At 26.4% G+C, this 144,179-nt stretch overlaps 2 protein-coding genes and 1 long non-coding RNA gene across 14 annotated transcripts; 1 reads left to right on the forward strand and 2 right to left on the reverse strand.

Annotated features, from left to right (window-relative positions):
- Positions 1-14,727: 14,727 nt before the first annotated feature.
- Positions 14,728-72,630, reverse strand: LOC135924282 (tetratricopeptide repeat protein 7B-like). Its single transcript, XM_065459337.1, has 22 exons — positions 72,510-72,630; positions 72,251-72,411; positions 71,688-71,859; positions 70,834-70,901; positions 55,252-55,516; positions 54,979-55,160; positions 53,714-53,976; positions 51,980-52,058; positions 51,518-51,676; positions 50,587-50,965; positions 48,926-49,004; positions 46,619-46,827; positions 46,141-46,438; positions 44,055-44,262; positions 43,202-43,341; positions 41,139-41,255; positions 39,809-39,882; positions 39,545-39,712; positions 36,893-36,990; positions 35,939-36,043; positions 22,252-22,343; positions 14,728-15,473 (listed from the first exon to the last, which is right to left on the reverse strand). The coding sequence occupies exons 1-22, from the start codon at positions 72,628-72,630 to the stop codon at positions 15,332-15,334; spliced, it is 3,579 nt and encodes a 1,192-aa protein (XP_065315409.1). The 3' UTR covers positions 14,728-15,331.
- Positions 72,631-82,632: 10,002 nt separating this feature from the next.
- On the forward strand, positions 82,633-135,700 carry LOC135925282 (probable 3',5'-cyclic phosphodiesterase pde-5). 12 transcript variants are annotated; one of them, XM_065460516.1, is made up of 27 exons: positions 82,633-82,716; positions 82,775-83,031; positions 96,241-96,315; positions 115,465-115,731; positions 115,928-115,983; positions 116,040-116,145; positions 116,919-116,968; positions 117,036-117,073; positions 118,058-118,157; positions 118,434-118,536; positions 118,607-118,671; positions 119,364-119,414; positions 119,465-119,523; positions 119,596-119,647; positions 120,101-120,246; positions 121,297-121,389; positions 121,549-121,617; positions 121,713-121,827; positions 122,928-123,079; positions 125,386-125,478; positions 125,901-126,051; positions 126,690-126,896; positions 130,870-131,103; positions 131,167-131,247; positions 131,317-131,405; positions 131,449-131,511; positions 135,658-135,700. In XM_065460516.1, the coding sequence occupies exons 2-26, from the start codon at positions 82,788-82,790 to the stop codon at positions 131,492-131,494; spliced, it is 2,742 nt and encodes a 913-aa protein (XP_065316588.1). In that variant the 5' UTR covers positions 82,633-82,716; positions 82,775-82,787; the 3' UTR covers positions 131,495-131,511; positions 135,658-135,700. The 12 variants fall into 12 exon arrangements, with proteins under 12 accessions (XP_065316588.1, XP_065316590.1, XP_065316587.1 ...); XM_065460518.1 differs by lacking the exon at positions 135,658-135,700 and having other exon boundaries at positions 117,039-117,073; positions 131,449-132,173; XM_065460515.1 differs by lacking the exon at positions 135,658-135,700 and having other exon boundaries at positions 131,449-132,172.
- On the reverse strand, positions 91,404-92,287 carry LOC135924974 (uncharacterized). Its single transcript, XR_010571472.1, has 3 exons — positions 92,056-92,287; positions 91,601-91,953; positions 91,404-91,558 (listed from the first exon to the last, which is right to left on the reverse strand). It is a non-coding gene; the product is annotated as an uncharacterized LOC135924974 (long non-coding RNA).
- Positions 135,701-144,179: the final 8,479 nt, after the last annotated feature.

Here is a 144,179-nt window from a genome sequence, read left to right on the forward strand (position 1 = left end):
TAGGATATCATATGACGAAGGAGAACTGTAAGGATTGCTATTATTTGTTTATGAGGACACAGATCCCGTATCATTAGGAGAGAAGATCTGGCGCCTCAGTTCCCTAAGGTATTCGTGTACCCTTCTAAGCCATTATAAAAGAATTTCACTTAGTACTCCAATTGAGCAGATATTGCTAAACAAGGTTGGTTGGGTCATTCCACGTGAAATCGATCAGGTTTTGTTGACCTTTTTTAAATAGAAATAAACTTTGCAGTATGATTATAGAATTGCATAGGTTTCGCAATTTAATTTTAAAATCTCTAATTCAATAAGTTTCCTCTATGGCAAATCAAAGCTAAAAAGGTGGCATGGGCGTCCTTCCTAATTTGGAAACACGATAAAAATAAAGATTCTAAAATATATAAATGATATCCTATATTTGGTATCATTAAATAGCCCTTGAACTCCTTTTTTAAAAATAATTAAAAAATTTTAAAAAACTTAGATTTTTTTTTATTTCCGGAATAGATAAAGGTTGATTTTTTAATATGTACTTGAACATAAAATTATCTAAAGATTATATGTTTATTAAATCAATATAAATTTATATTAAAAATTAAGTTGGAACATTATTTTTTTAAATTTTATTTTTCTAATTTTTTATTCGATAAAGAAAGTCATTAATCGTGGTGTTCTAAAAATCAAAATTAATATTTATTATGTATATAATTTAAAAAAGAACATTTACTTAATTTTGAAATATATATTTTTCTGGTTTCCATTTTGTTGGGTTTTTAAAAAGTTTGTATGTAAGTGTATAAAAGTACACACTGTTGCTGTTAGGTAATTTACAATTCCTATAATGTTGACAGGTAAATAATTTATTTTCACTGGGAAGAAAAATGAAGGATGGGGAGGACCCATGTGGATGCAGAAAGCTAACCCACACTTCTTTAGCCATTTCATTTTTTTCTACAACAACCACCAAAAGTTATACAAACAAGTTACATAGGCATTAATATCATTCATTCTAAATCTTGTATCATGATGTAATATTTTCCACTTTACCTTAATGAGTATTTCAATTCAATAAATTTTTGTTTCAATAAGACTTAGTGGAATAACCGCATGTATATCTTCGTGCTTTACCAAATCTTCTACAATTGAATTTCTTTCATTTGTATGTTTAATAATGATTTGATGGCTAAGAAATTAGAAATTAAATTGTGCAAAAGATTTAGTAAAGCACATGAATTGGCACGCAAAAGATACATGTGATTATTATATCCGGTCTGAGAATTATTGAAATAAAAATTTATTCAAATTCTCAAGAAGGTAAGGGATATTATTTATCAAGGTACGAGATTTAGAATGAGTGGTATTAATGATTATGTAACTTGTTTTATGATAGCTTTTGGGGTTAGTTGTAGATAAAAATCTTGCAATTTAGTTTTCAGAATCCACATGGACCCTTTTCATCCTTTATTTTTCCACTTAATGTTAATAAATTGTATCCCTCTTTCAATATCATTCTATTGTAGATCACCTAACAACGACAGGGTTTACTTACATCCTCAGATATAGTGTTGCAAAGTCGCTTCATCTGAGCCGATTTTTCAAACGGCTAAGTATTTTATACAGAATAATATTACGCAAGTCTGAAAATTTTGCTCATAGATCCATTAGTGAAATCTCGAGGTCTAGGCAATATTTTTCTGGGTAAAATACTGAGTTAGTCGTTTTTAAATATGAAACGATTTTGCATCAATACACAGATGTTTTAAAATCTACCACTGATTAAGAAATTATTTTTATTTCAAAATTAAGTGAATGTGTTTTTTTTAAATTATATTAAGCTAATAATTTAGATTTTCATAGAACATCGCCATCTATAATGACCTTTTTTATCGATAAAAATTTTTTAAATTTACTAAAAAACAATGGTTATCTCCAACCTAATTTTTTTCAATATAAATGTATATTAATTAAATTAAATACCAATTTTAAGAAAATTTTATGTTCTGAAAAAACACCTGAGATTTAAATAAATAAACCGCAGAATTACAGACATTTCTTGCTCTCTGATCCTATTGCAGGCATTGAATGATCTCTATAACCGAATAGTGTGGGGGTCTACCACATCAATTTTTTCCATTATTCTTTAGAGCCAGACTAATTGCCTTACAAAAGCTAGATTAAAGCATCTGCCCAATTGCAAAAGGATTATCTAAAAAATTATATGTAAGCGTATAAAAAGCCCCTTATCAGAAGGTTTGGAATTAAAGGGGAATGAGAAAAAATAACAAACCACACGGCAAGGATTACTTTGGATATCCATGCTTCAGAACATGCATTCGTCAGACTTGACATAAAAAATGCCTACAATACTTTAAATCGTAATTATTAATCGAAATCTTAGACGTTTACCCAGATTATTTCAACTATATCCAGTCAAACTATTGTACCTCTACGATATTGCGACATAACACTAATTATTCTTTCAGCACAAGGAATTCAACAAGGTAATTCACTTGATCCGCCTTTATTCGTGCTTGGCTTTAAACAACAACATCCAAAATTTAAAAACCAACTTGTTATATTGAATAATATATTTGTCATACAATAATATAACGTATTTATAAAAGGTCAATTAAATTGAATACTTATAGAAATTAAATTAAATAATTATAGAATAGTATAAGAATTAAAAATAAAAAACTATTGACCATATATTTTATGAAGTTTCTTAAAGATATAAAATTGGTGACGAAATAAAAAAAAACATGGTCTTCGGTCAAGTTAAATATTAAATAGAAATGTATATTTTTTTGTTTTTAAAAAAAATATATTATTAGATTGTGATATTTTAAAAATTACATTAAACGAATTCTGTAAAAAGGAAACATCGTTAGGTGATTATTTGGATTATATTAAATATATTTTGGATGTAAATAATATTCCACAAACAGACGCTACTTTGAAAAAATTATTCATAGCATATAGTGGAATAAATATAATAACAGATATAAAAAAAATTACTATTTCCAAGGAAAATTGATGATGTGGGATAGGCAGATTTATGTAAAGTCGCTTTAAAGACGAAAGAAATGTCTTGGCATCAAAAATTAATTTTATTATATTAAGTCACGGACTAACAGAATCAGTAATGAGTTTTTTAAAAAAAAAGGAACTAGCCCGAGGATGTTAATTTGAAGATAATATAGAACAACGAATTCGTGATCAATTAATCGCAGGATTAAAGATGCCGCAACTAGATAGAGAACTAAGTTTAAGATATTCAGATACTATAGACGAAGAATAACCGTTTAGCTTAAACTAGATTATAGAAATGGCTTTAGCATGGAACGGCCGACTTAGAAATAAATAATAAATACTAAAATAGTTTATAAAATCAAAGAGACGATTAAATATAATAATCTTAATAACTGATTAAATTAAAATGATAATTATAATCTACAGTATAATGATAATAGGCAGTATCAAAATGATAATAAAACATATGTAAAAAGAGAACCAGTTCAACTTTATAATAACTACCCCGCAAATAATAATAATACAAGAAAACTGGGCTATTTTTGGTTTTTATCCTATTCGGAATTGTCCAGCATACGAAAAAATGTGCAAAAATGTAAGAAATTAAACCACTTTGCCGTGTGTTGTAAAATTGAATAGAAAGTTTACGGTACAAATTACAATAGTAACGACGAAGATTCAGATTTCTCAATAAAAAAAGTCTACAAATCTGGACAGCACCCAACATTATGCTATTAATAAACAACCACGAAAATAAAATGGAATATGTACAGGTTCAGCAGTAACCATCATTAATGCAACAATATGGAATAAAATTGAAAGGTCAAAACTAAGATGGGTTAAAGCTCCACCTACATATGGAAACAATACAATAAAAACTATGGGAGAAGCTTAGGTAAAAGTTCAATTAGATGATAAAATTTTATGGCTTCCGTTATTAGTTACAAAAACAAATGATGCAGCGCTATTTGGATTTCCATGGCCTATAGAATTTGATCTATTGTTACCAACCAAGGTAAAAGTCAATATGATCAGCAATAAATATTATAATAATGATAATGGAAACGTTAATATTGAAAAGCTATATAAAGAATTTGCTACGGTGTTTGATAATAAATTAGGATTAATAAAAATGTTAAACCAGAAATTACCATTAGAAGAAAATACAAAACAAATAGCTCTACCAGCAAGAAGAGTCCCATTTCTAAAATAAGAAATTGAAAATGAACTGAAACGTTTGGAAGAAAATAGCATAATAAAGAATAGATTCATCAACAACAAGAGTAACCTGGAGTACTCCAATGGTAGTGGTACGTAAATTCAGGTGAACTATGATTATGTGGTGATTTCATAGTAGTATTGAATAAATTTTTACTAAAAGACTATCACATTAACATTTGATGAATTAATCGCAAAGATCGCTAATAGAAATAAATATATAACAATAGATCTAAAAGATGCATATCTACAAATTGGTATTGATTATCAAGAATAATAATTATGGTGACACCAAATGGATACCTGCTATTTACGATTACCTTTTGGTATAGCTACAGCACCAATATTATTTCAACGATATATGGACGATTTACTGGCTGGCTGTATACAGCAGTTTATTTAGACGATGTTATAATCGCAGGAAAAAATAATCAGAACATGCAGTGAATTTAAATCAAGTCCTCATAGAATTACAGAATGCGGGATTAAAAGTCAAAACAAGCAAAATAAATTTTATGAAAGAAAAAGTATCATATTTAGGATACATAATAGATGAAAATGAAATAATCCCAGATAAAAAGAAAATAATAGCAATACAAAAATAGCCAACTCCAAAAGATAGACATGACATAAAATCATTTTTAGGTAATTAAACTATTATACACGGTTCATACCAAACTTATATGAAATTATAGCCAAATTACATAATAAAATTAGTAAAAATGTTAAATGGAATTGGACTAAAAAAGATGATACATTATTTGAAAAGGCAAAAGGAATAGTAACAAAACAAAATAACTATACAGTTTAATAAACCGGACCTCGAATTAATATTAGAAACAGATGTATCTAACCAAGGATTTGGAACTCTACTCCTACAAAAATATAATAACGGAGACGAATTTTTAATAGCTTACATCTCCAGAACACTACATGAGGCTGAAAAAAATAATTCTAAAATAGACATAGAGGCTAAAGCAATAGTAAACGGGATAGAAAATTTTCATATATTTGCTTGGACGTAAGTTTATGATACGAACGGACCATAAACCTTGTTGTGTTTATTACAATATCTTGTTATGGAATTTTCTTCACTTAAAAATCTTTTATAATACTACTTCTTTCAAAGCTTAATTAAATAAAATTCACTATTTTGCTATATAACCAACGTGCGTTAAATAAAATGTTGTTTTCTTCATTCTGTGCGACCCGCGACTGGAGTTGGGTACGATGACAAAAATGCTCACTATACCTGGTCCCCCAGTCATACTCTCCCACAATCCTGGACCATCGAACCCCGTAGATCCCTCCCTCTCCTCGATGGTAGAACTGTCAACGTTCTTAGCTTCAACTATTTCAAACCTCTAATAAAAATATATGGCAATAACAGAGATTTAAGTTTATTAACAAATCAAAGATTATTACGTTGGGTCTATAAATTATCCGCATATGATTACGATATTATGTACAAGAAAGGTCCTAATAATATATGTAGATGCTTTAACGCGAAATCCAATATAGAAAAATGATGATGGAATAACAAGCGAAAATAAAAGTTAATTATATAAGAAATCTTATAACCCTTTCTAGAAAAGAACTTAGAGAAGAAACCGCAAAAAATCTAATCTTAAGAAGAGTAAAAATATTAGTAAATGGTACAAATATACAAAATCAAGCACCAGAATTACAAGCTTATAGAACAAGAATATGAAATATAAAATGTATTTTGTTTTGGAATGGTAGATTAATAATTCCGTACTCACCTCAAAAAAGAGTTTTACATATATTGCATATTGGACATCCGGGTATTACCTCAATGAAAAATATTACGATACATTATATATGGTGGGAACAAGAGGGCGCGGGCATAATTTTTTATTCACGGCCCGTCCGCTCACGGTGGCAATAAAAAATATTCACGCCCATTCACGCTTATAAATAAAAAATTTTCGACCCGACCCGCCCGCTCACGAAGTACAATATTTTAATTCACGCCCGTCACGCCCGAAAATTCACGGTGTTTTTAAATTTTTCAAAATTTTAATGCTAAAATTTTTTACACTTTTTTGAATTTATTCTATTTATTTCTTTAATTCCATAATCCATAATAACAAAAAATAAATAACATTGTTACGATCCTTGTTATCTTAATATATTTGGTTTAAAGAAAACTAGATATAGGTTCCAAGGCAAATTACAGAGATTGTTATATGACTATATTAAAAGGGATTTCCGAAAATTACACAAAAATTATCCCAAAAAAACAAACTAATAATAATTTTATAATCATTTGCATATTTATATATATTTTTTAATATTCAAAAATTAAAAGCAAATCAAAGTTTATGATATAATAATATAATCAAACAACTTAAATATTCAAATATAACTAAATATTAAATTACTATAATAATAGAAAACTCCATTAACACAATATTCAAATATAAAATAATTATTTAACAACATAAATCCTATTCAAATATTCAAATTACAGAGTAATTATTTAAATATAAAAAAAAATGAAATAAAAACAAGCAAATATAACACATATTATAAATCCAAATTTTTACTTATAAAAAGAAGAATGTCTATTTTTATTTCAATTGTGTACGCTTTTCCTCTAATAGGCTATTGGCTAAAAATAACCTTTTACTAGAAACCGAATTTGACAGGGCTGACATAATTTTACTCTCTAATTTTTAAAAAAGGAAATAAATTTTCCTGCTTCCAAAACTTCAAAATATTGCTATTGTTATTTGTTTTATTGGATGAATCTTTTTAATTCACACAGTTTTAATCGTTAGATGTTGATGCTTTCAGAATCATCTAAAAATATGTTTCATTTAGAATATATGGTTTATTATGAATGTAAGATGAATTAGGAAAGTTATAAATGACAGTTGGCATTGACTTATGCATATCATCTAATTTTATATCATTTCACAATTTCAAGATTGTTTTGTAAATATCTTCCTTTTCTTCGTCTATTAAAAACTTAAGGCTTTTGAAATTAGGATCTAGAATTAAGCCTACCTTACGTGCTTGAGAATAAATAAGTAAAAATCTCGCAACAAAACACCTAAATATAAAAAGAAAATAGAACTAGAAGCGTGACATCAGATGTTGTTTATAAAATGCCGGAATATTTTTTGTTTTCCAAAATTTTTCTTTTTAAAAAAAGAGCTAAATTATATTAGAAAATATGTATTATAATTATAAAATTGCAAATTTATATTTCTAAATAAACTAAAAAATTAAAATTTCCGATACGGGAAGTTTATGTTCACGCACGATCACACCCGGTAAAAATTTTGGGAAGGCCCGTCACGCCTAATAATTTAAAATGCATTCACACACACGCCGTTAGCCACCGTGAAACGATGGGTCACGTGTAATTTCACTGCCCATGCTCACCTCTAGTGGAAACTATTAAATAAAGATGTTGAAAAACTAGTTAACAGCTGTATAGGATGTCATAAACAACGCAGAGATATACCAGGTGTTGTTGTATATCCGTGAAATCCGCCATCGCAACCTTGGGAAAGGGTACATTTCGATTTTGCCGAACCACTGGACTGATTTTATTAGCTGGTAGGAATCTATGCGTACTCAAAATGCTCGAGATCGGTAGAATTAAAAATACAAGTAAAATTTAATAAATAAATTAGAAAAATGGGTTACTCGATATAGTGTTCCACGTCAAATTGTAACCGACAATGGTCCACAATTTATTTCATATAAATATGATAAATAATGAAAAACAAGAACATACAACATATAAAACTACACCGTATCACCCAAAATGTAATGGTTTAGTAGAAAGATGCATGAGACTATCAAAAATCTATACTTCGCAAATAGAAAACAAACAAGTGATGGGGAAAATGCCTAAATGAAGTGCTATCTACTTATAGAAATTCAGAACATTCATCAACGGGGCCAATTCCAGCAAAATTATTTATGGAAAGGAGACTAAATACATTTTTGGACTGGGCCAAACCTTCTATTACTGAAAAATTAGAAACTTCTGTAGTGAAACCTAACCAGTTAGACAAAGGTATACATAGATATTTTGGAGAAAACGATATAGTTTGGATAAAAAATCCAATTGAAAAAGTATGGCATGAAGGAAAGATAATAAATCAACAAACTAAATTTTCTTATATTGTAGAAGAAAAAGAAAAAAAAACGCATACCAACTACAAACAAGGAACTGTTGAACCTGAATCAATACTAATAGATGACAATATAAAGTTAGGAGAAGATAAAACAGTATAAACAATTTAACCAAGTCAAAAAGGAATTCAAAACTGATATCCAACTAGGGATCGAAAGTAAATTTAAAGATTAATAGACGAACTAGAACTTAGTGCGAAATAAAATATGTTATATATTTTAAAAGGTTATAATATTCAATGTTATTTGAATAATATATTTGCCATACAATAATATAACTTATTTATAAATGGTCAGTAAAATTGAATCTTATAGAAGTTAAATTGAATAATTATAGAATAGTATATATGTCGTAATTTTTAAAGGGATCAGAACTATCCGGGATCATCACGGGGTTTAAAGGGATCCCTTTAAGAATTCAAATTTTTCTGGATAAAGAAAAGACCAGTCCAGGACCGGTCTTTTTGTTTGTTTAAAAAACATATTTTTTTAACCTAATTTAATTTGTTTTTTCATTTTATTAAATATAAGAGTATTATATAAACAATAAAATTTCTCCAATGGTATTGAAGAAAATGATTTTGTGCTTCTAGAGGGCATATTATAATTAAGAATAGATTATGTTTTTGAGATATTTTCATTTTCATCATTAGAAGTATATATTTTATGTTTTATCAGATCTCTGCTTAAGGTACCTAATAATTTTATTAAGAATAATGTTAAGTTATTTTGACAATGAATTATTCAGACAGTTTCATAAGAAAATATAGAACTATATAAATAATAACCAAAATATTTTAATAATAATACTGCTTATTTTGATTAATTTATTGCTTAAAAAATTATAAACAATAATTTTGTTACTTGTTGCTGACGATACATTAAATTTAGTACTGCAGCGAACACATACTCTATGTTTTTTATTGGGACTATAAGTAAAATGTTTCTTGGACAAACTTATGGTTTTCATATTGTAAAATAAAAATTAACAAAATCTAAAATAACTCATCTAGAAAAATATCATAAAATAAAAATACAAAAAATTATATTAATTGAATATTAATGCAAACTTAAATAATAATAAAAGACCGGTCCGGACCACCCTCAAAAAATGACCGGACCGTTGACCTTCACCAGTTGAGATTGACATCCTGTTGAATAGATCTTTTGGTTAGTTATCGATTGATACCCTATTTTAGACGTATTTTATTTCATAAGGCCAAAAAAACAACATTGAAAATTAATGAAAAACAATAAAATTAAAAAAAAATAAAACGAAACGTGCATAAAACGCTTTTTAAAATAAGATTCCTCTTTATCACGATTAAAACGTGATAATACCATATTATCATTCCTTAACTTAAAACCCTAATTTTTTAGTTATCCTTTTAAAACCCGTGATGATCCCTTTAAAAATTACGACATATATATGCAAGAATTAAAAAATTATTTACCATATATTTTATGAAGTTTCTTAAAGATATAAAACAACTGTAATTTCGATCTCAATGTTTGGTATTTTGATGATACCACATTATCGGGTCCTATCAGTGAGATAATTAAAGCTGTAGATATCATCATTTTAAATTCTCAACAACTAATTTTGTCCAGTGGCGTCGCTAGGGGGAGGGCGCGCAGGGGCTCACCCCCTGAAAAATTTGATTAGCCCCCTGAAGCAAATTTTTTTTTTAATGGCTCCTTAATATCCCCTTGAACTAAAAAAAATAATTTTTTTTGATTGCCCATGATTTCTTTTATAATTCCGTTAAGTAATATATAGATATAATTTTATTATTTAGAAATTAATAAAATTATTTAAATTTTTATTAAATAAATATTATTTTAATTATTAGATTAGGATTAATACGTATAAATTATATTTTCACAATGTCAGCTTGCAATCAAATTCTGTATTAAAAATATAATATTAATAACTCACTAAATATTAAAGCTTTAACAGTTGAAGTTTAATTGACTTTTATTATTTAAATTATTATTTAACCTTAATTAAATAAATATAATCATATATTATTTGAAAATTAACAAATTTGATATTGTAATTAGCCGAGTTCAAAATAACTAATATCAACTGTATATTTATTTTTAAATTTTATTATCATATCTTAAAAATATTTTCAAGGTCCAAATAAGTATAATAAGAGATTTCTTTATAAAAAGTAAGTAGACATATAGTTTATAATCCTCTACTATATATAGTTGTTTATAAAATATTAAATATAATGCCACCTTTATTGACGTATTTGACAGTTATACAATATATTACAGTTAATATTATAATAAATTTTACTAAAAACTGGTTGATAATAAATATAATAACAAATTGCATTCAAGTATTTAACGCCCTCTAATAATTAGTTATAAATAATTTTAAAAATTAAACATTTTATTATTCATATTGCAGATGTAATAAATTTGATATCTTTTATTCTCTTTTTTACATGTTTTTAGGAAAGCTATTTTTTTCTTTTTCTAAAAACAGTCTTGAGTTAAATTTTTAATACAAGTATATTTTTGATATTATCACTAACTATTATTATTTTAAGATATAATATGACAAGGTGGTGCGACAATATATAAAATCTTAATTGTTTCTTCATATCATTCTGGTCTTTATTTTATAGTTAGAAAATGTTTCATTTCTAATATGGCATTGCCGTGTAAATAACTCCAGGCTTCAATATATTTGCATAATTATTTATCCCAAAGATTTTTAGTGCTTTTATTTTACAATTTATCCAACATAATAAATTCTGATATTAGTTTACATCGTGAGTGTCATGGCGATTACTGCAAATCAACCAGCATCTATTATTTGTGTTGCTATGTAATTTAATATTATTACTATAACGGCTGAGAGCATATAATTGCATATTTTAGATAAACAATAATGGTCAACTGTGTTGTCGTTTATATATCAGTTAAAATGGAAGATAATCTTTTATCAATTTAATCTCTCACAATAATTTTCTAGATTACTTATCTAGCTTCCATCATGTCATCTAAGAGGGAGCTCTAACCACCATATAGTTTTATGATTTGGATTGGTCGTTTATACTTTCTACTTCAAAAATTGTTGATTTAGTTTAGGCCTATAAATTTTTCCTTATTAGTCAAGTCTATAAAACAATGTCTAAAATGGTAATAGAGAGTTATACTAGTTTGATAACCTTTTGTCAATGTAAGTTGCTAAGAATTATATTATTGCATTATGTCGTTTTTTATATGCCAGTTTATTTTGTATGCATAATATAATAAATGACAAAATATGAAAATCAGAATAATTGTTAAGAGTTAACAAATTTTAAAAAAGTATAATATATTAATATAAAACCCGGGGCCGAAAACCCGAAAATTGGGGGGTATGGGGGCGAAGCCCTCCATATATTTTTTTTAGTTGAGCCCCCTGAGATTGTGAAGGCTAGCAACGACACTGAATTTGTCCTTAAATTATTAAAAATATGAAATACAACTACAAATTTTTCACTCACAATTATTGTACTCGTATGATTAAAGATAAAGTCTTCGTTCTCGGGTCACCAATTGGAAAATGGTATCTTCTGCTCCAGATTATCTGGCGTTTATTTATACATCTATACTTCTAAAATATGAATAAAAATTTAAATCGATATTAGAGAATGCAGTCAACCTTAAATTTCAACAAAATAGACTTACCAACAAAATCTGACTGACTTGGCTATCCTTGCCTTAGCTTATTTATTTTATCATTATTAAAAAAAAATTTAATTCTCAAATTAATTAAATCTTTTAAGGACACCATGTAAAACAATGCTTTGTTATGTTGGTCTGCTAACACATCCTTTGGAACAATTTATCCATTTTTCAATTTATAAAAGGACTGGGATTTTGCAATTGCATCATACTCCCTCGATTATCTACTTTTGAGCATTGACACACAGCAGAGTACTAACCTTCGTTCATTGGTAATGGATAAAACAGGCTACGGGTTAGCTTATCCATGCATGTTAAATAAATATTTTTTGACAAATAAGGAATTTAGATAGACATATTTCTACCCTACATAAAAGATGTGGGGTAACAGTTGATATTAAGCTAGACATAGACTCCATTGTCTCGTGCGATACAAATATGAAAGACACGAAAGAATAAATAAAATAATCCAAGATTCATTATTCAATGCCAATGTTCCTTTACATTTCAAATCACGGGATACTTCTGTTATTACTAACGGATGATGGGCATAGGTTAATCACCTATTGGAAAATACATATATAGACATTTTTATTACGATCCATTAGATTTGGTATAGCGGATAAAAGAAAATCCCAAAAATATTCACAGCTAGCCGACATTATATTTATACCCATTGTGGTTTCAACAAACTTCTCATTTGGGAAAGGTTAAATCTCTAATAAAACTAATTAGTCAAAAGAGCCATAAAACAACAATCTCAAGGGCCCTTTTTATTTAAAAAAATCAGCCTTGAAATATTATGTTACAATTTTAAATTATTTAAAGATTCCTGGACGTCATCAGAGGAGGACTATTTTTAACAAATTTTTTTAAGGCTGTGTCCAAAATCATAAAAATATAAATTTTGAAGAAAAAAATAAAATGGTGTCCAATTTCATTTCTCAGTATTTATAAAAATTTATTTGAGTGCAAAGGAATCTTTGGTGCAAAAATGACTTAAAATTCAGATATTCTATAGAAAATAGAAAAATTTTGGAGAAAATAATAGGAAAAACACAACTTGAAATATGATATAGTGAAAAAGAACATTTTATCTGTAAAGGCTAAATTTAATTAATTATATTCTTTCACCTAACAAAATCTGGTAAAAAAAAATTCTATTATAATTTAATTATGTTGAACAATAATATAGTTAAAGAAAATATTGATATTACCAAATATATTTTATTAGGCTACATCATACCTTATTGAAATTGCTAACCCACTTAATTATATAAATATTGGGCAAAATATGTCTATTGATTCTTTTGATGATACTAAAATTTCTGTACATTATATTACTATTATTTGATATTTATTATTGAATAATAGCTAGATCAAGATAATGCCAACAAAGAAAATGAAAAGCCTAGAGTTATTAATAAAAATATTCCTATTCCTACTTTTAAAGGATATTATATTATTTCTAGTACTTTTTTTTTATATAATTCAAATATAAAATTTATATATATTTTATGGAAAAATTATCTTTCAAAAAAATTTATTGGTTTTCAAACTGTTTATTAAATATTGATACAATTATTTACAACATATATGTATTTATTAAGTATATAAATAAATTTTGATTTAACCATTATCAAATAATAGGTTCAAATAAATAACTATTAATTGAATCATATCAAGCATTTTGAATATTTTAATTTTTTTAAAACTTAAATGTATCCAGAGTGTTTTATTATTTGCGAAAAATTTAAAGATTTCTTCAAAACATTTTGGATGCAGCCTATATGTTATAATATATGCAGTTCACTTGTTATTCTAATTACTTTATAAAACTTTGATTATTAAATTAATAAAAAAGAAAAAGATAATTTATATTACCTATTTTTTTGATACAAACTACTTTCGAAAATATTATTAAAATTGCTTTACATCTATGTAATCTTCATTTAGTATAAATCTTAGATAATTGTAAATTTTTGTAGTACTTCGTTTGTAAAAATTTATTGCAAATCTTAGGAAATTTGTAATTTTTATCTTGGCTTTAATTAAATCCTGTAACTGAGTAGAAATTTTTTTTAAAACCGGAGTTTTAATATATTTTTAGGATTTGAAAATGCATTAAAGAAAAAGAGCAGAGAAGGTGAAATATTTGTTAAATATATATTTTCTAGCTGAAGATTTAGATACTAAAACCAAACTTAGAATATTAAATATCTTAGGTGAATAGGTTGACTGAAGTGATGAGGCGTCCTGGTGAACAGAACATTAGTTTACTAGGATCTCAATGAGAGTTATTTTTTTTGCTCTCTCCCATGTTTATTTTTAAAGAAAAAAAAGTTCTTTTTCTTTTTAAATTGTTTAATTTTTTTTAAAATGTCTTTTTCATTTTTTTAAAAATTAGTTGATAAAATATAATCTTTTATATTATAAGAATAATTATAAAATTGGCTGATTCTTAAAATTCTGAGAGTAGTTAATATTTTAAACAATCTAGTAAAAGTGAATTTTATTTTTTTTAAAAAAATATGTTATTTTTCGCAATACATTTTTTAATATATTAGATACAATATATGCAAGTAAAAATAACATAATAACGCAACATGTGATAAACAATAAATCTATGATAAATGTAATTAAAATATATAATTTAACAATAAATTACATTAAAAAAAATATTTATAATAAAAATTTTAGTAGCTCGGCCATAATGGTGATAGATATATGTAAAAAATTAAATCCTTTTACATCTTAAAAAATGTTAATTAAATGTACAGTATTCATGGCCCGAAACTATAGCGTGAGTCTAATTTAAGGGACCTGTTCTGATATATAAAATTTTTACCTGCACCCAAACGGAATTTGTGGAAATTTAAAAAGAAAACAATATTGCACGAAAACATTTACAACAATCTATTTACCAATATATGATCATCATCACATACTAATATCGAGATATATGTATCAATAAAACCCTGTCAAAAATGGATATGAGATATGAATACTATTAGTTTTAAGAGTCTATTGCAAGCAATTTTAGCATAACAGACTAAATATACAAATTATAAAGAGGAAATATCTGGTTACAGTACTGATTTTTAAATGAATTTTTTTTAAAAGAATACCTCCATTTATAATTTAATTTGTTCATAATTGGCTAGGAGGGATTAAATAAATATTATAGAAAGATATTTTTCAAATATAGAATTCAAAATATAGGTCTCAATATATCGTAAGTTCGCACTGGGCTTGACGAATGAAGATCAAGAGCCGTAAAATAATAATCGGAAGCCAGGTCTTTGACGCTAATTTTATTTTCGTTCATGTGATAAATGTGGCCTAAATAATACCTTTATTTTTTTAGAGGAAAATGTACATATTTTAGATTTAATTATTTGAATTTAAAAGTTACATTAAGGGTATGTCCAGGAAACCCTCAACTTAAACCTTATTTTGTAAGAAAATCTTTATCAAAAATCACCTAAGTCTAGTCAACTTAGCCAAAAACTGGACACAAGTTTTGGGTCGAGAACTCGAGGACGTATATCATAATGACCTTGAATTAAAAAATAATTTTTATTTACGTTTTTTTAGAAATAAAATTAAGAATTTGTGAAGACGCCTAGCTAATTTTTTGATAAAGGCCTCTGTATTTTTCTGTAATGAAAATTTTAAAATGTTTTATTAAAATCTAACAATTATTTTATACATATCTATATATGGATGTGATTAGATTGCATCTTGAACTGAATGATTTACAATTTTAATTGGTGAATAGTATTAAAGAAATAGCTCCATATAAAAAATTACTAATTTTGATAATTTTTATTATATCCCCTTTTTATCATTACTTTTAAAAGACTTTATATTTTGTGAATAATTACAATTAATAAAAATTATAAAAGTATAAATAATTACAAAATAGCTAAACTTACATTTGGTTTTAAGGGTTTCCCATTCAAAAAATGAAAAGTCTTAATCAAAAAAGGAAAAGTGTCAAACAAAAAAGGAAAAGGTTCAATCAAAAAAGGAAAAGTGTCAATTAAAAAGAAAAAAGGTCCAATCAAAAAAGGAAAATTTTCAAAAGGAAAGGAAATGTGTCAAAAAAAGGAAAATGATTATTTTTTAAATAGTTTTAAATAATTATTTTTCTTAAATTTTTATAATTCCTTCTTATTTTATGTCTAACTTTTTGCTAATTCTTGAAGTCATTTTTTTAATATTTATTTTTCTTATCTTTCCTCAATTTATTATTCTTCTCATTTTTGATAATTCATTTTTTAAAAAAAAATTAATTTATAAATTTTCCCGGTTATTTTTCTTCACTTCTCTACTCCATTTTTTAGCAATTCTTTCCTCTTTTTTTCATCCTGCATAACAATATTTTGACCCATTATAATTTTTTCTCCTTATATTAATTTCTTTTATATACATTTCTAACTTTTTCAATTTTAAGTCTTATTTATTTTTTATATTTTCTCATTTTTGATAATTTTTTTTAATTTTCCCTTAATATTTATTTCTCAATTGGCAGATAATTTTTTGCATATCAAATTATTTAATTACAATTGCTGAATTAAATTAATCGTTCGGTTATAATGTACCTCATTAAAATTAAATAAGTTTAAACTGTAATACCAAACGATATGCAAAATTAATAAAATATATCATATTTAAATTCTTATTTTTTAAATTTTAATTATGCAAGAAGCATTCAATACTTTTGAGCATATAAATAATTGTTTTGTAATTATTTTTATTACTATATTCTTTGGTTTATAAATAATTAAACGTAAAATGAGATAAATGTTATAATCTAAAAGATTTTAGTTTTTTTTGTCATTCATGTTGAATAATATGTTAAAAAGAAATTTTTTTTGTTTTAAAAAATTATGAAGATATGGAAAAAACAAGGGGAAAAACATTAACAATGAAACAAAAGCTCTAATAATTGATTAAAAAAGGATAGTATCAAAAATATAGCATCATGTTTTAAAGTAAGCTATAAAACAGTGACAAATATTAAATACTTACATCTCAAAAATGAAATAAAATATAGTTTACCCAAAGGAGGTTCACGTGCAAGCAAGAAATTGAATCAAGAACAGGAGGAATATATATTAAAATGTATAAATTTGGATTGCACCTTATCCTTAAAAAGGTTATGTGAAATGATTAAAGAAATATATAATGTGGAAATATCAAAAAATAGGGTATAAAGGTTACCATCTGGATTTAGGTATAGCTTTAAAAGAGTATCACTAAGTTCAGTTAAATAAAATACAGAATAAAATATCGAGATTCGCAAAGAATAAGCGAATTAGTTTTTAGATGTAGCATAAATGAAAGAAAAATTTACATTTATCGATGAGAGCGGAATACTATTTAAAAGTGTTCAAGGGATAATCATTGTTGCTCTCACGTTTGCAAGAATATTCAGATTCGAGGTTTCTGAGGGCCCCTACAACGCTATACACTTTAGCAACTTTGTAAATGAAATATTTAATCATTTGAAGAAGGTAACATGATGAATATGATTTTTGTGATGGATAATGTTCCATTTCATCATAACCATACAATTAAGGAATCAATAGAAAGAAGAGGGCATATAACAAAATATTTACACCTTACAATCCTTATCTTAATTCCATAGAAAATGTGTTTTTTGAATAGAAGGATTTTGTCAGCAAAATCACAATAACGAGGAATTAATTCGTTTTATAGATATAGAAAGAAAGGAATATCTGAGGAGAATGCAAAGAATTATTTTTTGTTTCTTACTATATTATATATCGTAATTGTAATTAAATAATTGATATGTAAAAAATACTAATAAAAAAAATTGTCTGCCAATGAGAAAAAATTCAGTGAAAATTAAAAATAATTACAAAAAAGAATTGTTTGAAAAAGTTAGAGTATCTAAATGATAACAATATAAGGAAATTTTTTTTATAAAAAGTCAAAATATGTTATGTAGGATGAAAAAAGAGGAAAATTGTTAAAAAAATGGAGTAGAGAAGTGAAAAAATACAACAGAGAAAATTTATAAATTATTTTTAAAAAGACTAAAATGAATTATCAAAAAATGACTTAAAAAATTAGCAAAAAATTAGAAATAAAATAAGAAGGAATAATAAAATAAAAATTAAAAATTTTTTTTTTGATTGACACTTTTTCTTTCTTTTTAGGAATTTCCCATTTTTGATTGAACCTTTTCTTTTTATGATTGCCACTTTTCCTTTTTTGAATGGTAAACCCTGTAAACCAATATCAGCTCGTTTTTTTGACATCTTTTCTAACCAATTATTGTTCTGGGAATAGTAGGGGCCCTTCAAGTTCGGATTCCTGATATTAACGTAGGATATTTTAAAAAAATATAATGTATTTTTAATACTGTTGTAGTCTTATTTTATCGAGAATTGATATTCAAACACTTGGTATTTTTTTTGTTTACTTTTTTACTTTTGACTTTTGAAAAATATATTATACGAGATAAAATTTTAATGTTCATGTTTTATGGAAATGTGAAAATTATTTTAATTTGATGTTAATAATTTGATTCAGTCGGGGATTTTATAAAATGAAGAATATTGAATTGATTTTTTGAAATATATTGTGAAACAAAAAAATTATATTATTATGAGATATCATTATGAGATTTTGATTGTGAAAATTAAAATATATTTTGAATAAAGAAATTATTGGAAATTAATATATTTACAAGTAAAATATTGGTGCAGTGGTACCAGGATTCGTTAACACTTATTAGGGAAAAAATAAGTTTGAGAAAAATATAAAAATTGAAATATTTAGAAAAAAAAAATAAAACAAGAGAGTTTTATAAAAATAAATTTCAGACGTTATTAATCAAGAAAAATATTTTCTAGGACCGGGTTCCTAAAAACATTAGTGGATTCCGGATATTTAAAGGTAAGAAATTTATTTTTATATTATAAATTACACAACGCAATAGTAGGATTTTTGGATTAAAATTAGAAATATATAAGATAAAATTTTAAATTTTGGATAATTAATAAAAAAATGGCTTTTTATTTTAATGATAATTATAATAAGCATAATATTAATAAAATGTCAAATTTTAAGAGTAATTTTAATAAAATTTTTAATTCAAATTTTAATAAAGTGGATATGACCAATAATGTCATTACTGCATTAATTTTTTTTGTGTTTTATGTAATCTTAATTATAATGAAACAATTAGTAAGGAAAATAAAAAGAAGATCTCTTAAAAATAGAGAAAGTGATATAAAAAATACAAATACTGAAAATATAATTCCTAAAGTTTTGGTGAAATCTTCAGATATTAATGAAGATATAAAAAATAGTTTACATTTAATTTTGTTAGAATTAAAAAATTTAAATGTTAAAAAAAATGTTGAAGAAAAAAATGATAAAAATTTAGATACGAGTGACGTATTTAAATTTCTTCAAAACATTGAAATATCGGAGGATATCAATAAAAAAATAGATTCAATTGTGATTGAATTTAAAGAGAAAATTTCTGAAATTTTGAGTAAAAAGCCAGAAGAAATTTTGAAAAATAATAAAACAGATAATACTTTGAGACAAAGTATCGACGAATCTATAATTTTACGTGAAATTAGAGAAATGAAAGAAAATATGAAAAATTTGTTCAGAGAAGTTTCCAACTTAAAAATCAAAAGTAATAATGTGATTGAAAGTTGTGAACTTTGTGGAAAAAAAGGACATATAAGTAAAAATTGTTATTCAAGAGACCGAAAAACTAATGAAAATGTGACTGCAAAACCAAGTGAAAAAAATGACATAGTGTGTCATAGATGTGGTTTTGTAGGACATATAAAAAGAAATTGCATGGTGAAAGAAGCCAATTTTAAAAGTGGATTTCCGCAAAGAACCTCGGTAGTGTTACAACCGGTGGTTAGAAATATACAAAATCCTATTATTAAAAATGTGGATAAAATTGAAAATTATAATACAGATCATGATAGAATGTGTTTCAAATGTGAAGAAATGGGACATATTGCTATACATTGTATTCAAAGTGTGAGTGGGTCACAGTGACTATATGATTTGAAAGAGAATCATATAAAAATAGATAAATTAATTTTTGAAAATATTAAATTTTGTGATATATATAATTTTATTAAAAATTTTGTGGATATATATTAAAATAGATAATCATCATGGGAATGAGAATTATACATTGAAATTTAACTTGAATAAAAAGAGTTGTAATGTTGGAAATTTTTATTGTCATTTTGGTGAAATAAAAAATTTTAAATTAAACAATAATCTGAATAAAAAGGATTATTGCAATCAAATGAGTGATATATATCCAAGGGAAATTTTAAATAAAACATAAATGAGATTCAGAGACCTTTAAATTCTGAGATGAATTTAGGTATGAATATTAATTGTATTGAAAAAGAGATTAAAATAAATATCATTCAACCGATTAAATTGCCTAAAATTTTAATAACTGAGAGAGCAAAGGAACAGAGTTCATGTCCTCATATTAATTTAAAATTTGGTGGACAAATGGTTGAAATGTTATTTGATACCGGGGCAAGTATTTCAATCATGTCTTATGAAAATTTTTATAAATATTGTCCTAATGATATTAATGGTGATTCAAATATAATGAATAAAATTGTAATGATTGAAAATGAAAGTAATCAGTATTCGTTTTTTTAGTGTCAATATAAAATTGTGTAAAGCATAATTAAAAGTTAATAAAAGTTTTAATAAAAATAACATCTGGGAAGAAAAGTATTATTTATCTTAATCAATAGAGAAGAATATTTTAATTGAAGAATTAAATTGTTATCAATAAAATAAAAAAACATTGACTTTAATAAATTCATGTGAATAATACCATGTGGTATGGTATTGGAAAGTTCAATGAAATACAAACTTTTGTGTAGATTAATTTTTTAAAAAAAAATGTGTGTATTTTTTTTTTAATTTAAAGAGACATTGTTGTGAAACAATGTATAATTAAAATTTTTTTTAATATTATGTGATAAAGAAAAAACTCTTAAATAAAAGTCGGTGGACAATAAATGGCTTTAAACTTTGACCTAGTGAAGAATTATGTAAAATAAAAAAGTTCTAAAAAAGGATGGAATGTGATGTGATGATATCGTTTATAGTTTTAATAGTTATAATTATAAATTAAAATATTTTTTTTTATCTATAGTTATAATTATAAATTAAAATATTTTTTTTATCTATCGGCATATCTTCATATTTTTTTTTGTAACATAAAAAATATGATTGTAGTGGCATATTATATATATTGTAATTTTGTATTTTTGTTATATGAAATGTCTTAGTATATTTTTTTTTTGTGGTTCATATTATTTTCTTAATGATATAACGAAAATATATATGTAATTTTAATAGTGATAATTATAAATTATTTTTTATCCCTATTTGTATTCTTTTATTTTGTTTGTAGTCAATTATTTGTTTTATAATTGAACATTAAGAAAAAGAAAATAATTATAAAGGATTGTTGAATCCAAATTTATATGTATTATAAAACAAACAAAATATATTAATTATTATAATCTGCATGTCGAAAGAAGACAATTAAGAGTTAAAAGTCAATGATGTTCAAAGATAAGATTCGATAAATGACGAGGAAATAATCAATGTCCTTAAAGAACGATAATTTATGGTATCTGGTTTTTTGAAGGGTGGGCGTGTTGTAGTTTTGTATTATTATGATATATATTTGTACTTATATATTATAAAATGTCAATCAAAAAGAATATATTTTATTTATTAGTTATTTTATCGAGAATTGATATTCAAACACTTGGTATTTTTTTTGTTTACTTTTTTACTTTTGACTTTTGAAAAATATATTATACGAGATAAAATTTTAATGTTCATGTTTTATGGAAATGTGAAAATTATTTTAATTTGATGTTAATAATTTGATTCAGTCGGGGATTTTATAAAATGAAGAATATTGAATTGATTTTTTGAAATATATTGTGAAACAAAAAAATTATATTATTATGAGATATCATTATGAGATTTTGATTGTGAAAATTAAAATATATTTTGAATAAAGAAATTATTGGAAATTAATATATTTACAAGTAAAATAAATACCATGATTTATGAGACGTGGGTTCAATTTTTAGAGCCTCCCTGATTTTCGTTTCTGCCATTTCAAAGTTTTGAAGGTAAAAGTACGCCAAAGACTTGAAATAGATAATTAACATAATTTTGAAAGAAATATATTTAATCGTAAGGTATTATTTGATGTCCAAATACTTAACTCCTAATAGGTATAACAGAGACCCCAGAGGTAGAATTTTAAGACCAAACTCGAAGTTTTACTGATCATGTGGTGGTGGCTTAAGTAAAAAAAAATTATTTTTGGTCATTCTAAATAATTTTGGCTGTATTTTGTAGTGATGTTAAAAGTTACTTTTGAAACATAACTAGTTACAGTTACTTGTTACATTGGCAAAAACATAACTAGTTACAGTTATTAGTTGCATTTTTACAAAAGTAACTAGTTATTAGTTACAGTTATTTTCAAAAGTAACTAGTTACTTACTTTATACATCATTCATATGCGCATTATTTATTTATTGAATGCATTTATTTAATATAAAAAAAATTAGGATAAACAAAGTATAATCAGTTATTTAAAATAATATACAATTTATTTATATAAAAAAATATCGCAAAATTGAATATTTTTTGCGTTGAAAAAAAAAACATTTATTTTTCATAAAAATTAGAATCTAATAAATGTTTATTTGCTTTTAACAACAAATTAATTTCAAGGTTATTATCTAGGAGACTTGCTCGTTTATCTCCAAAAATGAGCTTACCTAGACTGAACAAGCGCTTGATGTTAGAACAACATTATATTTAATAAAGAGTATTTTTAACTTTGGAAAATCGTTATATAAAGAAAAAGTGTTGTTATTAGATTTGATAAAGTTTTCTATAAGTTCATTATCCAGAATATTTTGGCGCTTTAGGTCAAAAAATCCAACTACATCAAGTGATGTTGGTTTTGAGCATGATTCATTCGTCTGGGATTCACTTTGAGGTATTAAGGTATTTATTAAATTTAAAATTTCCTCCTTTTTTGCCTAATCCAAGGCCAGTCAGTTTTAAATAAAGGGTGAAGAATTGCATGATGTTGTCATTATCATAAAGATTATTAAACCTATAACATGATATTTTTGTTAGACTTGGTTCTTGTAAGTAATGATTAATAATTTAATATTAAATTCTAAAATAATCTGTCTTTGTTTTTCCTTATACTAAATTTAAAATTTTTTTTATTACGTATGATATGAAGTTCCAATGCTTGTTACTTGACGGAAAAAAATATATTGTGCTACATTTGTAAATAAATATAATATTAAAATTTATTAAATTACTTGAATTTGCTTACAAAATAATGAAGCCCAGCAGTAATGTAACAATTTAAGAAAAAAAAATCAATTTGAACGGGAAATTATAACAATCAAACATTTTCACAAAATTTTAAATTAATAAATTTAATTTAAAAAATAAATTTAATTTAAATTAATTTATCACAACATATTAAAAATAAAATTAATTATTTGAATATATCTTTAAAAGTAACTAGTTACTTTTGGCAGTTACATTTCAAAAATTATAACTAGTTACAATTACTAGTTACAATTTTAAAAATATAACTAGTTACAGTTATTTTTTAGCCAAACTTGTAACTAATCACCTTAACATCACTAGTATTTTGTATGTAGAGAAATTAAAATTTGAGCGCGAATAAATCTTTTTCTACTGGTAGTTGATATTATTTAGATATATTTTAAAAACAGTCCAGTATTGTAATTTTTATTTATTTTAGGATAGGCCCAATTAGGATTTGAAAAACCATACAATTCTACAAATCTCGGATGTACTATCCCACTTCATTGATAAGCGACCACCTTTTTTTGCTTATTTAAAATTTTAATTAAAAAATAATAATTATGAACACATTTATATAATTATAAAATAGCAATTTATAATGAACAGAAAATAATGAAAATTAAAATATGTAACTATTCAAAATTATCGCACTACTATGCTAAAATAAAATATAATTATTCGCCCAGCTATATTATAATTGGTATATCTTCCGTTGCCTTTATATTTGAGGATACTATTTGTGGCATTGAATAAGATTTTAATATACATTCTGAGATAGTGAAGGTCACGGTTCGGTCTTTGGTCCGGACTGGTACGATACCCTCGGACCGGACCACGGTCCTTAAGAAAAAAATCGATCCAGATCGTGGTCCTAAATAAAAAGACCGGTCTTTTTATTTGTTTAAAAACATATTTTTTAACCTAATTTGATTTGTTTTATCATTTTATTAAATATAAGAGTATTATATAAACAATAAAATTTATCCAATGGTATTAATGACTTTGTGCTTGTAGAGGGCATATTAAAATTAAGAGTAGATTGTGTTTTTTGAAATATTTTCATTTTCATCATTAGAAGTATAGGGTCATTCCATGTGAAATGAGCAAAAAAATCAAGATTTTCGGCCGACCCCTTTCAATTTCGATAAAAAGTTGTAGAGTGGTTATATATGTTCCCATTAGATTATAAAGAAAATTTTAGCGCATTAGCAACTATATTAGCGGAGATAATCGGGGTTAAAGGTCCAAAAAACGCCTTTTTTTGCTTTTTACTGATGTTAAATAATTAGTTTTTAATTTAAAACTAAATATGATCAAATATTGAATCTAATATCAATAGCTAAGTTAATAATTATGGCAAAAACATCAAAATTAATTTTTTTTAAAATATGGGTCATCTTATGGTCAGTTGAAAATTTGAAATTAATATTTCGAAATGAATATGATCTCCAATTTTTAATTTTTTTAAGAAATGTTATCCTTTTACTATTTTTTTAATAATTTCTTCAACAATTAGCATGGCTGGATATTTATTTAAAAAAATATCGCTATTTTTATACTTTAAAAAAATAGATGGCGCTATATATAATAGTTTTAATATGTTAAAATTCATTTTTTTATCGATTAAAAATATTTTAATGTATAATATATCATAAAATTCGATTATATAACTTTATAAACCATATTCCCCTGAGATATTCGCAGGATAAAAAATTTTAATAATTTTTTTAATATTTCAATATAAATTAAAAATAATTATAAAATGGGACTAGCACACGAACAAAAAAGCAGGATTAAAGGATTGCTGGAAAATTATTAAGGGAAAAATCGAAAATCACATTAATTACCAGGCCTACCCCCAACCCTCCACCCCCCTTCCCCAGACAAAGTCATACCCATCAAGACCAAGAATGTTATGAAATTCTCATTATCTAACATTATTAAAATAACCAGTGATAAAGAAAATTTCAAAGATTTTGAAAATTTTTTTAAGCAATACAAATAACAAAATTATAGTTCTGATAAAAGCCGACTCATGACTGGAATAAAAGGTTGTGTATCTGTTAAAGGCGAGAAAGAATCAGTCCAAAGACTTATATTAAATAATCTTAAAGAAATATTCAAGATGTTTAAGGAAGAATACCCAAATATATCAATTGGATTCTCTAAATTTGCCGAACTTAGACCAAAAAACTGTATATTAGTTGGAGCTAGTGGCACACACACTGTTTGTGTGCGCCATTCATCAGAATGTGAAATTAATGACAAATGTAATAGCTGAAATTACAGCAGGAGAAGATTACTGTATAAATTCTTATAACTATCTTTTGGCGCGAATTATTTGTAATCCATCTCAGCCAAAATGTTATTTAACAAATTGTGATCAATGCCCTGGTATAGAATCTCTTAAGGGCCAATTATACCAGTTGTTTCAGAGAAATCGTATAGAATATGTCACGTTTAAACAATGGATCACTGTGGATAGAGCAAATCTTGAAACTATTATAAAGTCCATTGATGATTTCATCGAATATCTATTAGAAAAAGTTCAAATTTTACTGCGTCACTCATTTATAGCTAAACACAAAGTTTATTTTTGAAGAATTCCAAAGAAAATTTAAAAGATGGGGAATTTTTAACAATTCTAGATTATTCAGAGAATTATTCCTTCAATTTACTAGATGAAGTTTAGGGATTTCGTTGGAACAACGAGGCCACTATACATCCATTTGTAGCATATTATAAATCTGGAGAAGAATTAAAAAATATAAATTTTGTTATTTTGTCCGAATCATTAAGCCATAATACTAGTGAAGTCCACCTTTACCAAAAAAAATTTATTAAATTCTTAACAGCCAAATTTAATTCTAAACCAGAAAAAATAATATATTTTTCAGATGAAGCCGCGTCTCAATACAAGAATTGCAAAAATTTTCTGAACATATGCCTTCATAAATACGATTTTAATATTCCTGCCGAATGGCATTTCTTTGCCACTGCTCACGGCAAAAATGCATGTGACGGTATCGGAGGAACTGTCAAAAGATTAGTTGCAAGAGCTAGTCTTCAAAGGCCAAATAAAAATCAAATCCTAACCCCATTAGAATTATATATTTATGCTAAAGAAAATATTAATGGAATTCAATTTGAATATGTATCCAATCAAGAATATATCGAAGAGGAATTAGCCCTTCGTAAAAGATTTGATTCTGCACTGCCCATTCATGGTACCCAAAATATTCACGGGTTATTTCATTGATCAAAATAGACTAAAAACCAAAATATATTCTAATTCCAAAAAATATAATATAAAACAAGTTTCGTTTTTAAATGAGAAAATTATATTTTAAAATATTAATGGATATATAACATGTGTATATGAAGATAAATGGTGGTTAGGATATATAATCGATAAAAATGATACAAATGAAGAAGTAAAAATTTTACACCCTTGTGGACCTTCAGCCTCATTTAAATTTCATCTGAAAGATGATATTTTAGTGTTGCCTAAATCTCATATTCTCTCGCTGGTCAATCCTTCTACTCCCACTAGTCGAACATATATATTATCTCCTGAAGAAATCTCACAAGCTAGCCAGGCTTTGTATTCCTTTAGATTAAGTAAGATTTAATTAATTTATAAACTATCTTAATTAGGCAAAATTTGTGAAGATTTTAAAAATTTATAATCTGAATTACAAATAAATATATATAATGCACATTGTAATCGATTATGATATATATACATTAAAATATTTTTAATCAATAAAAAAAATGAATTTTAACATATTAAAACTATTATATATAGCGCCATCTATTTTTTTTAAAGTATAAAAATCGCAATATATTTTTAAATAAATATTCAGCCATGCCAATTGTTGAAGAAATTATTAAAAAAATAGTAAACGGATAATATTTCTTAAAAAAATTAAAAATCAGAGATCATATACATTTCTAAATATTAATTTCAAGTTTTCAACTGACCATAAGATGACCCATATTTTATCAAAAATTAATTTTGATGTTTTCACCATAATCATCAATTATTACCTTAGCTATTGATATTAGATTCAATATTTGATCATATTTAGTTTTAAATTAAAAACTAATTATTTAACATCAGTAAAAAGCAAAAAAAGACGTTTTTTGGACCTTTAACCCCGAATATCTCCGCTAATATAGTTGCTAATGAGCTAAAATTTTGTTTATAATCTAATGGAAACATATATAACCAGCCTACGATTTTTTATCAATATCGAAAGGGGTCGGCCGAAAAGTGATTGATTTGACATGGAATGACCCTATATATTTTATGTTTTATCAGATGTCTGCTTAAGGTACCTAATTATTTTATTAAGAATAAGGTTAAGTAATTTTTAAAATAAATTATACAGACAGTTTCTTTAAAAAAAAATAGAACTATATAATAACTAAAATATTTTAATATTATTGCTTATTTTGATTAATTTATTGCTTAAAAAATTATAAACAATTATTTTGTTACTAGGTGCTGACGATACATTAAATTTGGTACTGCAGTGAACACATACTCTATGTTTTTATTGGCTATAAGTAAAATGTTTCTTGGACAAACTTATGGTTTTCATATTGTAAAATAAAAATTAACAAAATCTAAAATGACTCCTCTAGAAAAATATCATAAAATAAAATATACAAAAAAATTATATTAATTGTATAGTAAAGCAAACTTAAACAATATTAAAAGACCGGTCCGGACCGCGGTCTTGACCGTAAAAAATAAAAAGACCGGTCCGGACCACGGTCCTCAAGAAAAAGATCGGTCCGGTCCGATCCCGGTCTAAGACCGATAGGACCGGACCGTTGACCTTCACTATTCTGAGATATCGAATGCAATATATTCTTCGAAGAATCCTTTGTTCTATATCTCTGTTTTCTCGGCTCTCATTTGAATAAAACCCATATGTTTTTAAATGGATTGAAATCTGAATAAGATTTTTGCAGATTTAGAGTATGACAAGGATCTCCACCCTGCTTGAAGATGTAACTTACTTCATATGGTAATAGCTGAATCTATCAGGTCACTACTTCGTTGAAGATATCTTAATATTTAACAAAACTTATTATATTAATTTTAATTATGAAAAAATACATCATAGGCCTTTTACATATATACAATGTAACCCCATAACACTATCTGGAACATATAGGTTCTTACAGGATAGAAAATTTCTGCTTGAGCTCTTCTTATATCGTATAGACCCAAAACCTATATCTAAATTCTTCGCTAAATATTGTGTTTTCCTATTGCGCTTTTGCATAATTTAAGTGTTTCAAAGCCCAATTTAATTTTTTTTTAAATACTGTAAAAATGATTTCTTCGCAATATAAAATAGCATAATCCAAAAATTTTAAATGATTTTCTTTCCTCTTATGGAAGGCTTAACTTATCGAATGTAATCTTCGTTGATACGTTTATATAGGTAATTATCTCTCATTACAGAATTCTCATCAAATTATGAGTTTGATGAAGAGGCATGGCAATTAAATTTTTTTTTTTAGAATCCTCCCTTTTTTTCAATTAGCTTTAGACATACTCTATTATGAGTAGGCTCAAACCCGGTATTTTTATATTTTCGTAATATATACTCGTTGATCGAATTGGTGCATTCCTGCCAGAATTTCACTTCTTAGAAGAATTAATAATGATCTCATGTTAGATAATTTGAATAAACCAAAATACGAAGGCTATAAATTGATTAAATTACATTATAATTTTTTTAAAAAATGAACAAAATATAGTTAATTTTAAAAAATAGGATAAAAAATAAAATGGACGAACATGTTGGTGATCTTATAGGCCTGCTCTGAGCAACCGGTGTCCAGATGAATAATGTTATTCCAAATATTTCAAATAAAAAATATTTTCCAAACTCAGCTTAGGGTTAAATTTTTTTTAATCGGGACCACTTAGGGCTTAGAAATATCAAATAGGATTAAAAAGAATTATTATGTAGGTAAGCTGAGCGATTATTTCCTGTATCAGGTCAATTCAGCGAAACTTCTATCGCGAAACACTTTTTCGCGAAACATCGCGAATGTCGTTTATAGCAAAAAGTTTTCATAGCGAAGGTAAAATCGCGAAACCAATTCTGCGAATTTATCTCCGCGAAACATTTATAGCGAAGACAATTTCGCGAAGCCATTGTCGCGAATTTATTAGAGAGAATACATTTTAGCGAAACATTTTAAGCGAACACTTTATAGCGAATTTTTTATAGCGAATATGTTTGCGCTAAGTCATTATCGCGAGCGCATTACCGCGAAACAATAAATATATTGCGAATGCATTTAAAAAACAACATATTATTTATTATTTGATGTTTTTTAATAAAATATGATGATAAAAATTTTAAATCTTCTTTGTAAATAGATATTTTTTGAGGAATTCTTTTATGAAATTTATTATAAATATAAAATTTTTAGATGAAATCTTTTATAGATTTTTTTACCATTTTTGTAAAATTATCTATTTTTTAAGTATATTAAAAGAGGTAGGTTTTCTAAATAATATTTATTAAAAATATTTTTATTTAACTTATTTATGTATATGATCTTTTTAAGGAAAATAATTTAATGTGACCATTGTCATATTCGTTATTTCTTAAGATTTTTGAAATTTATTGACTCAAAAGGGTAAAAATATCATTTATATTGTAAAGATGTTAAATTATAAATTTAATGAAGATGTTCCTTGGAAATATGGGAATTATCATAATCGGTATTTTTAAACATATTAGATTTTTTTAACGCTAATGGGCAAAAATATGTATTTTTAACATGTTAAATTATAATTTCAATTAGGATGTACCATATAAAAGCGACAATTGTCATAATCGTTATTTTTAAAGTTTTTTGATCAAATTGCCTTAAAATAAGTATTGCTAGTATGTTTAAATAAAACTTCAGTGAAGCTAGATAAGTGACAATTATCATAATCATTATTTTTAAAATTTTTTTAACGTAAATGGGTAAAAATATAGATTGTAAATGGTTAAATTAAAATTTCATGAAGATGTACCATAGAAAAGTGACAATTGTCATAATCGTTATTTTATAACTTTTTTGACGTAAATGGGCTAAAGTAAGTATTGATAACATGTTTAAATAAAATTTCAGTGAAGATGTACCATAGATAAGTTACAATTGTCATAATCGTTGTTTATTTTGAATTCTTTTGTTGTAAATGGGTAAAAATATAAATTGTAAACATGTTAAATTAAAATTTCATGAAGATGTACCATTAAAAAGTGACAATTGTCATTATCGTTATTTTTAAAGTTTTTTGAATTTTTTTGACCAAAATGGGTTAGAATAAATATTGCTAGCATTCTTAAATAAAGCTTCAGTGAAGATGTACCCTAGATAAGTGACAATTATTATAATCATTATTTTTAAACTTTTTTTGACGTAAATGGGCCAAAATAAGTATTGATAACATATTTAAATAAAACTTCAGTGAAGATGTACCCGAGATAAGTTACAATTGTCAAAATCGCTATTTTTTTAAAGCAAATGGATAAAAATATAGATTATAAACATGTTAAATTAGAATTTCATGAAGATGTACCATGAAAAAGTGACAAATACATAATCGTTATTTTATAACTTTTTTTGATGGAAATGGGCTAAAATAAATATTGCTAACAGGTTAATAAAATTTCAATGAAAATGTATCCTAGATAAGTGACAATTGTAATTTTTTTGACGCAAATGGGTAAAAGTATAGTTTGTAAATATATTAAATTAAAATTTCATGAGGATGCACCATAGAAAGGTGACAATTGTCATAATCGTTATTTTTAAAATTATTTGAATTTTTTAGACGCAAATGGGCAAAAATATAAATTGCTTACATGCTAAAATAAAATTTCAGTGAAGATGTACATAGATAAGTTACAATTATCATAATCGTTGTTAATAAGGTTTTTCTGAATTTTTTGTTGCAAATGGGTAAAAATATAGATTGTAAACATGCTAAATTAAAATTTCATGAAGATATACCATTGAAAAGTTATTAAAATCGTTATTTTTAAAGTTCTTTGATGTAAATGGGTTAAAATATAGATTGTAATCCATTTTAACCATAATAAAATGTTAAAATTAAATTTAGAGGATGTTGATTCTATCATATTACTAAATAATATTCATATGGTTTTTAAGTTCTTTATATAAAAATCCTACCTTGAATTCAGACTCAGCACTATTTTGCCACGAGTATACAAAAATATTTGCTAACTGTGAATGCAAGGTTATACATTTTTATAATGTAGAATTAAAATTTATTAATTAAAGGAATAAGATTGTGAATCCATATCTTAAAAGTTTAGAATTTAACATAGGTTACATTACAACTATCTTTGCATATTTTATTCAAATTTTAAGCAGGATAAAAGGAGCAACGATTATGAGAATGAAAATATCGATTTGTTTTTTTGTTCGGACTGAAATTTTATTTTAACATGTTAACAATTTATATTTTTGTCCAATTGCGTCAAACAATTCAAGAACTTTAAAAATAACGATGATGACTATTGTCACTTATCTAGGGTACATCTTCACTGAAATATTATTTTAACATGATAGCAATTTATATTTTAGCCCATTTGCTTCAAAAAAATTTAAAAACTTTTAAAAATAACGATTATGACAATTGTTTACTTTTATATGGTACATCTTCATAAATTTTAATTTGCCATTTTTACAATCTATATTTTTACCCTTTTGTATCAAAAAATTTCAAAAAACTTTAGAAACAACGATTATACGTTACTTATTTATGGTACATCTTCATTGATATTTTATTTTAACATGTTAGCAATTTCTATTTTGCCCATTTGCTTCAAAAAAATTCAGAAAACTTTAAAAATAACGATTATGACAATTGTCACTTATCTATGGTACAACTTCACTGAAGTTTAATTTAAACATGTTAGCAATTTATTTTTTGCCCATTTGCGTCAAAAAAATTCAAAAAACTTTAAAAATGATTATGACAATTGTCATTATCTTATGAACATCTTCACTGAAGTTTTATTTAAACATGTTATCAATACTTATTTTGGCCCATATACGTCAAAAAAGGATAACGATTATTACAATTGTCACTTTTCTGTGGTACATCTTCAAGAAATTTTAATTTAACAAGTTTACAATATATATTTTTACCCATTTGCATCAAAATAATTCAAAAAACTTTAAAAATAAAGATTATGACAATTGTCACTTATCTAGGGTGCATCTTCACTGAAGTTTTATTAATACATGTTAACAATACTTATTTTAACCGATTTACGTCAAAAAAAAATTAAAAAACTTTAAAAATAAGGATTATGATAATTGCCACTTTTATATGGTGCATCTTAATTAAAGTTTTAATTTAACATGTTAAAAATATATATTACCGTTAAAGAAAATTTAATATGTTTAAAAATACTATGATAATTGTCATTTTTCCAAGGAACATCTTCAATAATGAAAATAAAAATTGTCAGATTAAATTATTTTCCTTAAAAAGATCATATACATAAATAAGTTAAATAAAAATATTTTTAATAAATATTATTTAGAAAACCCACCTCTTTTAATATACCTAAAAAATAGATAATTTTACAAAAATGATAAAAAAATCTATAAAAGATTTCACCTAAAAGATTGTTTATTTATAATAAAATTCACAAAAGAATTCCTCAAAAAAGATTTAAAATTTTTATCAAAATATGTTTAAAAATCTTTTTGTACTTAATATTTTTTGCTTAAAATTTTGGGCCTGAAAATCACTAATAAACTGTAACAAAAATATTACAATAGTAGCATATCATTTTTTTTATTAAAAAAATATCAAATAAAAGAAATCTATTTTTCATTTCATTTCATAATATAATAATATAAATAAAAAATATATATCATATAATATGTTTATTTGTTGATAAATAAAATATTAACATTAAATATAAATAAAATAAAAAAATAATAATAAGCCGCGTTATATTTCGCGAGATAGTTTTCGCTATATTGTCTTCGTGATTTATGTTTCGCGATATTGACTTCGCTATAAACTTTTCGCGATAAAAATTTCGCTCTAATGTATTGGCATTAAAGGTTTCGCTATAAAAAATTTGCGATATTTGTTTCGCTATATTGTTTTCGCGGAAAAGTATTCGCTAATGTGGATTCGCGATAAAAGTTTCGCTATAAAATTCATTCGCGATAAAAGTTTCGCTGAATTGACATGGAACCATTATTTTCAGCTATACCATCCTGATCCTAGTTCTTAGATAGAACTTTCTGGCCGGATTTGTTTAATTTCATCAACTAGAGGACGAGTATTTCCTAATGATCTTAATTAAAAAATAATTTTTATTTTCGTTTTTTTAATAATAAAATTAAGAATCTGTAGCTAATTTTTTGAATAAGATCCCACGTTTTCTTATGTGATAAAAAAATTAAATTATATATTTGTACATGATTTTAAAATCTAAAATATAGATGTGATATCAACTCAATAAATTTTTTAACTCAGTTCCTGTTCGAGATACATTTGTAAATGTATCAGCATCTAACAATTTTTTTTAAAAAGAAAAGGATCGTGATCCATTTTTTAAAAAAAAGTCGATCCTGGATTTCGATCCTCCTTTTTTGAAAAGATCGTGAGATTCGATCTTTTTAAAAGGATCGATTAACAAGCCTGACTACAACAGTGACCGTTCTTTTTTTTAAATAATATATATAATTAAAAATTAATAAATAAAAAAAAATATTTCTTTTAATTTTTTAACAATATGAATAATTATTTTTTACAAACAAATTTCTCCCCCTCATAACTTCCGAATACAGTGAAGGGAAATGAGTATTATTATTATTTTTAAATATACAATAAATAAAAGGGGGTAAACAAAGTAAGATTTTATTTTAATTTAATACATATTGAAATTAAATATGGACAAAAAATAAAGATTAAATGTTATGCATGTTTAAATAATAAAAAGAAATTATGTTGTAAATTTATAATTTGTGATGAAAAATGGAAAAGTCACATGCATTTTTTTAAATATTTTTGAAGTTGTTTATTAATTATTATTTTTTTTAGTTATTTAGATAAAAAGATTTTTAAGAAAATATTTTTTTTATTAAATTTAACTTTAATTATAATTTTAAAAATAAATTAAGTATTTTTATATTTTTGAAGTTTTATTATTAATTAGTGTAAAATTTTTTTTTTTTTTATTCTTAAAATATATTAAAATAACAATTTTTAAAAAAAAATATATTAATAAAATATAAATTATGGGAATATCGATGGCTCTAAAAAGAGCTTATAGTAAAAATGTATATATTTTGACTTCAGAAAGGTAGAAAAAAACGCTTGCATTATTCATCAGAACCATGGGTTTTAAGCCCGGGACTGTGCTCGGGGTTCGTGCTTAGTAGACCCTAACCCCGGGTCTGGGTTTTACACAACCAACCAATTAACAACACTAATCTTAGCGTAGTGGGCGGATATTTATGCATAAGGTGACAAAAGGCTTATATTTTTCTTATAATTATAAAAATAAATTTTAATATAAATTAATATCATATATATATTTTTATTAATTAGGACCTTAATATATGATAAAAAACAAGGGTGGTTGAATATCATTGAAGTGAGATAGTATATATGTTACCGACAATTTTGGCTAATATTTCAGTCAATCCATGTAATTTTAGTATTTAAATTTAAAATTACTAAATAGATCCTGTGATCAAATTCTCTAAAATTTATGGGATAGGTATTTTACACATACTTGAATACATATTTGATAAAATCAAATAATCATATTTAAAATTTATAACTTTAAATCATTTATTTAAAAGGGTTTTTTAAGTGCGGTTTGATTTTGTCGGATATATACATTGCCGATAAGATATATAAAAATAATAGCTAATATAATGTAATAAGGGGCCTGAATATCAGGAACTCGGCCCGAGCCAAAAAATAGTATGAAAAATATCAGGGCTATGGGCTTAAAAATTTGATTAAATTTTAAAAAAATTTCATATCAAATAAACTGTTGGTTAATCATAATGGAACGTCTAATAATCATTTTCTGCTATTTATATTTTCAATTTCCCTCTGATCAAAATATAGACAAAATTATTCGAAATAACAAGGTTCAAAAAGTTGTGGGCATGGTCGTAATGATCAAAAATAAGAATTCTGGCTGGTTCAAAAAAATTTAAGTTGAGCTTGGAAATAATTTTTTTTATTCAGACTAAACCTGAAATTTCGACATCTGTAGATTTCTGATTTAATTAAAGCCTATAGGAATAAAATATCAATTAAAATTTAAACTAAATCTTGTAAGGCGTCCACAAAATTAGGGTTGATTGATAGAGAACTTTCGAAATACTCCTTGGCGGTCTGAGCATCGTCGAGGCACATATAAAATTTACCCCACTTTTAAATATAATAAATAAAAATTGATATAGAAGAGTGCTTTAAAAATATTGGCAATTTGACTAATGTGTAACATGTAAGCCTATAGCCAACTCAAATAAATACTGATGTGTGTTCAAAAATTTATTTAAATAAGTAAAGAGTAGGGCATCATGAATATTTAGTTGTGTCCTCCTAAAAAAAGATAGAAATACGAAAATTATATCATATTTTGCACAAACTGTAAAAATTCCTTTTTTTTTTAAAAAAAAAAATCTGATATCTAAACTGAATTCCACCATGCAATTGTTAAAAACTTCGATTTTTTTGGCGAAACCTCGAAATCAGGCAATATTTTTATAATATTGATTAGCCCTGTTTTAAAAATGGTCGTTTTTAAAGAACCATGCCATGTTATGTAGAATACCTACTCTATAATTTTTAGAAAATTTTGCCATGAACTTCATATATGTCTTTATATAAATTACGATAAAGTTAATGGTAAAATTATCTGATCATAGGGTAGGTATCCTCATATGTTGGAATATACTTCCGCTAAAATAAGATTTTTTTAAAAATTTATAAATGCCACCTAAAAATGATTCAAATTTGAAAAAATAATACGTTGATTTTCAGAAAATAAAGGATTTAATGGAGCGTGTTTAAAAGATATTTGTTATAATTATTTTTTGGGAGAAAAAAAATATATTGTAATATTTAAGAATAAAAAAAAATCGGTCCTTTTTTAAACCGGACGCGTTTTACGAGAAAACGTTTTTAGGACAGGACCGGAAAAATACTACAAAATTCTAGTAATATTTTAGAAACAAATCACAATTAGGGTAATTATTTGAAATTTGCTTCTTTTACCATGTCTAAAATATGATGAGAGGTTCTAGAAATTTCTTCCGCTTCTTTGATTGCCATGTAAGCGTCTTCTAAAAGCTGTTGATCCATATACAATTGAGCTGTAGTATATGATAAACATAAATTATTAGATAAAAAGGTAAATTGAAATTTCAAATATAATTATTATAAATTGGTTGGATTTATTTTAAGAACAAGATGGTAGGGAGTGAGTGCTTACATGATGTTGTTAGAAGTAAAATATAATCACTTTTTGTTCGAGCATTTATCATTCTTACACAATTTATATTATGATCCTCTAGTCTGCTGCTACTTGAAGAAAAAATGTGCTTTGATTAAAATTTACAGTTATAAATTCCAATATTTTCCCTTTGCTCTAGCAATAAAAGGTTGTCGTACACATGATGCGATTTATATGGCAGCACATTTTAATTTAAAGAGTGAAAAAAATAAGAAAATAAATTAACTGATATATTTGTTATTTAAAAAATTTTTTCCATTGTTCCCGTGATGATGGTGGCATTGTTTTTTTTCTTGTCCTTCTATTTAAAAATTTTCGTTAATTTTTTTGCTTTGATTTTTCTATCCTTAATAATTAAACTATTTGGCAACCTAACTAAAAAATAGTTGACCCTTATATTTTATTTGTTGTAAATAAATATTTATAAAAGATATAGTGTATAAAATAAAATATATATTTTAAAACTAAATTCGATATACGTTGATGACAGTATTCTGGTGCAGAAAAACACTGTAGTTAAAAATAATTCGAGTAAACCTTGCTCTGCTTGCAGTTAAAAAATTACTTATCGACTCGAAAGATTCAAAGCCAGGCGCGTGGGAAATTTCCTTCCCCCTATCGGTAATTAGCCTGTTCTCTTAAATATCATTTTATGCCAATATCCCCCTCCGATTTCCAATATATCACTATAAACAATAAATGAAAAGAGCAAAATTTTTTAGAAAAGTAATTATATAGAAAAAAGTGAAAACCCAAAATAATAATAAGTGTACCTAAGAGCAAATTTTTTTAGAAAAGTACTTATATATAAAAAAAGTGAAAACCCAAAATTCTAATAAGTGTACCTAAAAACCTCTGATAAAATTTATGCGAAACCCACCCTCCCTCTATAAGAAATCTTGGATACGTCTATGAATATAACATTGGAAATTATTAATTTATCAAACTACATAGAAGAGTTTCAATACCATAAAAGAATATGTAAATAGCAATATTAAAAGAAATTGCCCAAGGTCTTAAAGTATCAAATTAGCAGGGATGTGAACCCGGACCCGAACCCTCCTGGACCCTCGTATTTTGGCTGAACCCGGACCCGGACCCTTTTAAAAAGTGGAGGGTCCAAGGGTTCAGGGTGTTAAATTAATTTTAAAAAAAATAATATAAAATTTTTATAATTTTATTAATTTTTTTCGTGGAATCTCCCTAAAAAATAGTCAGTTTAAAACTATAATTGATAAATCAAGGGATGTTGTAAAATATTTAAGAACTCCCACAATTGTTAGAATATTAAAATCCATGAAAAGGCAAATGGCAATTTTAGATTGCACAACACGTTGGTCCTCTATATGTATGATGCTAGAGCGATTATTAAGTTAGAAAGATTTCTGTAATGATTTAATCATAGGAGATGTGAAATCATTTTGTCAGAAGATGATTGGAATCAAGTAAAAGAGCTTACTAGTGTGCTGGTTCCTTTAAAAATAACAACATTAAGAGTGCAAGCAGAACAATTATGTTTATCGGATTTTTATGGCATATGGTTAAGATGTCGATTAGAGTTAGGGAGATTAACAAGTTCTTTTTCAAATGAAGTATTAGAAAATACGAAAATAAGAGAGCAACAATATTTACAAAATAGTGTTGTTATGCTTCGATATATTTAGACCCGCGATATCAGGTTTTATTAAGTAGTGAGCAAAAACATATGGCTATAGTCCATCTTAAAGATTTATGGCATACCCAAAACTCTATTATTTACAATATATTGGAGGTTACAACAATATCTACTGGTTGTAGCGATAACAATGATAATGATAACGATATTGATGATCTGGAAATTTTACTATTAGATAGAGAAAAAAAATTAAATTATCATCTGATAGAAAGGAGCAAAAAATATCTATTGTATCTTTAATAGAAAAGTTCTCGGAAGTTATGAGAATAAATAGAGATGCAAACATTTTAAAATTCTGGGAGGAAAATTCTTCAATATATCCAGAATTATATACCTTGTCTAGAATCGTCATGGCTGTACCGGCGACACATGTACAATAATTTATGTATTATAAAAATGACTATCTATTTTAGGTAAGCGTAGAACGTGGATTTTCATCGTTGAAATATATTTTGTCTAATTTACGTGGAAATCTGAAGGATGATATTTTAGAAGATATCATGATTGTGCGATTGAATAAAATTTTAAAATATAAATTATCTCATTTCGAATGTCATTATTTTTATGTTTCCTCTGAACCCGGACCCAGGTCCTTTTTAAATTTATTACCAGACCCAAACCCGGACCCTTTTTTTTTGTCGAAGGGTTCACATCCCTGCAAATTAGCAGTCATACCCCGCGTTCAGTCAGGTGTAAACGAACATGAGTATAATTTTAAATGGAAGATTTAAAAAAAAACCTATTTTAAGCCAAACGTGAAACTGTATAGCTTGAAAGTTACTCATATGGTGAGATCTAAAACTATCGTTGCTTTGTTGCGTGTTCGTCAATGATATCATTTCAGAAGTAGCCGCTAGGTCCATAGGTTTACTAAATGATAAGGTTCCTCCGCCGTAAAGAGAAGCATCTAATAAATTCCAATAAGAAGATTTCTCATTAAAAATGAAAGAATACGAAAGATTAATAGTAATTCAATTTAATATGAATAAAACTCGCATTTAACTTGTTTCCTTTTCATAAACGTCAACTTTAGATCGTTGTTCCCATTTTTTGACTAAATTATAATATTCGGATTCTCTAGATATAAATAAAAACATTTTTATGCTGTCATCATAAATAAATTTAACGTTTCTTTTTTATTCTTTGTTACTTGATTTAATTTTTCTTTTTTCCAATTTCTATGAGAGGAGAACCCAATATATCTTATTGGATTTCGTTTAAAGATGTCTTAGAGTCACCATTCAAGCTTAAATTTCCCCATATTATGGTTGCAGGTAGTGTTGTAATAACTCGTTTTGAGCCGATTTTTAAAAACGGCTAACTCAATATTTTAGGTAGAAAAATATTGCCTAAACCTTGAGATTTCGCTAATAGATGTCTAGACCTTTGTGCCATCTATGAGCTGAATCTTTAGGTTAGCGTAATATTTTTCTGAATAAAATATTGAGTTAGCCGCTTAAAAATCGGTACAAATAAAGGTCTTTAACAACACTAGTTGCAGGCATTGACGCCTTTTAAATATGGATGATTTGGTATAGTTTTTTTACTTCATAAAGTCTCAATTACGAAATGTTAAACAATTGCTTAACCTCATTTTAACTCCATAAAGCTATAACCCTCAAATTTTGCCTCCACACAAAAAAAAACGATGAATGAGTTGAAGCTATTCCAAGTTCAAATATTGGGTTATAGATAACGAAGAACTTAAAATTGCCATGGGTATCGAGCTAAAAGGCGAGATAATCAGACTTAACAATAGCTATTACACTAAAATCGATAGCCTCCGTCAACATTTCTTCAATGCGATTTTAAAAGCCGATATAATTGACATCACGTGAAATTATAATCAGACCTTTCACTCCGCCAACATACCTTCATCCTTTCAAATGGTCATTGATATCAATCATTCCGTACGTCTATACTTACTGGTCTTGACATAAATAATATCAGATACGTTGGCATGATTCTATGGAAATGAAATCTTATTAGCTAGAGGCTTTTAGAACCTCTTTATATATCCTTTTAAAAGGATCTCCAATATTAAGAGCTGGACTCAAATGAGAATACATTGGTTTAAACAATTTTATATTCGTGCCCATCGATACAAATCGTGGTTCTAGCGAAAAGTCTTAAAAAAATTCACGGTGATCCAAGAGTGAAAATAAATTAAAAGCGATTTTCAAGTCCCATTGCATAACGCGTATATGGAGCCTATCATTATTTAACTCACTTTTTGTATTTTATTGATTAAATTTTTTTAAAAAATCTATAAACTTGATTGAGTTACACTCAGAATCTTTTGATATCTCAAAATTAAGAATATAATATTTAACCTTTCGATATATCTGTCTCTCATTTCCTTCCAAATATTGAGCATGGCTCTATATGTCATGAGCGCCGTCTCATAACCGAAATGTTTACCTTCTATTTCAGCTTTGGTGAAGTATAAGCTAATTTCATAAAGCGAAAAAAGGGATTATTAAATTAATGGGGAATGACATTTTATAAATTTTCAATCTCTTCTCTAAAAATAAAAAAAATCGGTTATTAATACAAGAGATATTTCATTTTAATAATGTATTTGCGAAAATAATAAGAGAATAGCCTATGCAGTAAAAATAAAATGATAAAAAATTCACTACAATCTTTTTTTTACGTATAGGATAAGTAAAAACTACCTTTCTTAGATTTAAGAGGGGATGTGGGGAAAACCAATATTTTAAGAAATTAAGTAATGCCATTCTAGCGAATTACACCTGACACCTGGCTAATAGGTAGAATTGCGCTAATAAAAATCAATTTGATTAAAATCACCTCGATTTAAATCAATATTTTAATATGATTTTACTTATTCTGTTCAAAATACTTAATAAGTTGAAAGAAATAGACACTGATTAGTCCAAAATTTAACTTTTTAAAATATAAATACTAACTTTTAAATTTTCTTTATTTAAATTTTCGATATTAAGTATAAAATAATTGTTAATTTTAGTTTCAATGTAGTGAGAAATCACTAAATATTCGAAGATTTAAATTATAAACCCACTAAACATTTGTCTATAATATTTTTTCTATATTATATTGTTAATCTCTATGTAAAGCTATAAATATTTTTTAACACAAAAAAAATCAGTTTGTTAAATTAAAAAAATAAGATTCCAATAATAATATTCTATTCAATCGCAAATATCAGACATTGGTATTTGAATTTAATTGTTAAACTATTTTTCCTATCATTCCTAAGTTTATTTGGAATATATTTCGAATGATAAAAACACTCCTTCTAATGAAGCTGATGATGAATACGATGTAAATATTTGCAAATTAGATGATCCTGGTACTAACCATTATTCAATAATTTACTATAATAATTATTTCATCTCAAAACATATTTTATATAATGGGTCAGATCTGGCTAGGATTTTTAGTTGGATAGATAATAAATTGGTGTTAGGGTATAAAATTAGCTACAATCGATTGCCGCTTCAATCTCATTAGTTCATAAATTAAAAAAATATTTCTTGTTTAGAAGATAGGATAAGAAATGTGTCGATGAAGGTATAAAAAATTATTATCTTGCTTATTTTATTTGTATAATAATTTTTTATAAACAAGTGATTCCATAGAAAAAATTACTGTCATTTTATTGGTTAAAGCATATTTAATTTAAAAACTAACTTCTAATAGAAAAGGTAAGGGTTCTTAAATTTCTTGATTTTAGGGATACATCAAGCAATTAACACAAAACTCATAATCAAGATTTTTGAAAACGACAGGTATTAATGAATGAACAAATATTACCTTTAGCGCTATAAATAAGGCTAATACATTTGGACACTTAATTGGAAAATAACAGTTACAAAATAAAACCCCCATCATTTTATTTTATTGATCAATAGTCAAGAAATTAAAATTATAAATAGGTTTGGCAGTTAATTTGTTTGAATTAGGGAATTCAGAGACTAGTATTCGTTTTAGAAAAAAATCTTAACTAGGATCTTCTTTTCGACGAAAATAGAAATCTCGACTAGTTGTTCTAAAAAACAATATGTATATACAGACACGTTTCATGGAATCTTTATTTGACAAAATATCAAATCAGATCATGTCATCAATATGTATTTTTGAACAATTTTCTCACAAAGTCTCTTGAATATTATTCAATTACATGCAAGGTAATATTATACTGGGCAAATTTTTATTAATGATATTTTTCAATCTAAATTAATTCTCTAATTAAAATATTAGTATTTGATTGAAATAGCGATTTAAATATATAAAACTTCATTTGGCCAACCCTACCAATAGACTTTAAATAAACAATTATGTTACAAAGATTTGATGAATTCGGTATTATCATAAGAATAAATATTCTAGTAGAAAAAATTATATAAACTTAAAATTTTTAGGGCACTGTTGTATGAGGGAATCAACCAATTCTAGTGCCTGTTTTAGATTATGCTTTTCGTCCTGTCCCCTCCGTAAATCGTCTAACAAAGGATTCGTTTCATAGCCAGCTGAGTTATTATTTTTTTGCTTGGACAAAATAAAATAATGATATTATTTTAATATTTGTTCTACAATTTTATTTAGTCATTGTAAAGATATTTCATGTTAATTTTACTTAAACCTTTTTATATTTTCATTTACGTAAGGGTAGTCGGAAATATCTGTCAAATCATATAAAGCCAATGAATGAATGTGGGGGGGGGGGTAGTTCTTATAAAGGGTAGATTAAGCATAATTTAGAACTTTAATCACTCAAGTATGGATATATCATAGAGATCATTCAATCATTAATTTATAATTTAATATTTTTGGTATAGGCCAATAATTTCAATTTTAGCCGAAAATCAGAGGACGATCGATACAATAAGATCTTCATAAATTAAAAAAATGATTCTTTTTTATTCTATACTAAGCTATGAATTTATAAATAAAAATAATCATATGCAAATTTTTAAACCGATAAAAAAGAAAAAGGTGCTATTAATTTTTTTCTTCCTATTACTATTAGTTTTACTTTAAATTAAATTTACATATATATAATAAATCATTTAGTATAAAATAAAAATATTGGATAAAATATATCTTTTTTCTCACAATAATATATACTACATTATTATTTTTTAGCATCGGCGGATACCGTTAATTAATATAGGTATCGGATAAAAAAAGATGGTAGCGGTGTATTTTTGTTTTTAACCAAAAATTATTAATGCTTACAGAATTTATCGAAATATGAAAACTTTTAAAAATCTTGGCGCTAAAGTGGAACGAGGGAAAGAAGGCGCTGTTTTAAGTAAAATCAACAAATGGCAAGCCTGGAAATGATTCAATTCGGTGACTAGACAAAGCTCCGCCAGTTTGGTGGCTTGAGGCAATTGCCTCAATATCGCGTGCTGTAGAGCTAAGTTGAATGCGAAATCCAAATTTTGGGGGTCTATGTTCAGAGCTCTGTGATAAAATTTTTTTAAAAAATCAAGGATAATTCAGGGTTCGGAACTTGCAAAGAATTATGGAATGAGAACTAAGGCGTATTTCCGAATTTTTTCCGGAATGCTCTTTTTCGAAATATTATATAAAAAAATATTTTACCCCCCCCCCCCCATCCTCCACTCTTAAGGCATAGAATGACGATAACGATGAATAATTAGCTTTCACGTAATACTCTTGTCGAGATATTTTTACAAAAAATATTTAACAATCCATCCCTATGACTTAGTCCTGATGACCTAAAGTTCTGATTAAATTATAGTTTAGTTTTTTTTAAAAAATTATAACGGGTGGGGTAATTTACCAAAAATTCTTAATGGGCTAAGCTTTGTAGACCACCTATAGTTCTCTAGCTTATTATATACCTTAGCAAAAAAATGATAAAGTTTTATGTGTGAGCAACATATTTTTTATAAAAATAAAAAATTGATTTAAATCACGATTTAATATCTATATTATATTCTATAGAAATTATTAAAATAATCTTAAAAAATATAACCTGTAGGAAAATATTCCCCCGAGGAAAATTTATTGCATTCATTTTTATTATATTAAACATTTTTCTGGTAGAATTTATGAATAAACCTTGTTAAAGTAAGTAGCAATATTTTATTAAGGCAAGGTTTAACATTAGCTCAAAATTCAAATATCCTTGCTCTTTTGAAGATCAAACAATTTGAAGATTTTTTTGTAAAAAAAAATTAAAAAATTTTTTCCAGTATTATATTTTTGTAAAAAAAATTTTGAACATGCCCAAAGAAGATTTTTTACAAAAAAATTTTTCATTTTCTCAAAAATCTTCTTTGAGCGTGCTCAAAATTATTTTTTTACGAAAATATCTTCAATTTATTTGATCTTCAAAAATTTTTTGCTAAAAATTTTGGCAAAATTAATTTCAATGTTAAGAATGAGACTATTTTATTTTTATATTTTATCTGGGTATCAGATCAATAGGTAATTCCGGCTTTTAGCTAATTTCAATTTCGGTTATTTTACAACAGATTAATATCGGTTAGTTGCGATTTTTTTTGTAAATTTTAAAGATTAATCATGTATACTATTTTGTTGACAACTAACAATCTAATAAAAATATGTTTAATTTCCTTATTTTATTATAAAACATCCATAAGAAATAATAAATTAAGTGACATATAACCACATATAAATTTGTACTAATTTATAAATTATGGCAATCATTTAAAATAAAATTTGTAAACCGTTAAGAACCGGTTTAGAAAATTATATCGAGTTTCCTGTTTCGTGATTCGGTTCGACACCCTGATTTTCATATAAATTAAAATTACTTACAAAATGTTAGATCAATATTTACCAAACAGGGTAGAAATAATTAGATATTTTTTATATCTCATTGAATTCAAGTTTTATAGGAATTTAGTTTATTATATCAAAAAAAAATTTCAGAAGGTTATCACAGCATATAAGGTCCTTATAATAAATTTTTTTAGTAATTAGTTAAAACTTATATGTAAAATATAGTTAAATGAGTTATAATAAAATGTTTTTATTTAAACTAAAAACTAACAATCATTTAAATTATACAAACAAATAATAGAATTGATTTATAAAGTGATTTTTATTAATTGATTTAATCAGGCCAACTCTATTAATTTGAGTAAAATTTTTGATTCTAAGCTATTCTTAATCATTTTATGCTTGTATAATTATAGCAATATATAATGCACTAACTTAAAAAAATATATTTACTAAAAGATAAGAGGTGCGTATTGTGTAAAGTAATAACCATTATCTTTTTTCGTCGTTGTAATATATATTTTTGCCAAATAATGTTCACCTTGATAATTTTACGTAATGGATTACTTTTTAAAATTTTCGAGGGCCAACTGTAAGTATCTAATTCTTTGAGGATGAGAATAAGCTATATCTGCCATCTTGGATTTGTAAAAATAACCTAACCCCAAAGCGTTATACGTTCGAGCAGAGCTTAGTGAGTTAGACCCTCCTTCGCAGAAATCAGAATTTCGGTTGTTAAATGGTTGGTGGGTATGTTGTTGCTGATGGTATTGCTGGCACAAATCTACGGCTTTCAAGGCGAATTCGATGCCTCTGTCTATATCGGAAAGTCCCTCGAGGCATACTCTGGAAAGGAATAATAAAACTAAAAATAATAAAAATATTAAATTAGAATTTTTCGATATTTCAAAATCCATGTATATATGCAATGTAGAGCTCTATCTCACTTCCCCTTTATTGTTATCTATAACTCTCCCATCCAGTTCTTATAATTTTTTTAATGCCACATTATTTCATTTTTTTTCTTAAAATTTTTAATCTGTACCCGTAATATTATTCGGTCTCATTCTATGACATTCTTCAAGTGCTCTCAAGGTTTTATACATATCACCTCCTCGATGTTCGTTGCCATTTTGATGGCTAAAGGTAGCCGAAAATGAAAGAGGGAAATTATGATTGTTGTCGAGTGAGCATGTAGAGTTGGAAAAGGCGGAAGTGTAAAGTGATAGAGCAAACTGGTACCATGTGTGAAATCTTTAATTGGTAATTAATTTTTAATGAGAATTTATATTCATCCAATAGTGAAGGAAATCGAATGAGTGTTTATGGTAAAAATAAATCTATTAGATAAATATTTATAAATGTCTAATCACTTATTTTGGAATGGAGAAAACTTATGGTTATAATATACCTAATTGCTTGAAGTATTAAAAGCAATATAGTAAGACTTATCTCCTATTCATTTACCAATTCCTATTGCAGATGATTTTACTGTCCCATAATAAAATCAATCTTTAATTCTTAATTTAACTCTAATAATGCTATTGCATGGAACATAGTCAAAGAGATCTATTTTATAAGGAGAAAAATTCATAAAAGCTCAAAATATTGTTATGTAGGATGAAAAAAGAGAAAAGAATTGTTAAAAAATGGAGTAGAAAAGTGAAGAAAAATAACAGGGAAAATTAATAAATTATTTTTAAAAATACAAAAATGAGAAGAAAAATAAATTGAGAAAAGATATGAAAAATAAGGATAATCGCAAAAAGTTAGGAATAAAATAAGAAGGAATAATAAAAATTTAAGAAAAATTGACAAGAAAAAAAAATTATTTCTAAAAATAACGATATTTCTTTTTTGAATCGGAATTTTCCTTTTTTGATTGATGCTTTTCCTTTTTTGATTGGACCTTTTCCTTATTTGTTTGACACTTTTATTTTTGATTAGATCTTTTTTTGGTTTGACACTTTTCCTTTTTTGATCGGACCTTTTCCTTTTTTGAATAGGAAACCCTGTATTTTCTTTTATTATAATAAGGTGTATGATTTATACTTGTTAATTTATATTAATAATTTGATTTTTTAAAAATTATACTAAGATATGGTGAATTCCATATCAAATCAACCAAAGTTTCAACCCGACCCCTTTCAATTTTTCTTAAATTTTGCAAAATGGTAGTATATACTATAACTAAGAAAAAAATGAAATCTTACCTCCTAACACTGCTTACCGGCTAAGATATGGGCGTTTAATAATTATAATAGAAATCTGATTAATATCGATAACCCGATGTATAAAACCGGAAATACCCATAGAAAAAAAGATATATTTTTCCTCTACATGGATAACACATTGCTTTATATTTGTACTCCTAAACTGAGATGAACATGACTCTAGGAGTTATAACTCTTTATATGGCTAAAATTAATCAAATTTAATATAAATATCATCATATTTTAATAGTTATGAAAAGAATGATAAGCTTAGGATGGAAAGTCTATGAGGTTGGGAAAACAAAATTTTTGAGAGGTGGCTAGGATAATATACTTTATTTAACACTTTAGTCAAATTTTGTCTCGAAATTACTTGACAAAATCATTCTAAACATATTTATAACTTTATTTGTCTCAAATTGCATAATTGCATAATACAATCAAAAATTAATAATTATATATAAAATATATTAAATCATCCAAAGAATTTTATTAAATTTTGACTTTCATTTTGTTTTCGCCTATGGGCATGGAACTTTTGTATTCCAGAAATTCTCTTAGTTCTCAAAATCTGCTTTCAAGATGATCTTCCATATTAATATATTCATTATTGCTCACAAATATATAATTTACCCCATGGATATTATTTCTTGCATAGTTAAATAAATCCATTGTTGTCAATGTGTGATTTTCATATGGGCGTTGCAATCTTGCTCGAACTACTAACCGGTTAGTAACACCACCTAAACTGTCTCAGGGACTTTTACCATGCGTGGTTGCAAAAAAATGCCACTCAGCCTTTATCTCAAATCATTTTCATGATATATTTAATTTTGTATTTTTTTAAAAAGGTCCATCAATGTGGGGTTTTTTAAATTTTACAGGGCTTTCGAGAATTCATATTATTATTATTATATATTTTAAGAAAAATTGATGAATTAAAATAAAATATATTTGTTATGTATGTTTTTTTTATTTCAGTAAATTTGTACATAAATTCGGTAATATCAGTCCGATACCTAGCATTATATGGGTAATGGTAGAAAATCAGCACATCTCTAATTTATTTCAATTATAAAAAAATCATGAATATATGAAAATAAAAAATATATATTAAGAATTATTTATATAAAGTAAACTTGTCTGGGTTGAATTTGACCGAACGTTCAAGGGTAATAGCGAGTAGTTTATACCTACGAATATTGGCTAGGCTCCTCACTGATATTTTTTTAAAATATTGATTTTTATTTTTAATTATATATTACATTATCTTTTCCTACACCAAAATGATTGACAGCCCACCTAACTAAAAAAAATCAAAAATTTAATTATTGTAAGCTAAATTTTTTATGGAATACATAGATTTATTAATGCTAAAAATTAAAAGGCTGTCCATATGGAGCGGGATAGTAGTAAATAAAAATTCAAGAATATTTTTAAAAGTTGTCCATAATTTTTTGCCATCTTTAAACATCAATCCGTAATAACTAGGTTGTGCTTTAATAATCTTTATTTTAGTTTTAGATATCCTTTATATAGATATATCATGATAATAAATATCATGTATATAATACAAAATAAATACCTTTTGAATATTATATAAACCTATAAGCAATTAAAAATTATTTAGTCGCATTTTCTAATAATTCTTAATCAATTTATTCGATTTTATATATGTAACACTAGCAAACAACACATAATCTAACTAGTATTTCCTTTAAAATGTAAATTTCAATAATAACAAATTAAATTTATGAAGAAAAACTAATTTTTCAGCTTTCCTGGTCCAAACTTGTTTCTTTTAAATTAACCTAGGCCAAAAGAGAAAAACATACTTTCTATAGAAGAAGAGTATTTCTTTATCCCAATTCTATTATAAGATTTCATAACCGAGAGATTATTAAAGATGGAAGACGAAAAAATTATTTTATTAAACATTTCTGATTTGATGTTTAATTATTAATACCGGGTGTGCCAGCCATCACCACATGTTCGATCATAAATTCAAAGATTTTATAAATTAGCATCTTTAAAAGACCCTTTGAGGCTGATATTTATAGTTTTTGGTAATTTATCTTGTCAATATTTTGTCGGATTACTTAAATATGCTTCGAATATTTATTCCTTTACATTTTTTACCTCTAAATCCTTAGAGTAGATTAAATATATGAAAAGCCTAAGTTAAAATTTTTCCTAAATGAGAATTTACTATTAATATTATTCATTATTTTCAGCATGTATTAATGCATTATCTGTAACTACGATTGTGCAATTAAAATTCTTTTTCCTCTTTATGACGAGACCTATCTTTTCAAATTATAATTTTGATTTATTTGTAGAATGTTTAATATTTACTTTTTCATGTAAATATATATTTCATATAAATAAGAAGGTATAAAAATTGTATTCCAAATCCCCACGTTTAAAGTCTTGGCCATATAAAATCCTTAATCATTTTTTAAAATAATTTTTGACTTTTTTTTAAAGAAAAATATTGATTTAAATAAATCTTGGATTTGCCCATAATTAACAATCATTATATTCTTTGCACAGAAAATTTTGATTTTTTTTTATAAAATTGGTTCAAAGATAGATGTAAATAAAAATCAATCTAAATATCGGATGGTTTTGTATGAATATGGGATAGGTAATTGTGGATCGGCACAACCCACCCTATTTATGAGACTCTTTTACGTTTTATATTTTATAATATATTTTTTCAAAATCTATCCTCTTAAGCCTGTCTCTACCCTTTTCCTTCTTTTTCCATATAATTAATATCGAACAGTATTAACATTACCTCCAAATCCAATAGAACAACTGGGCTCGGGCCCCGCCCCAAATCCGATCGTCAGAGAGAGAGCGTCGTTTACTCGTGCCACATCATCGGCGGATACGACCCGGGCCTCTTCATGTTCAGGTGCGAGACTCAGGATTGCAGCCGAATTCGCAAGCGCCCGGCATATAAGAGCTAATAATAAAAGTTCGTCGAAGAGGAATGACGGGGAAAAAAGTGAAGGAAAAGAATTGAAATGGCTTTTAGGATTCAGGGTCAGGTTTAAAGAACCGGGAGTTAGGGGAGTGAGGGAAGACATGGATGAACTTGAAGTTGGAGTGAGGGTAAGTAAATGGAAGGCGCGGGATAGAGCGTCAGCAGGCGTTTGTTTAGAAGAGGTATCCTATAATGAGGGAGAACGATTTAGTTAATGAAGAAAAAACAAATATATCCATATTTTTATCTATATATAATGTTTCTTTTGATAAGTTGTACTTCTTACTAATTTAATAAAGTTCTTCCCACTTCCTATAAATTTCCATAACCAAAATCGAAGCAAAAGTAAAACAAAAGGATAAAATTTTTCCGTTTTGTCATGATTATAAAATATATATTAATATCTCAATTATCATAATATTTAAAAACAAAAGTTTTACAGCCTTTTATGAATTATTTTTGCACATTTTATTCAGATGTAAATTGAATTAGCCTAAAAGGTAATTTGGTAAGAAAAATATTCATTTTAAAGAAAGCTGAACATCTTGATTTAAAACATTTGTATATACTACGTTGAGGTGAATAGTGAAGATCAACAGACCAGTCTCTTAAACTGAAATTGGTTATTTTAGGATTATGGCAGTCCAATATTTGTGCTTCAGCTCGCGTAATAACAAATACCGGACCATGACTTAATATTTATTTAAACTTTTATATAATTAGCGAAAAATCTGCTTACCTTGATAGATGAATTTCTATTGACTGATAGTCTATTGAATATATCACTTTTATCATTAGTCAGTTCATTCTCAAGAGTTCGATCGGATAAATGTATAGGGACGTAGGTAGAATGACAGACTCCCTTCATCATAACTTCTATGAGTTGTCGACACAACACCTATTCAATTAGATATTTTTTGACAAAATATGTAGTTAGAGTAGTTATTATCTTTTAGTAGGATGACCTTTAAAAGTTCTTAGTTATTAATTAAAGACCTGATTATATTATTACCCCTGAGTGGCCAGTTTAAAACTCGTATTTCTTTGTATATATAATTATGACATTTACATTTAAACAGTAAAAAATAAAGTTATTTTTAAAGATTCGGGGATTAATTAACTAGTTTTTAAATATTTTTGTTATAAATAGTTTAATAATATATAATGTAAATATCAATATAGAGCATAAAAAAGTAGTAACTTGTCTAATGCTTTGCGTATATTTGGTTTCCACCAAACTCAATTGATAACGATAAACGATAATGGCTTTGAGGATTTGACTGCATTTTAAAATGTTTTGTTGGAGTAGAATAAAAAATATCGTAAGTAAACTTTTAACCAAATTAATGTAATATATTAAATTAAATGATTGAACTGAAGAGAAGTGAGACTTATGATTTTGAATTTAAGCTGGAACGGAACGTTCGAATTTCGGGAATGGAACTTGATATAAATGCATGGAACATAATGTTTCGAAATGTTCCGGAAAAATATCTACAAAAACAAGTCATATTTTCATTTTATATCTATTTAACAACAAACAGTGATGATCCATGTCATGTTAAAATTTTACTTTTATATTTGCATAAGATTAAAACTTGGAGTGTTGATAGCCGTTCTAATCTTACTTAAAGTCGAGTGGTTGATAAAATAAAATGATATTTAAATCTTATCAACTAAATGAAAACATAACTGGATCGTTGGAATAAATAGAACAGCAGTTGATCAATTTGATTGCCTTATATCGTATTAGCCCCCAATACAACCAAATGAACGTGAAATGTTTTCTCCATACTCAAGTATATATGTCGTAATGAGATATGGAATCCATAGGGATATGGAGTATCTCAATTTAATATACCACGCTCTCAATAAATTCTTCTTCTCCGTTTAATCGGCATAAAACGGAGAAGAATTTATCGAGAGCGATATTTATCCATGGAAAGTTTAATTTGAACGGAAATGTATCACAGCATATGTACAGTCGTTACCCTATATCTTTTAGATAATTATTGTCATTAAAATTTATGCATTTTTCTGAAAAATCGATATAAAAATGAAAATAAATTAACTCTAGTTCAAAAGTTAACGGTAAGATTGTCTAAAATTTACACTGTTGGTACACTATACGTAATTCAATACATTTCCGGTCAAATCTGATTTTTCAAAAAAATTGAGAAATTCCATATCACAAGACCTTCCGTATAACTTTTTACATGATATTTGATATATATCTGGTATTTTAGATAGTTAAGATTTGAGTCATTATTGTATATCTTTACTGAATTATCCCGATAATTATTATAATTGATTTTTAAACAATGCTTTTATATTATTTTATTCAATTATTCTTTAAATATAAAAGTAGAATATTAGTTTTTTTTTCTTTTTATAATTTACTGTTTATTAATTTTTGTTTACTAAATTTTAGAAGTAATATTATTTTTTGTGTGGGGAAAAGCCATGATTTAAAATAAAAATAGTCCTTAAATAAATTTTAATTCTTTTTTAGACTAATTCTATTATAAATATTTAAGGCTTTGTAAAAACTCTACTGAGAAGAATGGTGATGAGAACTAGAGGATGTAATGTCTTCTGTATGTGGCTTTTTGTAGACGAGAGATAATTCATAATTTGTTATCAAATAAAAAGGGTAATTGTTTAATTTCCATTTCTTATAACTTACATCAATATTCTCCTATAAAACATAAGTTTTTCATATCGATCTTTCTTCTTAAAATAATGTCCATTTAAAATTAATGACTATGTATAATTTTATTAATAAATAATATTCAAAAATTTTTTCATAAAGTTTTAAGAAGAATTAAAAAATAAATAGTTAAGTTTATATTATATCGAAGGGGGGAGGGATTATATAGTCTTTATTTAGTTTTTCAATAATTATCAACTATAATTGTTTAAACATAAATATTACCCAGATTTAAGGAAAATGATAGGTAATTTGAGGAAAGCCTTTTCCAACACATATCCAGAAGGTGGGGAAGGATAAGTGTTATTTCCATCGCTATCGTTGGCCTCATCCGAATCGGCGTTATATGGAGGACTGACGCTGGGACACAAAGGACTTAGATTTGTGCTAATTCTATGGATGCCTGAGTCGGAAGATCTGATATCCTTATCAGTATTGAGCTTAATTTTACTGAGCGTGTCTCGATGTGGTGCCGATAGTGTGGATAGCTTTTCGTAATGAGTGTCGAAAGTTATTTTCAATCATTTTAACATAATATGTAAAGCATATAGCCCACGTATATAATATTTTCTTAATTCTGGCGTTTCATTTATAGTCTTTCCAGCGATTTCTACCCCTTGTGAAATATTAAAAGTGAGTCTTATCTTTAATTTATACTGCTCATATTGTATTTATTGTAGCCCATTTAGTATAACTCGGCATTCTACAACTTATTTTAAATTCCAACTTGAATTCCATCCATCGGTATTTTAAAATTTCGTCTATATTATTATTCTATGATAATACTTTAATATTTTCCGAGATCTAAATTGATTAATAAAAAAATTTAAATATTAAACCAACGGAAAAAAAATTTGGTTAAAATAAAGAGATATAATTACATGTAGAAAATGGTCATGTCACATAATAAAAAGAAGTATTTTTACATCGGCGCTAGTTATATTATTGATTCATTTATTTTTTTACGATTTTAGGAATGAATCTAGTATCTATTCGTATTCCTTGATATGATATATGTGCAAATGTTGATAATATCTATGAATGTAGCAACCATGTTTTCAAGCAAGGCTAGGAAATCAATCTAAACTTAACGATATGTAAAAATGCCAACTTGGAGTTTGTGCTAAAATTATATTGTAATTGGTGGTAAATTTTGTAAAGGTACAGAGTAGTATAGCAGTTTTCAATATTTGAACTAAAGAAACAACTATCCTTGGTTTACTAAATTAATACCATGAACCAATTATAATAAATTACTATTTGAAAACGGCAAATAAAATAAAAATATTAATTTTTAATTGAAATTATGCACAATATCAATATTTAAATAGATATCGTGTAGACGTTGTAGTATAAAATATTAATTTTGATATCAAATACACCTCATCATTTATCGTATAAAAAATTTGGTGACTATGCCGAGGAAAGAAAAGCGAGCAAGGTGTCATTTCGCAATGCTATTTTTATTTCTTATTTGTATTATATATTACCTCTACGTTTTCGCCGCTCTGTATTTTATCCTTCTCCATTTCTATCGTCCTCTTTTTCTCTACAATGCGTTTCGCTTTCTTAATTCCTCCTTTGAAAGAAATCTTGTCATGTTTAAGCGCTTTGTTTTCCCCTCCACCCCCAGTCAATTTCTTTTTCCTCCTATCTCTAATGCTGGAGCTACCTGGAGAATTTTTTAAATTATAAATAGCATATCATCACGTGACTTTAATAACATTGTATAGGCTATATAAATCGACATAATAATAAATTACCGTTCCGAGAATCAAGGTCATAAGGGGGTACCGTAGATACGGATGTCGAAACGTCATCGATAGGCGCCGTAAGAGTAACGGCTCCTGCGGAAGAGTTAACTTTCTCAAATTTCTTTTGCAAGTAGGAGTATCCGTAGAGCAAGGAACATTTAAGATCTGAAACTATTTGGGTCCGCCAGGATTGTCGGCATTGACGTTCCAGCGTGAGTTGGTGAGATATGCTGTGATCCGAGTTGGATGACTCTAAGAAGATATCTTGGGTGTTCTTATTTTTAAAAGTACCAATATATAAATTAGTGGAGATTTATGAATGAAAAGGATGAATAAAAATAAAAGAAATTGTAGGCCATAAAAAGGTAGTTAATTTTCGAATGATAGGGTTGGGGGGAATGAATTAGTAGAATTTATTGAGTCAATTACTTATGATTAAGATTGATAGGGTTTGGCTTGATATGAAAATTATTTTCAAAAAATAATAAAAGTGAATTTAATCTCAGAAGTTAGGTCATAGTATAAGGATCTACATCTAAAAAAGGTTTACACTCGGGTCCAAAAATTTAAAAAGAGGGTCAGGCCCAAATTTTTTTAAAAAAGTAGGGTGGCGGGCTTGAAAAATATTAAAAAAATAATGTGGAAAATAATGTTTTATCTTTTTATCAGAATTAATTGATAAATAGTGTGATAAGGACAAAACAAAAACAATTAGTGATTTTTAATTCATAAATGCGTTTAATATATATTTATTAATTAAAAATTTTGGGCCGGGCTTAGGCCCAAAAAAATGAATTTGCGCGCTTACTTTCATATAGCTATATCTTGGACACTAAAATCAATTTTTGTAATGAAATTTATAAAATAAAATCAGAACTTTTATATTTTGCACATTATTTGACCATCTTTTTAAAGGGGAAGGAAGTTATGATGGATAATTTTTGTGTATTTTTTTTCTCCCTTCCATTTTATACAGATTTTGGATGAGGAATTATCGTGTTTAGATCAAAATTAAGAGACTCCAATTTAGACGATTCCATAAGAATTTTGTTTTCAGGCAAGATTACATTTGGGGAAATTAATTTTGACCATTATATTTAAAATCTATGCAATCCTAAGATAATTGATCTCGGAATCTAGAGTTTGTATGAGTTATGTGTTGGGGTAGGGTTTTGATCCTTGGTTATGTTGGGAGTTACGATAGGTGAGTGTCACGAATCGGTGGTGCAAAATTGGGGAATAGATATCGGACCCTGTAGCGAGGTTGTCCTCTGTTGTGAAGTGAGAAGTGGTCATAATAGCACCGGGATCTTTGTATGCTTCACCTTTCATCTGACTTTTGGGATCCCGTCGGGGTTGGATATCCCGACGATGAATAGTTGGGTTTTAGATGTGTTTTAGCGTATAAACGACATATCCTTGCAAGGTCACCTTATCCCACCGTGGGTGGGTGTGATATTGATTTTTCCTGAAGGAGGTTAACGGACGTCAGATATCATGTCCTAGATATCGTATCGCTATTTGTTTTGTGTGGTGGGGAGTGTTCCTATAGCCAATTAGGAAGTTGATTTGTTGTGTTTGAATTCAAAAATTAAACAGAACATCCGAAACGGTTGGCCCCCAAAGTTAACTATATTAGAATTTCAAGAATATAGAAAAATACAGAACGAATTGTAGATAGTTAGAGAATTAATGTCCGTGGAATCAGATTATAAATTCCCCGAAACTAAAGGCTCTCGATATTAAAAGATATTCCGTTGTTACCCGGAAATAGTATAAATGAAAGAATCAGCCAGAAAGCATGTTGTGGCCAGAGTTAACCAGGGATTCACGACTATCAGCGAAATATGAGAAAATTGTCAACAATTCAAGAAAAATACCCAGAGAGATCTCGCGGGACCATTACATAAACAATTAGTCAATATTAGTGGATTGTTTTTCCAAATGGCCAGAAATCCCTGGCCATTCCAAACTTACCCGAAGGCATTTTTACTTATATGGGATACCCCCGACATATCGTAACTAAATGCAATAAGAGAATTTTTTTGCAACCGAAATTCAAACACAACTGACTGACTCCAAATAGGCTATTAGAAAACACTCCCCATCTGGCCACAAAACAAACACCAGTAATACAATATCTACTGATTGATATCCGGCGTCCGTTAAACCTCCTCGAGAAAAAAATCAATATCACCCACTCCACCCTCGTAACACCCCTAGACTAACATAAAGAAAATCTCGTATGGGTGCGAATACCAACAGATATACCCAACCCACGGTGGAAGAAAGAGATCATAAAAGACGTTCAAGGATTCGTCGTGTATTACGTCAAAACCACATCCAAAACCCAAAGAATCATCGTCGGGATTTCGACCCCGACCGATCCTGAAAGTCAGGGGAAAGGAGAAGCATATGATAACTCCCGCGCCATTATGACCACAGGCGTTCACTTCAGACCAGAGGACAACCCCACCACCGGGTCCGAAATAATTCCCTTATCTCGGGATTATATATATAAACTTCAAAATGGTGATTATTTTAATATTTCTTTTAATCGTTGAGTAATCTATGCACCCCGATGACCCTTAAATGAAGATAAGAACTCCCGAGCTGTAAATAGGAGAACCAACTAGACAGTTGGACCTCCGTTAGCAGATTGTTAAACCGGGAGGAGTTCTGTGAATTACTATTTTTATATATATTTTAGTGTCTATATAAAATATGTTTTTTCCCTTCATATTTGTAAATATATAAGTGTTCTGTTTGTCAATTTATCGTCTAATTCGTATAAAGAAAATACTACATACACAGATAATTATTTTTTGTTTTGCTTTAACAATATGGATATCCTCATCTAGGTTATCTAGCAATATAATAATAGCCTACTGGAACGTCTCTGAATTCAACATTAAAGGTTCAAGTTAACATAATAGCCAGTGAAGTAGTCCTAAAATTTGAGGTGAGGGCATGCTATTACTCAAAAAAATAGGGGGTACGCTAAAATGGGCAAAAAATAGATAATTTTTTTGTTTTCCCAAGAATTTGAGGCAATTTTTTTTTGAAAATTATGACGTGATTCTTTAAAATGCATTTCATAATAATATAAAAATAATTATATTATAATAAAATGCATATATGAGAATGCAAGAAAAGGTGAAAATAAACTATAATATTCGCCATAGCAAATCGATTTCAATAATATTAATTACGCGCTTCCTTAAATGAATCGTTTGCAGACCTGTGACTTGTCAGCCACTTTTTAATATATGGATTCCCCTGATTGAGAGGGGGCCCGTTAACGTTTATCATCATTAAACTGGAAATATATTTTATCATAAGACTAATCAGTCAGACATTCATAAGGTGTTAGCCGCGCTCATATGTATTACGTAGAATTAGGTCAATACAATTTAAAAACTATTTCAAATCACGGAGAGATTTATTACTTTCATTATTATCATCGATATATTTACTCATCCCATTTATTGCGAGATTCACATCGGGCTTCAGATGGAAACAAATTTGTTTAATTTGTTCTTCAAACAAATGAGAGGGTCTGCTAGCCAATTATTATCTAAATATTCCATGTCAGAGAAGATAGATAAAACTGTATAATTTAATATTGTATTTTTAATTATTAAATTATTGGAATAAGCATCCATTAACCTATTTTGCATATTGCCTATTAAGGCAGCAATGTGATTTTCGTTGATACCAGAATGCCGTCTGTTTTCCTTTAGCTTCTTGCGATAATATCATATATTCTCCTTTAGAAATCATCGCCTGTTTAGATTATTCCAATATTGTAATTTTACATGAGAGCAATTTTAAAATTTAAATTTTTATTGTTTTCTGGCAAGCTTTATATTGACTGTAATTTAATTTATAAATATTTTGAGGTTTTTATGCAAATAAAAATGGTATAATTATAAAAAAATTGATTTATGTAAAAAGTCATTTTTGACAAAAAGTGGATATCTCAGGCGACGAAATATTAAATAAACATTCATTTAGAAATTATAAGAGATTAAAACCTATCAAGTATATCCTAAAACGATTTTATAATACGCATTTGCTTTATTGATTTTTCAGGTAAACTGATTGTTCTTTCCCAAAGAACAATCAGTAGATTGGATAAATAAAATAGATCATACATCAAGACGAGTACTGATAAGAAATAACCACTTTCTAATAGGTGGACAGCCCGCTAAACTTAGCATTGTTGCTAGAATTTGTAAAATGCGTATACAGTGCTTCATAGTTATTCCAAATAACAGTATGAAGACTTCTAGACATCTATCGTACAATTATCCTTCCAATATTCAGCAACTGAATGATCAATTCAGACGCTATTTGACCCAATGCCTTTTGATTTTTGTCAAACTGTCTATATAAACTGTATATGATGTCAAAAAAGGTTTCAAAGTGATTAACGTCTGTTACACTTTCTATAGCACCGAACACTGCTAACTTCAGAGTATGATCGTTGAATGTAATGTGTAAAGCGCTTTGCTACACTAGATTTTTTCCCAGTCATGACACTAACGCCATTGCTAACAATAGAAATAAAATTTCAGGAAAGGGCACGAAATTTTTTTAAAAATTGGCAGGATCACTGCCTCCCTCTTCGACTACATTTCTGAGAAAGGCATAAAAGACATATAGGACCAAACATTACGAGAAACAAATCAATTTTAGATAGTAGTTGGAGTTACTGCTTTAGGGTCATTCCATGTCAAATCGATCAAAAAAAGCACTTTTTCGGCCGACCCCTTCAAAAATTGTTAAAAATTTCTGGAATTATTTAGATAGGTAAAAGAATGAGAAAGCCGTTTATTTTAGCTCGCTAGCACACCTGGTTCTCGAGATATAGGGGCTCAAAGGTACAAAAAAGAACCACTTTGGTTAAAATGCTTATATCTAAAAAACTATTTATAGTAAAAAAATTTATAATATATCATTTTGTAGGTAAAGAAATTCTCTAATGGGCTAACAAAGAATAATAAATATTGGCGCCATTATAGGCTTTTAACATCTGGTTTACCTGAATTTTTTTTTGCTTTTTATTTATACACCTTTTATAAATATATATATACGATGTCAAAACCTTGGCGACGCTATCGACTTTTCCGAGATATACATTTTTACCAAAAATTGAAGAAATGGTTGAAAAATATTATTCTCAAGGAAAATGAAAATATTGATACATTTATAAGAATTGTGATAAAATTTTCCAGTTCTGTCTCCCCCTCCCCTCCCACTATCCTTAAAATGTTTTACATTTTTTAGATCTCTACTTTGCTACTATAGCGAGCGAATAACTTATTGACTCGATAATATATAACAGCTGCAGTAAAAACGAATATTTTATTAGGCATCGATTATATTTTACAAAATAAATTGTTTAAACGATCTCTCTTTCTGCGAAATAATTTTAACCTGTCCGTTCAGATTAATTTTATCGTCTATCTACCAATAACGATCTGGATTTGGAGAGTGCAAAAACATGTATTCTAGGTGTAGATCAATTAAAATTTTATTCTATACCACATAGGACTTACCAAATATTAAAATGTTGCAACCCATTTAATCTACATTGCTTATTATCGCGAGAATCTAAGAAAGATTATTAAATTTAGATATGTTAATATGCTCTTCATGGCGACAAAAATTAGCAAACATTCCTTATACTTCAAATTACAATGTAGATATTGATTCTCCCCTTCATATAATTAATCAAGAGGCTATTGATAACATTAATATATCCCTACAATCAAATGAGGAATCTCTCATTAAAAGAAAACGCTTATGTGAAAAGAAATATTCGAAGAAAAAAATATCTAGAGTAAAAAAAAAAGTTTTAACGACTAAAATTATACCAATATCTTCAAATGATGAAAAATTCGATAAAATTGTAGACACCTTAAAAATTAAAAAAATTATATGAAAGATATAAATTATTGGAAATTTGTTACATTATTAAGTTCTGCTCCTTAGTTAATTAGTATATTTAATAGAAAATCAAAATTTTTTAGTATAAAAAGTGAAAATATCTGGTTATTGATAAGTTAGCAGCAAAAATTTGTAATTTAATAGCGCCATCTATTTTTTATCAATTTTTGGAGTCGATAGCGTCGCCAAGGTTTTGATATTGTATATATATTTAGCAAAGGTGTCTAAATAAAAAGCAATAAAAAAATTCGAAAACAATCTCACTATTTTGCTTAAAATTACAGGTAAAGCAATTTAGGTTAACCAGACGTTAAGAGCCTATAATGGCGCCAATATTTATTATTCTTTGTTAGCCCATTAGAGAATTTCTTTACCTACAAAATGATATATTATAAATTTTTTTACTATAAATAGTTTTTGAGATATAAGCATTTTAAAAATTTTACAAATTCCAAAGTGGCTCTTTTTTGTACCTTTGAGCCCCTATATCTCGAGAACCAGGTGTGCTAGCGAGCTAAAATAAACGGCTTTCTCACTCTTTTACCCATCTAAATAATTCCAGAAATTTTTAACAATTTTAAACGGGGTCGGCCGAATCGTGATCGATTTGACGTGGAATGGCCCTTTAGGCAAGATATCTTTTATATAATACTTGATATATCCTAAATGATAGGCCTATTCAAAAACGAATTCGAATCGTGCATTATTCATATTAGATTCGTTTAAACGAATCGAATAATTTACTATTTGAATTCGTACGAATAATAAAATCTACGATTTGTATTCGATTCGAATTAATTTTTTTAATAAAATAAATCATGCTCAAATATATTGACAAATTTTTTTATTACAAATTTGATTTTAAACAGAAAAAATTATAATAATATGTAATCAATAATCTGATAATAAATAATCAAGTTATAAACAAAATTAAAATGCATATTATTAATTTAATTTATAATTTAAGCCAATTTTTAAGGCAAAGAGTTTTTCTTATATTTTCTTCCTTATATGACATGCGGTTTTTTGACAAAAAATTAGTTCCAACTGAGAAAAGCCTTTCACAAGCAGTTGATGTTCCTTGTATAGATAGATAATCCCTTGCCATTTTCGAGAGTATGGGGATCCGATATGCATTTGCCTTCCACCACATTAACGGGTCAGTATTGCTCTTGGTTCACTCAGATAAAAATCTATTTCACACAGTTGAATATAATTTTGTTTAAAAACAATGTCTAGCCTGTTTTGTTGAATTTTATTCTTATTTATTTGACAGTTATAATTATGAGCTTATAAAAAAATCATATTTAAATGGGGGTAAATTAAATACATGTAAATCTATTGTAAATCTCTTTAAATTTGTCCATTAACTTGGATAAATCAATATCATAATCAACATATATTGATTTAAAATATTCTACTTTAAACCTGGGATCTAATATTGTGGTTATTATTGCATCATCGGCAGTTAAATTATAATAGCCTAACAATTTATCACATGCTACTTTGAAACTATTGTTAGAGGATTTATGGAAACCAGGTTTTTCATTTTTTAGATGTTCAAGAATTAAAATATAATAAGGTATAACCAAATTATAAGTAGGATAATTCTCCCCACACACCATATTTGTAGTTTCATATAAAGGCAATAGGATAGCTTTAATTTTTATAAGATCCTCCCATTCTTCCTATATGTTATCAAAGTATTATATTATTACCTAATTATAAATTTTAGTTTACCTCTGATATTTGTTTTTCTTGAAGAATTTTAATATTAGTTATTACTTCATTAACTAATTTTGTTACAGCAGGCTTTAACAATAAGCCACTTTCAATCATTTGGTAGGTGCTATTCCACCATATTTCACAATCCAATTTTGGTTTTAAAAAATTTAGGGGAGAGTGTAGGGAACTACATATATTTTTTAATAAATTTAATTTTTAGGGGAATTACGAATCATTCTAATAATGTTTCTTAGTTTTAGAATTGAAGGATCTAAAATTTTTAAAATTTCTTTGGATATTAAATTAATTACATGGGCAAAGCATCTTTTTATTAATGAATATTTTAAAGAAAATGTATCAATAAATGTTTTATTATTAGTTGCATTATCTAAAGTTATATAAAAAATTTTATTCTCTAAATTATAATTTTTAATTATTTTGACAAAGGCTTTAAATATATTTTCACCTGAATGTGTTTCATTTATTGAACTGACATCCAAAATTATGTTATTTATTTTAAAATTATCATCAATAAAATTGGCTGTTAGCCTTAAAAAAGGAACCTGTGTTGGGCTAGTCAAAATTTCAGATGAATAATTAATCTGACTTTTATTTTTAGATATTATTTCCTTTACCAACTGTTCTTTTTCTGCAAATGTATTAAACATGTGCAATTTAAGAGTATTGGAGAATATTGATTTTACAGAACAATCAAGATCACTTATAAAATTTTTAAAATCATTTGAATTAATAATTTTAAAAGATATATTATTATTTATAAATAATTTTAATAAATTATCCTTAAAATTAATTTTTTTTGAAAAATTTGGTGTAGATTTTAAAAAAAATGTCAATTTTATTATTTTTTTTACTAAGGTGTGAATGAAACCTATTATAATGATTGATAAGAGGAGATGTTGTTTTGCCTTTACATTTTATAATACTCTTGCAATGATTGCAAGCAGCCTTTTCACCGTCTTTAAGGATTTGATATTGATCCCATATGATTGCTCTCTTTTGTGAGGAAATTTTCTTATCTTCAACATCAAGCATAATTTTATCAGAAGCATTCTCCTCTAACATAATTAGGCTAGCTAACAATAATTATTGTAGAGATGTAATATATTTTTATATACCTCTGGTGTGTGTAATTTTTAATATAATTTATTATGAGATTCAAAAAATGTGGCAAATAAAAATTTTTTAAATTTGTGCTAAAATTTTTCTAAACACAAACACATCACCTGTCAGATTGGCTGGTCAACAAATAGAAATGACAAATGTTAGATTTATTAAATATTACGAATAATTCGTTTTATCGAATAAAACGAATTATTATTCGTATTCAGATAAAACAAATAATTTATTATTCGTAATTATTTGATTAGATTCGAATTATTTTTGAATAGGCCTACTAAATAGTAAACAATTTGCCTGGATTATTTCTCATTCAGAAATACACTTCTTTTAAATTATTTTTAAAGGGTACAAGAAAAGTATTTTCTAAAGATATAATTTGTATGGTTAAATGTGGGGCATCTTTCCAAACCAAAATTATATTGAAGTAATAATTGTCAAATCATTATAAGACTTTTTCGTCCTTGTATGTTTTTGCATATTTGGACTAAAAAACGAAATCATATTCTCACATTCTCCCCGACTCATTGAATATTCGAGGAACACTTACCCTAAGATACTTAACGTAGCTGGTTGAATTTTTTTTAACATAATTTAGAACCATGCAAACACAGCTATGAAAATTTTTTAAATAGAATTCTTATAAAACTTATAAATTACAAAATGCAACATCCCTCTTTCCCCACTTAGAGTAAGTTTTAAAATTTTCTTTAATAAAAATTTATATATGGTTTTAAAAAGTGAGAATGATCTCATATTTTAGAGAAATCATTATCCCCTAATATCTACCTGAAAATAAAAATCTTATAGAATCGTCTCAATTGGGATCAATAAGTCTTCTAAGTGATCTCACGAGCATAATATGAAATTTTTTCAAAACTACTATATATGTGTATTTTTTATAGATATATAACATTATTTAATCATTCTGAATATTTAAGTAAATAAAATTTAGATGGGTGATCAAATATTGACGGTGGCATATGTGCACAGTTAACCATCTAGCAGTATGGATTATTTAAAAAAATTTAAACAAATAAAATTTAGCTTAATGAGTTATAAAAATTTTTATTACACCTAAAAACAAATTATTCTTTTAATACGAATAGCAGTTATTCGAATCGAATACGCATAATAAAAATATATTATTCCTCTAATAATTTTTTATTCAATTCGATCAAATATTTGAAAGTATTCATAAAATTTTATATTATTAAAATTGATTATTTAGATAAATTATTTTTGTAGAATTTTCATTTTATTATTTTACATAATTAATGAAAATAAAATGAATCGATTTCTAACAATTGAACAAGCGCTTGCTCAAATTTTTAAAGAGGAACTAATTGAGTAAGGAGATATAGTTATAATTCCATCAAACCCCTCTGTAATTAATAATAAAGGAGATTTCAATGAAAATGACTTAACAAATTATGGAGTTTTGTCTTCAGATCTAGAACCATCTTCTATAATAAGCTATTCTGTAATTTCTTGCAATTTATAATGATGGATTAAATTCGGAAGAGGAAGATATTAAAACTTGAAAACGATTTGCATGGTAAAAGTCCATCGGATTTATTTTTTTTAAGTGTCGGCAAAAACTTATATTCCCTAATTGTAGATCAAAGTAATATTTATGATAAACAAATAAAGAGGTCTAATATATTGTAACCATCCGAGATATTAAGAGATTGATTTGAATTCTAGAAGGATATATTGAGCTAATAATAATGATATTTCTATTCCAATAATAGGGAATATATGACCATATTACAATTTCGAAAATATAGGCCTTTTATTAATATATTGAAAAATAAATTTCAACAATTCGAAATGTTCAAAGGCTTCTCCCTACGGTTACGTATTTCCAATTGCCATATATCAAGGATAAATCGATAATAAATATGAATTAGGTGGAAATGTGTTCATAAAATTAACGTCATCATAAATACCAAATTATAATATATTTAGATAATTATTTTACCTCATTTAAAAGTTTGTCAAACATATATATTTAAAACTGGAACCAGAGTTGGGCAGGTCTCCAGAAAAACAATCTAGATACAGATTCAAAATACTCTAAAGATTCAATATAAAAGATACCTGTAACTTTTGCTAAATGAGAGTATTTTAAATACAAGATACTTTTATAAAATTATCATTACCAATTAAATTAGAATAGTTTATAAAATACAATTTTTATTATTTATTGGTGAAGAACATAACATACGCATATAATATGAGTATTTACAATAAATAATAAAATATTTAATCACGAGTTAATTATAATAATCAGACATTTTAAAATTAGTTTTAGCACATTCATAGCATAGACAGGTAAAGGAGACTTGTAATTTTAATGGGAGTTGAAATATTAGTTTGCAAAAGAGTATTTAAAATAGATTAAATCAATTTTTTAAGATAATCATTTTTTCAAATAATTTATCATTAAGCCTTTGCCGTTTCGGCTTATTAAACCTAAATCTATAAGTTATTAAAATATGGATGTGATAAAGATCCCAAAAAAATTTCATATTCATTATCATATTCCCAAATCTTATGCCCATACGATCTTGGACAGCTTTTATTAAAGGTAGACAAATTGCAAACTTAAATTTTTAGGTTTACCAAAGTCACCACAAATAGTATTGGTACTAATTCTCCATAAAATGTACTACTCTGCCCTTATGAAATTGCTACTGGCTAAAACCTTAAAATATTTCTCAATATAAACAATATTTGCTTCTTTAAAAATGTGACATTAAATGTTTCAAATAATAAATTTAACATACTACCGTATAGGCTATTCCACTTGGGTATGAAATTTTCACCTGATTACCATTATCTTTTTATAATAATAGGGCCTCACATAAGCATTCCATAATTTTGTACATATTTGTTACTCCATAGTGAATCCTTCCAAGATTCCCTGGGTTTGATAGTGCAGAAAGACTATCTTTAATGGCAATAAAGGATGAAGTGTAGCAGGCACACCTGATGTGCATGGTTAATATTATTTTGTTTATTTCATCTAAAGATAAACATTTTAAATTTTGTACATCCTCAACTTAAAAATCATTGTCAAGATCATTTAATTTTAAACCATATTCAGTAAATTACTTGACAAAATTGAATACATTATGTAGCAATTAGTTTATCAGAAATTCCATACTCTCTATTAACTTCTTCCAATAACTGCAATTTTATCAAATGAATGTGTTTCAGGCGTTTATTTGCATAAAACTACAGGTTTTTGCATAACACAAATCTGCTGTGGTGTTGATTGAACCTTTAAACTACTTTTTGAAGTATCTACTTGATTCTCAGAAATTTTCCCAATTATTCTCTCCAAATATCTCCTTAAAAATATTTTAAATGATTCAACATTACTAAGAATATCATATCAATATTTATCTATATATAAATTGCATAACTTTCCATCATTGTGATAATGAAGAAAGGGAAGGCATCGGGTTTAACGATGGTGGTATCAGAGATGTTTAAAGGTTCTGATGATTTAGGGATTGAATGGTTAATGAATTTAGCAAATCAGATTGTCACAGAAGGTACTATTCCCGAGGACTGGCGAAGAAGTATAATTATCCCAGTATACAAGGGGAAAGGTGATCCTTTAGATTGTGGGTCTTACAGAGCTATTAAACTCTTGGAACATGCAATGAAAGTTTTTGAGAGAGTGTTAGAAAAGCGGATAAGGGAACAAATCAAAATTGATGAAATGCAGTTTGGTTTTACATCGGGAAAAGGCACGACAGATGCAATTTTTGTGGTGAGACAAATTCAGGAGAAGTATCTTGCGAAGGAAAAGAAACTCTATTATGCGTTTGTTGATTTGGAGAAAGCATTTGATAGGGTGCCACGTGAGATTACAAGATGGGCCTTGAGAAAATCCGGTGTGGAGGAATGGTTAGTTACCGCAGTGATGGCAATGTATGTTGGAGCACAAACAGCAGTACGGACGGATCATGGTGATAGTGACAGCTTTGAGGTGAAGGTAGGACTTCATCAAGGATCCGTGCTGAGTCCATTATTATTTATCTTAGTAATGGATGTGGTGGCTAGAGAAATGCGTGAAGGACTTCCCTGGGAGATATTATATGCAGATGACCTTGTATTAATGGCAAACAGTGAGGGAGAATTGAGGGATAAAGTTAGTAAATGGAAGATGACTATGGAAGCAAAGGGCCTGAAAATGAATGCATCAAAAACAAAGGTGATGATTGGTGGGGAAAATCTAAAGATAGAAGAATCAGGTAAGTGGCCTTGTGGTGTATGTGGGAAAGGAGTTGCTAGAAATTCTATCCAATGCACCAGATGCCAGAAATGGGTACATAAAAGATGTAGTGGGAAAAAAGGCAGTTTGATGTTAGAAAGAATGACCTTTATTTGTAAAACATGCATGAAAGGGATACATAATAATGATAACCTAAAAAATGGTGGTCTGGATATTGGCAATGGGTTAACCCTAGAAAAAGTGGATAAGTTTTGTTATTTAGGTGATATGCTAAACGCAGATGGTGGTGTAGATTCTGCTGTTGTTGCAAGGATCAGACAAGCTTGGAAGAAGTTCAGAGAGATGTCATCTATTCTTACAAATAAAAAAGTTTCTCTGAAGTTAAAGGGGAAAGTTTACGTAAGCTGCGTGAGGAGTTGTTTAGTTTATGGCGGTGAAACATGGGCAATGAAAGCAATTCACGAAGCCAAATTAGAAAGAACAGAGATGAGGATGGTTAGATGGATGTGTGGGGTATCTCTGAGAGAGAGAAAAACTAGCAAGGAATTGCGAGCAAAATTAGGTATAGAAATGATTGGTATGGTAATGCGACGAAATAGACTAAGATGGTTTGGGCATGTGGAACGTATGACAAGAGATGACTGGGTAAAGAGATGCACAATGATGGAAGTAGGAGGATCAAGACCTAGAGGAAGACCCAAGATGACGTGGACAAATGTGATAGCGGCGGATATGAGAAGCTTGAATCTTACAAGTATTGATGCTCAGGACCGTCAAAAATGGAAAAGAAAAATCAGAGGGAAATACCCGGGTAAACCTGGAAATCGCCATAAAACGGAGAAGAAGAAGAAGAAGAAGTTCAATTAGGCTCGATGTAAACCCTTGACAATAAATGTACATATCAATTTATCACTTATATTTTGTGTTATTAATGGCTTTATTTTATTAAAGGCATTAAATGAAGCTGATATACTGTGTTGATTTATTTTTTATGGTGGTGGACTTTTCTGGATTTCTTCTGCACTCTTTTAGTTACAACACATATTGGTATAAATGCCTAAATAGCATCTCTAATTTTAAAAAATAATATATTTAATGTTTGACAAAATTTGTAGATGAGTTTGTTAAACCCTTAATTTTTTTTGTAGAGTTATGGCATTCAGCCTGTACATTGTCTTTTTTAACTTGAATTATTTAAAAAATTCCATCTATAAGATTGGAATGTTGATAATTTTTATCTATCTTTCTTAATGTTAGTTGTAAATTTTCAGACAAATTTTAGTTGTCAATATATTTAAAATATAAGGGAAAATAAAGAAATTAATATAAGATTCCTAAATAAAATAAGTTTATATTCTGTGATATGCAAATTTTTTAACATCAATATTAAAGAGAATCTGTTCTGTATCTTTTGTCAAGAAAATGAAAAAGATACAAAATTCTTTTCAGAAAGAAGGATCTTATATACCTATATTATTATCTTTAAAATGTAAAAAAGATACTAAGTAAAGGATCTTGTATCTTAGATACAAGTATTCGCTGTACTGCCCAACTCTGACTGGAACTGTAAGGGATAATAGAATAGAGCATTGTCCAGTTGAATCTAAAGAGGATATCATGATTACAGATTCGAAAAATCAAACATAATATTTATAGTTTGTTAGAATGATAAATCGGTGGTGATCGTTGTATCGACATTTTAAAATTAAAATTCCTTGACCAAATATTATATATATGCTTACAAAAAACACATGGCTGGAGTTGATCTAGGTAACAATCTCAGAATAAAAAAAAGAGGTAAAAAAATGATTGTAGACAATAATTACCATTTTTATCAATGATGCATTTGTAAATTCATGGAAAATCTGGAAATTTGTGAAACGAGATGAGAAGAATTTGCTAGTGTTATGCGAGAATTACTAACTCTTTCAAACACCAATAAAAATTGAAAAAAATTAGTACTAATCACATAAGCCAGTGAAAAACCTACTGTCATCTGGACATTATTAATCCAAAATTTTAGATGGAAAAGGGCATAAATTTGCCATAGGCACTCAAGATATAAGTGCCAAATATGTCAAATCAGACTTCATATAAAATGTTTCAAGGATTTTTAAAATATGGAAATATTTTCTCATTTTTATTATGAATTACAAAAAAAGATAAAGATTTCTGTTGTTTTTGATCTTGTGGTATATAAATATTTTTTTTACCTCTTGGTGGTTAAAGGTGCAAATATGCATTAGACAAGATTTTCTATTAGGATTATTTTTTTGGCTAATTTTTAAAAATATCATATTTGGGCATTAATCAATATAATTTTTAAAAATTGGGCATCTTTTCCCACCAGAAAAATCTTGACCATTAATGGGTTCAATCCTCCTTTATCCAAAATTTGTTTAAAAAGCAGGGAGAAAAGTCCAAAGATCATTAAATCTTAATGTCCTCTTCTTTTAAATAAAAACCAAAGAAATATGTTTTCCAAAAATATTTGTTTGTAATATTTATATAAAAAATTTTACCGTAAAAGTATCAGTATCATGTATTGATCTAGAAAGATAGGAAGGAGGCTTTCTTTCCAAACAAAATGCTAAATAATAAATATTATGGCAATATAATTAGCATAAAAATATCTCCTTAAGTTTATTTTGATGCAAATTCATAATAAATTCAAAATTTAAAAGACTAATAAAGTTGTATCAAAATTGATAGTTTTGATTACATAAAAAAAACTTTTGAATAAGCTATTGGTATTGTTATTTATATATCCATGTCTGGGTTATTATATATACCAACCATTTATAATTACCTATAAATACACCTCCCCTTAGAGCCCTGATGTATATATAAATTTACATATTGATCTACTTCACAAAACTTAATATCCAGACTAAAACTGAATTTTTATTTTCTTCTCTTCTCAAGTAAATATTGTTGCTTCGATTGGCCATAATGTTAGATATGTTCATCAATTAGTTTTTTATCAATTTATTTCATGATAAAAGTTACAATTTCTTTCTCTGATAGAAAAAAAGAGATACTCATATTCTTGTAATTAAATTTGACTATAATCTAAAAGATGTTAATCAAATTAATACAAAGATAAAAATGATATTAATTATAAAATATTATTAATCTTTTAAAAAAATTTTTAAAAAATTTATCTGAAGAACGATATTTTTAAAATAAAAATTATAATAAATTTAAATGTTATATTCATGGGCAATTAATAAAACAAGTTTACTCTTGATCTCAAACTAAATCTTGTGAATCTCTTTTTCAATAAATAATATAATTAAAAATAACACCAATTAAATTCTTAAGTTTATTTAATTCTAATTTATAATAATAAATTTAAAAGGATGAATACATTTACCATTCATAGCATAAAGTTCTGCAACTAATCCAATATTTCGGATACTAGCATTAGATGGATTCCACATATGAACTAGGTCTAAGTTCTTGTAAATGTTCAATACTTCTTGTTCCTGTCCACATGCATAATATAATTTTGCCAGTAATAATTCAGATTCAAATGCAATATCTTGCTATATCATTTTTATAATAGAGATAATACTAGAAATAACATATATATGATTGACACAAACTATAATTTAAATAATAAAAATTACTATTCTTGTTTATTTATTAAACAATATAAATTTTTTAAAATAATATTCATAATTAAAATAGTAAGATAAATTTAATTATGTGGTGTTGTTAGGGGGTGCTATAGAGGACTCAAGCCCTGAAATTTGCAAGCACATTCTCAAAAAATATTATAATACAAATTTTGAATCAAAAAAACAAAATATGATTTTTAAATAAATTTTAGATTTGAGCAACCTCAGAATTTTAGAAAATTAAATAGTCAAGTGAGACTCCTGAGAGATTACAAATTTTATTTTATAAATATAAAATTTAATATGTTTATATAACCTGATTATTTTTAACAGAAATAGAATTTATTAGATTGATGAGAGAATATTTTACATCTAAAAGATTGTTTAATGCTTTTGGAATATTCTTTTCATTTGGTGCATTATCCTCAAGATATTGTTCTAAAGCACACTCATTTTTCAAAAATGCAGCTAAGTTATCTGTTAATTAAACGTATATATTATAGGTTTAAGATTGCAAACTAATGTTATATCTTTATCAAAGCAATATAATATATATAATTTGGCGAAAATATTACCATTATTAATATTTTTAACATTAAGTTGATAAACAAGATCCGAAACTTTTCTCCAATTTCCTTCATTTCTATTTTTTTCTATATCTAACTCAATTCTTGATCTTCCCCTATATAATGTCATTCAATGTGTTTAAAAATTGGTAATGAAATGATGTATAGCGTTAAACGTTGTTGATTTTTTTATGTTTTTCATAAAATTACCATATAGCGTTATATTTGTTGCTGTAAAGTAACGTAGTTACTAATTTCGTTACTTTGAGGAAAAGAAATGCAATTCGTGACCTTCTGCTAAAGGTAACGAGTAATGGTAACGTGTTTCTTTTTTTTGAATAACGGTAACGCAAAACTTTACTCGTTACTTTAAATTTTTTATTAAAAAATATTTAAAAAAGAAATACATGTTTTATAGTACTAATTACGTTTATTTATTTTATAATATAAAAAAGTGAGTTTTTAAATCATATCAACTACCATACCCAATGACCATACCTTTTTATTTTAAATTCTCATTGTTAAATTTTCAGTCAAAAGGTAATCATGATAATATTCAATCAAAATTCAAAATAAATGTTAATAATAATATTATTATTCCATTTTATAATTTATTTTAAGAATATTATGTCCATAGTACTTACTTCTTAAGATGAAGATGATTTTCTCTGCCCCATTTTGAAGCATATTTTACACAAATGAAGAAAATTAAGGGTACAATACTTTGTAAACATAAATTATATCCCAACGCAAATATTTCAGCCTCAACAAGCAGTTTAAACTTAAAAAAGCATATGAAGGTAAAAAGATGAATTTTTATACATTTTAATAATAGAATATTAAATCATGGGTATTATAAAATAACCATTAAAAGAAGTATTTTCTAATAATATTTTGAAAAGTTTAATCATGAAATTAAAATATAAGTAATTAAATTATACTATAGTATTGGGATGTGATCGAACATTAAAAACCCAAAGATTAACAAAATATTGGCATTGGATCAAAATATTATATTTGTTTTAAAAAATATCTTCTATTTCATGTTTTAGTATTGCTATTGGTTTAACTTCAAATTGTTAATAAATTATAAGAATTAAATAATGATTCTAAAAAACTTTGTTTAAATAAATATATATTTAAATTGTAATATATACGTTATATGAGGTGAGAATCAGTAATATTATAAAGATATTTTAGCCGATATATATGTTTCGGATTTGAAAAGGGGTTTGCCCCCCCCCCTCCCTCCATCTGCGTAAGCGCCTTAAAAGTATTAATGATGAGTTTTAGAAATTTATTTTGCCTATTTATAGCAAAATATAAAAAAGCGATTAGTACAGATATATAATATTATTGTATGGAATGTGTTTATAATGATGGTATGTTTTATAATTTGAGATCTTTTTTTTATCACTTTATTTTTTTAAATTATGTATTCGAGATGTTATTTTTATATCACTTGTTTTTGATAAAACAAATTGTTTACATGTTTCTTTTCTATATTTTCTTTGCACGACAATTAAAACATTATTTATTATTTTTCACATGACCAATAGCCATTAGAAACTGGTCCAGGCCAGATTAATAAATGCGAGAACATACGAGGATAATTTGTAACTTTTAATCTTATTTTTATTTTACCAAAAAGTTTTCAATTTTATTTACTCTGATCGGATTTGTGTATTATGGTTACGAAATGTTTATGATAAAATTTTAATAAATAGCGATTGGCTTAAAAAAAATGGAAATTATTCAATTAATTACATAGTGATGCTCCTCCAATTTAATTTTCTCGCAGGCTATCACTCTTTTTATTTCAATAAAAAGTCACGGAATGTGCCGTGGTGTGACAGAGTCGCCCCAGGCCAATAATTACCTGAATTTCCTTTTATTTATCCCATTTTTAATTAACGTAAATAATGTCTAATATTTCAATAAAAGCCATAGGTGGTGTCTTGGTGAGGCTCACGTGCCCTGCCAATATTAAACCCCTCCCCCCCTTTAATTTTTCCTGTTTTTTAACTAATGTGTATGATATCAAATTCCAGGAAACGGGTTTGTGGCTCCAGCCGCTTCCTGCTTTTAAACAATTCCCGTTATCTTTCTTTTAGATTTAACCTTGACCATTGTCAAATCGCCCTCACTACAACCGGGTCCTCAAGTCTTCGCCCTGAAAAGTTCCGATGAAACGATCGTGATCGGGATGTAACCTCAATGGAGATGACATAATATGTAGAATGATATAACAACAATATTAGCCCATGCGAATATTTTACACAATTTTATACAAAGTACGAGAACATTAAAATAATATTATTTTGAGTGCTGATTATGAAAGCCCTCACACTTGATACAACTTAAGAAATAACTAATATTAAAGAAACAAATACTTACAACTATTATCGATACCAACCACAAAAAAAAACAAAAAATATTAAAAACACATTTTAGAACTATCAAAAACAAATAAGGGAAATATAATAGAAAAGACGTGTGATCCTGGATCATTAGCGTACCGAGGATTTTTCTAAGAGAGCAAAAATTAAAAAATTTGGTAGGCCTTCAACCTGCTTTTTTCTACCTTCAGCTAGGTTTTTTTTAGCCTATATATAGATAGAAAATATTTTTATAGGATGGGAGGTTAATTTTATTAAAAACAACTTATTATCACTATTTAAAATGCACAAAATTGGTTACCAATTTAATAAACTGTTATATTGATTCATTCGCTTTATTCATAATTATAACACCCAGTCAAAATGCAATCACGGAAAAAGGTATATACAGAAAGATTGTGATACAATGATAATATCTCCATAAATGTTAGGTAGCTAAAACTTAGCCTATTATTATATTAAATTAACTATACATATAAAATCATTATAAAACATATATAATAATTAAAGAATAAAGTAATTCATATTAATGAAAATACATATATAACTAAAGAATAAAGTAATTCATAATTTATTACATTATGAAAATACATATAAAATTATTATAAAAGATATATAAATAACGAATAATGTATTCATTTCATTATTATATATTACATTATATATACATATATTTTTATTATATCAACAATATAATATATATGCAAAATCATTCAATTATAAATATAATTTATAATTTACTACAAGAGATGTTTTCGAAAAATATGCAAAGTCTTTTTTATATATAAATGCCTTTTCCAAAAAATGTAAATTAAAGTCATTAGTATTAGTTTAAAAAATAATTAACTTACATTCCTTTTAAATTATTTTTAAGTATCATACATTTTGTGGGGAAGGGAGTGCGGAGCGAGCTAAAGAGGATATTTTTTATTAGCTTAAACTGATATTCACAAAAATTAAAATATTCCTAAGGGGGATTTCCCCATTGCCACCCCCCCCCCCTCCTTCCCTACATATATGCGCTGGGTAGATAAACAAGCTTTATGAGATTAAATATTGATGACAATGGTAATCATATATTTTTACCGGGAATTGGGGGTGGGGCAAATATAATATATTTGGTTATCGATTCTATGGGATGGGGGGGGGGTAGTAAAATTAATTTTTTAATGTTATTTTTAAAGGCTTTTTACATTAATATGGGGGTTGATTTATGATTGGTCTATTTTTTGCACATACTTTATTTTATTTTTTATACTAATAGCCAATTTATAGAATTTAATAAATTTTTTAAAAATTGTATGTATAAAATTTAAAGAAAAAATACATTTTTAATATTTCCAAGTTTTGAATATTTTTTATACATTTTATTTAAGATTATATAAGATTTAATACAATATTTACATTTAATAATTATACAGGTGTGTTTACTTTTCTATAAGATGTATTGGAACTAAATTACTTCCAAATATTAGAATAAAGAGATTATTTAAATGGTTTCATTTTCCGAAATTTCTTCAAAAATAGATCTAAGAATTATTTATTTTACCTTTCTACATGGTATCTATATGCCACCTATTGCAGCGGTATCGCAAACTATTTTATTACTATCAACACGCATTATGAGGTTTTAACATGTATGTATTCCTGTTGGTATTAATTGATTAATCAAGCGAAAATTAAAAGTGGTTTCAAAATTCTATGTATTGTATATACTCTTATTGAAATATATTTATATTCAAACAAAACAAAAAATAATACTAATTTTTTTTTACATAAGAAATGATATATATGTTAGCGTCAATGTGTTTTTTCCAACAATGTTTATTTTTACAATTTTAAATCATTTTTGGACCACGTTTTATTAAATTTAAAAATCGGATTTTACAGGAAATATATTTTATCATGTTTGCAATAACTATCTTATGAATTGTAGACAACTTTTCTGTCAATGAGTTATTTATTATCTATAAAAAATATATGAAAAATTTAATATAAATTATATTAAGTTTAAAAGTTTATGGAAAAATTGTATAATATTTATATTAGGTATTCCAAACATGACGGCATACATTTCCGGTAAAATCAGATTTTAAAATTTTTAGAAACGCACTGAAAAATTATATTGAAAAAATAACACATTGCCGGAAAAAACACATTGACGCTAATATATATATACTCTCATATTAGTCGGAAGTAAGAATTATAGTTATTAATATATTTAAAAAAAATTATGAATAAATATAAAATTCTATATTTGATTTATAGAAATGAGTCTATTTTTACAAAAAAACTTATAGGCATTAGAAATTTTTATAAACGCTTTGTTCCTATATTTTAGAGATCTACAAGGCCTGAGCGGTCTAATTATTTAAAAAAATATAAAAGACTGGGCAGAAGTGAAGGGCCGGGGAAAATATTGTGATAGGCAAGACAATTTGTATGCCATTAAAATGTTGGGAATTTTTTTTGGAATTTAAAGCTAACATTTTGATTAAATTATTTGAAAATAAATTAATATATACGCTAATTTCTTTGTATTTTAAGAGCATTCAAAATATAATATTAAAAATATTAGAGTAAATACAAAATAAATTAAGCCATTATTTATGGCCACTAGAAAATAATTGCCAACTAGGCCGCAGCATCGTCAGTCCGCCACTCAGATATTAAATGAAAATAGTTGTCGTCGAAATAAATAGATTGCCATAGAGGAGAAATATAAGCCTAATTGACATTGGGAAAAAATTAGATATAGATATTAATGGCCAGAAAATTCTTACAAAAACATTTAATAGACATGGGTGGATTTTTCATTAAATTTTTAAGGACCGGGACTGACTTTTCGCAAGATTTCAACGAGCATGGCAACTGGTGCCATAATTATTAACGGTTCTGGCTTTGCAGATCTCTATTATCTATATACATATACAATTTAAAATAATAACTATATATATATAAATAAAATACTCAGAGTTGGGCAGTACCACGAATACTTGTATCTAAGATACAAGACCATTTTGTATCTTATACTCAGTATATTTTGATATTTTGAATAAAATACTAGTTAGTATCTATATGTATCTAAGATCCTTTATTCTGGAAAGAATTCTGTATCTTTTTCATTTTTTTGACAAAAGCGGGAATCTTGTATTAATTTCCTTATTTTGTTCCGCCATATTTTAAATATATTGACAATCAAAATTAGCTGGAAAATTTACAATTCTTTTAAGATATATAGATATAAAGTAACAACACCAAAACGAAATAAATGAAGATTATATTTTATATATAAATATAACTCGATAGAATATCATATGTAATATTTTTTAATTTGTAGGATGATTAACATTTATGGTAGTGAAGAAGAAGGTAGGGAAATTTAAATTATGGAAATAAACTCCCTTGAATAAAATCGCTAACATAAAATTTTAGATAAATTTTTTAAAAATAAAAGTTAAAAAAGACAATGTACAGTGTAAAACCTTTATAAACAAAAAAAATGATAAAGGGGTTAACACAAATTTTTTTAAACATATTTAAGTATATTATTTATATTTGGTTAAAAGGGACATAGATTATCTTAAAAATTCAAGTTTGCAATATTATTTACATTTACTAAAAGCTTCTCAAGATATGGACAAAAGATTTTAGAAACCATTTTCCTATATGATATGAATATAATGAGGTTTTTTTGGCATCAATATCACATCCATATTTTAAGAACCTATGGATTGAGTGGGATGATAAAATAAATACTTTCAAAATATATTATTAAAAGAGGCCCTAAATGTAGTACCAGAGTATATAATCATAAGCTATAACACCAATAGAACATCTAATAAAGAAAATTATGATTATTTTTCTTTTGGTGAAACAAATGTTGCTGAGTTTGAACTTGAGGTTTTAAATTATATTAAAGAAATTCGAAATACATTATAACTGCTTAATTTTTATCCTTCCATAACGGCAAAGGTCTAATGATAAATTATATGAATCTATTTTAAATACTCTTTTGCAAATGAATACTTCAACTCTTAAAAATACGTCCCCCTTCCCTATCTAAGCTAAGAATGCGCTAAACTAATGTTAAAATGTCTGTTTATCATAATTAATTCATCATTAACTATTCATTCTTAATGCGTATGTTATGTTCTTCACAAATAAATAATAAAAACTGTATTTTATAAACTATTCTTATTTAATTGGTAATGATAACTTTAAAGATCTCCAAGTCACCCTGATCAGGAAAAACAACGCCATGACATTGGGAGCGAGACCCGTGGATGAAAATCAGCCACCGACTCCCGGAGCTCGACGCAAGAGGTTCTACAACTGCCAGGAGGAGGGTCATCTTAGGCATCAGCGTTGCCTGCCATCCAGGGATGGGAGTAGTATCGGAAAATCCGCGAGTGGGAACTAACAATGGACGGAAACGTACGTACCGTGAGATGAGGCTGGAACAGCCAACGACTTCAGTTCCTCTAAGGCCTGTTACGAATATCGATCGGCATCCTCCAACTATTCAAAATTACGACGCCCGTGTTCAGCCCCCAAACGGATCTCGAGGTCCGAATGAGGGAGACCTGCTGCAAAGAGCTGTGGTGACTTTGACCACCGAGGTCCCTCCGCCAGTCGCTACTGATGAATTCTGGGGAAACCCCATGTCCGCTTAAGGAGATTATTCGCGGCTGTATTCTTATGGCATTAAAGTAAGCTAACTTATTTTATTTTTTTTGCACCACATCTCAGCCGCGAATATATAGTTGTATTTTTGTATGTAAATAAATAATATTAGTACATGTTATATATACTTTTTATAGGCATGCCATTGGCCCATAAAAGGGTGGCATGTCGTATTTTTATATATATTCATATTACATAATGCCAATCAACCGATTTAAATAAGGTTGATTGGATTATAATTAACATTGAAGAACATGTGATAAAAAAATATTTTCGTGTTCGAATATAATTGTAAAAAAAACATTATTAAAAAATTTATGAAATTTTTTTTCTGATATATTTTGATTATTGAAATTCTTATGGCTTATTCGCGATTTTTCTGATATTTTTGATGATTATAAAATTAGCCTTTTTTTTATATATGATATATTATTATGAAATATTCATATTTTGGTTTTATATTTTGTGTATCGAAATTGTTGAAACTAAATAAAGAAAATTAACATCATCCAATCGTTTCAATTTAATTGCAGAGTAAGTTTAGGAAAGGTTGGAAGTAAAGGGTGTGTAACTTTTTCAGTGGTGCCGTGACCAGGATCGGAAGATTTGGAATGATTCGGTTTTAAAGGTAAAACAAAATTTTTGTTGATATATATTTTATCTGATAAATTTTTGACAACGCAGTAGTACTAACACTAAATACGTATTTAATTGTGAATTTTTTCTTTTGGTAATAATACCGTATATTATTATTTTTATATAAGTTTTTATTTAATTTGAATTAATTGGGTGGTGATCTTAATTAAAAATTTGATTCGGTTTTAAAGGTAAAACAAAATTTTTGTTGATATATATTTTATCTGATAAATTTTTGACAACGCAGTAGTACTAACACTAAATACGTATTTAATTGTGAATTTTTTCTTTTGGTAATAATACCGTATATTATTATTTTTATATAAGTTTTTATTTAATTTGAATTAATTGGGTGGTGATCTTAATTAAAAATTTATGAGCAAATGGTTTTTTTAGGCATGGTGGGGAGCATAGTTTTGGTGATAAGGTTCTCTTTTATAAGGATTTGGGTTATAAAGTTTTGTATAAGAACTTTAATGAATTGGATTTAGGTAAGCAATTGATTACTATTGGGATATTGGTAATGGTGTATTTATTGATAATTATATTGAAATTTTTGATGAAAAGGGGTACTGCGGTACTGGCAGAAATGTAATTTTAAAAAAGACACTCCGGTGTTGGCTGTTTATGTTAAAAAGGTAGCAGACTTGGAAAGTAGTCTAAAAGATGTTTTAGATGAAATCAAAGCTGGGAATGGTTTGGAGGCGTCCGGGAAGATTTTCCAGGGGGTAAAAGAGATAAAGAAGTCATCAATGCGTTTGATAGCCTCATACAAAAAATGGATTGGGCTTGTCAACGCTTAGATTGCATATGGTTTTTCAATTGCGAAATTACTTTATATTACTAATGATAATATCATGATATTAACTAGAGTCGATCATCACCACAGTGAGTAGGTCCTCAAAAATAGAAAAAGGATCTTAAATACAGATACTAGTATCTTATTATAAATATTAAAAAGAGAACAATATTAGAGGTGACAATGTTATACGTTTATTAATAATATTTAAGTTTTGGACAGATATTAAATTTCCCAATTTATGAATATTTTATTCTTTTTGGTTTTCACTGCCTTAAATAAAAAATAGAAATAATGCACAAAGAATACAATTTAAATGACATTTTTTTAAAGTAAAATTTATTTGAATAAGGTAAACTAAAATATTAATGATTTAGTCTATGAGATTGCTAAATTCAGCAAAAAATATAATTCTTTGCTAAAATTATTTTTTTTAAAAAATCAATATGCACATCATAAAACTAGAAATTTAATGGTGATTCTGAATATATAAAGTTTGCTATATTTCACTAAACTTTAAAAGAAAATTTATTAACAATATTAATCAACCCCATAACTATAAAATTTATTAACAATATTAATCAACCCCATAACTAGAAAATTTATTAACAATATTAATCAACCCCAAAACTAAAAAATTTTGCTTGGGGGCAGTGAGGGGCGGCACATTTTTCTAAATGGCATATAACATATTCTTCTATTATCCGTTTATTTTTCGATAATAATAGTAGATCGTTATTTTTAAAATGTGAGAAGTTTAGAATATGAATGAGGCATTATTCTCACAATATATGATATGTAAATTGTAATATATGACGAAATTGGGCATTAGAGGCAGAATATTCCAAATTTATATACTTTTTAAAATTACAATTTAAAAGACAAAAAACAAATATTCATAAAATTTTTATTAAGAGGTAGGGGGATAAAAAAATTTGGCAAAATGGGCAAGCTCTCCAAATTCCCCCTTACTTAGAGCTCTTAATAAGAAAAAATAAGCAAAAATTAAGTTAAAATAGGGATAAGTATAACATAAACAATTAGTATATGCATCTCCTTAGATTGAGGGGCGTGTAATAATATAAATAATATTGATTTTTTTTATTGATCTCAATTAACTTTTTTTAAATTATATAATAAAAAGCAGAGTTAACACGTAATAATGTACTTTGTATTAAAACAAAACCATAAATATTAAAAGAAACATCAACAGATCATTTATAAATTTTATTTAGAGGAATACATTAACCAAAGGTATAGAAATTTTTTTAGATAAAGGGTGAAAAGTTGCTGTGAAAATTATAATTTTTTTAAAATTTATTAATGGTAAATGATATAGATATTTTTTGATATTTTTGTTAATGTGCATTGGGTTTGGGTAATAAGAAAGAGGGAAAAAATAATAAATAAAATAATAACTAATTAAAGATTATTAGCATTAATGATCATTATCTATTTGTTTATTAATATTAATATATACTATTTTTAGTATTTATTACCATGATTTAAATTTATAAAATTTATATATTTGAGAAGAAGAGAAAAGTAGAGATTTTTATGACGTCTTTTATAATAATCTATCGAATTAAATTAGTTTAATAAAATCCTGACTACTATATATATATGGCGGTCATATAGACAATGTTATTTTAAAAAACGAGTTAAATTATTCTTATCTATTTCCAAACTATTCAACGTAAACCTCAATTTTATATAAAAGATGTTTCCTATAGTTTATATATAAAAATCTTTAGGCATGTGCTAAAAATGAAAAAGGATTCAGCACAAAGTGGTGATAATAACGCTAAAAATAGGGCAAGCTCAAGTACACATCATCAGCATCATCATATTCCACATGGCAACGAAATGGGAATTTCATCAACCAAGCAGCACACTCACAATCATCAACATCGTCAAGATTTATTTGGTAACGAGTTGTGCTGTTCCTCGACCGTGCAGCAGATTATTCAAAATCAAGGAGGGAACTTTAAAAGAAAGGAATCTCATAAAAGTTTTTAAGAATTTTATAATTGAACTATTAAGTCTAGAAAAGTTACGAGATTTTTTTTATTTAATAAAATATATATTAACACTTAAATCCTTCACTCAACTCAAGGTTTAAACCTATTTTTTTATGTTTCTTTTGATTTTGTTCAAAAAACCCTTTTTATGTAACGGTGGAAAAAGTCATACCGCCTTCCAATTGAAAAACCAGAAAACAGAATGTGTCTGACATATTAAATTTTAAGTATTATACTAATCAGCCTTTCTAATCCTGAAAGAATAATAAATTCCTAAATTAATCCTATCTTCCTTCTTTCGCGGAGGGAGGGGTAATTTGCAGCCCCATCTACCTCTGCCATGCTAGGGGTGTATATATTTTCTTATTATTTTAAAATTACCTCTGTTTTTTTTTATAAAATGTCCTAAGAGGCAGCTGATGATTAAGTTTGAGATGTCATAAATGTATAGAGAATTTCACGAATGATAAATTTAAAAACAAAAAGAATGGCATTGCCCTTATAAATCTCATATCTTCACTTACAATTTATAATGTGAAAAATATAATTCGTAATTAGGAAAGTTAATGCGTCGATTTCAGCAAAAATTCAATATTGTATTCATGTTTCTACAAATCATAATAATTGATTGATGCATATGAAACTATAATTCTTAACAATCATAAAAAACTTATCAGACCATTCTATTATGAATGAAAAAAGAATGATAAGCGATAAAAAAAATATTGTAATTTTTATAGGTTTTAAATTATCGATTTTTTTGATAGATAAACATTTTCAACAAAATTATAATGGTCATTTGGTAATTATATAATAATAGGTTATATAATTATATGCGGCCAGTATTAACTCTTCTTCAATTTTAAATTTATTTTTTAAGGAGATGCCAAAATGAAATCCACTAATTTTTTAAAACTTAATCTTGGTAGTAATGGCTGAAAATAAAATTGATTAATTTTTTATATACAAATAAGGTAATCAAGAATCCGCTTATTTTGGACAGATTTATTTGTTAAAAACCCAAGTTATAAGATAAAAGATCTGCAAAACCCGGCCCGTTAAATTTTTTTGCATAAGTTCCCCGTACTGATTTCATTATTCAGATGTTTGTCTGGTCCCGTGCAGAACCGATAACTTTTTTAAAATACTTTTCCGGCCCAGAACCGTTAACAAAAAGTTAAACCTTACCTTATGTTTAGATGAATTTTCCGGCCATCAAGTTAATGTCTATATCTATCAGCGTTGTTGAAAGCTACTTTAAAAATAGCGCGTTAACGCTACAGTTATTTTACAAGAAAAGTAGCGTGCTCTTAGCTACTGTTAAAAAAGTAGCTTTCGCTACTTTTTACGCTACTTTGGAATTTTTAAAAAATAAATTAAAAATATGATTAAATTTTATATGTTTTATAATTTTTTTATTGCATCTCAATAATAATAATATTTTCATACTGTCATCTCCAAGTCTAGAGTGACGATCAGAAAGTATAGCTATTACTAAATAATCGTTCAACACTAGCGCGCAATGCAGTATTAAACTTAATATACCTTTTTTTTAAAAAAATAAAAATCATAAATATTCATTTAGATTTAAAAAATTCTAAAGGATTTTCATTAGTATTATTATTTATATATATTATCGATATTAGGTGACGTTGATAGGGTCATTCTAAATTTATAATAGTAATAGTTAAAATAAAAATTATTTAGGGAATAAGTGGATGGCCAAGTTAGACAACTGACCAAGCTACCACCCTTTAACTTTTTATCTATTGAACCTATTTCTCTCAAAATTGGTTAAAATGTAAAAAATCTTAATCTTTTTGTTATAAGCAAAAATTATTTGAAGGTAATTTTCATAATTCATGAATAAAACGCTCTTTTGGTAAAATATCTCAAACCAAGGACATTTTCCAAAAGATAAACAATATAAGAGATTACAAAAAAACTTCTTCACACCAAATTAAAGGTATATGCCCAGGGGTTTATAATTTATTTGCCTTAATATTGTTACCCAATCATATATCGTATTTGAACTTTATATATTAGTTTAATTTCAAACTGATCTTGTCGTTAATAAAAATCGATTTAGGAGAATCAACTGTAGTGACAATTTTTGTTTTATGGATATTAATCATCAGCTTGTTAATTGATTCTCTAGAGTTGATATCATCAGCAAATTAAAGATATCGAAAGGTTATGATTGGGATGAAATTTGGTTTTTTCTGATAAACGAAGCTATTTGTGATCATTTGAAGGAATTATACCATGATATATGCTAATACCAGGAGAAAAACGGTTGGGCAATGTGCCACTTGGTGGAAACCCATGTTTATAAAAAAAGGACTAGAAAAAATATTATCAAATAGTGCAAAATTCTTAGATGTTTAAAAATTGTAATGCTGATATTTAGAGAGAATCCCGATTATTTATGTAATACGTTTTCTCTGTATTAAATCGGGTGTCTTGCTGAAAATATCATGGATAGAGAGACGTTTTTAGCTGTTGTTTCTTGTAGATTTTAAAGTATGTCGTGTCTGTCGAACATACTATTTCTAAGACCTGGAAATATATCAGAGAATAAATGCTATTTAGAATTATAATTAAATAGTTAGGCAGCGATTGGCATGCGCTTATTCCCCTGATTTGTTAGCAAGGAAAGATTTCCTTAAATAGCAAGGAATAAAAGAATATTATGTGCGATTATGTTTCCCTTCCTGATTGGGACTATATGAACTTAGAACTAGAAATTATGTCTAATTTTTATATAAAAAAAATAAATATATTTTTTGTTAAGTATAAACTTTTATGGCTATAGAAAAAAATTCAAAATTTTACCCCCTAGGATAATATATTTTATAGATATTATTTCTTTATTTGCTTTCATGATTTTATACCTATTTTGTCCACATTTTTTTAAAGCATTTTAAAATAATTATAATTGAAAAAATTTCGTATTCTTATATATAAATAATTATTACTATATTTTAACGAGATTTAATTTGGCGTTATAATACAAATTGGTATTTTAAACTTTAAAAAAAATTGAATTATACATTACATAAATAAAATGATTATATAGGATTGAGATTTTTTTAAAAATATTATCTTTCTCATAGTAACTAACCATGCGAAAAAATCGAAATATAAATCCCACCAAAGTAAAAAATTTTGATTGATGATATAAGAATTGGTTGTTTTTATTAGTTTTAGGGATAGACTAATTAAAATTTTTTTTAAATATTCTTTGTTGTTCATATTTTAAACTTATTTTTTTTTATCTTATTAATTTTAGGATAATAAAATAGACTGATATAAGTAAACCTACTATGTGTCCTAATGGGAGTATATAAGTGATTGAGCAGTTTATGTTAATTTCGAAATTGCTAGTAAAAATATCAATAAAATGCTTAATGATCATACCCAATCGCTCATATGCTGGTTAGAACACAGTATGTATAATATATACTAGATAGACATAAATATTGTATCTATATAAAAAGAATCATTTAGTTAAAAAAAACTTTTCTGGTCTAAGAAGAATAATCACGGGTGTAATCCACAATTTTGCTAAAGAGAGATCTATAAGGGGCTTTATACTCCTAAAATGTCATTGGTAGATCTTAGGCCATTTTACCGTTCGTTGGTCGGGTACATTATCTTTTAAATTATATTAGTTTCCTTACATAGTCTAGAAATATGTTTGGGGGACTTGTAAGATTTGAATCTGAAAAAAATACTAAATTTTTTTGACAGGGTCGGACCATCGAAATATGTCAGATGTAGGGCTCTAATTTGCGAAACCTTTTAAATTTTCCAGGTGAACTTCCTGTCACCTTATCACCTTGCTTATGGCTGTAATCATATATTACAAAGGGCTGAACAGATTGAGATCTCAGGCATTTATTTATGAAAATCCCTAAATTGATTTTGTTTTAAAATTTTTTATCATGTTAAATCCATCGAATATTATAATAAATTAGGTATTCAATATCTATTGAATTTAAAATGGGATCTAATTTGCAAAAAATGTTGTTTTTCAAGTTTTAATATTAAAACGAGTTTGAATAAAGTCTTCGAAAAAATTTCGGTAAAAACCTTTAAAGAATTTTTTTTTTAAAATGAAAGATTTTCGAACAAATCTTACCCATGCCAATATATTTTGTAAAAAATTTTTTATAAATAAATATTTTGTAATTTTCATGCATAAAAAATATTACAAGATGAAATCTCCAATTCTTTCGAACTCTGGTAGGAAATATCCCTTACAAAAATTATATTTTAAAAATATTTGAGATGATGACAAGTTAACTCGATAGAGGCTGACTGAAGGATTCTCACTCACATTGAGATTTTATGGAGTTGCAACTCCGCTCATATAGAACTTAAAAATTTGAATATTAAACTTTTGAGAAATAAGTAAATCTTATGCTATTCGAATGGATAAAAATAGGTCACAATCTTAATTTTATTTGAATATGTTATATTTTTTCATATCTTTACAAATTAAACTAAATCATCACGCTATAAAGCTTAAAATTGTTTGAATCTAGGTCCGGAGGGGGGGGAGTGGATATTTTCTAACTTAGCACCTCAATATGGGTATCAAATGAAAGGTAATAATTGACTAATTTGTTAACAGTCACTCTACGCCATGGAGGATAGGAGGGGGGGGGGTTGAAAAAATTCCCCACATATTAGTTTAATATGGATATCAAATTAAAAAGAATAAAAGTTATTTAAAATTATTTGTTTATTACACTCTATATTCTTGTTGGTGTTAGGTTTTCGGGGGAGGGAGAGGGGTACATCTTGAAAACATTTTTTAACATAATATCTCGATATGGGTATTAAATAAAAGCTTTAATTAAATTGCTCATTATTACTCTAGGTTATTGGGAGGAGGTCGGCAACCTTTCCTAACGTACAAGTTAATTTGTGTATCAAATTAAAGCTAATAAGAAGATCTTTTGATTGCTTTGTTAGATATACTCAAGTCCTTGTTATTTCAAATGAAAACAAAAAAAAGATACATTGATTGATTTTAATCTGCACTTTAGATAAAATATTTTGAGATAGGTAGTAAGTAATAGCTAGCGAAATGCCATAGTTTTCAGAGTAGATGTACGAAATATCTATTTTTAACTATTTTAGTAAAATATAAAAAAAATAAAATCATTATGAAAATTATCACCTTCCTGATTTATACTATATCAAACAAGTTTGAATCTATATAAATTAATTTTTTTAAAAAAAAATTACGCATTTGAAAAAAAAATTACGCATCATAATAAAACATGTTTAAATCAATTTTGATTATTTTCTTGAAAAATAAAATATTAAAATTAAAAACAACATTTATTACCGAATTACTTTATAACAGAGATTATTTTAAAATATATTAAAAATAACCATTGTTGACTATTTTTCACAAAAAACTGAAAAAAAATGATTATTATAATAATTTTTACCTTTCTCAACAGCATTGTCATCAAAATTATACCAAAATATAATCTTATATTAATTATAACTATTTTCCAGGAAAATAAAAAATGAATGTAAAGGTTGGTAGAATTTAGGATTGGGAGATTAGAACCATTGTCAAATTTTAGTATTTAAGTAGACTGAATATGTCCTTAGAACATAATGTTTAGGCCAACAAATATAGTGGTTGAGAGAATTTAGAGAATAAAATAAATGGTATAAATAAATTAACTACTAATACTTTATTAATTAATATAAATACTAATTACATAATCATAAATAAAATAAGAAATTAAAATAATATAAAAAAATTAAAAGATTAAAAATTAAGTTCGTAAAATCATAATTCTTCTTTTTTTAAGTAAAATATTCCCGATTATATATATTTTTCTATAATATTCATTTACATAATGTTTAAAAACAAACTGAAATAATCTTGAACTTTATTTAATCTGATAATAAATCTTTTTTTATTCATTTTTCTTTAACTCATTTGAATATTACAACAATTATAACAAATCCTTTTCGAATTACACTATTAATGAAATACTACCAAAACCATATTTAAAAAGTTTATTTTTAACTATTTTCTTCAAATAATTGTAAAGTTTTAAAATTACGATTGTGACAATTATATCTTTCTGAATTATAAAATTATGCCATAAAACTATTTTATTTAAAAATAAAAAGCTCACTATAAAACGGAGTCGCAGATGATGCCAAATATAATTTTTAGGGGTTTAAATAAAATTCTTCTTTCCAATTTGGGAATATCGTATATTTGAAATAAGTTTAAGCTAAATCGAATTTAATCATTCCTATATTTATAGGGCAAAAATTCATAGCTTTCAAATCATGCCCGGATCAAAAATGTTTTCTAAATGTTCTTCAGAAGGGTTTATTCACAGCCCTCCTTCTATATATTCTTAAAACTATAATTTATTGTCTCATATCTATGCAATTCATTTATAAATCTGAGCACTTCAGTTTTATATTTGAGTAATTGTTATTTTTTCTTATCATTTAATTTTCTTATTTTAGCATGAAATACTTTTGACCATAAGGATTTTTTATTTCTAGCGTTTCTGTTTTAGTTCTGAGTGATTAAATAGAAGCTCTTTTAAAATCTTTTTTATGTTCAAAAGTAAGAACGCCGAAATAATATCTCCATTCTGAATTTTAATAAAGAATAAATCACAAAAAACTAGAAAAATTAAATAAATATTTATATAAATTAGAAAGCAGGTTATATAATCGATATTTAATTTATATTATAAATTTAATATATTTTTTAAAAAAGGAGTCCTCATATGGATATTTTAAATCACCTACGATGAAGATGAGCAAATTTCTCATTTCACAGAATGAGTAGGTAGTTATCATCTCTTATTGAGATTAAATAAAAATTTGAAATAATATATAATCATTTATCTAAATTAAAACTTAATTTGAGGGAAATCGTGTTTCAAAATATCTAATAATAAAAGCAAATTTATGAATAATTTTTATAAAATGCTTAAAAAATTGAAAATATAATAAAATTTATTATGTCATTTATTTTTCTATTTCATTCCAATACAACAAAAAGAAAATGCTTTCTCAGGATTCAAATTCCTTTTTAGGTAAGATTTATTTAAGAATAATATCCTACATTAAAACATCCGCACATATTACTTGGTTTAAAATCTATTGAACCAGCAGCAGTATTTGACCATTTTATGAAGGTTTTGCTGCTATATAATGTTTTATTTAGAAGGATAATATTATATTTTATAATTAAAATTAAACTATGGATTTAGAAACATAGACAAGACAAAATATGTTAGCATCAATGTTTTTTTTCCGGAAAGTGTTATTTTTTGTTTTTTAAATTATAAATCTAATTTTACCAGAAATGTATTCCATCATATTTGGAATACCTACCCTATGAATTTCAGACAATTTCGACATGATCTTTTGAACTTAATATTCGATTTTCCATATATTTTTTAAATAAATTATAAATGATGCAAAGACTAACAGCAAAATTAACTACAATTCATAAGATAGATATTCCAATTATGATGGAATATATTTTCGGTCATATCAGATTTTTTTAATCTAAAAAAACGCGCTCAAAAAATGATTTAAAGTGGAAAAAATAACACATTGCCGGAAAAACAAGTTGCCGCTAATATATATTTAATAAATTAAAATTCAATACGACACCACTATAACTTTTAATCCTGAGATTTATTTAAAAATAATATTAATAAATTAAAAAATATTTATTATTTACATGACGAATTTGTAATAATTTCATTTATAAAAATAAAAATTAATAATGATAGTGATATAACGTTGGTTCCTGCAATCGTTGTGCGTAAAATACAAAATCAAGTATAAAATAGGAAGTATCTATAGTGTTGTTGGCGATGCGATGAGACAATTGCTGTGACAAATTATTCATCGCATTACCTAAGCATCATCGCGATTACTAATATCAAAGCCTTAGAGCAAATAACACCGCCTAATTCATATTTTAATACTTTTAGCATTAACTAAATAATAAAAAAAAAATATTTTTCAACGATAAGGTAGGAAATTATTAAATTTATTCAAATAACTTGATCATAAAGGGCGAAAAATAAAAATTATGTTTACAATCAGGGATGCGAACCCGACAAAATTTTAGACCGGGTTCGGTTCGGGGTATAAAAAAAAGTTGGGTTCGGTTCGGGTTCGGTTCAGGGAAATATTTTTGAACCCGGGTTTGGTTCGGGTTCGGTTCGGGTTCAAGAATTTTTGAGTTGATAAAAAAAATTTTATATTTAAATCATAATAAAAAACTAGACATAAATTTGATATAAAATATAAATTTTTTATTTTATTTATAGGCAAATATAGTTAAAAATACAAAGCATATAGTCATGTATCAATTTTAAAAATTTTATTTAGACGTATTAGCATAATATCTTCCAAGAGTTGTTCACTCATCCTCGATCTATGTGGTGAAAGAATGAATTTCAAATGTGAAAAAGATCTTTCAACGCTAACCTATGTTAAATGTATTTATATGTGAAAATATGAAAAATTAACTTGGGTTGCAGGAACAGCAAATAAGATTTTAGATAAAATATATAATTCAGGGTGTTCCAGCTTAGCAGACTCCCAAAAATGCAAAATATTTTCCTTCTTATCTAATCTTATATAATCGCTAAATCCAGTAATTATTGTTCCAATACTTTTCTCAGCAATCGTTGGCCCTCTTTTAAGTATTTTCTCCTGCCTTTCTTTAAGTTTATCAATTTCTCTAAATCATCTTCTTGTTCAATAACTTCATCGGAACTAATATCATCAGATAAAATTGGCGTTGTTAAGCTTTTAATTCGTCTCCATAAATTGACAAGATGTTTTTTCGCACAAATCTTATCATCATCACTAAGTAATACCTGTAATATTTAAGGATTTATATTGTTTATATTTAAATATTTCATAAAATAACAATTTTAATATAAATCTAAAATAATTAATTTACTAAGCTTTTAATTAACCTTGTATCTTGGGCCCAGGTATATGGCAGCTAAGAGAATTTCGTTCTTTATAAACCTTTCTTCTCTGTTCTTAAGACAAGAATATAGTAATTGAGCAAAATGGTTTGGATTTTTTTCCAGTTCGATGCAGCATCTTAACCATGCTGCATAAAAATCTGTCAGTGTTAACTGTTCAGATTGGAATTGTTTGGTTGCGATTTTTAGCGGTTTTAAAATTTCAACAATCGTTATTATCTCTTTCCAATCTTCAGTCAATAAATAATCAGATTTCTCTGTAAAAAAATCTTCGATATTGGGTTTTAGTAAAATCAGCCTTTCTAACATATCATGGGTTGAATTCCATCTGTGGCAATCTAACACAGGCTTAGGGAGTTTCATATTTTTTAATAACTTTTGGTAAGTGGGATGTCTTAATTTTAAATTTAGGCTCCTAGCTTTTGCAATGGTTTCCACAATAGGTGATAATTTTATAGCATCTTGAAGTGCCAGCTGAAGTGTGTGCACACCGTACACTATAAATCGGATAGGATATAATAGTTGATAAAAAAGTATTTTGTATATCATCAATATCATATTTATATACATTTACATCCATATTTTCCTCATCTGCTGATTCACTCCTTATATCATAATCAGTTTCAGGTTGCAGGAGCTTTATAGCTCTTAAAAAATTACAACCATTATCAGAAGTAATTGTGTATATTTGTTGAATATTAATTTTATATTTTAGTAAAGTTTTTAATATATTCTCTTTTATATATTCTCCTGTACATCTCTCTTTCAGCTCTACAATTCCAAGAGTCCTCAAATTTATAATGGACTTTGATATAAATTGAATATTTACACCAAGAATTGACCTATCTAGTCGTTGAACTGCATCAACTTTTAAACTTATTAATTTTCCTTCTACCTCTCTTGATATTTTGTCTCTAATTGATTGGGCTGTTTTATTAATAGTTCTGGATAAATTTTCTTTGTTTATAACTAAATTGAGCCCAGATAGGAGTGGATTTATAATTCTTTGAAATCCCGAATCTTCAATAATTGATAAAGGCCGGCCATTTACAGTAACAAGTTCTAGTATAGAACTCATCAAATCATTAGATGATATATTTATACTTATATGCTATTTTGGAAAAAAGGTTTCTATATTAATTTTAGGTTTTTTTGCCAATAACAATTCCTGATATTTGGTTTTTTCATTGAAATAATTTAAATATTCATTGTTGTGATTTCTTTCCAGGTGTCTTTCGAAATTTGACAAGTGATTACCAGACATTTTTACTTTGCAATATGAACATATTGATTTTTTTTTCTATTTTATTAAGGGTAAAATGCTTATCAAATATGACTTTATCTTTAATCTTAAATCTATAAAAAGAGAACAATTTTTTTAAATAGCAATGATTTCACAATTAAAAAAGAGATATTTATAAATTTAATTTCATTTATAATATGCACTTCATTAATATCTTGTAAAAATTAAACTGAACCAAAAATAAATGATTAGCATATATAAATTTTAAAATCATTTTAATAAGTTCACAAAAACTGCCCTACATTTAACAATTTTTAAGTTAGATGTTTAGAATTTTTTAAATTAACAATATAATAATTTTTACTTTGATTTGTTAACCATTTTCTTCTAATTAATAATCTTTAAGAATAATAAGATAAAAATTTAAAAATAAATGGCGTAAATTAATTCAATTGTTTAAAATTTTTTAACACTCCAATAGGAATCGAGAATAAATTTAAAAATGGCATAAATGAATTAAATTGTTTAAAATTTATTAAGACTTCATTTAATTGGAAATTTGAAAATATAATATTTGTATTTACATATATTAATATATGATTTTAAATAATACACTGAACCCGATTGAACCCGGGTTCAAATAAAATTCTTGGGTTCGGTTCGGGGTTTTGGAAATTTTATAAATGGGGTTCAGGTTCGGTTCGGGTTCAGAGTTTTTTCTAAAAACCCGGGTTCACTTCTCCGGGTTCGGGTTCGGTTCGAATCCCTGTTTACAATAATCTATTCGCGCAAATAAAGACATATTTAACTATTTACAAAATAAAAATACATTTGTAAATGGATGGAAAAAAAAACACCAAATATATTAAAGTTAGGAAAAATTAAATAATTTTTTTTATATAAAATATTAAAGGAAAAAATCTAAATTTAAAAATCAAACTAATAAAAAAATGGGTTAAAAGTACAGTAGACTAAAATTAGAAATTAATTTATATCAAATAATAAAAACTCAAAGTAATTAAAAAAACAATACTAAGGTAACGAAAAGGGAAAGAAAATTAGTTAAAAATACAAAAAAATGGATAAAATAAATATATACATACTGAAAAATGATAAATTTAACAAATACAAAAAAGATATAATTTTACTCCAAAATCTTTGAAAAAATACACGAAACAAAAATTAATTAGCTAGTTTGTATAAACAAGTTAGTTTGCCAATTAACTGGCTAATTTGTAGTTTGTATATTTGATACAGCGATTATACACACTTAGCTAGTTTGCATTGCAATACAAACTAACTAGAGGCTTAGGTTTACAAACTAGCTAGCTAGTATAGTATAGAACCTAGCTGCCTACATAGATAAATTATAGCTAGTATAGAACCTAGCTGCCTACATAGATAGATTACAAAATAGTGAGCTAATATACAAACTAATAAGCTCATTTACAAACTAGCTAATTAATGGCACAACACAAACGCATCTGACTTCGCTTCCCACTTTAACCAAGCAGAAAAACTGGGATGGGTCCATGATTGTTAACATTGATTATCTTTTAGCCAACTTGTAATCTGTTGACCATTCCTCCTTTGCTGCATTAAAATTGGTTTACTTCATGATTTTTTAGGAGTAATCGCTTCTAAAAACCTTGTACTTGAACTCAATGACAAGGAATTTAGTTGTTATGGCTATTCGTTTAAACATCAACTGATCATGTCTCACAAATGTGCTAGATGTCATAAACAGGTTTCGGGCAGAAATTGCCCTCAATGAATTAAAAATAGAGCATGAGCACTGGCACTCTCTATGCAACTCCTTTATCAAGTGTGCTTTAAATTTAGCTGGGATTTTATCCACGAGGAAAGCCATCAGTTTGTTTCCTGACAATAAAGACCTAATAGAATCACTAGGTTACATTGGGAAGATGGCCAGTTCCTAGTTTTGGATTTCTTGCATCGACCCAATGGCTCTATTAATCTAAACAAAGATTGAAATGGATAAATATATAGACATGTCTCATTAATATTATTTCGTTCCATCATGACCAATCATACAACTTATGGTCTTCAAGTTCAAGACATTATAAAAAAATTCTGCAGACAAAATTATGTCAAAACAGAGGGACCAAAAGAAGGACTTTCACATAGTCAAAGACTTTCAATCCAGGTCATTAAATCAAATTTTCAATATCTTATTAACGCATTCCCCACTTGAATATTTTTATTATATTTATATTTTAAATCTTATCATTGTATTATATTTGTATTTTATTCATTTCAAGTGCAAAATAAAACTCTAATCTAATTTTTGTTTTGTGAATATTTTTTTAAATTTTTAAACAAAGGAATAAATTTGACCAAATAAAACTAAGATCAAATACGGGAATGCCCTTTCTTATTATGATAGCATACGTAAAGAACATTTACATTTTGTTTCCATTTATTTCGAACATCATAGAAATAAATAGTAAAAAAATTGTCTGTCATTACTACTATTTTTACCATTCTTCAAATTCCCATTTAAAACGAGCATCTATTAAAAAATATATTTTTTTACACTAAGTTTGTAATTTATTCAATAGAAATTGACTGAATTGTCAAATCTTGTGGCTTACATAATATTACTTTGGCTAAAATCTTTATCGAGCCGTTTTTAAAAATCGGGCCATTTAACAACACTTGTAGAATACCTACCCTTTAAATTTAACACAATTTGCCATTGGCCATTCAACCACCTTAATATGGACGCCATAAATGTTTTAAGGAAGAAAAAATAACTCATTGCCGCCTATATGATAATGACGCTATCTACACCTGTGTATAATAATAAAAAGATAAATTTATATTAAATTTGATAACAAGTTCGAAGTCCTTTTTTTCTCTTTTGAAACTTATATATATATAATATATTTTTTAAAATAAATAAGAAGATTACCCTATCAACTTAAAGATAACGACACCATGCAAATGCGGACATCGCTGCACTCTTATCTTAACATCAGGTAACATATGGTTAAGTCATACACTTATAGGAATATATTTGTGGAGAATAAAGGCTTATTTTCATGATATATTTTTTCTCATTTATTTAGAAAAATAACAGCTTAACTCTAAGAGACAGCGTTTTATTTTATCATTTATTTTTGAGAATTCTATAATTTCGGAATTTTTCTCTTATCATTCATAACTTTATTTCAATTTATCGACTCTCTCTTTATATATAGGAAAATTATGTAGAAATGATTTAACCAACCTGGAAATAGGCATATTGTAAAATGTAATTTGATGATTCCGTGTCTTAAATTTTTTTACAAAAATTGACTGAGGAACAACTCTGAATTTCGAAAATTATTTAAACCTGAATATTTATAGTATAAATCAGTGGTGTAATTTTACCTCGGGGGAAGGGATCAAATTTTTCTAAAAATAGGAATTAAATTACTAATGACCAGTGTCAGTAATTTTGAGACAGCAGATTTTAATAAATGTTCTTTAAATTATTTTAAAAATAAAATTAATTAAAGGAAAAAAGTATTACCAAATAAAATAGTTGTAAAATACATTTATTCTAATCTTTCTCTATGCTTTTTTGACTTTTGATTCTAAGTTGCTAAGATAACATTATTTGATCCTATTTATAAATTTCAACATTTTACACCCCCCCCCCCCCCCCTTCCAATACACTTGTTATAAATACCAGTATCATTTCTACTCTGAATATTTCTTAATGTTTATCACTATTTCATGGAAAAATATTATATGTCTGCAGTATAGCTCTGAAGATAACATTTTTAAAATCCAAAAATCATTTTAATACATATGTAAATATGAATATCCCATATGCCAATAAATAACCTAAGCACTTTTATATAATTTTAAAGCTGCCTAATTTAATAACAAATAATTTTAAGGTTTGCATCACTAATTTGTAACCATTTTTATATAATATTATACACACAATTGTTATTTCTTTTCTGGTAGAGTTAAATATTATGTATTTTTAAAGCATTTTTCACCGAGAAAATATTTTTTAAAAATAGGGTTTTTAAATATAACATTTTGCTAAAAGTGAAATTCATTTTAAATTTAAATCGCAGTTAATCTTGAAATTTTTTGGGAGTTTAAAGATTCATGCTTCTTAAATGTAATCTATCCATAGAGAGTGTAAAATAATGGGATTCTAGGAAAAACTGGTAAAGTGGCCAAGCTAGGGGAGGGTGGATTTGTAGTATGGACCTCTACCAGACCAAAAAAATACCTATGATATGTTCTGTAATTAGAATTTATTATATAATATTTTCTGATATTTTCATCAATTTTCTACAATTGTAGTTATATATTTTGTTACCTTATGCCAATTGTAATGATACTAATATTTACAAAAATTAAAATATTAATATTATGATCATTATAAATATGTGCAAAATAAGCGTAGCAGATTAAATATAGAGTTATAAAATAAACTTACGAATGGGACAGGACATAAAAAATATTATTTCCATTTTATAACAATTATTATATTTATACTAATATAAAATTCTTAATACTATATCAAGTCAAAATGCATATTGATATTTGGACAATTTAGACCTATTGATGGACTTGAATGTAAATTATCATTTTCATGAACCATATGTAAGGTTCATAGGACTAGAAATTATAAAGACACAGTTGGACACCCTGAACGAAAAGCATCCAGCAAAACGATCCCCTAATATCCGTTTTTGCTTCTGCATATAAGAGATCTTACAGTATCTTACCAACAAGAGTGATTTATCTATTATGGTATCTAAAAGCGCGGACTTGAGCCTAGTACCAGTCTCTCCTTAAACATATTCAAGTGCGAATTATCTTCAAATTCTCATCTGTTTCTCGACTTTATATTCAAATCCACTACTCGAGAGAATCTGTTTCAACTGGGCTCACCAATTTGAGGGATTATTTATACTCAAACTTATCAACAAGTTTTTACTATTAAAGGAGGTAACTCCTCAACCTCATCTTTCCATCACCCTTTTTTTTATTTAAATTTTTTTTTTTAAAAACCCAAAGTACGCATAATTTTCCGTCATCATCGGTTTATTTAAATAAAGACATTATTTACTTTCTCGAGAGTTAGATTAAATCCCTTCTTGAGAAAATATTTAACCTTAATTCTCACCACTAACTTAGCAATATGCTTTCCCAAACAAACGGTCGCATTATCATTTGTTCTCCAAAAATGATGGAATTAACTTTTTTTCTTCACATTTATCTGACCCAATTATTTAGCTTATCACTTAATTCCTTTATCCTTAGCTCACTTTCTGCGTGGGATGATAATAAGTTGGGCACCTCTAGTCATCTTGTAGACATAATTAAAAAAGAATTTAACTTTAATTTAATTGCTAGTTCCGGGGCTCTTCTATACAAAATTGCAATTTGAAGGGAAGACTCCATTATGGTTTACAAATTGGGAAATGGCTAGAGTGACTTAAAATTAAGCCTAGAAAAAACTTGAAACTACCTTAGCAGAACGGAAGTATTTATAAGTTTATATTTAGGATGTTTTATCTTCCTTTTACTTATAAATTATATAAAGCGGCAGTCAATAACTAGCATTCTATTCATTGCAAATTTAGCAAAGGAACGTCGATTTTTTACTATTATTACTTTAGGAGGTAAGATTCTCAATAGCTGGCTTTTTTATCTATGCTAGAACCATTAGGGCTCAACTCCACATATAGAAAACAATAAGAGGAATTATACACTTATGACATTCAAGATAGATCAAGATTTAGCCTAGGATTATACAGATATCTCACTTTTTCCATCACTAATTCCCTTCCGGACAACAGAAAATTTAATAAATATTATTTTTTAATTGATGGCGTTTTCATTCATACCTTTAGTAATAAATACTTTAGGTAGGCAATTGGAAAAGTTAAAATTTGGCACGAGTGTATAATCTAAAATAGGAGACCTCAATGAATAATGTTTTCACAAGTAACAAATATCTATAGCAATATTTAAATACAACCTGATATCAATTCATGATATTATTTTTTTTTATAAAATATTTTTTTTCCTGTTTTTTAATAATTATACATATTTATTTATTTTTTCTTCCTATAATATAAGTTTTAATATATTTATTTAAATGTATATTTTTGTTTTAAATATTCGATATTGAAAATAAAATTTAAATTTTAAAAAATATTGATTTAATATATTTTTATGTGCATATACATTTTGAAAATAAATGATTTGAAAAATAAAATTGGAAGAAATTTTTATAATAAATAAAAATGATTAATATAGAAATTTACCTAATATTATGAACAAAATTATCAAATATATAATAAATTTAAATAAATAAAAATTAATTTATATTAATTAAATTTAAATAAATAAAGGTTATTTATATTAATTTTTATGTTGATTTTTTTTTAGCTTATCTTTTTTTTTATTGGTATAAAAAAATTCAAAATTTTGAGGGAACTCTTGAGATTTTTCAATAGGGCTCGAATCCCTGCGCGCCTCCCGCCCCCCCCTTCCCAATGTACTGTTTATAATAATTGCTTTTAGTACTTCTATATTTTCATTCTGGCCTTATAATAATTTTTGGAATTTTTTTTCCATTTTATAAATTACAATTTCTTTAATTTAATACTGTCTACTATACAAATTCGAGGCCATAAACTAAAAATATAGGCACCACACATTGGCATAATCTTTAGTATTAGTTTTTCTGAAAGTTTGGCTAACTTCATGATACTTTTTATCCTACTTATAATTATATATTTTTTTAGTGGCATTCAAAACCTAAAGGATGAATTACTAATTAACTTAGGCACTAAATATCGAAAACCAGATATCGTGCTTATAATATTTTGTTCTGGTGCAATGTAAATTTTTTTTCTTTATTTATAATAAATTTTATTTCCTTTTACAGTCTAACGGATTGAAGCACTAAAATATAAATAAACACTACATAGTAATATATGTTTTAGAATTAGTTCCTTCCAAAAGTTTGGTTAATTTTAAGCTGAGTAGAATATCGTAATTTTTAATTTCTTGATATTCGATTTCTGGTTTGTAGGTAGCGAAGCTGATGAGAAATTAATAAGAGTAAGTCCCATGATTGGCTATGATTATTTTTTTGTGTGAATTATGTTATAAAACTAATAACAATATTTATATAAAATATAAGCAATTTGAATTGTTAATTTTATCATCAAATAAAAAAAATTTATAAAGTGATTTTTTTAGAAGGAGATGCTAAAACAATTTCATTTTAAAATATTTTTTTATAAAATTTCTCAATTGAATAAGGCTACTTTGATAATTTCCAATTATACTGTTCAAGTTTCAAATTCAATGATTAAGATTTATTATATTATATTTTTGATTTTTTTTACGTTTCTGCATATTAATAATATATAATTTATGGCCATTATCAATTAATGTCCATAATTATTAGTAGTATATCGATTTAAAACAATTATTACATGAAAATAAACAGTCTCAAAACCACGAAAAGTATAATTTACAATTGTTGTATCATATAAATGGAATAATTACTATATAAACTTTTTTTAAACCTTATTCGAATATGCATTTTCAAATAGTTATTTTATATAATTAACGTTTTAAGTTTATACTGGATTTTCCTTTAAGAGTAATTTATGGCATAGCAGGGAAGATCTAAATATGCTATATTACACTTATTTAAGAAAAATTTTACTTTATAAAAGACTTTTAAAAAAAATAAATATCGCATATTAAATTTAAGAGCTAATCCAAAATCATAAATATGAATTGGCATAGTTTAATGGTCTATATGTAAGTAACCCGAATGTAACAACTTTTTTAAAAACATTTGATAAAACAGAAGACAAATTTGGTTAAGTTCGACATCTACCTATATACTACTATACATGGGTCTAGGAAACACAATATTTTAATCGTTTTTAGAATTCGATTTATTACTTTAATTTTTTTTGGATAGATTTTGTGTTTTCCAATATAACTAGCTGATAGCCCGTCAATCCCCTTTATTTGATGATGAATGAATCAGAAACTTCACTATCTTATGAGGTGTGATTCAGAAATTCACTTTTATTTTGAGGAGGGGTTATTTTAATTTTACCTTATTTTGATAAAATTTAATGAAATATTTAATACTTTTAATTTATGTGCTCAATAAAAATTCTTTTTAACGAAATTTTAATTCATTTGTATTTGTAATTTATATAACCTAAAAATCTATTTTAGCTGGATGAGAGTTTTGGGTAACTTATTTTCAATTTAATATGGCCGACAGAACCTTCATCTAGCAAAATATACATAAGAATAAAATTCGGTTCAAAATTTTTTTTAAACGAAATATATATACTTCATTAACAAATTTTATTGAAATAAAAATAATAGAAAATTTTAAAATAACCCATCAAAATAAAAATAAATTTCTGTATCACACCTCATAAAATACCCATCCATCATCAAATAAAGGTGAAATTTATTTTCCACCTGTCACTGAATAAAGGAGAAAATTCAGATTTCCCGTCATTCCTGACTGGCTATCAGCTAGTTATAATATAGTGTATTTATAAAAATAAATTGATATTTAAAAAATTGCATATAAATTATTCAAAATATTTAGCCTGGACAAGGTATTTCAAAAAATTTTTTAGGGCCTAACCTGGGTAATTTAAAAAAAAATGAATTGTACATTGTGCCTGAGCTTAGGGCTGGACCTTTAGGTCTCTGATATATAACTGTAATAAATGTATCATTTATAAATTATTAATATTTATTTCCTTCAAATCGAATATAATACTAATTTACATTAGAGATCTGCGATGTTTGGCAAATAGTTGTTTATTTTGGTGTTAAGCAACATATTTTTTGGTTTAGGCCTTGTGTATAAAAAAAATCATTAAAAACCGGGCCGGGCAGTCTTAGTAAAATATTGAGATCGGGAGAATTTTGTCATTTGCAGACCTCTGATATACAATTACACTTATAAATATGAAAAATGCATATTTTATAACCTTATAGATGTTCCATTTTTATAGGAAGATGAAATTAGATAAATGGCAAGATTCAATATAAATTGTTGGGCCAAGATAAAAAGGATTGTTTTTAAAATAACACATTAAACAAAATATGTTATTCTATTTTATATCATTTCAAAAGTTATGCTAAAATTTTTTTTGAAGAATATAATTTTAGATTATACAAATTCTCCATCCAACACTTAATTGGCTTGGCAAACCTTGAAATATAAATGTACTTTTTATAAAATATAATTTTAATTATTAAAAAAAATTCTCCTACTTTATACCACTTATAATGGTTATGTTTTTCATCCTGATCAGCTGATTTTTTAAAAAATATATATTTTTTTATATAATACTTAATTTATGGAATATAGTATTTACATTTACAAAAGATATATTTATAAATTTAATTACATTAGATAACTTAGCAAATTAAAAATTTCGATTCTGTATAAATACCCAATTTTGAAAGTCACTTTTTAAAAAAAAATAGTAACGCAATCATCTTGAGTTGTATTATAATCAAGATTTTTATATATAAAATAATAAATCACGTAATAGCGCAACCGCAAATAGTAGGTTCAAATCTAAAAAATTAACATTAGGCTATATAGTCACCATAAGTTTTAATACATTAAGATGAAAGGGAAACTATCATATTTCGATTATGAAGCTTGAAATATCTGAATTTATAAAAAATTTATTCCTCCCTCACCGTGCAGTATGAACTTGAAAATTTTCGCCTCTATACATTTTTCAATTTATAACAAAAACGAAATATAAAAATTAATATAAATTAAAAATTGTAGGAAATCTATTGGTTAGGTGGTAATCTATACCACCTGAAATACATTTCCAGTAAAATCAGATTTGTTAAATAGAGAAATTCTTAAAAATTTACCATATGCGATTACTATATATTATATGTATGAAAAACGCGAAGTGACCTGACAAATCAATAATTTTTAATATGAATATTTAGGAATAATTTATATTAGAAAGCAGGTCCGGACCAAATATCACTCTAAAAAGGCCAAAAAATTAATTTTCTAAAATCCGACAGGAGCTGGTTGATTTTTAAAATTTAAATTTTACCAGTAAACAGTTGGATAATCATAAAATGGAGCATTAGTATTATTTATTTACGGCTCATATTTTCAATTTCTTTTTGAAACAATTTACAAAATACAGCCAAAATTATAAAAATAAAAATTTAGTTTTAGGCCAAGCAATAAAATGATCGAAAATAACAATTCAGGACAGGCCAAAAAAATCGGACCTGGCAGTAAATTTTGATGTTGACCTCAACAGTTCTCTGAATTAAATATCTATAGATCAATACGAATAATTTTTAGATAGGCTTATTGCTATTCTATGCAATACATGCATGTTCCAGTATCCTTTTTTTTTTAAATTTCGTTTTATGTAAAAATAGTTTTTTCGCAATGAAATTTCTTCTTAGTATTTTTATGTTAAATATAACAAAGATTTAATTAATTGAGAAGCCTTATTTATTTTTTTCAATTTTATAGATTCTTAAATTTTATAGATTTTTAAATTTTATAGATTTTTAAATTTTCAAAAATATCAAAAAAATATTATAAGAAGGAAAATAAATAATTGAATTAAAAAATGTTTCCAAAAATATTTTAAATTATTTTTTAATAAAAATCAATAGTTACCTGATTAATTAAAAAAAAATTAAATTTATAGATCTGTTTTAAAGAAACGGAAATACGAGTAGATCAAATTAGATTTTATAAAATTATAATTTTTATAAATGCTTTAATATATTTTTATCAAGTTATTAATAATTAAAATTATATAATTGCCCATTTCAGGCTCCACATTCATTTCACATCCATTTCTAGGCAAATTATAATTGTTTTTTTTGAGCGATGAATAGAAACAGCGCTAATATTCAAGGAGTAAAATCCTCTTCTGGATGGTTGGGATGAGATATGTATAAACATTACAATAACCTATAAAAATTCAAAAAAATAATTGTTAATTATTATGTTTTTGGTTTGTAATGTTTTTCTTTTTTAGAATATTGAAAAAAAAATGTTGCTTCTTGATCTACGGTTATGGTTAGGGTGGGGATTAGGCAATTTCTACGATTAGATAATTAATTATATATTTTTATAAAAAGATTTAAATAGTTTTAGCTTAGGGTATTATTTTTTTACAAATTTTTTTCTTTATTATGTTTTGTAAATATCCTTGTATTTTAAAAAATATATTAATAATAAAAATTGAATAACTTAGAAATAATAATTATTATTGATAACTTCCATTCCAGTCACCAATTTTTTAATATTTTTTTCATAATAGATATGATATAATATTAATTTAATTTATTTGCTGCTTCCATAACTATCATTATTCAGGTTGGTTGAAATATTTAATTATTAAATGGTTAAATTAACTATTTTTAAAGATATTAAATAAAAAATAATTGAAATTTTTAATAATTGAAAAAATCAACACGATAGAAAATATACTATGAATTATTGAAAAGCTTCTAATACACAATGAAAAATTTGAGTAAAATCCCGATGTCTTTTGATAGCCAAAAGAATTCTAATAATAATAGTTTTGGGAAAGAAACACCTACTCTCCAATCCTTGAATATATTCCCTATATCAGATGAGGACATTCCAAATATAAAGGATGCCATAATTAAGGCCTCACTTTTATATAATATGGACAGGCAAAAAAGTGCATCTTTTAATTCGCTTTCTTCCTTACATGAAGATAGTAATAATTATCCTTTATATTCCCAAATAGATTCTCAAAATTTTGGTATTCAGGAAGATTTTAAAAAGAGTAAAAGATTATATTCCCTATAAAAAAATTTAATTAAAATATTCTATAAAAAAATTATTGTAAACCAAAATTCTGTATAGCTAGAAATAATAAGGAATTCATTCCATGTCACAATAATTACTTTAAAATATTAATCAAAAAATTAATTTTAAATTTATCACTTTAATTAGGAAGATCGCATCTGTATTTTATATAAATTTTGATTTGTTTTCTTCTTTTTTTATAATTAATTCTTAAATTATAAGCAATAAATAAATATTGGTGGATAGAGTATAGCAGTGTAGACTTGATTTTAATATTATTAGATAATTTAATTATTTTATACAAGTAGAAATCTAAATATAATTTTATACATAAATCAAAAACCTTGCAGAGGTCAAATTTTAGGAAAAATTTTATTTACAAAGGGGGCCGTTAAAATTTTGTTTTAGCACCGGATATGTATTTTTAAAAATTTTACAGCTTAGTCCTGAATTTATAAAATTTCGTTATTTTAAATAATTTTATCTAAATTTTACAAATTGTTTCAAAAAGAAATTAAAAATATTAGCAGTAAACAAATAATAAACACTGTATTATATGATTTTCCAATTGATTAATGAATATAATTAAAATTGGCCCAGTCCGGATTGTTTATTCTTTAAAATTATTAAACCCGGACCGAATTTAAATAGATATACTATTTTCTCGCCTCTGTACGGGCCAAATTCCTAGCGGAACTTCAAGTCTCTGAAATAAATATACAGTCCATAAAAGTTTAAAGACGAAGGCTCCATAACTTACAATTCTTTTAATGTATTTTATCTATATATAAAGGAAATTAAAGAAAGTATTTATTATAGGTACATAATTTTTATAAAAAAATCGATAGTCATAAATACATTATATTAACTCATGTAAGATTCTTGACTAATGAGTAAAAAAAAAGGCAAATTTTTTAAGAAGTTAGTCAATTCTAATTTTGTATTGTCAAGATCCAAGATAAAACAAAATTCATAGAACTATTATAGCAAATATAATAAAATAATTAATTAAACGAAATATATTAAAAATATATTATCATGATAGCACAAAAAAATAATCAAATATACGATGAATTGATTTCGATAAAATTGAAAAATTATAATAAATATTTTTTTACCCTCAAGTGCTAAGTTTGAGCGATAGTAAAGTAATACTTATATGTTTATAATTAGAAATAGAAATAGAAAAGGTCAAACGTCGATGGCATACAAATTATACCCTTTTCAGATGGGTCCCTCTTTTCAAATATATTTATTTTAACAAATATTTTTATGTGAAAATTTGATTAAACAATTAAATGCGTTTATTCTATGGAATTGTTTATATTTGTAGATTTTTAGGATTTTTTAAAACACTTTCTTTAATAGAATAAGAAATTTCTAAGATTATTCTATAGAAATAGAAAATTAAAAAGATTTTATCAATTTGAAAGAAATAAAATAAAATTTTCTTCTGTATATCAATATTAAAGTAAAAACACAAAATTTTACCTGATCATATTTTCCATGGGTCAGGAGGCTATCCTTACCCCCCCCCCCCCTTGTTGACGCCACTGGGGAAAACGTAATTTAAACTTTACATATATAAACCTCGTGAGACACGAAGTATTGAATCCTTGCCTAACATTTTACAATAAAATATCCAGGAGATTTGAAGCCCGAAAGTTTTACGATAGTTTCTTTATAATTTTTGAATTTTATACATTTTGTCACATTAAATGATCATATTTTTTTAGTCCCATTTTGTTAATTGATAAAAAAAAAATAAACCATATAATTCAAAACTGTATAATTTTATTTATATCCCTATACGAATTTTCATAAAAATCAACAAATAGATATTTTGAAACATATATGCTTAAATTTATTGTATATAGGGGAGACTGGGGTTAGGTAAACCCCGGGGCTTGGCAAACCACTTAATCTCATTTTAAAATATACACCAGAAGGTTAAAATTTTATCCTATTATAGTTTTCATTAATATACATCTATGGACAAAATATATTTTGAAATAATTAGTTACTAATTTTATTAAATAAAATTTGACAGACAGAATTTTAATTTTTATTAAAATATATAATCATTCAAATGTAAATTAAATTTTATTGCAAAGTTTAAACATTCTTCTATAATTTGGGTAGTATTTATCAAATCTAGATATTATTTCAATCATGATTTGTCAATTTAGAGCTAGTGGGGTTTGCCAAACCATACACGTCAATTATGTCAGTTAGTAATGAAAAAAATTTCAAAATCTTGAAAAGGCAATTTCTTGGCTGTTTATGATTGGTATTTAGGATTTATGCTAAGAAATCTTAATCTTTCCTTAAAATTCATATTTTTTTATGTGTTAAAAATGTTTATTAAATTAGCCAAAATTAAGTTTCAATTTTTATATATAATTAGCTTCAATTTATAAGTATTATGTATGATATTTTGAACAATAAAATTATTCTATACATATCATTATTAATAAATAAAAATGCATTTCAATTTATTATGGCCTAAAAAAACCAATGGTTTAGGAAGCCCCTTGAAGTGGTTTGCCTCACCCCGTTATTGGGGCTTGTTGAACAAAATTTTCACTTTTACAAAAAATAAAATTTAAAAAAAATGTTTTATTCTTAAGATTTTTTTAAAGGCACCTTTATAGAGTATAGTTTTAGGTATCCAATCATATATTATTTTTTATATTATCTATAAAACAACAATAGCTATAGCAAATTTTGTAAAAATCCTTTACTTTTTATAATCTTCCCTTTCCTAATTAATCCCCCCCCCCCTCATTTTTGAGAACCTTCATACATTGTCAAAATATTATTTTCTCTAATAGAATTATATCAGATATAGCGAGAACTCTTTTTAGCGAACGATTTTTTAAAATATCCCCGTCGAGTTTAATGTAAAATAGTTTATACTTATTTATATTTTCAAAACTTTTTGATCATAAAAAAATCTAAGTTTTTTATATTTAAAAGATTTCTTTTAATCTTTGACTTCAATGGTAAAAAAATTTTCAATATTTATTCTCTTTCCTATAAAAAATTTTTTCCCTCTTATAATTGCTTGTATACTACCATTACATTATTATAATTGGTATTCTTAATAACTTACTTTAACATTTTTATTCTATTATTTAATTTTGAAAACAAATTCTATGAATTATTAATATAAATACCTAATAATCAATTAATTCCAAAATTTTTTTAATTCATCGAATTACCTGTATAATTTTTTTTTATTCAATAAATGATAGTAAATGGATTATTCTACATCTACATTATAAAAATTCAATTAATAATATTTTTGTTCATAACTCATTAATTCATCCATTTACAATTTGAATTTTCCAAACCTGACCGGACTAAACCGTAAGCAGAATGAAGTATATATGATTTAATGAATTGCGTGTATAAAGCCGTTATAAAAAAAATAATTAAAAAATGAACTAACCAGAGATTTAGAAAAATATTTGAACCAGTTTGAACTAGTTTATAATGGGATGTTTTCACACACGCAATAAATGTCTCAAAAATTTTAAAGAATTTTAATTATAAACAAAGCAGGGAAATAAAAAACTTTTTAATTAAAAAAAACAATTTATTGATTGTGATACAAGGTGATACAGGTAATAAAAAATTCTTGTAAATAATTGTGACCTCACAACATGATTTTCACCTTTGGTATATATTCAGGTTCGTGGCCATGTGGGAAGGCGATGATGGACAGACTCCTTAAAATTTTTTTTGGTACCAAACCGAGTCTATCGATAAAATTGGCTCCCACATATGCTCCCATTTTTCAGGTCCCCAAATTTTAAAAATATAATTATATTGAATTTTAATTAGCCAATAACAATTAAATCTAAATGAAAAAATAAAATTCTTAGAAAAATTTTAATTATTAAAATTTTATTTCGCCAAATTAATTGGTTAAACAAGAAAATACTTATGCAATTACTAATTAAAAAATATCCGTTCACTCGTTAATTTTCAAAAGAAATTAACAAACAATATTGGCCTTTTTTATTCCTCGGCAAAAAGACACTAGTGTTGTTGAATTCGCCAGTTCCCATGATGCTTTTTCTTAACCTCTTCTTCATGGTAATTCAGCAATACATATCAAATATTAAAATAATTAATTAAAAATAAAAAGAGGATGATGATTTTTATAAAGAGAACGAATATTTTTTTAAGACATCAATTTGCATATTGGAGTGTAAGTAATTGAGCCCCCCCCCTCAGGCACCAAGAGGTACTCAGGCGACACAATTAATTATTAAATTATTCAATATTTTCATTTTTGAAGTTTTTCTAATTGTTTAGAGAATCAGTAAAAGATAGACGAAAACAAAATTTAGTTTTAATGGTATATGAAAAAAAATACCCAAAATTTATCTTTTAATTGATTTATTTTACAATTTAATAATCAAATTCTTCATATTATATTATTATTTTGTGTATTTAGGGCCTTATGTATTATTATTAAATAATTAACCACCTCACTCCCCAATACCACATTTTGCCAGACTTATAGTCTACTAAATTGCAGATATTTACTTAAATTTTTTGTTCATTTATATATCTTGCTTGATCCACTATGCAAATATTATCTATATTTACTGATCAAGAGATTTTAAGTGATCTATTAAGCAATTATTGGATTTGGATTGAATTACATTAAAACAAATGTGTATATTAAATTTTAACAGATAACTGATTAATTTTATAGAAATATTTTGCAAAGCATTTTACAAATTTTATACTAATAAATAATTAATAATGAAATATGAGCATTTGAAATTGTGAAACTGAAATTATTAAAAAAAATGTTTTTTATATAATATTTAGCATCATATAAAATCTAAATATAAAGCATTCTAAAAATTCTTTAAAAGATATAAAATGGTTTCCCCAATGCCCGGACTAAAACAACAACTAATAACTACTTATAATTTTAATATATTACAAGTTTAAATGATAAGAGAGCAATAATGGTGTAAAGGTCAGGTCAAAACACATAACTTGCATTTGAATGGTCTAGCAAGTTCTAGTAAAGTCAATTTTTTTGTAGGAAGGGATTTATTATTATAGATTGATTTAACCAAAACACAGCTAGACATAGATATGGGCTATGGGGTATGTTAAATAAACACATTTCTCGAGTTTCTTACTCCACCCTGCACGAAAATACCTCTACTTATCTATTATTATTTTATTTTTTTATGAATATATTTAAATAAAATATAATTACAAGTCCATTAAATTCAAAATTATTTTAAATATACAAAGTTATTGCAAATAAACAAAGTTACTGCACAGTTAATATACATTATATAAAAAATATTTTTTAGATGTTTTGAAGGCGAAATGATAGACTATTATAATTCCATGAAGAGTTTGGCTATTATATGTTCGCATCATCGAAATTTTTGATTAATTTTAAACTTTCAAAAATTCACTTCCGCTCTCACGATGTCACTCTAAGTGATATAAACATAAACAAATTTTCTAGCTTCCAATTTCCTTTTCCTTAGTTTAAGGAAACTAATAAGTTTATTAATAAACATTTTCTTTATCTTTATTCATTAGAACATTTTTTTCCTTAATGAATATGTTCCTTAGATAATTTTATAAGATTCTCAGTCAGGATATATTTTATACTTCGAAATCGTTCATCAATCTGATTAGAATAATATCGATATAGATATATAGGTAATGTGAATATTAGCGTTCATGATTTTCTTACCTCGATTTCTTAAACTTCTTGCATAATTATTTCATGTTTCAAAATATTTGTAGATCGAGAATTTCGCCATCCATTTGTGGCATTACATTTAAAAATAGTGTTAATAAAAGTATAAAAGAAGACTTCTCTATTAGCTAAATATAAAATATAATAATACTTTTATTATTTATGTATTATATCGAATTATAAACATGACTTGATGAATCAACCTTTTCATTTCTATTCTGTTGACTCTTTTGTTATGTTATGGGATTTTATATAAATTTCGTAAAGAATAACATGGGTTAGAAGTACATGTGCTAAAAGAGGGAGCTGCTTTTTTCTCCCATTTAAATTTGTGCCTAAAATCGAAATAAATGATCGATCTTTAACTTAAAACTAATATTCTATATCGAATTTATAAATTTTAATTGTAATGAGTTACATTTATAAATATAGGTATCTAAGAGGAGGGACGTATGGAAGCCCCCTTCGAAAATTTGTTTATTATCGTAAAAATTTTAAACCAATAAAAATATTCTCCTCTACACCCCCCCCCCTTCCATTCCTTAAAAGGTATACAATAAATCTTTAAAAAAAATCCGGGCCATGCTCTGCAAATGGTACTTCTGCAGGCTTCTCTTATTCTTCTTAAAAAAGAAAATGTTCTCTCAAGATATACTCTTCTACTTATCCTATTTTAATGTTTTAACGATGAGCTTGCCTTGCTACAAGTCGAGGGAGACAAATATTAAACACGTATAGCTCTGCTTTTGACTCAACAATAAAATATGAAATTCTTCATCAACATTAGCTCTAATTTCCTTGAGTTCTGATAAAATGATCTCCGCTATTCTCATCTTCTTAATCAAGTTAATGTCATGTTTTTGAAAAGTAATACTTAAAATAGTTGTATAATGAAATAATACATTCTAATGAGAAATAAAATTTGGAATAGGCATTGAATCCAATAATTTTCTTGCTTCTGATGAAATATTTCTTTCAGGCCATTGTGATATTTCAGTAATAGCAAATAATTGGCTCTTCTCTCCTTAAAAGCTGTTACTGCTTGATGGTAGAGACTCTATCTTGTTGGACAAGGTTGCAATTTCTTTTTCCCTGTTGGACAAGGTTGCAATTTCTTTTTCCCTGTTGGACAAGAAGTTTTAGAAATAAGAAATTTGAAAATGGTAGATAAATATTACGCCACTAAAAATTTGAAAATAATAAGTAAATATTACGCCGGAAAACTTGAAATCGAAATTAATTGATAAAATAACTTATTAGATAAATGTGATAATAAATGTAATTAAATATATATTTAATATGAGATACGAATAAATATTAACAAATATAAATTAATATAAACAATAATATTTTTGAAAAATATATCCGGCATCTGCATTTTTTGGCTTTGGGGGGGGGGGGCACTGCGTACGCCAATGATTTCTTTGATTATATTTTACCAGATACTTAAAGCTTATTCTGCAACATTAGATTGAATATTTTGAGAATTAATTTTAATTTTACCCACGGCTTCTAATATAGGATCAATAATTTTTTAAAACTGCTCTCATCGATTAATTTGAATGGTCTGCTATTAAAAGTGATCAACTAAGCATCAATTAATATTATTTTTATTTCGTTTTATTGATATTGTTTGTTCTTTTAATGCTTCTTATCGTCTGTTGGCTTGATGACATCTTAAACTTTTTTATTTTATTAGGCTTTTATTTTTGATATTTTGTTAATTTTATCTAAATCTAGATGGTGGTTTTTTTTGTGACTCAAGATTTATGATGGCCTTTCATATTTATTTAACAATTAGTAATATTACATTTTGATGTGTCATTTATAATATATATAAATAATATATATTGGATTTAATTTTCTCTAGGCATTATAATTTATAAAAATATTTAAAAATGCTGTAAAATGGCAATATACTAAAGTTTATAAAAATTATGACTGGCACTTATCAATCAAATGTGGTTGATAATAATCTTTAAAACAATTTGAATATTACTAAAATTTTTGTAATATACTAGTAATAACTTACACATTATTTTATAGGCATAAAATCTTTAGGCTCGAACCGGTTCAGAGGCATTTTAGCGGTTCAATTCAAGTTCGGCTAGAAACTATTTTCGCGGTTCGATAAAAAATACCGGTTTTTAGCGGTTTAACGGTTCTGTTTGGTTCCCTGATATTAACTCAATAATGACGATAATTTTAAATTTTCTGAAAATGATATTTTATTCGAAAAAAAGTGATAAATCAAAATTTTTAAAAAATGGAATCCGGCCAAAGGCCTGAAATAAGTGGTAATAAAGCCCTTTAAAAATTTTATTGGGAAAACCACCAAATAGTACTTCCCCTAGCTGGTTCTACCTTTGCAATATTACTTTTTTTATATCAAAGGACTTTTGTTAAAATCTGATTAATTGAAATGAAATAATTGAAGGCCATCGACCCAATGATAAATGACGAGTTATAATTTTTATGGTTTATTTATGATACTATGTATTTATTTACGTAATTAGGATAGTCATTTTTCTTTACTAAAAATTTATATCAGAATCTTTATTTCGTTTGTTTTGATATGGTTAACAAAATCCAAGTTTTAATAAAACAAAACTTATTTTTGCGATTATTATATAATCTTTTCATAAATTTGTTATAACTCGGCAATTAAAGTTAATTATGCAAAATAAATATCTAGAATTTTATTTCTGTATCCTGACAATTGAATTATTTTAAATATAATATCATAGAAGTTTAGAAAATCTTTTAAATTTAAATCATTTATAGCACACGTTTTTTAATCTTGAAAGACGTGATAACGCTTACTCTATGGTTTTCAGACAATTTTGTCGTTAAATTTTGAACTACCCTTAATTTATATTATTTTTATATATAGATTTTTTATATTAAAATAATATACACAAATATTTATTGCGAAATTGTCTGAAATTCAAGGTAGGTTACTCTACACATGCAGGAATATGTTTCCGTCAAAATCCGGTTTTTAAAAAATGTTTATACTTTGCGAAAACCTGATGAAGCAGGCCTGAATTTGTGACATTTATAACACCAACTAAATTAACAATTTATACTTAGAGCTTTATTTTCCCTTTTTAATTACCCTCGGAATTTAACCGAAAAGTAAGTTAACAAATAAGGTATAAATTTTATATTGACTTCTAGATTGGGCACATGCGACAGATTTTGTAAAAATATTATGAAAAATCTTGACGAAGGACGAATTTGTAATTTTTAAAAATAATTAAAAAATTTTTAAATGTTTAAAAATTTCATGTATAAAAAAATAGGACATGTTGGACATAGTAGACATTTAGAGAGTTCGATCGAATAATTTAGTATTCGTTTTTGTAAAAATTCTATTATTCTTATTCATGATAAGAATAACGAAATAATCATTTTTTAAAAAAACTAATTTTTAAGAATATTTTATACAGTTTACTAATAAAGAGATAAAATTCAAACATTGCATAATTCAAAATCGTATAGAGATGCAATAATATAACCAACTATTTTTAAAATAAATTTATAAAAGGTTGTTCATTATTTTAGAGAATAACTCGATTTGAACCGATTTTTAATAACCGATAACTCAATATTTTAGCCAGAAAACTAGTGACCAAGCCTCTATATTTTGCTTATAGGTCTAAATGGTTAGGCCACCTATGAGCAAAATCCTCAGGCTTGCGCAATATTTTTCTGAATAAAATATTGAGTTAGCTTTTTTGTTCAAATCCAGCCGTTTAACACTACTAGATTTGAGAGATGCGATTTTGGTAATCATATTTGTAGAAAAATAAACTCTCACAAGATGTAAGAGCTTGCTTAATTTTTCTCCTTCTTATTGCATAATCTTACCAATTATAAATATTTCTTTTAATTTGGTTTTAGAAAAATTTTAAACAAGAGTCACTATTAGAATAAAAAAATAAATATTACAAATTCCAGAAAAGAAAATTTGATTTACAGTCGCTTTGATTAAAAAAAAATAATTGTTACAATGCAAATAATTAAAAAAAATTAACAAATTATTCGAATATTTACAAAAACTGATAATTATTATTCAATTCATACGTATAATTTAAATTTTTTATTGGTAAAATTTTTTTTATTTTCGTATTCGATTCTAATAATGGCCTCTAACATAGCAACATGATATGTAGGACAACTACTTTCTGGTTGCTATAGCTTATAATTGACCACTTATTTTTTTTAAGTTTGTTAATATAATCTTGATATGATAGAATATATAATAAACTAAAATATTTATTCAAAATCCTTAATTATGATTCCTTTAATATAATTTCCGAATTAATTTCCTCTATAACAGATATCAATTTAGATTATATGCTAAGTAAAAAAAAATATATAAGGGTCTTGGGGGCCATTAAAATGTTTCATTATTTCGAAAATTTTAAATATTTTTTTTGGAGTGTATAAAAGTTTAGCATATTATATATTTATAAAGCAAATAAATTTTATTAGATCAATGCATATCAATTGAAACATTCCTCGACCATAATCCTTCTTTCTTACAAGCCTACGTTCTTAGTCACATTAAAATCAATACTATTAGGGATTGGGAAGCCATGATGCAACCAATTGATGATACTCATAAAAATGAGAAACCTTCAGAAATCAACCAAGCCGATAAGCCTAATCAAAGTGGTATCAGCGAAAAAAGTATTAAAGTTGACTCCAGATCTAAGAGTATATTCACGTTGGAAAAAGAAGAGGATACTCACACCCATAGTAATTATTTACAAAATTATATGATGGTTTTTTTTATAAATCTCTTAAGAGGTTATGGATATTATAATAAAATGTTATTATTAGCGATATGTATTAACAAATTTATTAAATATCTTTATATTATTTGATTTAAGGCATTATTAGACATAAAAAATACCCCTAAACTATTACTATAATACTTTATGTTTTAAAACAGGTATTAATAAAAATAGAGCTTACTCCATTAAACATAGTTATGACTCCGGCGCCAAAGTTAGATAAATTATTTTATAAATAAAAAGCTTATTTTATCTCTAAATATTTTTTAGATGTATTTAAATAGTATGGATAAGTTGCAAACAGTCCTCAAAGAAGTGAGTTCTCATGAACCTTCAAACATCATATTATTTCAATTGATCAGCTCTATATCTAAACGTAAATTTTTCAGCATTTAAATAAAACACCCATTATATTACTTCCTGCAAATAAATTTAATAAAAAACAGTTTAGATTTAATGAATAAAATAATTTATAAATAAAAGAATATAGAAAGGAAAAAAAAATTAGTTAAAAAGAAAAAAAAATTAGGTAAAAGATCATCAATAAACTAGTGAGTCATGTATAGACAGATCTTGATATTTTTAGAATTAAGTTATTAATATTTAAAAAACATTGGTTTTTTAACATGGCATGGGTAAAGATTAGGCTTGTGCCCTAGGTGTTTTAATTATTTTAAAAATTCTGCATGAATTAAAAGCGAATTTTTCGAAATTTAATGGATAATAGATTTTATATACTATATAAATACAAATTAAACAATAAAAAATAAAAAAAGTGGCGCAATCGCGATCGCCATCTTTTTTGATTTTTAAATTAAAAAAATTGGAGGACAAAAATAAATGTATTTACTTATTATTTGGTTACGTTAAACTTTAAATTTAATGTCGTCCATTAAATTTATATATAAATATCAAATTCAAAGAATATCAATCTATTAACAAAAATTAAATTTTGAAAACTTCAATATGTTATCCTTCTAAAAAAACACCCAGGGTACACGCAAAAGGCTCCCAAAAAGAGTGACCTCACAAAAAATAAAGAAATATAGGAAAATATATAAATACCCATCGATTCTATTATCTATGTTTACAAGAAATATAATATTTGTTAGATTTGAAAATATAATAATTAAAAAAATTTTTTTTTAGTGATAAAGGCATCCATTTCCAACTTATATATAATCTCTCCCGACGGCGAAGTAATGATATTATAATAATGTTTAAAAATATTTCATAATAACTAAAACTGTTATTTTTATTGTCCAGCAGCTAGAACACAAATATTGTTTTGGAAATAATCACAAGTATTAAAAGAATTGATTTTTTCTTAAAGTTATTGATATTTTGTAAATTTAATGTTCCTTTGTAAAACAGTTTAATTTATCTAAATAGAATTTATAAAGAACTATGGCCGAGGCATCTAATGGAGGGAGGGTAAATTTATTGGGCGGTTACCAATTACATATTTGAATTATATAGGGGAAGATATATTATTTATTCTAATATAGATTACTAAACACCAACCAAATCACAAAAAATCATAGTCATTTAAGATAAATGTTTCTCGTCAAACTTCATACAATCATAGTCATTTAAGATAAAATGTTTCTCGTCAAACTTCATACAATCATAGTCATTTAAGATAAAAAGGAAACATAGAAATTTATCTTTTTAATGAAATTAATATCATAATATATCCAAAAATAAGGACCAACAACTATTCTTTATAATAATTTCATGATTAATATATTACAACTATATTAATTTATGATATTAGTAAATAGTATTTAATTTAGAAATCATTTAATGAAGCTAGAAGCTTAATATTTAAGCCGTTATAATTAAAAACTCAATAATTTGTGGTGTAGATATTTCGTTGTCTTTACGGGTAATTTTTTAATGAGGTAGGTATTGGTTGGATATAGAGGGGAGGGGGGGGGTTTGCCTCCAGTATACTTTTTATCAGGTAGCAGTCTATACAGATTTAGAACTAGGACACTCTATTCTGTTTTGTTTTAGATGTTTACTAAATCTAAATAGCTTCTTTCTTTTTATTCTGATTAGATGAAGCTATATAGACGGCTAAACAGATTTCCATTTAGAAATATGACTAGTCAGGACACGGCAAGAAAGGAAGAAAGAAGATTTTATTTTAAAGATTTATATAAAAACGAAAACATAATTCTATTAAATTTTTAGGCGATCTTAATAATTATACCATTTAAACAAATTTAATATATTTAATTTATCGAGCTTTATGTAAATTTTATATTGCATTATTTTATAAGAATCAAGATTCCTAACCAACTAATTACAGAGCGTAAAACTGCCACCGCGTTTTCTGCTTTCACCAAACAAACTATTCTTATTAAAAAATATATACCAATGGTAAATTAAATGTGGTCTTATAACTCACAGATATTTCTCCCATTGATCCATAATAGTTGAATATTTAGTCATGGTTTCTGATATTAAAAATATAGTAGTAAAGCTTATGATTTAGCGAGTAAAGATTTTATATAAAATTGTATTTATTAAAATTATTATTCCTCTTTATCAAAATTTAGCTTTCATATTAAGGAAGAAGATTTAATTATTATAATTCTGCTAATCTCCGTTATTTTTCGAAATATTTTCTACAAATCCTAATATTTGAAATAACAGAGTGACGACAGGTTTCCAGAAGGTGTTAATGATCACTACTATGAATATGACATTGATTCTGTAATAATTCAACCTATAATATCGGAAACAGAAGAATTACTGGGTATAAACGAATTAATTCTATATTAAAAAATTAATTTCTATTTTATAATTTAAAAATAAAATAAAATTAGGGATCATGGAATATCTTAAATTCTCCTCTAATAACGATAGACCCTTTAATGATGCTGACATAGAGGTAATAAATGTGAATTAGAAAATTTTGATGAGAATTCTGCCTGAGATGATATTTAATTTGATATTGTAATAATAGCCATATGAACTTATAAAAATATTAAAATTTTGACAAAGGTTCAATTTAGAGTTAATATTCTCAACGTAACAGGATTCAACTTTTAAAAATTATTTTAAAATGGGAGCGGAAGATAATTCAAAAGTATCGGAAGAAAGATTTTTAAAAGTCAAAATAATCAAAAATGGGTTGAAAAAATAAAAAGTATGCAAAGAGAGGAAGATCCCAGGTTAGCATTTTATAAAAAATAACAAAATGCCCACAGTGAAGTATACTAAAAGGAAGAAAAATATCATAGAACATTCGAAAACCTGAAAAAAATTTATAAATTTAAAATAGCTAGCTAGTTTATTAAAAAGTCAGTTTGTATACTATAAAGTCGCTAAGCCTCTAGATAGTTAGTATACTAGCTAACTAGTTTGTAAACTGAGCTAAGTTTGTATATTAGCTGTAACATATTATAAAAATAAATTTTTATAACAGTTATTTTTAATTTTGTCATGCAAATATTATTTTGGGCTATATAATAATCCTAATACAATTTGAAAAAAACTTTTAAAATCAAAATATCATGGGTCTATGTTTAATATTCAATGTATCTATAAGATTCTTAAAATTAATTTTATTTGTCTTTTTAGATTGTCGGAGCAATACTTTTGTTCGGCTTGACATCATTGCATTTCTTGGAAGTAAGTTTTTTTTTATAAAAAATTGAGATTATCTCTTTATTTTTTTAAAGTGTAACAAATTACTAACCCAACAAAAACGATTGAACGAGTTTATGTTAAAAGTTACTAGGTAAAATTTTTTTTATTATAATTATAATATTTGAATTATATATTAAAAACACGTTGTTTTATTTGATTATAGCTCGATATTTCAAGATATGGAGAGTATAGCTACGCTTATCTTCAAAATTATGGTTAATAAATTTATATTTTATGGATCTAATGACTATTCCTAAAAAATGGAATGAAAATAATATTTTATTTTTACAAAATAATTACCAGAGACCTGCAGGCCAGAGCCGGGAGGAGACTATAAATTTTTTTAAAATACCCAGGCCGGGTCGTATAATTTAAAACTGAAGCCATTATTAGCTATAATTAAAAATAATATTATATATTCAAAAAAAAATTCGGTCAGGCCGGACTTGAAAATATTAAACCCGGGTCAGGCCAAGCTGTGTAAATGGTATCTCCAGGTCTCTGATAAATACCCTTGAAATATCATATTTATATATATTAAAATTTGTAGCGTGGATTAATTGCCTAAAAATTCTCATAAACACATTTTTTTCTTTTGGATTTATTGATTTAAAATAAATTCTTTTATTTTATGATCGTTTAATAAATGAATATTTACATAAAAAAAGAAATTTGGTAGAAAACTTGTGAATGCTGACCGAGCTTCCTTATTTCTAGTGGATCGACAAAACCAAGAATTATATGCTAGCATATTTGATGTGGGAGGAGATCAAAGTGTAAACGATGTTGTACCTATAGAGAAAGAAAAAATAAGGTTATATATCTTATATACATAAAAAATGTTATGCGTGAATATTGAATGTTAACCGGATGAAAAGGCTAGATATTGATTTGGGCTTGTGAAAAAATTAATAAAAAATATATTTCGATGTATCTAGCAAAACGCTAAAAGCATCATAATTTTCCTTCAGAATGTCTTATCTAATTTTTAAATATAATGAAATTCTTACTTAAATATAAAAACAATTAAAAATTATTTTTTTATTTTTTTTTATAATGAATAAGAAAACTTAAAATAAAAACTTTAAATCTAAATCGAAATATAATGAATTAGAAGTAAAAATTAATTTATTAAACTTCCCTGAAAAAGAAAATCAATAGAATTTTTATAGGCAGTGAAAAAGATGTGAATACTATTTAAACAAGAACATAGGTAAAACTTCAAAAAATTGAATATAATAATAAATATAATATTTTTTCATTTTAAAGAATATGAAATAAACAGTTTTTCAAATTAACTTGTACTTGTTTAGTCTATTGAAAAGTATGATATAAATTAGGGGTGAGCAAAGTCCTGCCTGTTCCTTTAAGAAATTTCTTACGAGTTATCCGGCCGGGCTCAAATTTTTTTTCCATGCTCGGCCCCTTATGGTTTTTTTTAAAATGCCCGGCCGATCTCCTCCATGGCCATCTATTTCTGCAGCAACCGTTTTATAAATCAATTGTGTTTGTATCCGTAATGTGCATTTCCAATTGTATCATATCATATCATAAATTAATTAATTTTTTGTGAATTTAATATATTGTTTATTAGTATTTTAGTTAGACAACTCATGAAATACAAAGAATTAAACATTTTATAATTTATTTTCAAATAGTATTAATCAAAATCAAAATATTAGCTTGAAATTAAAAAAAAATATCAAAATTTTAATGCCAGGGCTGGTCTATTAAAATTTACGAAAAACAGAGATTTGCTAGGTTCTGCCTTATACCCTCCCAAATTCCTCTATATATAATAAAAATGGTATCTTATAACTATATACTCTAAAATGATTTATTTCAAACAAATTTATACTGCAAGATTTCCCATTGGATGTGGTATTGCTGGAAGTGTAGCATCAACAGGTCAAATTGAAAACATAAAGAATGCCTATTCAGATGAAAGATTTAACCGGCAAGCATAATTTAATCTTTCAATCTGATATAATATTTCAATGTGATATAATATATTTTTTTAATTTATAAATTGAAATAAATTATTTGACAAATTATTAAATAAAGATGAAATCAAAAACGAAATCATAAATGTTATAGTAATTTTTCTTATTTGTAGAAAAGTAGATGACCTTACTGGCTACCAAACTAAAACAATTTTGTGCATGCCGATATACATAAGGAAAGAGTAATTAATTTAATTATGTTACTTATAATTTTTATTTGACTAATAAATTATTAATTTATGGTATATAATAACTCTTATTTTGTATATTAAAAAAGAATTATAGGTGTAATGCAAATGGTTAATAAGAAGGACACGACTTTTAACGAAGCGGACGAGAAAAATTTTGAAGCATTTGCCATTTATTGTGGCTTAGCTCTGTACCATGCTCAAGTTTAAGATACCTTATTATAATTTTTTTAAATTTAAAGTAGAACTTTTCTCTCTTTCTTTTTTATAGAAGCCTCACCTTTTTTTAAAAAATATTTATGCCATTCAAGACTCCCTAAAGGGGAAAGAGACAAATATAATCAGTAAAATGGTAGTGGGAATAGATTTTTTTTAATATCATCTATTAATTCAATAGCGGGTCATGTAGAGATGAACCTCTAAAATTAAAATGTTTTGTTCATTAAATTTATATTAATTGTTGTTACATTCCTTTCCTCAAATCATGAGCCAACGCTTAAAATACTTGAGAATAAATGAAGTATTATAAACCAAACGTACTGTACTGAATTTTGAAGATTTAGAAAATAAATATTAGCGCTGTGAAAACAAAACTGCAATAATTATACAATCAGGAATTCATTTCTTATAGTACGCAGATGAATATACTTTATTAACTAATCCCCTAACCCTAAGTTGAATTCAAGTCCATAATGGATTAAAAATGACAAAAATTGATATAAATTAAATCGCGATATATGATACTCAATGCAACGTTTAATGGGTGTGTAACAAAATTGTGAATAATAAGAGTTTCATCTAATATTTTATTTGTACATTTTCAGTAAAATATTTTCACTCACTAAGATATGTTTCTCAAATTCGTACTAAAAAAATACAGCAATAGATGATCGTCATTCTAAAGACTTGTATTTCTGAAAAAGGGGTGGTAGACTCCGAGTATATTAGTTTTCTGAGTCATTTAAATAAGGGTGTTTAGCTTTATAAACTTATGAGGTATAAGGGCATTGTGGCATATAAAATACTTTGTCGCATGTATATAATTTTATTGGCCGATTTTAAAAAATGATTGAATAACGTGTAAGCAACCTAAGCTCACAATATTTGAAAAAAAATATTTGAAATTCTTTAAAATAATATGGTATAATTAAAACTTAGCTAATTAATAATTAATATGTGATCTTTTATAATTCTATTTAATGATTATATGAAACTTTTTGAAAATTTTAATTTTCCTATATTTATAAAAGAAAACTTATAAAGCAGCTAGTATATTACATAATATAAATATTAATTTTTTAAAGCTTTACGAAAAGATATATAGATCTGAGAAAAAATACAAAGTCGCTTTAGAAGTTCTTTCTTATCACATTACTGCTGGTCAAGACGAAGTTGAAAGATTGATGGCTAAAGGGGGATCTTTACCCAATGATGTGACTGTTGAAGCCATTAGAAAGTTCAGATTAAATATATATAATTTATACATTGTATTCTTATTTATAAATGCCCGCCACTTAAAGCCTAATTATAGAGACTAGTATCACACACGACGGGCCGGCAATTATAGTTTCGTTATAATAAAAAGTAGTGATATAGAGTTTTTTTTAGGTTCATAGTGTTTTTTCAGAGATACAGTGTTTTTTGAAAAAATATTTTCATTTTAAGATGGTATCCTTTAAAAAAACTATATTTCTGAGAAAGTATGTAACTAAAGAAACTACATAACTCACGGAAGAAGATATTTTTTTTCAATATGGCTAACTTATTCAAGGTATGGACCATTAAATATCTAAACCAATAAGATAATCTATATATTCAGACCTTTGATCAAAAATTTCAAAATTCTTAAAAGTGAATTCAATATGAATGGAATTAATATATGATTTTAAACTTTTGGCTCATTTTAAAATTCAACGGAATTAGAGCTCTACATTTGATAATCCTGTTTTTTATATGTAATATTAATTATTGATTCATAATTTAAAAAGAAAATATTTTCTCAAGACACTTTATAGCAGATTTCCAAATAGAATGTTTTTCCTGAATTGAAATTGAACCTGGAAGGGAATAATAGAAATTAAAATTGAATACAAAAAAATAATTAGTTTAATTAGAAAACATATTCCCATATTGGCATAACTAGGGGTGGGAGCAAAAATACCCCCTTCGGGAAATTATTTTTTCATAAATATCAATTTAAGTTAATACCTCCCCCCCCCCCACACTTCTTTCTCCCAAAAATATGTTGAAATTTTATTGTTATCTAACGTAAACCTATAGAAAAGTGAAATATTTTTCTTATTATGAGTTTAGAAAAAGGAGTGACAAAATAGAAGTTTATTCATTTTATTATCACCAGGGTTTTAAACCGAACCGAACCGCCAAACCGGAATGAACCGTTATAATTTTCTGAATCGTAACCGTAACTGAACCGTTATAAAGAAAATATAAAAAGAGCGAACCGAACTGTTATAAATATTTTAAACCGGTTCAAAACGGTTTTAAAAAATAATGGATTTTAAATTATATATTTGAAATTTTAATTTTTCTTGGAAGCAATTTTTAAATTCGTGATTTATTTTATAATTAAAATTTTTTTATATTATCTACATATCAATCAATAACCAAGTTTATTGTTTTTACTTTAAATACTCAATTTAGATAAGATATAATCTTAAAATCACCAAAACAATTCTTGGTTAAATTAACAAGTTTATTCTAATTTATATATATTAGTAATTAATAAGCTTTTATAATAATACTTGCTAATAATTTAGGGAAAAATCATATAATTAGCATTAATAACTAACATCTAATAAAAAATCAAGTACTGATTTTTAACATTTGAAGAAAAGGAGATCGCCAAAAAACATCTTTTTAAAACCTGGAACTTGATAATAATCAGAATATTGAAATTTTAGATACTATGCCTACGTGTTCATATTCGAAAGATAATTTAGATAATGATTTTGAAGATTTATTAAAGTCGGAATGCCTTAATAAGAATAATTCTCAGGGAGAAAATTATAGTAAATATATAGAAATAGAATATATAATTCGGTCATTATAAGGAGAGGTTAGAAAAAGATACTAATCTTTTGTATTATTGGGTGAGTAAAGAATAGTATGCCAGAACTTTATAAGTTAGCTATTATTGTGCTAGCAGTTCCAGCTGAGCAGGTATCCATAGAAAGAGCATTTTTTAGCCTTAAGTTTATATTCTCTTGGCAGAGAACTAAATTGAATCCTGAAATATTAGAAAAATTTTTTAGTTATCCGTTCTAATTCTCTTTTTAAAAATAAATAGTATAAATTTCATTTTATTTATGCGTTATTTTATTCCTCATTATATTTGCGCATGCTTGTTTTTATCTTATTTGTTTATGAAATAAAAAAAATTAATTTGTCTAATTTATATTTACTAAGTTTAATAAAAATATTTATTAGATTATCATGGCTAAATTAAATAAGAAATAAAAATATAAATTAAAAAGATTTTTTTCTAAGGTTAATATATGGTTTATGATTAATTTTTTTTTAAAATCAAATTTGTAAAAACCGGAACAAACCGAAAAGAACCGTAATAAATTATAAACCGAACCAATATGAATTTTTGAAAAAAAATTGAATGGAACAAAACCTTTATAAAATTTTAAACTAAAACTCGGAACGAAGAACCGCTATACTTAACATTTCAAAACCCTGATTATCACTATCGTATTGTAAAATAAAATATTTTTATTTCAAACAAAAAATATATAGTTTCGATTTTGATAATGACATCGATAAAAACCATAATGATCTTAAACCAGAATTGGTTTTCTTTATGTATAATGATCTGTTTGGAAAAAATAGGTAAAATACAATTTAATAATAAATAATAATTCGATTGACATTTTGGAAACGAATAAATATTATCGATGATTTTATTTGTAAGAATCAGATTTAGGAATAATTATATGTATGGAAGTGTTACAGCCTCCGCATATGCATAGGGGAGTTACAATCTCAAAATAATTGATTAAAATTTAAATTGGATTATTTTTTATTTAATTATTTAAATTAATTACTCATGAACTTTGAATTTATAAAAATTATACCCTTATAAAAATCAAACAGAAGTCACCCGAATTAACTCCTGCCAATTTATTTTACATATTTAAGTTCTCAAATAAGATTTATCAAACTAGTATGATTGTATATTTTTTTTAGGTTTATTATATAACAAGCAATGTTAAAAATATATAATTAACTTTCCTATGTAATTTATATATTAGATTGAATTTGGAGTTAGTGGCGCGTTTCATACTTACTGTTAGAAAAAACTATAGAAATGTACCTTACCATAACTGGACTCATGGATTTTACGTTGCTCATGCAGCATATGTCATATTGAAGATATATTCAGAGAAGTTTGACCATTTAGAGGTTATTAAAAATATGTTTTTTATTAATAAAAATTAAAAAAAAGATCTTGTTTAAAAATTGTTCAAATGTCATGGATTAATATCTATTTTGGAGCAGATTTGAATGACCATGATATTGATATATACTAGATATAAGCAAATGGGAGTCTATTTGTCATCCTAGATATAAGCAAATGGGAGTTTATTTGCCATATAGATTTACATATTTTTTAAAATTTAAAATGTATATAATAAAAAATGATTTTGTATTTAACGGATTATGCCTACGAATATATATGAATTCATTTAAAATTTGTTGTGCAATTAAACGCACGTTTTTCTTATGGCAAAAATAGTTATAATATTCTTAGATTTCCAATACTTGATAAGTAATTATTAAAAGCGGATAAAAGATTTCTTAAAAAATGATAACAAATTGGGCTCTTAATTATAATAGAAAATTTGAAATAAATTAGGATGACTAGCTTACAATTTATTTTTTTTTGAATGCAAAAAATAAAATCATTTTAATGAATCACTTTTTTAAAACTATAATATTTAAAATCATGGTATCAATATCTGACTCTGACGTTTCAGTATATTATTTAGATTATAGACTGAAAACTGTCCTAAAATATTTCTATAATTTTATATTTTTAGAGTTTAGCTTTGTTCATAGCAAGTTTATGTCATGATCTGGATCACAGGGGTAAAAATAACACGTTTATGAAAGAGACAGATACTCCTTTGGCAGCTATCTACACCACTTCTACCATGGAACATCATCATTTCAACCAGACCGTTGCTATTTTGCAACAAGATGGGCATAATATAATCGGTGACCTTTCTTCTACAGATTATAGAAAGGTTTAAAATAATAAGAAATACTATATAAGTTTATAACGTTTTTACGAGATATATAATAAATAACTTTTATAATATTATGCAGTGCCCTTTATCTCCCAGGCTATATTTTAAGTCTCCCTAAGGGGGGCCTCTAAGATGCAGGCATTTATCCCCCTCCTAGACTAGCTCTAATTTGAACTTTAATTTTTATTGGTACCACGAGCAAAGCACTTTTACTTCCCGGTAAAACAGGAATTTTGCATCCTCTTGGAAAATTGACAGATTCGGGAAGTAGCGAATTACATTTTGTTTGTATTAAGTTAGGTAATTACTTAACAAATGTATGATGCATATTGTTTAGCAATGAGCTATTGTAATAAATTCGCTTTGTTAAAGGGCTCAATTTGAGCAGTGGCCCCTTCAACAGAGAGGGGGGTCCGAAGCAACTGCTTCTAAAAATTTGAGTGGAGTATCTTTTTTATACCTACAAAAATACGAATCGAATTATGGAATTATTCGTATTCGTTTAAATCGAATAATTTATTATTCGTATTCGTATGAATAATAAAATGATTATTCGATTCGAAAATTTTATTTACCATGAATTAAAAAAGATCTATTATAAAATTTATTTTGTAAATTTAACTAAGGATAAAGACAAATAAATTTTATTAGTAAGACAAAATAGAAGCATACATATATAATATATTTATATACAATGTGGAAAAATCAATATAATATTCATATCTATAATGTAGAAGATAAATCTGACAACAGCCAATTTTTCAAACATAAAGTTTTTCGGATTGTTTAGGTTTGCCCGTCATTCTTGATGTGATGGGATTAACAGTTTATTATAATTGTATATGTTATGTGTTATATAAATTACCTTCTTCGTCCATCTCTATCATAAAAGAAATTTCTAAAGTAATGGTCTATTATGAGATAAATTAAAATGGAGTTTCAAAATTTGGCGCATTTCATTATTCCACTAGGAGATTTTATTAAATTGATAATTTCAAATAATAATATATGATTTATATATGATTATTTTCCAATATATATTAATACTATAAATTATTTTAATTTAATAATCTCGAATAATTCGATCGAATAATAGATAAAAAATTATTCGACGAATAATATATTTTCCTTATTCGAATTCGATTCGAATTTTCGAATCCGATTCGAATTTTCGAATCAAATAATTGTGTTATTCGTATTCGTAAAATACGAATCGAATCAAATCGAATCGAATATCGAATAACAAATAATTCGTTTTAGGTATAACCTTTTTTATTTAATTCTTTTATTGTTTTACTACACCCATCCTTAACCAAGTGATTCTGGTTTAGATTCCGTTAATACATATTAAAATAAATAATAAGTAAGAGGTCTTATTATTACATTTTAATAAATATTGATTGGTGTTTAAATTAGGTTGTTATCCGAGATTTCTTGTCATAAAATTACTTTTACAATTTTAAAATATGCCCAAAAATATTAACCAAAAGATATACAAATACTTAATTAATAATTGCACATGACATATTATAAGAGATGATAAATGGTCAGACCACATTTGAAAGAGACATGGTGGGCTTAATTTTAACGATATGAAGAAAAGCTTCAAAATATGAAATTTTTAAATCAAACATCATTTTTTTGCACCAAAGGGAATGGCGGAAAAGTCAATCGTTAAAGATGATATCGAGGATATCTGTGAATTTTACCATTTAAATTCAAGTCTGAAGTTTCGAAATATTTATAAGATGGCTAAAACGGGGGATGTAATTATTACACGCTGGAAAAACTATTCGTTTATTTTACCTTATCGTTTTAAAATTTTAAGCTTTCTTAAATTTAACAATTTTATATAAATATTTATTAACCATTCCTACTAAGAGTCTGAGTAAAATTAAATTAATTAAAATAAGACTTCGTAGTACATGAAAGATACATTTCATAATAACTTAACCATTTTATCAACGGGGAAAAAATTTTAAACAATTAAGCATTGATGAAATTATAAATTCTTTCGCTTTCTCTTCACCTAATTTGTCTAAATTATTAATTTTAAAGTCATATTTTTAAAAGTATATATTATATATTAAAGATTGATTTTGATGCAGTAAAAATTATTATTGAAATTTATGAAAAAATAATCAACCATTTTTTTGAAGGGGGGGGGGTGGACTTTTCAGGGAGATATTCTGCTTCCATCCCTCAAAAAGTATGTGGCCACTGAATTTGAGCCGATTTTTAAAAACTTCTAACTCAATATTTAAGCCAGAAAAATATTGCCTAAGCCTCGAGATTTTGCATATAGATGTCCAAACCTTTGTGTCAACTATGAGTAAAATCTTCAAGCTTGAGTAATATTTTTCTGGATAAAATGTTGAGTTAGCCGTTTTTAAAAATCGGCTCAAAACGAGCCGTTCAACAACATTAGTAACGCAATTTATTTTTTTAATTATAAGTATTTTAAAATGCTCTAAAGACATTTTATTTTTGAAAGTAAATTTGTATATTTTCAATAAATTGATAATAGAATAATCGTTGAATTATTTTTCAACAAATTCACTTTATTTTACAAATTAAATTATGGAAATTGAGGAAATTTACAATCCAGAGCAGTTATATGAAAATGAAATAGATAATTATACATATCATAGTAAAAGACGTAGGCTAACTCTTCAGATAAAAATAAAAATCATTAAGAATATGAAGAAGTATCATTTATACTTATTTAGCATAAAGAATCTGCCAATCTAGATTGCATTTTTTTATTTTTTTGCATCAAGAATGATAAAGTAAACACAAATTGTACTTTATGCAAGCTAAAATATATTAACAAGGAAACTTTTTATACCACAACAGATTTTAAGGCCTACATTGTTACATATAATATTTTTTCTTCCGCAGTAGTAGAAAGAGCTCAAAGAAATACATTTTGAGAGTATTTTAACCAAAATTAAAATTGGCAATCAATTAACTCAATTCAAAAAACTTTTAAATATTATCAAATTTATGGAATTCGATTTTTAAAAAGGATCTGGGCTGGGGATTTTTCTCGTAGATGGTAGAAAGGTTTGAACCTCTATTTGCCAAATCTATAGACTTATATAATATTATTTGGTCAACTTTTAATCGGAAAGTTTAAAAAATCGAATTCAAAATATTAACTAAAATTCTATTTTAAAAACATATTTTAAGATTTATAAAAAATGTTTTAAAACTTTTCATATATTTTAATAAGCGTTAAATATTTTGGTTAATTAGCTAGAATAATGGAAGTTTTTTATAAATAGATTTGATTTTATCCACAATAATTGGTAAAATATGTCTATTAAAAATATTTTGTTAATATAACCGCTAAATATGTTTTAAAAATGATATTTTAGTATATCACGATGCATATTCAAGGACTCTAAAAGAGATTTTTCTTATCATAAACTATCACAAATATTAGTATGTTCTATAAAATTAGCGATTTAATATCGGCTTTTAATACTATTTTTAATTTCTTAATATATTTTTTATACTAATTTACCATATTGACTGAAGAAAAATTCAATTAACTGAAAATATGCGTCCATGATATCAACCTAAAACAAAATTTAAGGAAAAATTAGTGTTATGATATCCGTTTTTACCACGAGGAGGCAATATAACTGGTTGGCCATGTAATATCAGCGCCTATGAGCATTATTTATGCACACAAGAGATTATATATTCTAATTATAAAAAATTTTCCAATATGACTAATATACATTAAATATCTATGGATTTGTGAATAACGAGCTTTTAGATTGAATTATAAAAAACAATAATCTATAATATTGCAGGAATTACTGATAATTTCTTTTAAAAATAAGTGATAAGGGAGGGTGTAATATGATATATGAATCGTCGTCTTTTAAAAATTTACTATGAAAAGCTATGCCATAAAATCTCAGTTAAATTTTATTCATAAAATTAATAATATGATAAGGTCCTAAGTCTGATTAAGCATTGTATTCTAGCCACGGACTTGGCTCAGTTTTTCCCATTCAAAGAGGCTCTAGTAAAACGTTTAGATTCAGAACAATTTTCGTGGGAAGATCATCATGACAGAATGCTAGCCCTCGCTATAATAATGACTTCTTGCGATTTATGCGCTAGCGCCAAGCCCTGGAAATTTCAGCAAGAAACAGTGGCTGTCATAATGGAGGAGTTTTTCCAACAAGTTAATTAATATTATTCTGATTATCTATCGCAAATCATTATATTTTTAATTATGACATCTAAGGGAGATGCAGAAAAGTCTAAAGGGAAAAAGCCTATACCCTTAATGGACAGGGATTGCTCTGATCAATTACCTAAAAATCAAGTGAAATTCATTCATTTAATATAAAATTATATTTATACTTTTACAATTGATATTTAAAATGTTTATCAGGTTGGATTCATTAAAAACTTATGTATTCCATGTTACGAAGTTTTGGCTAAACTACTGCCATTCACGTCTCATTTATTAGAGGGAGCCAGGTTGGAAATTTACAATATTATTTGATGTTTTTTTTATCATTAGATTAAACTGCGAAAGATGGTCGGAATATATAAAGGAAGATGGATGAATGAAGTTTTGCCATCCGTAAATAATTAGATTTATTTATTTTTTTGGTCTCATTAGAATGTTATTAGTAATTTTCCATATTAAAAAAATATTATACCCCCACCCCCTAGCTTCCACACATATACACTAATTAGCTATTACAATTATATATCGTAATTTATTTTTAAAAATTACTATTTATTTATATTGCTATACATTTTTTAAATTACATAGAAACAAGTGCAATATAAATATGTAAAACAAAACTTTTTATCATTATCATGTTATATAAGAATGATTTGTAATATCAGTTGTGATATATGGTAAATTATATATTATATAATATTTATATATTATATATATATACTAGCTAATAACCCGTCAAGAATGACGGGGTTGAGGGGTAATTAGTTAGTTTGGGTATATGGCACTAAATATGCTTTATATTATAATTTAGGAGAAAAAGAGGTAAAATGGAACCCGTGAGCATTAAAGGTATTAAAAATATCAAAATTTAAATTTGTGATAGGAATTATATTGAGTAAAATTAAAAATAGAGATTCTTCAAAATTTTTGAATATTAAATATGGGCTAGACATTGGCCTCAAAATTTTTTTTTGCAGACACAACTAGCTAGGCCTGGTCAAAAACCCACATCCTATGCAACTTTCCAAAAATTTTCCCATTTATTTCTATTGTAATTTAATATTAATGTCTTAAATTTAATTTTATATTTAGAATAAAATTTAAGTTTGTGATAAAAATCATATTGAATAAAATTTATAGATGCTTGGAAATTTTTTAATTTTAAATATGGGGTAGACATTAGCCTTGAATTTTTTTTTGCAGACATAGCCAGGCCTGATCAAAAAACCAAATCCCATGCAATTTTCATAAAATTTTACCATTTATTTCTATTGTAATTTAATAACAATGTCTTAAATTTAATTTTGTATTCCATTTATTTCTATTGTAATTTAATAACAATATCTTAAATTTAATTTTATATTTAGAATAAAATTTAAATTTGTGATATAAATCATATTGGGTAAAATTTAAAATAGATATGCTTGAAAATTTTTTAATTTTAAATATGGACCAGACATTGGCCTGAAATTTTTTTTCTCAAACCTGGCCAACCCATAATAATTTTGTATTTTTTCCCAAGCCTGGAGATAGGTAAATATCTGAAAACCATATTGTTGGGAAAATTTTCTCAAGCCCGTCAAAGACCATAATAATTTTGTTAGTTGAGAACTGAAATTAAATATATAAAAGTCATAATTCATTTAAAAATAAAATCAGAATATGAAAGTTGCATGGGCTTGGTTTTTTGATCAGGCCTGGCTATGTCTGCAAAAAAAATTTTCAGGCCAATGTATAACTCATATTTAAAATTCAAAAATCTTAAAGCATCACTATTTAAAATTTTATCCAATATGATTTACATCACAAATTTAAATTTTGATATTTTTAATACATGCTTACGGTATACATTACAACAATTTTACCTCTTTTTCTTCTAAATTTTAAGTATTTATATAAAATTTATTAATAGTATATTTAGTACCATACCAAACTAAATAATTACCCTTCAACCGCGTCAGCTAGTATGGTAATAAACGGCAGAATTTTAAAATTATCAGCAATTAATATATATATAATTAATATTTTAAATTTAATAATATTCAAATTGGTGCATGCTTAAAACATACGACTTTAAAACGGGAGGTTTGTTTTCGACTCTCGTAGAGAGCAAAAAAATAACATTACATTATATAGTCTCCTTAATATTTAAATACAATAGGAAGATTCGAAAACGATTATGTTTTGATTATGGAGATTATATATATTAGATGCTTTATAGGTGGCTCGGATATAATTTATAGCCAACTTTGAAAGTCCATGGCCAAAAGCCTATCTGACTTAATGCTAAATTATTTTGTTCAGGCGTGTAAGTAAGAACTTGGTATGGGGGAGGTGGATAATGATTTTTATTAGATAATAATCTTGTTATTTAAAAATAATACTATACGTTTCATAAATTTATTAGGACTAATGACTATTTCAAATACTGAAATACAAATTAATATGAATTTTAAAAATTATACATATATAACCGGCATATGAAAAACTATAAAATAAATGTGAATTATAAAATATTAAACGGATATAACCGACATATGAATCACTATAAAATAAATGTCCAAAATTATTAATTAAAATTTTTAAAATTAATATATTTAAAAAATTATTAAGTCACTAAAACTAGGAGTAATTTTTAGTATTAATATTTTTTCATTTTTTTAAATTTTTTTTATTAAAAAATAACAAATATGCAATCGTGTGGCGATTGGTGTATTTTATTGAGGCCATTAGATGAAGATTTTTTAATTTGTAAATTTTAATTTAATGTATAATATTTTTTTAAATTTAACAAACATTTTTTTACCCTTTTTATGGATTAGATAAATTTTACCGAATATATAAGAACCATTAACTTAGTATCATCCAATATAACACACGCTTTTTAAAAATTTAAAAAAAATATATATTTTAGACTATGTCCTTAAAAAAATAGATCTCGAAAATTACGGGAAATTCAACGATAAAAAATATATAAGCCATAATGTAAAATAATTATGAAAATTTTCACAAAAGTTATGGAATTCTTAAAACTTTAGTAATATAACTTTGAATTATTAATACATCAAAAAATTTCCACCAATAGCCACACGATCGTATATTTATTATTTTTTAATCAAAGAGATATTAAAAAAAAATAATATTAAAAATTTCCCCTAGTTTCAGTGACTTATCCAAAAATTGCTAACTATTTTTATGAATTATTTACTAGCTACATATACACATTATAAACCAAATTCATAGTAGATAAATTTTAATCTTAATGTAATACCCATTATAAATCTATTATAAAATAAAGAGATGTCAATATTTTAGTAACGAATACTATAAGACAATACGAATTCGAGAATTCAGACGAGTCGAGGAATTTTAACCCAAGAGGGCTTATTGAAAGATAGACACTGGGTTTATGAATAGGGGGCGTGTCATTAACTGTCAATAATAATATATTTTCGCAAGTACTTTATTTGACCATTAGATGTCAATCAAAGATTGTAAAATTTTGATTGGACATAAGGATTTAGGATTATTATTTACAAAAAATATAGACACTTTGTGGTTTTTAACGTAATTTAGTAAAAAATATTATTTTGTTTCCATTTGAAAAAGATAAATAAAAGACGAATTCTGTATTCTTGTTAATTTGATTCCATACCTATTATTGATAAATTTTCATTATGATAAATAAAATGAGTAATAAAACGGTAAAAATTCTCCTATTTGGAATATTGAGTATATATTTGCGTACCATAAATAAAAATTGATTGATTGCTAAGCCACGATTTTATTTTAATTTGTAAGGTTTAAAATAAAATCCACTGAACCGACAAGTCCCTTGTTCTGAGTAGCCCTGGTCTCCCCTATATTACAAAAGTCTTTTGATTCAAATCAACGAAAGATTTTAATTCTTCAAACTGCCCTTCTTATTTATTTAAACTAAATTTGCAAAAATAAAAAAAAATAATAAGGGAGACCGGATAGTGTGTTGTATCTCCAAGATGCAATATTTGTGAAGTAGAAGTAATTGTATAAAAGATTTAACTGACTTACAAAGCACTATGGACTGGAAGCTTTACAATCATTGGCAATGTGAGTAATCAGGAAATATGTTAAATGTCTTGTCTGAAATTTATGAAGTATGTTTTTTTAGCGAAATGAGATTTTTAAATTTAAAAGACTAGAAATAAATTAAAGTGGGAAATAGCAATTTTAATTTTATATAATAAAATTACACGGATGCCCTAAAATATTAAACAAGCAATATGTGTTCATTGCTGGTAATATATGTATATAATAGCGATTCATATGCCAGTCCAGTCAATATATTTAATATTTTCTAACAGTTTAGTGCCTTAATTTATATTTGCAATATATTTAGTTTTTTTTACAAATAATTTATTATATTAGAAATTGCCAATAAATTTTAGATGTTCAAAAAAGAATTTTTTAAATTCCCACTGAGGCAAATGTATAGCTATTAGTATTTTATAACACGTGAATTCCTTTGTACCTTCAAATAAATTATACAAATTTTATTAGAAAAAGAATGCAAAAATGTTTGGGTAAACTATTTTGACTCGAGGTAGTATATAAAAAACGTTTCATGGTTAATAGTCATTAAGCAAACCACAAATTTTACTGAAATAGATTATTTTATTATTTACATTATAAAAAAAATCCTGTAAAATATATGGTATATTATACAATACAATTTATATAATGTTTATATTGTAAAAGTAAATAAATTATTTAAAAGTGAAAATTTCATTTAAAAAAAATCTTTAAGGGGTAATTGGTTTAAATAATCATAAATAGTTTTTCTAGGAGAAGCGCAAGGTATTTTGATAAAATTTGTTGATTTTGATTTACCACCTTTATTCTGCTCTACTTCACCAGGGTCATTGTCAATTAATTTACTATCAGATCTCAATGTATTGCTTACATCTTTCAGCGGGGAAGAAGAATTATGGCTGGGTAAAGTAGTTTTAACGACTTTTTGAACTATTTTTCACTATTTTAATATATTCTGGATTCGCGGTACTATGTTTTTATCCCGAGACTTCCGAATTATTTTTTCGAATTCAAAGTTTGACAATTTGATTTGCTGTTTTTTTTCGTCTTATAAAATATTTTAATTTAATGAGAAATAAAAAATCTTTTAACTCTCGTTCAGCAATGGAAATTTGGTAATAAATAAATTTAATTTATATATTTTATTTTCATTTATCTTTAGTAAAAATTTTATCAATAACCAAAGAACGCCCGGATAGTCTGCCTTCAGATTCTCGAATTAAATTAAATTATAAAAAATATATATATTGTTTATATATTTTTTTATTAAAATTATTTTAAAAAATTAGTTAAAAGAAAAAAATTTATAAAATTGTAAATTTCATAAAAAACAATTTTAAAAATTAAAATTTCAATGATTCACGGGAAATTTATGTTTACGCAAAATTACACTTGGCATAAATTTTGGGAAGGCCCAAAACGCCCTGTCATGCCTAATAATTAAAAATTTATTCGCACTCACGCCGTGACCCATAGTGTCATGCGTAATTTCACGGCCCGCCCCCACCTCTAATCGATATTAACAAAGTCAGTAACATTTTGTAATATTTTTAAAAATAGTTATAATAAGAATACATGCTCATATATTTTTCCCAAACTTGGGTTATCGTTATCACGAAAAAATTATACCCATTTTTCTAATATTTATTTTGGAGCAGTCTGGAGAATCATAAAAAATAGAGACCATAACAATCTTCTCAATCAAGATATTAATATCTATCGGTATTTTAATATATTTTTCAAATTACAAAATCCATAATTAGATGTTTTGTTCCAAGGTCATAACATTCATACATTTGTAAATAGAATTATTAAAATCAAATTCTAAATAATTTATCGCTTTTTTGATTCTCTTGATAAAAGCTATCATAAAATTTTCAAATAACAATAAAATCTTAAAATAATTAAAGTCACTTTATTTTAATACATTTTATATATGTTTAAAATATGAAAGCTACAAAGAAATTTAATTCTAAGATATTGCATATCTAATTAGGGGTCGAGAACCCTACCTATACTTTCATGTTATTTTTTTTTACCTGTAATATAAAGTATTAATGATTGTTTCTTCATAATTCGAAAATATTGAGGAGTTATAATGCTATGTTTTAAATAACTGGCTATAATAATAATAAATTTCTCTGGCTTAAAATGCACTATAATAAATAAAATATCTTATAGAAATAAGTCCGATATAATTTATAATTAGGTTATGTATTTAAATTAATATAATGATAATTAATTAAGAGAAAAGAGATTCAACCTCAAGAAAATATAGCCCAGTCCATATAAAATTTTCCTATCCTAATTCCTAAATTAAGTAGCACAAACTAGTGTTGTTAAACGGCTGAGCCAAAAGCCCTAAACTCAGCCAGTTTTTGAGCCGACGTTTTTCAAGGGATTTCGAATAAGATATATGATAACATTTTTTTCTTTGTTTTTGAGATCATGTGATATTATTAGATGAAATAAAAGTGGAATTATTGTTTGGGGAACGTTTTTTAGAAAATTTATATTTTATATATACTTATTTTGTATTATTAATCGGCTTAGGCTCAAGCCGACTCATTGAGACTGTTGAGTCGTCTGGCTCAAGCCGATGGCTCGCCGAAAGCTCAAGCCGATGGCTCGCCGATAGCTCAAGCCGATGGCTCAAGCAGATTTTTGAGCCGAAATTTATTTATTTGAGATTAGTGTTGTTAAACGGTTGATCCAATTAGGTTTAGCCATAAACCTATCTAGTTTTTGAGTCGAAAATTGAATCAGGCTCAAGCCGGCTCATTGAGCCATATAAGTTGGTTGGCTCGAGTCGGCTCAGAAGTCGACTCAAGCCGACTTTTGAGCCGAAATTTATTTATTTGAAATTAGTGTTGCTGAACTCAGCTTGTTTTTGAGTCGAAAATTAACTTAGGCTTTTGTTATGTTTATTATTTAAATAGTTATCATATATTTATTTTGGCCTAATAGTTTTTAATATAATAATTAAATTAAATATTTCAAGTAAAAAGTAAGTGAAGATAACTAGTGGCTATATTTTAATATTTTAAATTGGTTATCAAATTAAGTAAATTATAAGTAAAAATGGAAAAGATTTAACTAAAAGAAAATAAAACAATTTTTTAAATTGTGAATTTTCCAGTATTTGAATTGAATGTTATTTCCTTTCTTACACATTATAAACAATAAAAAAAATATAAAAATTTTTTAGACATTAATTGAAAATATAAAGTAAAATAGACGAAGCGGCATTAAAGAAAAATTAATCTCTGATGTTTATGTGTTTTTAATATTTTCTTAAATGGTATAAGTTATTTTAAAAACTAAAATATTATTCATAAAATTATCCAAAAAAGTACTAGACTGGAGTGGAAGAATTTTTAAATATATTTATACATGTAGTTAAAAATAAGCACGTGAGCTACCTAAGAGCTCTGGAGGCCACTCATGTGGCTCAACGAGAGGATTTTCCAACAGGAGGTAAAATGGATATATATTATAAGGTAAAATCTTTGTTGATAATGAAGATAGAGATATCAATAATCAACTATAACGATTGAGAGATGGTAGTTAGTTAGACCTAAAACAACATTAAAAAAGAACGGACTATGTCTAAATATTGTTTTAAAATCCTGGTCAGGCCTAATTTTTTTTTTTGAAAATAAAAGACGGGACGAAATTCTTCTTTTTTAAAAATTCGGACCAATCATTCTGGAGCTATCTGATAAAATAATTATTATTTAAAAAAACCACATTTTCATAAACAATACTTAATAATAATAACACCTTTAAAAATTTTTAATAAAAAATAATAATTAATATTTACATTGAAAGAATAAAGAAATAAATTATTTAGTCAATAAATGAGTATTTATCAAAATATCTTTAGCTTAAAAGAAGATAATGTTTTATATTTTAATTTCTATACCTATAAAATAAATTATAATACTAATTATTATTACCCAAAAATTCAAAAAACTTTAAAAATAACGATTATGACAATTGTACTAATCTAGGGTACAACTTCACTGAAGTTTTTAAACATGTTAGCAATACTTATTTTAGCCCATTTCCATCAAAAAAATTCAAAAAACTATAAAAATAACGATTATGACAATTGTCGCTTATCTAGGGGACATCTTCACAAGTTTTATGTTAGTAATAATTATTTTAGGCCATTTACAACAAAAAATTTTAAAAATAACGATTATGACAATTGTCACTTATCGGTACATCTTCACTAAAGTTTTATTTAAACTTGTTAGCAATACTAATTTTCACCCATTTACATCAATAATTTAAAAAAACTTTAAAAATAACGATTATGACAATTGTCACTTATATCTATGGTATATCTTCACTAAAATTTTAATTTAACATCTTAACAATACTTATTTTTGCCCATTTGCATCAAAAACTTTAAAAATAACGATTATGACAATTGTCTCTTTTATATGGTATACATCTTAATTGTAATTTTAATTCAACATGTTAAAAATACATATTTTTGCCCATTAGCGTCAAAAAAATCAAATATGTTTAAAAATATCGATTATGATAATGACGGGTAAATTCTCTCTTTATTTCAATAGTTGCTGATATAATATGTTATCAAAAGTTTATAGCAAATAATAAATTTTTTTATATGGTAAAATTAATAAAGATAAAAAAATATAATTTGCGAAAGGGTAAGGGATAAAAGAATGGAAACTAGGAAAGAGAAGGGAGAGAGAGAGCATAGACATAGGAGATTATTCAATGGAAGAGATGAAACTTAGGTAGTTAGAGCGAATGATGGCGGTAGCAAGTCTTTGTCGTAAAAAAAGGGACTCTTTAGGCTGATCGGTTTTTTCCCGAATCCGTTTGCCTAATTCTTTAAAAAAACTTAGAGCTTTGCTACCGAAGGTGGTAAGAGTAGAGCAGGCGATAGGTATGAATAAGAAAGAGGGGTCTATGGAACTATATTTGATAGTTTTACGAGTTTCTGCTAGAGCGAGGGCATCGACGTTGTGGTTGGATGGTGCATTTGGGTCAATGCAGGTGAAGTCCCAGACTAGTAGCTGGCCCCTTGACCAAGGAATCAAGGACATTCCATCAGGACGTTTTCCGTCGGATCTAAAAATGCCGGTCGGTTCAAGTCTTGATGGAATGCCTGCGGATTTGAGAGCGCGCAATATGATGTCATTGCAATTGGTGTGCCGTGGAAAACGGCCTCAGCAAAAGCGGCAATGGAGGCAATGTCTGCCCTTGCGATCGACGCTGGTTTCGCAATGTTTGCATTGGTACGGTAGAACAATTTCGCAATTGAGCCGTAATCCAATGGCAAATCTTAGCTCGTCAGCGGTCAGCAATAAGTCGAGGTTGTTGGAGGGTATAGTTTCCAGAAACTCGTAACCCGATCCTTGGTTTAATTGGTGAAAGACTGTGAGATCGTCGTCATGAAGGCTCGATTTTAGGTAAGCGACGGAGCCTTCGTTGAGTGGAGTATCCCAGTCTCTCTGTAAACAGGAGGAGGGTCGAGGAGTGTTTGGGACAACGGAATTGTCCCAAATGGTCTGGGCTTCAGCTAATAATGGGCCAGGAAAGTGAGTAAGCTGGCTAATGTGTGAGTCAGATGAGAGGCGGGAGGCGATGAATCCACGGATGGAAAGAGTTAAAGGTGAGCGTAAGCCGATGCCCCCGAGCTTGCATGGAAGTGATGCTTGTAGCCATGAATTATGGTTGAAACGAAGATTAAGGATCTCTTCGGCAAGAGATTTGACGGAAGTTTCAAATGATTTTAGTGAGTCGGGAAATTTAAAGATTGAGGTGGATCGAAGAGCGTAAAGAATTTTAGGAATGTAGTAAAAGTTTTTGAGGAGAAAAAAAGCTTGATGGCGAGGGAGAAATTTAGAGATGTTTTTGAAATGAAGTAAGCTAGATGATGCGTTAGAGAAGAAGTGATTAATGGATTGCAAGCCACCGACAGGTGAGCCGAGATGAGTGAGGGATGATAGCTCGGTTGTAAGGAAGTTATGGGTGAATGGGATGGAACAATGAAGTGGACAGATCTCGGTTTTTTGTTCGTTAAGTGAAAGTCCAATTGCGGTGGAATGTGTATTAATGATGGCGAGGGCCTTGGCGACCTCGTGAGGGGAGCCGCAGAACATTCCGTCGTCGATGTACCAAGTGTGGAGTGGAAGATTGCAGTTGGTAGAAATGTTTTTGACCATTTCGTTGATTCCAATGCAGAAAAGTATCGAGCCTAGAGGATCGCCTTGCTGGATCCCTTCAGATGATGAAAGTAAGTAGTTGTTGAATTGGAGATGAGATGGCTTGGAATAGCAGGAGTGGAAAAATTGGGAGAAGGTGGGAAATGAGTGGTATATTTGTGGAAGAAAGTGGGAACGGCGAATGGAGTTGAAGGCGTTAGAAAAATCAATTTTGACGAGGATTTCGTCACTAGGGTTGGTTTGGAGATGGATGCGAGTAGCGTGTGTGGCTATTTCGCAACCTCCCTGGATGCCAATACCGAGTTGATGGGGTGCTAAAATTAAGGCTGCGTTGTCCTTAATTTTGGAAGCTATGAGTTTAGCAACGAGGCGACGGAATACGGTCCCGATTGCTATCGGCCGGATGTCCTTGTTCGGCTTTTCAAGTGCGATTAATTTAGCGCCGAACAGGAGTGGCCTGATGGATTCGGGAACAGGTCCATGTGCAATTTTGTTGCAGAATGTTGTTAGATTCTGTAAAATAGGGACCTGGCTGACTATGAGGGGGGATGTAAGGTCCTGGAGGAAGATGGGGCGAAGCCCATCATACCCGGGCGAGGAGTCGTGATGAAAGGATAGGATACTTTTGCGCACCTCGACGGGGGTGAAATTAGTGGGAAATATGTTGGGCGGAGGAGGAGGTATGAGGTCACCTCCAGGAGGGTGCTTAAGTTTAAGTTTGTTGTAGCTCTCCTCATTACTGGTTGCAATTGAGTCGTCAGATGCTAGTAAGCGGAGAGCAGATTTGATGTTTAGATTGTTTATTTTGTTAGAAATTATCTTAGCCTTTAATTGGAGGCTGGAAAGTTTTTTAGAATTATGAGGAGAAAAAGTGGATGTGAGGGTGAGGGGGTGTATGGTTGCGTCTTTAATTTGTTGGGTTAAAGATTTGTGAATCTCAGGATTGGGAGGTTGGAGAGTCGTGAAAGAAAATGAAAAAAGTTTGAGCCAATGATCTAGAGAGGAAAAGTTATTTAATAGTGAATGAAGACAGGTAGAGAGAGCTTTGGCTACTTGTATTCTAGAACCTTTGGGAATTCTAGAAATAATGGGAGGTTTGTCGGATTTTAGAAAATTAATGATGTCGACGTGAGTGGTAGGTGGGAGGGAAATGAATGTGTCTGATGTGGTTGGTATGTGGGCGTTATTGGATGAGGTGGAAGTATAACTGTGAGTAGAAAAAATGGAGAGGGGATTTTGGAAGGGAGGGGAAGGACGCTTTCTAGACTCAGGACAAGCACTGCCTTTGGATTTGTGCTTGGTGAAAAGGCCGGATTTGGTGATTTTTATGTTTTTGGAACACGTGGGGCAGCGTACCATTGTGTGGATAAAGAAAGGTTGTGAATAATTGTTTTGAGAATGGGGATGTGACAGAGACTAGGAAGAAATAATCTGCAGAGAATAATGATGTTGTAAAGTTAAGGTTATTAAATATGAGAGGAAAGAATGGGCATAAAGGTTGTTGGGGTTGGTTGGTGTTTGAAAGAGGTTGGTTATTTGTTTTAATAAATGTAATGGTTAAAGTAAATAAAAGATTGAAAGACTGAGGAACATATATAAAAGGGAGAAAAAAAGATAATTATTTAGGGTATGTTTATGAAATGGAAAAGAAAAATTATGTTGTATTAATGGGGATATTACAAAGAACGTAAGATAATTTGAGTCTTGAAGAATATATATATATAAGAAAGTAAAAAAAAAAGAAAAGATTTGGTTCAATTGTGAGGAATAAATGTGTACAAGTAAAAAAAAAAAATATTATGCATGTAAAAAGAGAGTTGTGATTATGAAAGAATAAAAAAAATATATATATATGTAAATGTTAAATAATTGAAATGTTGAATGTTGTTAAAAAAAACAATATATAAAAGGGGAGAAAAAAAAATTATTTTGGGTATGTTTATGAAAGGGAGAAGAAATATTATTTTGTATTAATGGGGATATAAAAAGGAATGTGAGAGAATTTGAGTCTTGAAGTATATAAATGAAAAAGTAAAAAGAAAAAAAAAATTAATTTGGTTCAATTGTGAGGAATAAATGTGTACAAAGAAAAAATGTGCATGTAAAAAGAGAGTATGTGATTATAGTTGTGAATGAAAGAAAGAATAAATATATATATAAGTGTTAAATTAATTGAAAGCTAAGTGTTGTTTTAAAAAAATATGTGAATTTATTGAATATTTAAATGTTATAAGATGAATCAATATGGAAATTCGTGAATGTATAAAATAAGTGTTAAATTGGTTATAATGTTAAATATTAAAAAGTCTATATGTAAATTTATTGATATATTATAAGTGTTGAACTAATTGGAGATTAAAAGTTATTTTTAAAAACAAGTTGTTAAATATGTTTTAAAAATAAGTATTGAAAAAAAAAAGAAGAAAGTAAGATAACTTCTGGTGAAAAAAAAGGGAGGCAATCCTTGAGTCTAAATTGGGTGGATTGAGAAGACTTTTGAATATTAATGTTTGAAGTTAAATTATCACTTTCTTTGGAATTGAATCCTCTTGAAGAATAGACATGTTTGATTTTAATAGAGGAAATAGACCGGATTTATTGTTGGTACATAATTGTTGTTAAGATTCCAATTAGTTTTCCTTTACAACATTCTGTTATATTGCTGAATTCAATTTTATGAGGTTGGGTGACATAATGATGATGTTAAGGTGAATTTGTGGTTGCTGTAGAAGATGTTACTTTATATCTCTATTGTTTCTCTTTAAAAAGAGTGTCAAATGT

The sequence above is a fragment of the Gordionus sp. m RMFG-2023 genome, chromosome 2, assembly GCF_954871325.1.
Source record: "Gordionus sp. m RMFG-2023 chromosome 2, tfGorSpeb1-WG-v2, whole genome shotgun sequence".
Lineage (NCBI taxonomy): Eukaryota > Metazoa > Nematomorpha > Gordioida > Chordodea > Parachordodidae > Gordionus > Gordionus sp. m RMFG-2023.

Bases quoted from the DNA above. Each gene is read 5' to 3' on its own strand.
- LOC135924282 (XM_065459337.1), bottom strand. From the start codon at position 72,630: ATGACATTATATAGGGGAAGATCAAGAATTGAGTTAGATATAGAAAAA. The intron at 52,059-53,713 runs GTAATATTTATG...TTTAAAATGCAG, and splicing joins ATCATTTTCCTTAAATCTGG to TCAAATCCTCAAAGCCATTA. The intron at 22,344-35,938 runs GTTTAAATTTTA...ATCTATTTCAAG, and splicing joins TGGACGCCTTACAAGATTTA to TCTTTGGCGTACTTTTACCT.
- LOC135925282 (XM_065460516.1), top strand. From the start codon at position 82,788: ATGAAAAAGGATTCAGCACAAAGTGGTGATAATAACGCTAAAAATAGG. The intron at 115,732-115,927 runs GTAATTATTTAC...GTTTTAAAACAG, and splicing joins AGAGGATACTCACACCCATA to GTATTAATAAAAATAGAGCT. The intron at 118,158-118,433 runs GTAAATTAAATG...TTGAAATAACAG, and splicing joins TTAAAAAATATATACCAATG to AGTGACGACAGGTTTCCAGA.